This window comes from Salmo salar, chromosome ssa07 (assembly GCF_905237065.1).
Source record: "Salmo salar chromosome ssa07, Ssal_v3.1, whole genome shotgun sequence".
Classification (NCBI taxonomy): Eukaryota; Metazoa; Chordata; class Actinopteri; order Salmoniformes; family Salmonidae; genus Salmo; species Salmo salar.
In genome coordinates, this window is record NC_059448.1 from 21,918,803 (window position 1) to 22,062,981 (window position 144,179).

The 144,179-nt window shown below is 40.6% G+C and overlaps 4 protein-coding genes, 1 long non-coding RNA gene and 1 pseudogene across 9 annotated transcripts; 4 read left to right on the forward strand and 2 right to left on the reverse strand.

The window, feature by feature from the left end:
- Positions 1–208: 208 nt before the first annotated feature.
- LOC106608706 (immunoglobulin alpha-2 heavy chain-like) lies at positions 209–61,879 on the forward strand. Its single transcript, XM_045722580.1, has 4 exons — positions 209–533; positions 692–1,042; positions 19,659–19,667; positions 61,788–61,879. Exons 1-4 carry the CDS (start codon positions 209–211, stop codon positions 61,877–61,879), a joined length of 777 nt encoding a protein of 258 aa, XP_045578536.1.
- On the forward strand, positions 1,100–2,032 carry LOC106608738 (uncharacterized). The gene is made up of 3 exons (XR_006770582.1): positions 1,100–1,281; positions 1,381–1,430; positions 1,562–2,032. It is a non-coding gene; the product is annotated as an uncharacterized lncRNA (long non-coding RNA).
- On the reverse strand, positions 21,027–25,144 carry LOC106608737 (uncharacterized). 3 transcript variants are annotated; one of them, XM_045721720.1, is made up of 7 exons: positions 24,965–25,139; positions 24,698–24,787; positions 24,431–24,580; positions 22,309–22,659; positions 21,700–21,816; positions 21,497–21,546; positions 21,027–21,336 (listed from the first exon to the last, which is right to left on the reverse strand). In XM_045721720.1, the coding sequence occupies exons 1-7, from the start codon at positions 25,044–25,046 to the stop codon at positions 21,205–21,207; spliced, it is 972 nt and encodes a 323-aa protein (XP_045577676.1). In that variant the 5' UTR covers positions 25,047–25,139; the 3' UTR covers positions 21,027–21,204. The 3 variants fall into 3 exon arrangements, with proteins under 3 accessions (XP_045577676.1, XP_045577677.1, XP_014062317.2); XM_045721721.1 differs by having other exon boundaries at positions 24,673–24,787; positions 24,965–25,058; XM_014206842.2 differs by having other exon boundaries at positions 24,431–24,787; positions 24,965–25,144.
- Positions 61,880–63,516: 1,637 nt separating the features above from the next.
- On the reverse strand, positions 63,517–75,563 carry LOC106608705 (uncharacterized; annotated as a pseudogene).
- Positions 75,564–112,634: 37,071 nt separating this feature from the next.
- On the forward strand, positions 112,635–119,835 carry LOC106608731 (uncharacterized). Of its 2 annotated transcripts, none has more exons than XM_014206835.2 (4): positions 112,635–113,110; positions 117,163–117,528; positions 117,682–118,032; positions 119,579–119,835. In XM_014206835.2, exons 1-4 carry the CDS (start codon positions 113,053–113,055, stop codon positions 119,800–119,802), a joined length of 999 nt encoding a protein of 332 aa, XP_014062310.1. In that variant the 5' UTR covers positions 112,635–113,052; the 3' UTR covers positions 119,803–119,835. The 2 variants fall into 2 exon arrangements, with proteins under 2 accessions (XP_014062310.1, XP_014062311.1); XM_014206836.2 differs by having other exon boundaries at positions 112,637–113,110; positions 118,467–119,835.
- A 12,262-nt stretch (positions 119,836–132,097) lies between these two features.
- Positions 132,098–134,244, forward strand: LOC106608733 (uncharacterized). 2 transcript variants are annotated; one of them, XM_014206837.2, is made up of 6 exons: positions 132,098–132,157; positions 132,286–132,630; positions 132,772–132,816; positions 133,007–133,120; positions 133,220–133,254; positions 133,373–134,244. In XM_014206837.2, exons 1-6 carry the CDS (start codon positions 132,115–132,117, stop codon positions 133,490–133,492), a joined length of 702 nt encoding a protein of 233 aa, XP_014062312.1. In that variant the 5' UTR covers positions 132,098–132,114; the 3' UTR covers positions 133,493–134,244. The 2 variants fall into 2 exon arrangements, with proteins under 2 accessions (XP_014062312.1, XP_014062313.1); XM_014206838.2 differs by lacking the exon at positions 133,007–133,120 and having other exon boundaries at positions 132,106–132,157.
- The last annotated feature ends 9,935 nt before the right edge of the window (positions 134,245–144,179 follow it).

Sequence of the window (144,179 nt, forward strand, 5' to 3'; positions counted from 1 at the left end):
TTTTACATCAACTTGGGTAAGTGTAAGACATTTTAATTGAATTCCTACATTCGTAGTATGTAGTTTGAATATGATAGGTGAAGTAGGATGTTCTGTCTGTAACGAGTGGAAATGGTTTATCCATGTATTTGTCTTTGATCCATTTTGTTTATTTGCTTTGACAGTTGGTGCTTTTACCAAAACAAACGTAATCCAACCAACCCCTGTGATGGTTACTGAGCTGGGAGGAACTCTGACTCTCACTTGCTTTTGTCCGAATGTGTCGGTGATCAGATTTAATTGGTTCAAGCAGATATTTGGACAGAAACCACTCTACATGGCATCATCTCTTTATGTTGGCCAAGATAGTTATTATTCCAACAACTTTATTAAGGACTTTACTGAGACCAAACGTTTGGGTGTGAGGAGAGGACTCTACAGCTGTAACTTGACCATATCCAAGACAGAGACAGGGGACTCAGCTAGATACTATTGTTCCACTACAGCCATCTATGAGCTCACATTTGGAGAGGGAACTGTTTTAATTGTCAAAGGTGACTAAATATTTGCTTCTTCAATTTCAAAATGGGTGGCCCTGTATATTGGTATGTTCGTATGACTGCTACGTCAAATGCTAGTTATGAATTCATGGCCTTTTATGTATTTCACCAACACATCTTAGTCTTACTTAGGTCTCTCTCTCTGTCTTCAGACTCAGAGTCCAACAGCATGTCTGTGCTCCAGCAGCCTGTGTCTGAGTCAGTCCAGCCAGGAGACTCTGTGACTCTGAACTGTACAATACACACTGAGACCTGTGTAGGAGAACACAGTGTCTATTGGTTCAGACGTGGCTCAGGAGAATCCCGTCCAGGAATCATTTACACCCATGGAGACAGGAGTGATCAGTGTGAGAAGAGCTCTGAGGCTGGGTCTCCTACACAGAGTTGTGTCTACAACCTCCCCAAGAGGAACCTCAGCCTCTCTGATGCTGGAAGTTACTACTGTGCTGTGGCTTCATGTGGGGAGATACTGTTTGGGAACGGGACCCAGCTGGACATTGAGGGTATATGATACAGCTTATATTTTATTTTATATCTACTGTATAGTCTACTGTGTAGAACATACACTTACTTGCTATTCTGGTTTCATCTATTACTGTTTGAATTTCAACAGACCATAGAACAGATCCTCTTGTCTTGGTGTCCTGCCTGGGTGTAGCATTAGGTGTCACGTTCACCTTGATCATTGTCCTGGTTTGCATCATGTACAAGATGAACAACACAACATGTGTGCAGTGCAGAGGTAAGTTACTATCCCTTGCTACATTGATGTCACCATTTGTTGTTGTTTCAGTAGTGGAAGAAGTAGAATTATCCTAATCTTTTGTGTCATTCTTTTTAGGACTCGTCTCTCAGACCAGAGGTCCTGCAGTTACCCAGTCAGATGCAGGGGTAAGCAGAAATGATTGTATATTGTTTGAAGTCTATTGTGAAGCCTGTCTTTAAACAACTTCACTATTGTGGGTAACAAATTATACGTTTAAAATAATTGAATGTCAACAATGCTATTTTGTGCTTCACAGGACCAAGATGGAAACAGTCTCCATTACGTAGCTCTGAATCTGAGCAACAAGAAGAACAGGTCTAGAAGACAGAGAGGTCACATGGAGACAGTGGTGTACGCTGGAATCAGACAGTAGAACTGGATGAATGAAACAATTATCATTTTATACTAGATAACTCTTTAATAACTAGTTCTAGCTTCATTAACTATCTATGAATGCATAAGCAGTCAAACGTGATAAAAACAGTGGTCATAGCTTTTTTGTTATACAATGTTGAAATAATTGAATGCATTGCTATTTTTTGTTGTTGTTGAATAATAATTATAATAATAATAATAATAATAGTAATAATTAGGGGGGTGCTTATATTTGTCTTGGTACACAAGTGTGTAATGGAAATGTTTTTTTTGTTGCTAATCCCAACTCCCCCTGAGGCACCCACAGGGAGTGGGTTCATAGCCAGGGTCACCATTGTACAGCACACCTGGAGCAATTAGGGTGCCATGCTCAAGGGCAACTCGACAGATTTTTATTATTTGTATTGAATTTGTTGTGCCCATTTTAGCAACAGTAAACTAGTTACTTGTGTAAAGAAAAATAAATAGTTTCCAACTGTTTGAATTTGAATAAATTGAACCCATTGTATACTATGATGATATGGCGCTTCTTACAGACGGATGCTCTTAACTGTCTCAGACATTATGGTCTGTTTACAAAGCTTTGTGGTGAAGGTGGAGGTGTTGCAGTAACTTTCCACTGATGGAAACTAACCTCTTATAGACATTTAACACAGGAAGACTGACCTGCACCCACACTACTCTCTACTTTGTCCCTTAGGGCCCTGTATTGTTCACACCCCTTGGTGTGAAACAGCACCTTAGTGCAACAAGGACCTCTCAACACAAATGTGTAGGTCAAAGTTTACTTAATTATGTGACAGTACCACATCATGTTACGGTAAATGATTTAGGCCTCTTGCAATAGATCTACTCATAGTGAAAGTTGCACAACAGCCAGCACCACAGAAGGAGCACAGGCCATAGTCAGCCGTCATTATTTTTTTTATTTTAAGACATAACATAATAAACCATACAATTTTACTCCATACATCTCTATTCTCTGTCTACAGAACATCTCTGCCACCACATATACAAATATACAATATGATTAAAAGTAATAGCAGTTTAGCTGAATGTGTCAGGCTCCATCACACCATTAGAAATGGAGGAACACCAAGACACATCTATTTCTTATCACAGATGAAGTGCCTTTTTATTGAACCTTTATTTAATTATGTTTAGTCTAGTTGAAATTATTATTATATTTTTTTTTTCAAGAGAGACCTTGTGCTTGCACACCCCAAGAATCTCTGTGACTCTACATACCTCATAGATATACAGTTGAAGTCGGAAGTTTACATACAGTGAGGGAATAAAGTATTTGATCCCCTGCTGATTTTGTACGTTTGCCCACTTACAAAGAAATGATCAGTCTATAATTTTAATGGTAGGTTTATTTGAACAGTGAGAGAGAATTTGAGACAGAATAACAACAACAAAAACCAGAAAAACGCATGTCAAAAACGTTATAAATTGATTTGCATTTTAATGAGGGAAATAAGTATTTGACCCTCTCTCAATCAGAAAGATTTCTGGCTCCCAGGTGTCTTTTATACAGGTAACGAGCTGAGATTAGGAGCACACTTAAAAGGAGTGCTCCTAATCTCAGTTTGTTACCTGTATAAAAGACACCTGTCCACAGAAGCAATCAATCAATCAGATTCCAAACTCTCCACCATGGCCAAGACCAAAGAGCTCTCCAAGGATGTCAGGGACAAGATTTTAGACCTACACAAGGCTGGAATGGGCTACAAGACCATCGCCAAGCAGCTTGGTGAGAAGGTGACAACAGTTGGTGCGATTATTCGCAAATGGAAGAAACACAAAAGAACTGTCATCTCCCTCGGCCTGGGGCTCCATGCAAGATCTCACCTCGTGGAGTTGCAATGATCATGAGAACGGTGAGGAATCAGCCCAGAACTACCCAGGAGGATCTTGTCAATGATTTCAAGGCAGCTGGGACCATAGTCACCAAGAAAACAATTGGTAACACACTACGCCGTGATGGACTGAAATCCTGCAGCGCCCACAAGGTCCCCCTGCTCCAGAAAGATGGAGACAGTCTCCATTACGTAGCTCTGAATCTGAGCAACAAGAAGAACAGGTCTAGAAGACAGAGAGGTCACATGGAGACAGTGGTGTACGCTGGAATTAGACAGTAGAACTGGATGAATGAACCAATGATCCTTTTATACTAGATAACTCTTTATTAACTACTTCTATCTTCATTAACTCTATCTATGAATGCATAAGCAGTCAAATCTGATGAAAACAGTGGTCATAGCTTTTTTGTTATTCAAAGATGAAATAATAGAATGCATTGCTTCTCTGACAAACATTTTTTTTTAAATAATAATAATATTTAGGGGTGGTGCTTTTATTTGTCTTGGTACACAAGTGTGTAATGGAAATGTTATTTTGTTACTAACCCCAACTCCCCCTGAGACACCCGCAGGGAGTGGGTTCACAGCCACTTATGGTTAAGTGCCTTGCTCAAGGACACAGCGACAGATTATTATTATTTTTATTGTATTTGTTGTGCCCATTTTAGCAACAGTTGCTTGTGGTAAAGAAAAATAAAGTGTTTCCAACTGTTTGAATTTGATTCAGTTGAACTCATTGCATACTATGATGATATGGCGCATTGTACAGACGGATGCTCTTAACTGTCTCAGACATTATGGTCTGTTTACAAAGCTTTGTGGTGAAGGTGGTGGTGTTGCAGTAACTTTCCACTGATGGAAACTAACCTCTTATAGACATTTAACACAGGAAGACTGACCTGCACCCACACTACTCTCTACTTTGTCCCTTAGGGCCCTGTATTGTTCACACCCTTTGGAATGAAACAGCACCTTAGTGCAACAAGGACCTCTCAACACAAATGTGTAGGTCAAAGTTGACTTAATTATGTGAAGTCTAGCAGTACCACATCATGTTACGGTAAATGATTTAGGCCTCTTGCAACAGAACTACTCATAGTGAAAGTTGCACAACAGCCACTACCACAGAATGAGGACAGGCTTTAGTCAGGCCTCATTCTGTTGTAGTGTTATTTTTTTAAATGATGTCTTCTGCCTACTTATTGCATGTGACACACCCCCTCACATACACAGCAACCTATTTATAGGTAAGCTTTGTTCTGCTATGAACAAAACATGAGGTTGTAACTAGCTACACTTTGGTGAGGCCTGCTGGACTTCTGCGCAGGACCATCTCTTTCTCTCTCTCTCTCTATCTCTCTCTCTCTCTCTGAGTCTCTCTCTCTCTCTTTATCTTTCTCCTTCATTCTCTGTCTCTCTCTCTCTCTCTTTATCTTTCTCCTTCATTCTCTGAGTCTCTCTCTCTCTCTCTTTAACTTTCTCCTTCATTCTCTGAGTCTCTCTCTCTATCTTTCTCCTTCATTCTCTGAATCTCTCTCTCTCTCTCTCTCTCTGTCTTTCTCTCTATGTGATTTCCAGCAGGATGTCTCAGTGGTGTCAGTCAGTTGTATCACATACTCTATACTAGCTCTTCAAGTTGTCCATTTTAGCAGCAGTAGACCACTATTTTCATGAGGCAGCTTGATATCTACATATATATTCAACTGAACTGTCTATTGGGTCATTTGACCTAGACTTCTGAAGTACTTTGCCCCACACACATGACAGTTTTAAGTGTGATGTAAAGTATCATCATCTGGGACAAGAAGAAAGAGCCTCCTCATATTTATATGATGGGAGGGCTTATATCCGTCCATACATTGGACAATAAATTGTGTATGAGATATTGTAGACAGTATGAGCTGTATTTATGTCTTATAAAGGATAAATACACAGTCACATTCAGTGAAAAAAAGTGCAATTAACATAGTCATTCAAACTTGCAATGTGATGAAGTTGTGCAACACATGTTCAAGCTGTACAACAACATGAATGTACAGCGTTTGTTGCATTCATGAGCCAATCAAATTTGAACATCCAGATCAGATGGTACCGGAGATCAACCAATGAAAGCAAACACAAGTTTCCTTTCTCTTCTGTAGAGAGACTGCATTTCACACAGGTCAATATCATCACTTGAAGGAACAAGCAAGATGGACCAACTCTTCATCTTTCTTTTCATCTGGAAAGCTTGTAAGTAAAATCTAGCTCAATTTACTAATCTTATAACTGTTAAACATACATTACAGGTTCTTACTATATTTGGTACATGTGTTTGCAACATGGTCCATTTATTATTTTAATTCAGGTACATCTAAAACACAAATAATTGTTCAGCCTGCTTCTTTCCAGAAGGAGGCAATGTGGCTATTGATTGCCACATGACCAGTGAGAACGTCAACTACATGATGTGGTACAAACTCACCACCAGCACTGTGCTTCAATACATTGCTAAATCGTCAAAGTACGAGAGTGATGTGCAATTCTACAACGCATTTGATGAGGGTGATTCTCTGTGTTGGCTGGCAAAAACACATTTCACCTCAACATTTCTGCCACATGGCAAGAGGACCTTGGGACCTACAACTGTGGGAAGATTTTCTTGAATCATATGCTGTTTGCTGATGGAATCTTGTTAATGCTGACAGGTGAAAATATAACAAAATACTTTATTTTGTTTATATACACCATCGTTCAAAAGTTTGGGGTCACTTAGAAATGTCCTTATTTTTGAAAGAAAAGCACATTTTCTGTCCATTAAAATAACATCAAATTGATCAGAAATACAGTTTAGACATTGCTAATGTTGCAAATGACTGCTGTAGCTGGAAACGGCAGATTTTGTTATGGGATATCTACATCGGTGTACAGAGGCCCATTATCAGCAACCATCACTCCTGTGTTCCAATGGCACGTTGTGTTAGCTAATCCACGTTTTTCATTTTAAAAGGATAAATGATCATTAGAAACAGTTTTGCAATCATGCTAGCTCAGCTGAAAACTGTTGTTCTGATTAAAGAAGCAATAAAACTGGTCTTCTATAGACTAGTTGAGTATCTGGAGCATCAGCATTTGTTGGTTACAGGCTCAAAATGGCCAGAAACAAAGTATTTTCCTCTGAAACTCGTCAGTCTATTCTATTCTGAGAAATGAAGGCTATTCCATCCGAGAAATTGCCAAGAAACTGAAGATCTCGTACAACGCTGTGTACTACTCCCTTCACAGAATAGTGCAAACTGGCTCTAACCAGAATAGAAAGAGGGGTGGGAGGCCCTGGTGCACAACTGAGCAAGAGGACAAGTACATTAGAGTGTCTAGTTTGAGAAACAGACGCCTCACATGTCCTCAACTGGCAGCTTCGTTAAATAGTACCTGCAAAACACCAGTCTCAATGTCTTTCAGTTCTGGTTAGAGCCAGTTTGCGCTGTTCTGTCTGTAATGTTACATGCATCTCTATGCAATGTACATTCTGTAAAGATCAATTAAATGCTCAACAAATAAGCATTGCTGATAGATTGTCATAAAAAATAATAGCTGGCCTTCCTCTATTTCTGTGAGGACAGACGCCGGGGACAAGAAGCAGATACAGGGAGTGAACATTTAATGAATAATGAACATGAAACAGAACAGGAACTGAATACGGAAAGCGTCTGGACAGGGGAAACGGAAACGACAACAATGCTGATACAGGGAACACACAGGGAAGCACACAGAAAGAGGGAAGGCAATCAACAAATTAAAAGAGTCCAGGTGAGTCCAATGACACCCTGCTGCGTGTGCTGGTGACCGGTGATGAAGCACAGGTGCGCGTAAAGATGGTGACAGGTGTGTGTAATGAAGGCAGTCTGGCACTCTTGAGTGCCAGAGAGGGAGAGCAGGAGCAAGTGTGAAGGGAGGACAGATGTCCAAACGTCAGGGCAATCAGATAAATGTGTCAACATTAAATAAATAGAGTATATATATTTTTTTTTTTACAAGAAACTGCCATTTAACTTTCCTTACAGCTAGTATTCAGTTTATTTGTGCATTTCATTATATTAAGCTTTCTTGGAAGTAATAGGTCACTGTACTTCTGATCTTTGTGATCTTTGTTCTTTTTTTCCATAGAATGTCTGCCTGTCACTGTTCCACTGACTGTCAGGTCATTGTAGTAGTGTACAGTCTGAACAGTCATGCATTTTGTAGTGTTTTCTTCCACAGGAGAATATAAACATTATATAGTAGATCATGCTGTTATAATAATGTACAGTGCCTTGAAAAAGTATTCATCCCCCTAGGTGTTTCTCCTATTTTGTTGTATTACAACCTGTAATTTAAATAGATTTTTATTTGGATTTCATGTAATGGACACACACAAAATAGTCCAAATTGGTGAAGTGAAATGAAAAAAATTACTTGTTTCAAAAAATTCTAAACAGAAAAGTGGTTCGTGCTTATGTATTCACCCCCTTTGCTATGAAGCCCCTAAATAAGATCTGGTGCAACCAATTACCTTCAGAAGTCACATAATTAGTTAAATAAAGTCCACCTGTGTGCAATCTAAGTGTTACATGATCTGTCACATTATCTCAGTATATATACACCCGTTCTGAAAGGCCCCAGAGTCTGCAACACCACTAAGCAAGCGGTACCATGAAGAACAAGGAGCTCTCCAAACAGGTCAGGGACAAAGTTGTGGAGAAGTACAGATCAGGGTTGGGTTATAAAAAAATATCAGAAACTTTGAACATCCCACGGAGCACCATTAAATCCATTATTAAAAAATTGAAAGAATATGGCACCACAACAAACCTGCCAAAAGAGGGCCGCCCACCAAAACTCACAGACCAGGCAAGGAGGGCATTAATCAGAGGCAACAAAGAGACCAAAGATAACCCTGAAGGAGCAGCAAAGCTCCACAGCGGAGATTGGAGTATCTGTCCATAGGACCACTTTAAGCTGTACACTCCACAGAGATGGACTTTACGGAAGAGTAGCCAGAAAAAAGATATTGCTTAAAGAAAAATAAGCAACCACGCTTTTGTGTTCGCCATAAGGCATGTGGGAGACTCCCCATACATATGGAAGAAGGTACTCTGGTCAGATGAGACTAGAATGTAGTTTTTTGGCCATCAAGGAAAACGCTATATCGTTGCGCAAACCCAACACCTCTCATCACACTGAGAACACCATCCCCACAGTGAAGCATGGTGGTGGCAGCATCATGCTGTGGGGATGTCTTTCATTGGCAGAGACTGGGAAACTGGTCAGAATTGAAGTGATGATGGATGCCGTTAAATTCAGGGAAATTCATAAGGGAAACCTGTTTCAGTCTTCCAGAGATTTGAGACTGGGACGGAGGTTCACCTTCCAGCAAGACAATGACCTTAAGCATACTGCTAAAGCAACACTTGAGTGGTTTAAGGGAAAACACGTTTTTTTTGTCTTATTTCTTGTTTGTTTCACAATAAAAAATATTTTGGTGGTAGGCATGTTGTGTAAATCAAATGATACAAACCTCCCCAAAACCCATTTTAATTCCAGTTTGTAAGACAACAAAATAGGAAAAATGCCAAGAGGGTGAAGACTTTCGCAAGCCACTGTATGTTATCATGGCTCCACCCCCCTCAGATACAAGACAGTGACGTGTTGAACCACACCACAAATTTCTTGTTGACAAACTATAGTTTTGGCAAGTCAGTTAGGACATCTACTTTGTGCATGACACAAGTCATTTTTCCAACAATTGTTTACAGACAGATTATTTCACTTATAATTCACTGTATCACAATTCCAGTGGGTCAGAAGTTTACATACACCAAGTTGACTGTACCTTTAAACAACTTGAAAATTCTACAAAATGATGTCATGCTTTAGAAGCTTCTGAGTCATCATTTGAGTCAATTGGAGGTGTACCTGTGGATGTATTTCAAGGCCTACCTTCAAACTCAGTGCCTCTTTGCTTGACATCATGGGAAAATCAAAATAAATCAGCCAAGAACTATAGGGAGTAGTTCGATGTAAATCTCTGGTTGTCCATCAGAGTTCACAATGTCCTTCTTAGTTGTAGGCTTCTTTGTCTCAGAGTGTTCTTAGAATGGATACCTCAGATGAACACACACAGTGGTGAGAGGGATCTGTCCTTCCCTCTCGTCTTTGGTCAGTTGTCCTAGACTACTTTACATACCCAGCTGCAGACTGTGAATGTTTGGTTTAGTCTTTACCTTCTTCACTCGTCGAGAGTTTCAGAGGGGCTTACCATTTTCTGGTCTTGTAGTATTAACCATTTAAACGTGTGGACCATGTCCACGTCCATGGTCACCTCACACCATCCACCTGCTTGGTCTAATGTAAATTTCGTTACAAAGGGTTTTATACTTGTGGCCACTGACTGAGCATAGATTTAAATGCAAAATAATTTTCTCATTTTAGAAGGCTGAAATCACATTGTCACACAATTCACATCTTCACAAAAGTAGTCTTATACTTAATCATTTATTTTATACAACATTTAGATGCAAACCTGATAACTAGGACGTGTACACGTACAGAGTTACAGTTATCTTGTTATACCATCCGTAATAACATCACAAAACACTAAATTATATGAGATGATTATTGTTTGGATCCCCACCAACCATTCCAAACATTTGGATTTCAAAACTAATCTTCCAATGTCCAGTCTTTTGATGTAAGAGATTTTAGGCAAGAGTCTCTCTCTATACCAAGCACATTCATTTGTTGGATAGTGAGAGGCAGAGGGAGAAAGTTGGAAACAATTTACGACCGGTTGTTAAGTCATAAAACTGGGCCAACTCCCTCAGGAGATGGGTGTCTGGCTATCTTCAAACCTTTGGTTAGCGGCACCTTTGATCCTCAGCAAGGAGAGAGAGTTCTTGGGGACCTTCAATGCAGCAGAATGTTTTTGGTACCGTTCCCCAGATTTTTCCCTGTACAGGTAATTCCTTCGACATCATGGCTTGGTTTTTACTCTGACATGCACTGTCAACTGTGGAACCTTATATAGACAGGTGTGTGCCTTTCCAAATCATGTCCAATCAATTGAATTTACCACAGGTGGACTCCAACTTGTAGAAACATCTCAAGGATGATCAATGGAAACAGGATGCACCTGAGATCAATTTTGAGACTCATAGCAAAGGGTCTGAATACTTATGTAAATAAGATAATTCTGTTTTAAATTTTTATACATTTGCATACATTTAGAAAAACTGTTTTCATTTTGTTGTTATGGGGTATTGCTTGTAGACTGATGAGGAAAGAAAATACTTTAATTAATTTTAGAATAAGGCTGTAACGTAACAAAATGTGTAAAAAGTCAAGGGGCCTGAAAACTTTCCAAATGCACTGTATGCACATATATAGAAGAGCAGTTCATTCAATTAACATACAACTTTTTAAATAAGCTAACATGCCATTAATAAAAAAAAAATGCTATTTTAACACCTCAGCAATCTCAATTAATCATAATTTGCAATACATGATGGTGGTAATTTCAACAGTTACTGCAAAACCCAAGTCTTTTGACATTTGTCTTAGATTGATCTATTTCCTGGTGGTGTAGATGATGATGAAGATGGTCAGACAGCAGACGAGAACTCTAGTTCTTATGATGGAGAGAAGGACCAGGATTCTCATCTGTGGATCATTAGAGTGACCACACTCAACATCCAGCTTGGTCCCATTACCAGACATGCTGTTGGACTCTAAATCTGAAAAGACTTATAGAGTAAGGTCATGGTGTGTAAATTGTATTGTACTGCTACCTCTATTCATCAACAATTTGTAATGTATATTTAGAATTTCATGGACGCAAAATGAAAATCAAAAATAAAGAAGTAAGTTAGGTTACCTTTGACAATCAAAACAGCTCCTTCTCCAAATTTGACTTCGCCTACTTCAATAGCAGCACAGTAGTATGTAGATGAGTCCCCTAACTGTGTCTTAGGTTGAAACTGTCAACTCCTCTCTTCACACTCAGACATTTTGTCCCAGTGAAGTCCTTGGTAAAGCTGTTGTAGTAAAAACGATATTGGCTAATGAAAAGTGATGATACCATGAGAAGGGGTCTCTGTCCAACAGTCTGCCTGGACCAAGTGGCCAAAAGCAAGTGATAGTCACACTACCTCCCATTACAGTAACCATGACCAGGCCTGGTTGGACTATGTCCTTGATAAATGAACAAACTGTCAAAGGAAACAAACAATATAGATTGAAGATCAAGATATAGACCAAAAAACATATCAAATACGTATAATATTCTATAAAGTAATTCAAATGGATTCAAAAAGCTTTTTTTTTTTTAAATGATCTAAACTTAAAATTCTTACACAAGTTAGCATAAATCAAAACGATAGATCAATGTCTGTTCATCATTGTAATGTCAGAGTTTGAATCTGACAAAGGGGCAGCTTCATACACAGTATGATGACATTCTACATGTAGCCATCATATAGTAGGAGGGAACACTTAACTGGGGGATTTAATTGCATGCCTAAACAGGAATAAAAGTACTAGAATATTTATCCTCTGGCCTAACATAGTTTGAACATCCCGGGCAAAAGTTGTGAAGAAGACAATATAAAGCAAATCAGAGTTGTTGAATAAAGGCAATCAAATATTAGCTTGATAAAGCTGCTTATTTATTTGGGAAATTGTAGTGCAGTGAAACATTGGCTAATATGCGATGAATGTCTGAGGATGGAGTCGCAGCTAGAACATGATCTAGAATAAACACAAAAAAACATGACCTATTGTATTCAAAATATTAGCCATTATTAGCCATTATACACCTCAAAATACAACAAATTGAGTGTTAATAGCCTCAAACTGTGAATAATCTTGAAATACCTATGCCTTTTTTGGGGTGCACATTCCGTAAGTATAGAAATATATAAGTTATATACCCATTCCTTTGAGATTTAGAAATATCATAAACAGTGACACCATGTATACAACACTTCAACAAAGGGCTAATGGGTGATTGGTTGAACTGGACCCAATCTTTTTTCTTGACGCCTCATTCAGACGACCATGGTCTTGTGGTCTATTGCACACTACAGAGTCGCACAGTCTACTGGTTGGACTCTCTGAGACACAAGATGCTGTAGAATGCAAGTAACTGTCTTGAAGGTTTTGCTTGTTTGGTGGTTTGTGGTTTTCTCACCTCTCTGGACAGCCCTGGGTCAAAATATTAGACTATTTGTTTCCTCACCTCCCTGGAGATCCCTGGGTCAAAATAGTAGGTTGTTTGTTTTCTCACCTCTCTGGAGAACACTGGGTCAAAATAGTAGGCTATTTGTTTTCTCAAACTTACTTTAGTTACACTTGATTTATCTTGCCTCCATTGCAGAAGACAATCAAAACCACGTGTACCTAAAGTATTTGAAAGAAAACGTATTTTATTTTGAACAGGTCATTCAAAAGTTACAGTACTCCAGATGACTCATAGGAGGGCTGTTATAAATAGAACATGTCTTGTCTTGCAGTTAAGAACATTGGGCCAGTAACCAAAAGGTTGCTGGTTAAAATCCCTGTGCCGACTAGGTGAAAAACCTGTGGATGTGCCCTTGAGCAAGGCACTTAAACCTACTTGCTCCCTACTTGGCAAAAATATTTGATGGAAAGGTTGAATCTAAGGCTGAGTTTACAAAGGCAGCCCCATTCTGATGTTGCTCTGGATAAGATATTAAATCTCTACCTATACCAGTCTGTTGTCCTCACTTGTTTCAAGTTGTCTACCATTGTTCCTGTACCCAAGAAAGTGAAGGTAACTGAATTAAATGACTGTCGCCCTTTAGCACTCACTTCTGTCACCATGAAGTGCTTTGAGAGGCTAGTTAAGGATCATACTGTATCACCTCCACCTTATGAATGAATGAATGTGCTGTTCATTGACTACAGCTCAGCCTTCAACACCATAGTGCCCTCCAAGCTCATCATTAAGCTCGAGGCCCTGGGTCTGAACCCCACCCTGTGCAACTGGGTCCTGGGCTTCCTGACGGGCCACCCCCCAGGTGGTGAAGGTAGGCAACAACACCACCACTAGACTGATCCAACAAAGGGCCCCACAAGGGTGCATCCTCAGCCGCGCACATCTTCAACTGAACACAACAGTGGTAGGACTGATTACCAACAACAACGAGAAAGCCTAAAGGAAGGAGGTGAGGGCCCTACAGGAGTGGTGCCATGAAAATAACCTCTCCCTCAATGTCAACAAAACGAAAGAGCTGATCGTGGACTTCAGGAGACAACAGAGGGAACAAGCCCCCATCGAACATGGCCGCAGTGGAGAAGGTGAAAAGCTTCAAGTTCCTCTGCATACACATCACTGACAATCTGAAATGTCCCACCCACACAACCAGTGTGGTGAAGAAGATGCAACAGAGCATCTTCAACTTCAGGAGGCTGAAGAAATTTGTCTCGGCCAATAAGACCCTCACAAACTTTTACAGATGCACCATTGACAGCATCCTGTCGGGCTGTATCACCACCTGGTATGGCAACTGCACCGTCTGCAACCTCAGGGCTCTCCAGAGGGTGAAGCGGTCTGCCCAACGCAACACCGGGGGTCACTGCCTGTCCTCCAGGACACCTACAGTACCCGGTGTTACAGGAAGACCAAGAAGATCATCAAGGACCTCAGCCACCTGAGCCACGGCCTGTTCACCCCGCTACCATCCAGAAGGCAGGGTCAGTACAGGTGCATCAAATCTGGGACCAAGAGACTGAAAAACAGCTTCTATATTAAAACCTGTTTGGGATAGGGGGCAGTATTTTCACGGCCGGATAAAAAACGTACCCGATTTAATCTGGTTACTACTCCTGCCCAGTAACTAGAATATGCATATAATTAGTAGATTTGGATAGAAAACATTCTACAGTTTCTAAAACTGTTTGAATGGTGTCTGTGAGTATAACAGAACTCATATGGCAGGCCAAAACCTGAGAAGATTCTATACGGGAAGTGCCCTATCTGACCATTTCTTGTCCCTCTTTATCAAAAAATACAGCCTCTGTGCTGTAACATGACATTTTCTAAGGCTTTCATTGGCTCTAGGAAGGTGCCAGAACGTGGAATGATAGCTCTGCAGTCTCTGGGCGAAAAACAGCAGGGGTTTTGGAGAGTGGTCCTTCTGAGAACAATGACACTGGCGCACGCGTGCATGTGATGACTCCATGTTTTTCTTTCTTTCTTTGAACGAATACGTCGTCGCCCGGTTGGAATATTATCGCTATTTTACGAGAAAAATTTTAAACAGCGTTTGACATGCTTTGAAGTACGGTAATGGAATATTTTTATTTTTTTTGTCACGAAACGCGCCGGCGAGTCACCCTTCGGATAGTTACCTGAACGCACGAACAAAACGGAGCTATTTGGATATAACTATGTATTATTTCGAACCAAAACAACATTTGTTGTTGAAGTAGAAGTCCTGGGAGTGCATTCTGACGAAGAACAGCAAAGGTAATCAAATTTTTGTTATAGTAAATCTGAGTTTGGTGAGTGCCAAACTTGGTGGGTGTCAAATTAGCTAGCCGTGATGGCCGGGCTATCTACTCAGAATATTGCAAAATGTGCTTTCACCGAAAAGCTATTTTCAAATCGGACACCGCGATTGCATAAAGGAGTTCTGTATCTATAATTCTTAAAATAATTATGTTTTTTGTGAACGTTTATCGTGAGTAATTTAGTAAATTCACCGGAAGTTTTCGATGGGTATGCTAGTTCTGAACAAAACATGCTAATGTAAAAAGCTGGTTTTTTATATAAATGTGAACTTGATTGAACAAAACATGCATGTATTGTATAACATAATGTCCTAGGAGTGTCATCTGATGAAGATCATCAAAGGTTAGTGCTGCATTTAGCTGTGGTTTTGGTTTTTGTGACATATATGCTAGCTTGAAAAATGGGTGTGTGATTATTTCTGGCTGGGTACTCTCCTGACATAATCTAATGTTTTGCTTTCGCTGTAAAGCCTTTTTGAAATCGGACAATGTGGTTAGATAAAGGAGAGTCTTATCTTTCAAATGGTGTAAAATAGTCATATGTTTGAGAAATTGAAATTATAGCATTTTGAAGGTTTTTCGTATTTCGCGCCAGGCGCTACCATTGGATATTGTCCATAAGAGGTTAATTAAGGGCATTAGACTGTTAAATAGTCACCACCAGCCCCCGACCAGTACCCTGCCCTGAACTTTAGTCACTGTCACTAGACGGCTACCAACAGGTTACTCTACCATGCACCTTAGAGGCTGCTGCCCTACAGTACGTACCTAGTCATGGAACACTGCTCACTTTATTAATGGAACACTGGTCATTTTAAGTTATGTTCACTTACTGTTTTACCCACTTCATATGTACAGTGCATTCTGAAAGTATTCAGACCCCTTGACTTTTTTTGATACGTTACAGCCTTATTCTAAAATGGATTCAGTAAAAAGCTACAAACAATACCCCATAATGACATTGCGAAAACCAAAAAAAGAAAAGGAAAAATAAATACCTTATTTACATAAGCATTCAGGCCCTTTGCTATGAGACTCGGAATTGAGCTCAGGTGCATCCTGTTTCCATTGATCATCCTTGAGATGTTTCTACGATTTGGAAAGGCACACACCTGTCTATATAAGGTCCCACAGTTGACAGTGCATGTCAGAGCAAAAACAAAGCCATGAGATCGAAAGAATTGTCTTTAGAGCTCCGAGACAGGATTGTATCAAGGCACAGACCAGGGGAAGGTTACCAAAAACATTTCTTCAGAATTGAAGGTCCCCAAGAACACAGTGGCCTCCATCATCCTTAAATGAAAGAATTTTGGAACCACCAAGACTCTTCCTGGAGCTGGCCGCCCGTCCCAACTGAGCAATCGTGGAGAAGGGCCTTGGTCAGGGAGGTGACCAATAGCCCGATGGTCACTCTGACAGAGCTCCAGAGTTCCTCTGTGGATATGGGAGAACCTTCCAGAAGGACAACCATCTCTGCAGCACTCCACCAATCAAGCCTTTATTGTAGTGGCCAGACGGAAGCCACTCCTCAGTAAATTGGAGTTTGCCAAAAGGCCCCTAAAGGACTCTCAGACCATGAGAAACAAGATTCTCTGGTCTGATGAAACCAAGATTGAACTCTTTGGCCTGAATGCAAGTGTCACGTCTGAAACCAGGCACCATCCCTACAGTCAAGCATGGTGGTGTCAGCGTCATGCTGTGGCTATATTTTTCAGCTGCAGGAATTGAGAGACTAGTCAGGATTGAGGGAAGGATGAACGGAGCAAAGTACAGAGAGATCCTTGATGAAAACATGCTCCAGAGCGCTCAGGATGTCAAACTGGGGTTCACCTTCCAACAGGACAACAACCCTAAACACACAGCCAAGGCAACGCAGGAGTGGCTTTGGGACAAGTCTCTGAATGTCTTTGAGTGGCCCAGCCAGAGCCCAGACTTGATTGAATATCTCTGGAGAGACCTGAAAATAGCTGTGCAGTGACACTCCCCGTCCAACCTCACAGAGCTTGAGAGGATCTGCAGAGAAGAATGGGAGAAACTACCAAAAGCCAGGTGTGCCAAGTTTGTAGAATCATACCCAAGAAAACTTGAAGCTGTAATCGCTGTCAAAGGTGCTTCAACAAAGTACTGAGTAAAGAGTCTGAATACTTGTGTAAATGTGATATTTCAGTTTTAAATTTTTTATAAACTTGAAAAACATTCCACAAACCTGTTTTTGCTGTGTCATTATGGGGTATTGTGTGTAGATTGATGAGGAAAAAACAACAATTTAATCCATTTTAGAATAAGGCTATAACGTAACAAAATGTGGAAAAAGTCAAGGGGTCTGAACACTTTCCGAATGCACTGTATACTTAGTCAAGGCCTATCCTAATGAACTATTGCTGGAGATATACTATTCTTCCGGTATACTACATATTCTATCCATATACTGTCCATATTGTCTATACATCACATCATATATACATATTTATACTCCGCAATCCGACATTACTCGTCCCAATATTTCTATATTTCTTAATTCCATTATTTTACTTTGTAGATTTGTGTGTATTTTTGTGTATTGTTAAATATTACTGCACTGAAGGAGCTAGGAAGACAAACATTACTCTACACCCGCAATAACATCTGCTAAATGGTCCAAGTGGTACCGGAGCATCAAGTCTTCTAAACAGCTTCTACCCCCAAGCCATAAGACTCCTGAACATCTAGTCAAATGGCTACCCAGCATATTTGCATTGCCCCCCCCCCTCTTCTCCACACCACTGCCACTCTCTTTTGTCATCTATGCATAGTCACTTTAATAACTCTACCAACATGTACATACTACCTCAACTAACTGTTGCCCCCACACATTGACTCTGTACCGGCACCTCCCTGTATATATTGTTATTTTTTAACTGCTGATCTTTAATTACTTGTGACTTTTATCTCTTAATCTTATCCTTACTTTTTTTAAACTGCACTGTTGGTTAGGGGCTCGTAAGTAAGCATTTCACATTTCACTGTTGTTTTCGGCACAAGTGAAGACTAATAAAATGTTATTTTATTTTATTTGATAAATATATGTATGCGACCAATAACATTTGATTTGAACCTAATGTAACTAATACACCTGACACACTTTATCCACTCTATATCACTCTCGGGTTGGTGTGGTTCTCATAGGTGGCAATCTATCATAAGGAGGATCCTCCTCTATTGGTCTCCTTACAGAGAACCCTGCAGTAGTCCTAGAACACTTGTCTGATTGAGAACGTACTAGTTCTCCCATGACATCATCCTAAAATGGCCCTTCCCCTGATCCCATAGCTATAGAATAGATGGTTCTGTATTACACATGACATGAGATGCTTAACTTGGAGCGTTCAAATAGAGTTCATTACCAGTTCTTTGCAGTTTGTTACTGATTTCAGATGACTATATATATGCGAGTAACTTCATAAAGAACTGGTTTGTTGTGACTGCAAGCAGTCAGTAGCAACATGAACAACAGTAACAAATGCGAAAACAACAGCTAGACATCCTGCTAAAAACCACAGAGACACAGATAGCAGGTAGGAGGGACCTGTGTGTACAAGGCCAGCAGGCCTGACCAAAGCCTAGATAAGGCCTCGTACTTAGAGCAGACCGCAAGTACCTGTGAACTTGTTATCTGTGTGTGGGGGGATGTGAGTGTCACGCTATCAACACGTCTAAAAGAAGGTCAAGACATTTCATTGGAGATATGACTTGAAAAAATAGGTTTTGTGCCTTACTCACGCAAAGACTCTGTGGAACTCAATTACAAAACTACACACTCCAACAAATGAGTCATTGTCTTCATCATATAAATCACTCTACTACCTGTTTCATTTTGAGTGATTGTTGCTCCTTGTTACTAAGCTACACGTTATTATAACTATGTTGAGGTTAGTAGTAATTTACATTTTTGGCTTAAGTTTGACTGCTATTTTGGCTAGACATATGAACTATCACAGAAAAGCACGCTGTTAATGATACTTCATCCAATTAGTGGACATTTTGAACACTTCTACAAGTTGCTGCCAACTCTACTGTTGAGGCAGTTCTGGGGACTTCCATGTTTACTGCTGCTCCCTGTTGAAAAAGAAATGGATTGCAGTTCTGCAAGGGGCACTTATACATATTCACATTTTGTCAATAGTTTGTGAAAACTGCTCAGTTACGACGGGAACATTGTCATATTTGAAATCAGTCTCTCAACCATATCAATTCTGTTCAAAGTATATTCCTTTACTTATCTCATGGAGCAGTGGAGATTCCTCAGTGGAGGAAGGGGATGACCATCCTACTCAGTGGATTTCATAAAAATAAAAACATTTAAAAAGTTATAATTTTTAGATAAAACTATACTAAATATAATCACGTCACCAAATAATTGATTAAAACATAGTATTTTCCGAAGAAGGTCTACAGTAGCTTCAACAGCACTCAGTAGGGTAACACCATGGTGTAGCTGGTGGACAGCTAGCTTCCGTCCTCCTCTGGGTACATTTACTTCAATACAAAACCTAGGAGGCTCATGGTTCTCACCCCCATCCATAGACTTACACAGTATTTACAATAACTTCCGGAGGATGTCCTCCAACCTATCAGAGCTCTTGCAGCATGAACTGACATGTTGTCCAACCAATCAAATGATCAGAGAATGAATCTAGTACTGAAAGCATAAGCTACAGCTAGCTAGCACTGCAGTGCATAAAATCTGGTGAGTAGTTGACTCAAAGAGAGAAAGACAAGAGTTTAACAGTTTTGAACAAATACATTTCTTCCAAAATGAAGGATTTTTTCCCCCCTTCACTTTTCAGTTTCACTTACATAGCTAGCAAATGCAACTAGCTAGTTTAGCCTACTGATACACCCTACTCAAACAGCGGGATGCTATGTTAGCTAGCTGGCTATGACTATCCAATACAATACTGGAACTCTTCCAATCTTCCAAGTCAAGGTAAGCTTTTGGTTTTGGTAACTGCTTACTGACTGTACACTAACGTTACTCCATGATTGTAGAGAGTTTACTAACGCGTTAATTCTATTAGCTATGCTGACTATGGCGTTACTTTAGCTAATAACGATGTAGGCTGTGTGTAGCAGTTTGGCTTGGAAAGGTTTTTTCCCCTTGTCACATACAGCTGATGTGTTGTGCATTGAAGTCCACAAGCGATTCTGTTGAAAAATGTTTCTTAAATGGTAGCAAACAGAACAAAAAGGGGATTAACATACTTGAATATGTCCAATAGAAACTCTCATTTGCAACTGTTGGACTAATGATTTTCTCCTTGTTCAGCTAGATGAAGGCAAGAGTGTGCAAGGCATATTGAATGTCACTGTCTGTCCATGGGTCACTGTCCATCACCTCAAATTTGTCTCTCAATCTGTGCGCACCTACGTTGTAAACTTTCGTTCATAGGCTAGGTTGTAGCAACCTCATGATGGGTATAGGGACAATTTGAGTACCATGTAATTGCCTAAACCAATCGCTGTTACATTGAACTGGGTGAATGACAGTCATCCAATATGCTGTAATAGAGGTAAGGCCATGCTCATGAAAAAAAAGTCTGAACGCCACTGTCATGGAGAGCCAGAATTGTGTTCTTAGTGAAATGGATCTTTGTTGTTTGGATGCACAGAGGTGTGTAAAGAGAGAGTGTGGTTAGGATTAACGGTCATTGCTGGGGGTTAGAGTTGAGTTTACGTGAGTGGAAAATCTATTCAGGGCAGTCAGAACACCACAGAGAGCTGTGATACAGGATACAGCTAAAAGAAGACAGTTTGAGAGGCTAAAACACCAGCAATAGATACATATTTAGAGTTATTATGCAACCAACCATATTTTTTACATTGAGCATAGGCTTGAGATGTTTGTTGCACGCTGAATCTGTAACGACAAAAATATGAATGCTAATCAAGCAATTCCTCTTTATGAAAGCAGTTTAATGTTTTATTTGATCAAAATTGAACAACAGTGTCAATGTAAAAATGAGCTTGGCAGATTACAAGTCATTGTAACACACTGAAAAACCCCTAATTATGCATACAGTGTAGAACACACAAAATCAATTCAGGTTATTAAAGAGGAAAACTTCACGTTTCAGTCCATGTTTTGGCGTCTCACACCAGAGTACACAGTGTCTGTCTCCATGGCGCTCCTCTGTCTCCCGGCCTTTGGTTTCTGGTGGACGACGTTCAGAGCGGCGTAATGGAGTGTGTCAACACCTCGATCCTGAGAGCAATAGCAAAAATGCAAATCCAATATTTGGTATTAGACTAAACATTGTGGTATTGTGAAAGAAAACTTCTAATAAAATGTATATTTTCATATTTTGATTGAAGGAAAAACACATTGATTCAGCAACAACTAAACAAGTGTTAGGTCAGGTTACCTGGTTATCATGACTGGGGACTGTTGGAGCACATGGCTGAGGGTGCGTTCCTTTTAATCAAACACATCAATCAATATAATCATTATCATCATCATCCTACAATGAAGAGACTTTATGACCAATTTTGACCTAAACATTTCAACTAATGTAACTGTACCAACAATTGATAAGCATATTGTATCTTGCACAATAAAATTGCTTACCTATGCACTTGCTCATCTTGTACAAAACACAAGTAAGGACAATGATGAGGAGGACACACAAACCCAACGCTACGCCAAGGCAATACATGAACAGAAGATGGTCCTCCTTACAACCATCTGTGAGATATCAAATAGGGATAGAGACACTGAGACACTGAGGAATAAAGCTATGACAATGTTAGAGACACCAACAAGACTCGGCCTGATCTGAGAGTCATACTTGCTTCTCTCATATACAAAGATATCTGAAGGATATAGAAAAACAATGATATCTGAATGATATAGAAAAACAAATGATACCTGAATGGTATAGAAAAACAAAAGATACCTGAATGATATGGAAAAACAAAAGATATCTGAATGATATATAAAAACAAAGATATCTGAATGATATAGAAAAATAACGATATCTGAATGATATAGAAAAACAAAAGATATCTGAATGATATAAAATAAACAAAGATATCTGAATGAAAGAGAGAGACAAAGATATCTGAATGATACAGAAAACAAAGATTTCTGTATGAAAGAGAAAAACAAAAGTAACTGAATGACACCTTGCCTGCAATCTGGATTATAACAAAACACAATGTCAGAAGTATCACTTACGGTCAATGTCCAGCTGGGTCCCGTTCCCAAACAGTATCACCCCACATGAGGCCACAGCACAGTAGTAAGTCCCAGCATCAGAGAGGCTGAGGTTTCTCTTGGGGAGGTTGTAGACACAGCTCTGTGTGGAAGACTCTGCCTCAGCGCTCTTCTCACACTGATCACCCCTGTCTCCATGGGTGTAAATAATTCCTGGACGGGATTCTCCTGAACCATGTCTGAACCAATAGACACTGTGTTCTCCTGCACAGGTCTCAGTGTGTATTGTACAGTTCAGAGTCACAGAGTCTCCTGGCTGGACTGATTTAGACACAGACTGATGTACAACTGTCTTACTGTTGGACTCTGAACCTGAAAATAAGGAAATATTTTGAATTTTTGTTATTATTTTTAAAAAAATTACCCCTTTTTCTCCCCAATTCCGTGATATCCAATTGGTAGTTACAGTATTGTCCCATCGTTCCATAGAGGGGTAGGCCATAACAGTTTGTAGGCCAAACCGATCGAACACTACAGACGATTTTGTGAGAAGACGGATTTTCAGAATGTCTCATGGTCTGACAAACACCGCTCTAGCTCTGTCACCTTTCACCGTAGATGCGGAAGAGCAAGATAGGCAGTTGCAGTGGATTGAAACTCATCCAATGCAAAAAAACAGATATCTCTAGCATAAACTGAAGGATTTGTATGTTTTGTTTGTCTATTAGGCTAATTAGAGGACATCAACCTTTTATGTACATTTGATTGTTACAATAATTCATTTTCCTTTAGCTATTATTCTACACTCTTTGTGTATAATCTAAGATTTCTAACTATCTGAAAATAAGAATTCTCTCTGTACCTTTTACAATGAGAATGGTTCCTTCTCCAAACTCTACCTTGTTTCAATAAGAGCTCCCACAGTAGTATAAGGCTTAATCAGAGAGTTCTATGTCTGAGATCCTTAGGTGATTTTTTTCCTTTGTCACTTTCCACAGAGAAACGAGGGTTACCTAAAAATTATTTTACATTTTTTTACCCCTTTTTCTCCCCAATTCCGTGATATCCAATTGGTAGTTACAGCATTGTCCCATTGCTGCAACTCCCGTTCGGACTCGGGAGAGGCGTAAATTGAGAGCCGTGCGTCCTCCGAAACACGATCCCGCCAGGCCGCACGGCTTCTTGGCACAATGCCGATGTCAGTAAATCCTTTGAATATCCAAAACATCCCTACCTAACATTTGTTGAATAATGATAGGATCTCATTATGACAATACTTAACCCATAAGAATAAAAAATTTTACAACCCCTTTCTTTTTTTTACTAAAGTGTCTAAGCCCTGTCTACGTCGGGGGAGGGGGTGGGGGATTCTACTAAGCTAAATGGAATTGTTTTAAGAAGGTTATACCAAGGATCATGTTGCTATTTGATTTTTAATTTTAAGACCCCTTGAAGTATCCCACAAAAAAATATGAAACATTTTTATTTGATTGAAAATTGTACTTGGCTTTACTGCTATTAGCACATACAAACACATTGAATAACATATTCACTACATGGAACAACAGATAGTCCCCCCCCACCAAAGATCATAAGGAAGTTTGCTCCGAAGTGTCTGTCCTCTGTCTGAGAGATATAATATATATATATATATATATATATATATATATATATATATATATATATATATATATATATATATATATATATATATATATATATATATTTATATTATTTATAAATTTATTTTATTTTTATTTTATTTATTTATTTAACCCCTTATTTTTGGCAGTAAACAGTCTCCATATATACCTCCATGCACTAGACTGCACTAGATTTTGTGAGAAGACGGATTTTCGTGAATTGTCTCATGGTCTGACAAACACAGCTCTAGCTCTGTCACTTTTCACTGCAGATGCGGAAGAGTGAGATAGACAGTTGCAGTGGTTTGAGACTCACCAAATGCAAAAAAAAATGATATCTCTAGCTTAAACTGAAGGATTTCTGTGTTTCTTGTGTGTATTATACTTATTAGATTAGACATTTGATTGTCACAATAATTCCATTTCCTTTAGCTATTATTCTACACTCTGTGTATAATCTAAGATTTTTAACTATCTGAAAATAAGAATTCTCTCTGTACCTTTCACAATGAGAATGGTTCCTTCTCCAAACTCCAGCTTGTTTCCATAAGAGCTCCCACAGTAGTATAAAGCTGAATCAGAGAGTTCCATGTCTGAGATTCTGAGGTAAATTTTTCCTTCATCACTTTCCACTGAGAAGCGAGGGTTACCTTTAAATTCATGGTAGAATGTAGCGTCACTATCATACTTTAAAAAAAATGTTGACATGAGGCGAGGAATATTTCCAAAGGGTTGCTTGTACCAGGAGAATGTTACTGCCATGTCACCTTCATAGAAACAGTGCAAAGTCACTGTGTCTCCAACATTGGGTGATACGAGACGAATGGCTGAGGATTGTGCTACAGCTGGAACATGATCTATAACACACACAACAACAACATAAATTGCTTTGCTACTCACATATATTAGACAGCACATACTTAAAAATGCTATCATTCTAGGTGGATGCCTGAAATCGACTGTAATATCAGTACCCAATAAAACATGTTATGGTACACATCACACAAGCAGAGAAATAAAACAATTTGACTTACCCATTTGTTTAAGGAGGAGAAATATCACACACAGTGTGATCATCTTTGAAGGTATCACCTTGAGTGGAAAAAGTCTAGCCATGTGTACAACACTTCAACAATGGGGTTATTGGTGATTGGTCGAACTGGACGCGTCATTTTTGTTTACGCCTCATTCAGACAACCTTTGATCTTGTATTGTACCCTGACTCCTGAATGGTTGTGCAAGAAATTGTGGTTTGTATTTCTCCAATTCACTCTGGTCAGACCTTTGTGAAAATGTTATTTTCTATTTGTTTACCATTTGTGTTCTCACAGTCACTTTTTTTAGGTGCATTTAATGTAGGCTATCTTGTCTCCATTGCACTAGTTAAGATAAATCAAGAGCCCCTAAAGATAACATATACTCTTTTGACCATATCATTTAATCAGATGACAGGATAAAACAAATCAATTGTATGGCAGTCTCATTCCCTATCATTCACAGAAACATCCACTGCATCACTGATTGGAAACCTCTGCCAATCACTCTCTGGTGAATGTTGTTCTCATAGGAGGGAATCTATCAAAAGGAGGTTCCTCCACTTTTGGTTTTCTTCCAGAGGACCCTGCAGTAGACTTTGTGCTTCACAATAAATGTCTGATTGGGAATGTACTGAAAATTCTCCCATGACATCATCGGTAACTTGTCCCTCCCCCTGGACTGAGATTGTTAACTCAGAAGGTTCAAACAGAGTTCATTAGCAGGTCCTTGTGGTTTGGAACTGACTTCAGATAACTATAAACATATCAGAGTAGATTTACGGCTGCAAATTGTCAGTGGCAACAAGTAAAGATTGTAAGAACAACAAACTTACATCAAATAGACATCCTGCTGAAAACCACAAGGAGACACAGAGTGCAGGTAGCAGGGTAGATACGGCCTCATCTTGCTTAGAGCGGACCACAGTGTACCTGTGAACTGGTTCTCTGTGTGTAGGTGGGTGTGAGTGGCATGATATGGAGACGTCTGAAAGAGGACAAAACATTTCAGAGGAGAAACATCCACTGCATCACTGATTGGAAACCTCAGCCAATCACTCTCTGGTGAATGTTGCTCTCATAGGAGGGAATCTATCAAAAGGAGGTTCCTCCTCTTTTGGTTTTCTTCCAGAGGACCCTGCAGTAGACTTGTAGACAAGTTGGTGGTTGAAGATATCCCTCTAGTGGTGTGGGGGCTGTGCTTTGGCAAAGTGGGTGGGGTTATATCCTTCCTGTTTGGCCCTGTCTGGGGGTATCGTCGGATGGGGCCACAGTGTCTCCTGACCCCTCCTGTCTCAGCCTCCAGTATTTATGCTGCAGTAGTTTATGTGTCGGGGGCTAGGGTCAGTCTGTTATATCTGGAGTATTTCTCCTGTCTTATCCGGTGTCCTGTGTGAATTTAAGTATACTCTCTCTAATTATTTCTTTCTCTCTTTCTTTCTTTCTCTCTCTCGGAGGACCTGAGCCCTAGGACCATGCCTCAGGACTACCTGACATGATGACTCCTTGCTGTCCCCAGTCCACCTGGCCGTGCTGCTGCTCCAGTTTCAACTGTTTTGCCTGCGGCTATGGAACCCTGACCTGTTCACCGGACGTGCTACCTGTCCCAGACCTGCTGTTTTCAACTCTCTAGAGACAGCAGGAGCGGTAGAGATACTCTCAATGATTGGCTATGAAAAGCCAACTGACATTTACTCTTGAGGTGCTGACTTGTTACACCCTCGACAACTGTTATTATTATTATTTGACCATGCTGGTCATTTATGAACATTTGAACATCTTGGCCATGTTCTGTTGTAATCTTCACCCGGCACAGCCAGAAGAGGACTGGCCACCCCTCATAGCCTGGTTCCTCTCTAGGTTTCTTCCTAGGTTTTGGCCTTTCTAGGAAGTTTTTCCTAGCCACCGTGCTTCTACACCTGCATTGCTTGCTGTTTGGGGTTTTAGGCTGGGTTTCTGTACAGCACTTTGAGATATCAGCTGATGTAAGAAGGGCTATATAAATACATTTGATTTGATTTGATTTAGGAGGGGCCTCCCGGGTAGCGCAGTGGTCTAAGGCACTACATCGCAGTGTTAGCTGTGCCACCAGAGATTCTGGGTTCGAGCCCAGGCTCTGTCGCAGCTGGCTGCAACCGGGAGGCCCATGGGGTGGCACACAATTGGCCCAGCGTCGTCCGTGTTAGGGAGGGTTTGGCCGGCAGGGATATCGTTGTCTCATCGCGCACTAGCAACTCCTGTGGCGGGCCGGGCGCAGTGCACGCTGACCAGGTCGCCAGGTGTACGGTGTTTCCTCCGACACATTGGTGCGGCTAGCTTCTGGGTTGGATGTGCATTGTGGCTTGGTTGGGTTGTGTTTTGGAGGACGCATAGCTCTAGACCTTTGCCTCTCCCGAGTCCGTACGGGTGTTGCAGCGATGAGACAAGGCAGGTACTACTTCTGATTGGATACCACGAAATTGGGGAGAAAAAGGGGTAAAAAAGAAAAAAGAAATAAACATTTCAGAGGAGAGATGACTTGAAGAAATAGGTTGTGTACCTTACTTATGCAAAGACTTCCTGGAACTCAATTAAAAAACTACACACAAAAACACATCACTGTCTTCAGAATATCACTCTACTACCTGTTTCATTTTGAGTGATTGTGGCTCATGATTACTTATTTGACATAAGTAGTAATGATCCTATGAGGAGGACAGTTTGACCTGTCAGATCCTGGCTATTCTATGAAGCTGAAATAGATTTATAACATGTTATAAATGTGTAAAACAATTGTTAACATTTAAATGACATTTGTTTATTGGTTTTCCATTAAAACAATAAGAAAAATGTGTTGCGTTCGTTGATGGAAGGATCGGACCAAGGTGCAGCGTGGTAAGCGTACATCATTCTTTATTAGATGAACACCGAAACAAAATCAAAATAAATACAAAAACGAAAACGTAACGTTCAGTAGGGCATACAACACAGTACCAAAAACAAGATTCCACAAACAAAGGGAAAAAAGGCTGCCTGAGTATGATACCCAATCAGAGACAACGATAGACAGCCGCCTCTGATTGAAAACCATACCCGGCCAACAAAGAAATAGAAAACATAGATTTCCCACCCTAGTCACACCCCAGGTCAGGGCGTGACAAAATGTCCCAAATTTCATGTAAATTCACAATGCAGCATTGCTGCTGCCAGCAACGCTTTGGGTTTCACGGTGCGTCCCTTTCAGATGGCTAAGCATTGCACCTGTACTACTATTACTGTATCTCAATTCCACCTCGCAAAGTTAGCATTTCCTTATCATTTAACTTCTCAAATTATTGTCATACAGGACTTTGCTGCTGTCGCTTGCCTTTCTCTACGATTTTTCCAACTGTTAATGACTTTGACATAGTGGTGGAGAGTCTACACCAAAATAAGTGATTCCTCTACTCCTGACTTCCGCAAGGAATCGACTCCTAAGATTCAGTATTTTTAGAACGGAGGAAACTGACTAGTTACTGTACTTCTAATGCCTGTACACATTGTGATGTATTTCATTACACCTTATGTAATCTTCACGGAGTCTTGCCCAACTATATGGAACGGACAAGTGTAGTGTTTCTAACGCAAGTCTCTTGTCAGAGATAACATTTATTTTGGGATATTGCAAAATACCTTTTCATTCAAAACAGGAAAAATATATTGTTTCAGGTGATAATAAAACATGTTTTGTTTAGTTATTTTTTCCTCCAGCTAGCTTGCACTGCAGAGCGCAACATAACAGAGTCCTTATGGGTAATGTGAACTAGGCTTGAGAACATAAACACTGGCATCCTTCTTAGCGAACTAGCGATGGACGGAGAGAGAGGGAAGGCAGGCAGACAGTCAGGCACCTGAATCCGTGCGCTAGACCTATCTATGGGAAAATCAAATGCTGTAACTCGCAATAGAATTCTGTATATTGCAATTTCTTGGCTTGCAATGTCAAGCAACTTCAGTAAAGCAGGGCCTATCTTCGATGAATAGGCTAGGATTTTCTATGTGCAAAACACTGAAGAGAAAGAGAAAGAGCAGGCAAGCCAGTGTGAGGCTGTATCGCATTAGTGGAAACCAAGGCTGTTCTCAGGACTGGTCTGCAGACTTTTTGTAGCAGGTTAGGAGAACTTACACAGCAGGTTAAGATAATTAACATGGCAGGTTCGGAGTATTAATGTGACAGGTCAGGAGAATTAGTTTAAGGTTAGAAAAGAGTTATCTAAATTGCCCCCAAAAAATCCAGATGACGCGACTTCAGAATAATATTGTCTATTGTATAATTTGTTGGACCACTATTTCTACTAGACTCATGAGATTCCACAGAAAAGTGAGTTCAATGATTGTTCATCAAATTAGTGAACTTTTTTGACAACTTCTACAAGTTGCTGCCAACTCTACTATTGAGGCAGTCATGGGGTCTTCCATAATAGTACACTGCTGCACCCTATTGAACGATGCATGAATTGCAGTCCTTCATTGTGCACAGATACATACACTATATTTAAACAATATGTGGACACCCCTTCAAATTAGTGAATTCTACTATTTCTGCCACACCCGTTGCTGACAGGTGTATAAAATCGAGCACACAGCCAGGCAATCTCCATAGACAAACATTGGCAGTAGAATGGCCTTACTGAAGAACCACACAAGTTCACAGAACGGGACCGCCAAGTGCCGAATCAATGTGTTTCCTCCGACACATTGGTGCGGCTAGCTTCTGGGTTGGATGTGCATTGTGGCTTGGTTGGGTTGTGTTTTGGAGGACGCATAGCTCTAGACCTTTGCCTCTCCCGAGTCCGTACGGGTGTTGCAGCGATGAGACAAGACAGGTACTACTTCTGATTGGATACCACGAAATTGGGGAGAAAAAGGGGTAAAAAAGAAAAAAGAAATAAACATTTCAGAGGAGAGATGACTTGAAGAAATAGGTTGTGTACCTTACTTATGCAAAGACTTCCTGGAACTCAATTAAAAAACTACACACAAAAACACATCACTGTCTTCAGAATATCACTCTACTACCTGTTTCATTTTGAGTGATTGTGGCTCATGATTACTTATTTGACATAAGTAGTAATGATCCTATGAGGAGGACAGTTTGACCTGTCAGATCCTGGCTATTCTATGAAGCTGAAATAGATTTATAACATGTTATAAATGTGTAAAACAATTGTTAACATTTAAATGACATTTGTTTATTGGTTTTCCATTAAAACAATAAGAAAAATGTGTTGCGTTCGTTGATGGAAGGATCGGACCAAGGTGCAGCGTGGTAAGCGTACATCATTCTTTATTAGATGAACACCGAAACAAAATCAAAATAAATACAAAAACGAAAACGTAACGTTCAGTAGGGCATACAACACAGTACCAAAAACAAGATTCCACAAACAAAGGGAAAAAAGGCTGCCTAAGTATGATACCCAATCAGAGACAACGATAGACAGCCGCCTCTGATTGAAAACCATACCCGGCCAACAAAGAAATAGAAAACATAGATTTCCCACCCTAGTCACACCCCAGGTCAGGGCGTGACAAAATGTCCCAAATTTCATGTAAATTCACAATGCAGCATTGCTGCTGCCAGCAACGCTTTGGGTTTCACGGTGCGTCCCTTTCAGATGGCTAAGCATTGCACCTGTACTACTATTACTGTATCTCAATTCCACCTCGCAAAGTTAGCATTTCCTTATCATTTAACTTCTCAAATTATTGTCATACAGGACTTTGCTGCTGTCGCTTGCCTTTCTCTACGATTTTTCCAACTGTTAATGACTTTGACATAGTGGTGGAGAGTCTACACCAAAATAAGTGATTCCTCTACTCCTGACTTCCGCAAGGAATCGACTCCTAAGATTCAGTATTTTTAGAACGGAGGAAACTGACTAGTTACTGTACTTCTAATGCCTGTACACATTGTGATGTATTTCATTACACCTTATGTAATCTTCACGGAGTCTTGCCCAACTATATGGAACGGACAAGTGTAGTGTTTCTAACGCAAGTCTCTTGTCAGAGATAACATTTATTTTGGGATATTGCAAAATACCTTTTCATTCAAAACAGGAAAAATATATTGTTTCAGGTGATAATAAAACATGTTTTGTTTAGTTATTTTTTCCTCCAGCTAGCTTGCACTGCAGAGCGCAACATAACAGAGTCCTTATGGGTAATGTGAACTAGGCTTGAGAACATAAACACTGGCATCCTTCTTAGCGAACTAGCGATGGACGGAGAGAGAGGGAAGGCAGGCAGACAGTCAGGCACCTGAATCCGTGCGCTAGACCTATCTATGGGAAAATCAAATGCTGTAACTCGCAATAGAATTCTGTATATTGCAATTTCTTGGCTTGCAATGTCAAGCAACTTCAGTAAAGCAGGGCCTATCTTCGATGAATAGGCTAGGATTTTCTATGTGCAAAACACTGAAGAGAAAGAGAAAGAGCAGGCAAGCCAGTGTGAGGCTGTATCGCATTAGTGGAAACCAAGGCTGTTCTCAGGACTGGTCTGCAGACTTTTTGTAGCAGGTTAGGAGAACTTACACAGCAGGTTAAGATAATTAACATGGCAGGTTCGGAGTATTAATGTGACAGGTCAGGAGAATTAGTTTAAGGTTAGAAAAGAGTTATCTAAATTGCCCCCCAAAAAATCCAGATGACGCGACTTCAGAATAATATTGTCTATTGTATAATTTGTTGGACCACTATTTCTACTAGACTCATGAGATTCCACAGAAAAGTGAGTTCAATGATTGTTCATCAAATTAGTGAACTTTTTTGACAACTTCTACAAGTTGCTGCCAACTCTACTATTGAGGCAGTCATGGGGTCTTCCATAATAGTACACTGCTGCACCCTATTGAACGATGCATGAATTGCAGTCCTTCATTGTGCACAGATACATACACTATATTTAAACAATATGTGGACACCCCTTCAAATTAGTGGATTCTACTATTTCTGCCACACCCGTTGCTGACAGGTGTATAAAATCGAGCACACAGCCAGGCAATCTCCATAGACAAACATTGGCAGTAGAATGGCCTTACTGAAGAGCCACACAAGTTCACAGAACGGGACCGCCAAGTGCCGAATCATTTGTCCACGGTTGCAATACTCACTACCGAGTTCCAAACTCCCTCTGGAAGCAATGATCGCACAAGAACTGTTCCTCGGGAGCTTCATGAAATGGGTTTCCACGGCCGAGCAGCCACACACAAGCCTAAATTCACCATGCGCAATGCCAAGCGTTGGCTGGAGTGGTGTAAAGTTCACCGCCATTGGACTCTGGAGCAGTGGAAACGTGTTCTCTGGAGTGATGAATCACGCTTCACCATCTGGCAGTCCGACGGACGAATCTGAGTTTGGCGGATGCCAGGAGAACGCAACCTGCCCGAATGCATAGTGAAAACTGTTAAGTTTGGTGGAGGAAGAATGATGGGCTGGGGCTGTTTTTCATGGTTCGGGCTAGACCCCTTAGTTCCAATGAAGGAAAATCTTAATGCTACAGCATATAATAACATTCTAGATGATTCTGTGCTTCCAACTTTGTGGTAACAGTTTGGGGAAGGCCCTTTCCTGTTTCAGTATGACAATTCCCCCGTGCACAAAGCGAGGTCCATACAGAAATGGTTTGTCGAGATCATTGTGGAAGAACTTGACTGGCCTGCACAGAGCCCTGATCTCAACCCCATCGAACACTTTTGGGATGAACTGAAACGCCGACTGTGAGCCAGGCCTAATCACTTAACATCAGCCCCCGACCTCACTAAAGCTCTTGTGGCTGAATGAAAGCAAGTCCTCGCATCAATGTTCCAACATATAGTGGAAAATCCTCCCAGAAGAGTGGAGGCTGTTACAAAAGCAAGGGGGGACCTACTCCATATTAATGCCCATGATTTTGGAATGAGATTTTCGAAGAGCAGGTGTCCACATACTTTTGGTAATGTATTGTATGTAGGCTAAACATGGGTGAAGCATTACTGTGAGGGTATATGGGGGAAAGACCTACAGAATGAAAGTCAGTCTTATCCCTGTCATTCATGTACTAACTCAAGTGTAGGCTACTAGTTGAGAGTTTGGTAGGGGTGTACCTCAGTTGGTAGGCCTCTTCACTGTAGCCTAGTATACATTAATACAAGTTCTTATTTAAACTCTGTAAACAAATTATTGTAGTTTGAATGAATTAAACCTATGATTTTGTAAGTGACAAGATACAGGCTACATGGCATACAGTATATAAGTGGACTATGATGCTAATTGTCATGGTTGTGAACAACAATGAAAGAAAGAGAGAAAACAGAGTGACACCACATAGACATCCTGCTGAAAACCACATAGAGACACAGGGTGTGTAAAAGGCCAGCAGGCCTGTCCAAAGCGTAGAGACGGACTTGTTTTGTGCTCACAACAGACCACAGTGTGCAGGTACCTGTGAACATCTCGCTGTGTGGGTGCATGAATGGGTGGGTTTTGTATTTATCAGTAGGTTGTGTCTGCAGAAGCCCTCTGCACACATTCATACAGACATACTGTACAGAACACAAAAGAAGAAACAAGTCTATTTTAGTCAGTCAGTTGTTTAAATGGATATGTATTAGTACTAAAAGAAGAAGCATACTCAGGGATTTCTGAAGAGCTATTTAATCAACTGACATCCAACTTTATAAACAAGGTCGCAGGTCATTAGATAAAACATCTCAATAAATATTCATTTTCAATACATAGTGATAATATTTCCAACATTTAATGCAAAAAGTCGATCAACATCTATCTTTGATGTATTTCCTGGTGGGGTAGATGATGAAGAACATGGTCAGACAGTACAGGAGAACTCCAGTTCTTATGACGGAGAGAAGGACCAGGATTCTCATCTGTGGATCATCAGAGTGACCACACTCAACATCCAGCTTGGTCCCATTCCCAAACAGTATTTCCCCACATGAGGCCACAGCACAGTAGTAAGTCCCAGCATCGGAGAGGCTGAGGTTCCTCTTGGGGAGGTTGTAAACACAGCTCTGTGTAGGAGACCCAGCCTCAGGGCTGTTCTCACACTGATCACTCCTGTCTCCATGGGTGTATTTGTATTTGTATTTGTCATGGATCCCCATTAGCTGCTGCAAATGCAGGAAAGGATTGGTCCTTCCAACAGGACAACGACCCCAAGCACACAGCCAAGAAAACACAGGAGTGGCTTTGGGACAATCTCTGAATGTCCAATGAAGTTGTAGAAACATCAAGGATGATCAATGGAAACAGGATGCACCTGAGCTCAATAGAAAATGGTCTGAATACTTGTGTAAATAAGATATTTCTGTTGTTTACATTTGCAAACATTTTGAAAAACCTGTTTTTGCTTTGTCTTTATGGGGTATTGTGTGTAGATTGATGAGGGAAAAAAACGATTTAATCAATTTTAGAATAATGCTGTAACGTAACAAAATGTGGAAAAAGGGAAGAGGTCTGAATTCTTTCCGAATGCACTGTACAAATACAGATGTGCCAAGCTTGTAGTGTCATACCCAAGAGGACTTTGTAATCGCTGCCAAAAGTTCTTCAACAAAGTACTGAGTGAAGGGCCTGAATACTTATTGGTTTTGGCATATAGATTTGATATTTCAGTCATTTATTTCTAATACATTTGCAAGCATTTATAAAAACCAGTTTTTGCTTTGTCATTATGGGGTATTGTGTGCAGGTCAGGGTACGTAAAAATTATTTTAACTTGTTTGTTTCCAAAAGTGTTTTTTTTAGCTTTCCCAATAGGATAGCCATTTTGGTTACAGCTAAAACCCTTTTCAGAGAGGGTTCAACATAGAACCAAAAGGGGCTCTACCTGGACCCAAAAGGCTTCTCCAAAGGCTTCTCCTTTGGGGACAGCCGAATAACCCTATCAGGTTCTAGATAGGACTTTTTTTTAAAGAGTGTCCTTAGCACATTTAACTGAGGGGGAGAGGTCTGGAGTTTATCTTCCAGATGAACAGATGAAGAGAGGTGTGAAAAGAACGTGTGTGGTTTTGATGCACTGAGAGGTGTGGAGAGAGCTGAGAACTGAAGGCCAGCCTTCCTGTGGTGCAGGTATTTTTGTCTTTAGGAGAGAGAGAGAGAGAGAGAGAGAGAGACAGAGAGACAGAGAGATAATGATGCATGTAAGGCTCACCACAGTGGAAAATAACAGTTGGTCAGTGTCACTGTCTAACCCCCTTAAATCATCCCTGCATTTACAGTCACTTAAATACTTTGCCCATTAAAAAAAGAGATTCAACAGCGAGAAAGAGAGAGAGAGAGAGGAAATACTAAGGGACGAATAACATCATGACAAAGGCAATTTTGCTTTAACTCTTTATTTGTCTTTAGAAGTGACAAACACTGCTGGGTACTTTGGCCCTCAGGGTCACCCTATAAAAAAATACCAAATCACTAACACACACAACAGAGATCTAAGTTAAGAGAGGCCAACAGAGGCAACTCCTCTACAGCCATTAAACAGTTGTGTTTTGACTTCTCCTCTCTAACCACACCCTGAACCACTGAGCTGTGTGGCCTAACTGAGTTGGAGAGAGCTAGAGTGGCCCTGAGGTACAACTCACAAACACTACAGAGATATTTTCTGATTTACGTTTCAAAACATTTATTTATCTACACATACAATATAGCAAAATTTAAACTTGTATTCAAAGATATGGCAAATCAATGTATTCAAAGATATGGCCAACCAATTTTCCTCCTCTTCCATCCTCCTGTACTATGGAGCTGTGTGGCCTGACTTAGTTGGAGAGGGCTTACAGTAGCCCTGAAGGACAACTAGCAAACATACACTGCAGAGATTGATTGATTTACATTTAAATCCATTTCAGTCCATTTAATATAACTACACAGATTCAATGTAGCAAGATTTAAACTTGTATTCAAAGACATGGCAAATCAATGTATTCAAAGATATGGCCAACCAAACTTCCATCCTCCTCCACTTTATCATCTTGTAGCAGCATACACTACATGGGGGTCCAGCTCTTTCTCTCTTCTCCTCTCCATCTTCCTCTTCTCGGAGGTGAAATTCAGGGCAGCATAATTCAATGCATCTGGATCTTGGTTCTGTAGATTGCAAACATCATGAAATAGGCTGCAGTTGTAATTTTCTGTTCCTGAATTGCTTACAAACTAATGTCACCTAAAATAGAGTATTTAACGATACAGTATTTACCTGATCATTTTGTGGTTGTCTTTGAGAATCAGGTCCTGAATATGATATAAAAGAGAGAAGAGAGAAGGGAATAATGGATCATTCCATTCTAGTGAGCACACTGTCTCTTCTGATTGTCAGTGTGCAGTATGTCATGGGAAAAATGTTCACATTTGAAGTGTAGTTCACAGGTCGCATATTATCATGAAATGGGCTTCTACCTGTGTTGTGTCTGTTTGTATCTCGTCTGGTCTTGAGGACCAGGATGAGGATGATTATCAGTAGAACAGCCGTCACAACAGCCAGGATCACAACCAGGGGAAGGAGGTACATGGTTCCATCATCATCCTGTCTTACAAGACCAATAGTTAAACTATACCCCATTAATCTAACAATTACTAGCTCAGATTAAAGATATGGGTTAAAATTGATGTTTTAAATGATTTTCACCATACAATAACAGACTGAGCATACCTTCAGAACATTGTTCTGGCTCTTTGTCAGAATCCTTGTAACCTTTTGGATGAATAAGAGAGTTTAATATTCCAGCTACATAAAAGTTGATTGAAAGCTAACTTGTTTCCAACTCTTTTATGTGCATATCTGCAGCACAACATTCCATAGCATTCAGTTGTCACAGCTGAGAAATAATTGAAAAGATTACCTGGAACCATCAGGAAAGTCATGTTGGTGAAGATGAAGTATTGATCGTACATTCCACAGAAGTACAGACCAGAATCAGCTACATCCACCTCTGTGATTTTGAGGAAGATTATTGTATTGTTGATGAACATTTCCATATGGCTGGGCTGAAAACCATTGTGATGCTTGACATACAGCTGAGAGCTGTACATCGATGCGATGCACAGAGGCTCTGAGACGTTGACTTGTTTGAACCAGGCAACGTGCCCTGGTCCTTTAAGGACATCAGTGCACTGTAGGGTGACATTATCCCCAGGATGGACCACCACTGAGGGTGGCGGAGAGACCAAGATGACAGGGGTCAAACCTGAAATTGAGAAAACAGATTTAGAAACATATCTTTTGTGTAATTCTTATGGAATGTATATCTGGAGTGATTTAATAAAAAGCTATTGTTCATACACAAAATCATTTTTTCACACATATACTACACACACACACCTAGACACTGTCACACATTTTTCAATTACCAAATCTATTAAAATCTGAACTGAAGATAAAGTAACTTACAGAAGCCGTAGAGGACCAGAGTTGGTACATATATACATGCCATTCTGTGTGTAGGTCTGCATTGAGAGACCATTAAGGAAGGACTGAATCTTCAAATAAGAGAGAGTAACGTCATTTCTGATAATGGGCAGGACATAGTGTGACAACCATATAGCTGCATACACCCCAGGTTATTAACAAGCCACTGGTTTTCCACTTTTGCATTTGGTTTGAGAGAGAGAACGATAAGATATTTTCATTGTAGTCTGATTTATATCATGATCATTGGGGTTCCCAAAATATAAAATTGTAAATGCTCAAAATTGATCAAATGTATTTCAGTAGACCAGCTGGTTAAACATATTTTGTTAATTTTAAAGTAACAACTTTTGAAAAAAAGAGTCTCTATTAGAGTGTATATTCCAAGTATGAATCTGTTTTTCATTGATGATGCCCAGCATGGTTGGATCTAATAATTGCATTGGTCAGGAGACAGAGTGGGTAAGTATTGGCTGGAATTGGTGGTGGTTAACAATAGGGGGCACACTTCTGACTGCACCATGTAGATCACTAAACTTAGAAACTCTTTCAGTTGGCAGGAACCAGGGGCGGACCGGCTGGTCCATTTTTAGCCCAATGGGCCTGTCAAAAAAATGTTTGTTGCACAAAATGATCATTATCTGGCTGGTAAATTGACAACTTACTAACATCAGAAAACATTCATTTTTTGGCCATCTCTGAAAGACACTTAGATAATTCCTTTGACGAAGCAGCTATACATGGTTATAGCATATACAGGAGATATGAATGCAAAAGAAGGAGGTCTTGCAATGGAAGGCCAGAGACACATATGGTGTTTTTTTACATTAGATAAAAGTATAGACTCAGAGCAAGAAAATGGTTGAGAAACAATGGGAAAGTAATTCTGTTTTGAAAGTAGATAAACTTGTAACCTCCCTTTTGAGAAACCCCACCCTTAATTGTTTTAGTGCACCTACTGGAGAGCTCTTCTTTATCCACACCCATTAGGCATTGTTCACACCCTCTAAAGCCTTAGCCCCACCCATCTCTTTAAGGATTCACATGTGAGGCCATGTACTAAACAACCAAAGACTTAAAGACTTAAAATTGGTTTATACTATGGGTGTGTTCGTAAATTTCATCTGGAGTGCCAGAGTGTGCTCTGGGGGTTCGTAAACTCAGAGCGTTGTCAGATTGTCCGTTTATAAATTCAGAGCGTTTCGCTCTCGGAGCGGGCAGAGCGCACACTGGGCGCTCTGGCCGAGGAATAGAGTTGATCCGAGCGTTCTGACCTAACAACAGCAATCAGGCACCCAAGCTAACTGGCTAACGTATACTAGCTACTTCCAGACACAAATTAGAGAACAGCTCACTCTGACCATTTTACTCACCCTAGCAGAACTGGTTAGGCTCAGACGAGAGTGCTCTGAAATCGGAGTAGATAGCCAGAGCGAACTTACCAGTTACGTCTATCGACAGTTAGACGTAACTGGTAAGTTCATGAACATTCTATTGAAATGGTTACTTGTAGAGTGGATTATTATGTCTAGACATGTAGCTAGCTAGTTAAACAATGAAAAGATAATCCCAACTCATAACATTACTACCCTGCATGAATATTCAGGTAGCTAACCAACCAGGTTCAATGTTAGCTAGCTAACATTAGGCTATAAGTAGCAATGCAAATGGCTCTGAGATATAAATAATATTACTACTCAGATCATACATGTAACTTTAATGTATCGACTTGACACAGACGAATCATTGACTTTATTGCAGGTCTCTCAAGCATAGCCTTGTCAACTCAGGGATTCGATCTTGCAGCCGTTCGGTTACAAGTCCAACGCTCTAACCACTAGGCTACCTGCCGCCCCTAATCTATGCATTATAACGTAACAAAACATTATCTAGTACTCAAAATAAAGTATCTCTTGTGTACTGTAATGTTTATTTTCTACTTTCTTTAAACTACCAACCACAACTCTGGATACATTGCTGGAACTCTTTTGTTAACCTCCCTGGGCAAGGTGGGACGCTAGTCAACAGCCAGTGGAATCGCGTGGCGCGAAATACAAATACCTCATAAATGCTATAACTTCAATTTCTCAAACATATGACTATTTTACACCATTTTAAAGACAAGACTCTCGTTAATCTAACCACATTGTCCGATTTCAAAAAGGCTTTACAGCAAAAGCAAAACATTAGATTATGTCAGGAGAGTACCCTGCCAAAAATAATCACACAGCCATTTTCAAAGCAAGCATATATGTCACAAAAACCAAAACCACAGCTAAATGCAGCACTAACCTTTGATGATCTTCATCAGATGACACTCCTAGGACATTATGTTATACAATACATGCATGTTTTGTTCAATCAAGTTCATATTTATATCAAAAACCAGCTTTTTACATTAGCATGTGATGTTCAGAACTAGCATACCCACCGCAAACTTCCGGTGAATTTACTAAATTACTCACGATTAACGTTCACAAAATACATAACAATTATTTTAAGAATTATAGATACAGAACTCCTTTATGCAATCGCGGTGTCAGATTTTAAAATAGCTTTTCGGCGAAAGCACATTTTGCAATATTCTGAGTACATAGCCCGGCCATCATGGCTAGCTAATTTGACACCCACCAAGTTTGGCCCTCACCAAACTCAGATTTACTATAAGAAAAATTGGATTACCTTTGCTGTTCTTCGTCAGAATGCACTCCCAGGACTTCTACTTCAACAACAAATGTTGTTTTGGTTCCAAATAATCCATAGTTATATTGAAATAGCTCTGTTTTGTTCGTGTGTTCAGGTCACAATCCGAAGGGTGATGCACGAGCGCATTTCGTGACAAAAAAATTCAAAATATTCCATTACCGTACTTCGAAGCATGTCAAACGCTGTTTAAAATCAACTTTTTATGCGATTTTTCTCGTAAAATAGCAATAATATTCCAACCGGGCGACGTTGTATTCATTCAAAGGCTGAAAGAAAAACATGGCGACTTCTCGTGACCGCGCATCTCCAGTGTCACTGTCCCCAGCCTGACCAGTAACAAACAGAGCTGCTGTACTTCGCCCAGAGACTGCAGACATCTCTTTCCACTTTCTGGTGCCTTCTGAGAGCCAATGGAAGCCTTAGAACATGTCACATTACAGCAGAGATGCTGTATTTTCGATAGAGATGCAACAGAAGGATAACAATTGTCAGACGGCACTTCCTGTATGGAATCTTCTCAGGTTTTGGCCTGCCATATGAGTTCTGTTATACTCACAGACACCATTCAAACAGTTTTAGAAACTTTAGAGTGTTTTCTATCCAAATCTACTAATTATATGCATATTCTCGTTTCTGGACAAGAGTAGTAACCAGTTTAAATCAGGTACATTTTTTATCCGGCCATGCAAATACTGCCCCCTAGCCCCAACAGGTTAACAATGTTTATTTGCCAAGAATTCTTGCCGGAACTTTTCTGTGATGGCTAGGGGTAGACTGCCCTGCCATTGAGACTATGCCAGAGATTATTCTGCTCCATTATGGCAACATATCTATCTAACATAGTCCTTCAGATGCACAACTTGTTGTGTTGAGTTTTCATGGTCAAGGCTGTAGTTGAATGGCCTCGTCAGGTGCACGCACTTGTCTAGGCAGTGTGTCAGGCTCTGCCACTTGTAGTCCATTGTCCTGACTATGGTTGTATCCAAAGTTTCACAAAAGAAACGTCTCATGATGCTTTTGTGAGTCTTCTCAGTGGTTTAAATGTGGTTGTCAGATTAGGGATAAATCTGCCACAGTAGTTTACTAGTCCTAAGTGACGCCTTACTTCAGCAGTGTTTGTCGGTCTGCGTGTGTTCTGCACCGCTTCCACCTTTGACTGTGCTGCTATGATGCCGTTCTTCGAGGCAATGTAGCCCATGAACTCCATCTCCTTCAGTCAGAATTCACATTTGTCTGTTTTATCATTTTGAATAGCAGGTGTGTTTGTGACTTGATTTACATTCAGTTTTGTCTTTGTCCTGTACATTTTGGAGAAATGTCCATCTTTGTCACATTTGTTGCATTGTTTACCTTGTGTGATGGAACATGCCCGTCCAGTATGGCCCTCCTGACCACATCTGAAACATTTAACAGTTTGGTCATCATTAGATGGCTTGCTTTTGTTGGATGAAGAAAATATTGTTTTCCTTTTTTATATTTTGTTCCATTCCCGTCACGGGTTGTTTTTGTTCACTTTTCCCCTGTTGAATTGCATTGACATTTAGTCTTTCCATTCTGTCCACCTGCTGGTCAACAGCCTCCATTGCTCTTACTTCATCCATTAGAGCGGTGAGAGTGAGGTCCCTCTTGCGCAGAAACCATTTGCGCAACACATTTGAGTGACAATTGTCAATCACTTGGTCCCTTATGAAATCATCTTTGAAATCTCCATAATCACATGTAGCAACCAACTGTTTCAGTCTGCTCACAAAAGTGTCCAATGATTCCCCCTGCGCTTGTTCAGCTTGCCTAAACAAATGTCACTCAAATGTGTTGCGCAAATGGTTTCTGCGCAAGAGGAACCTCACTCTCACCACTCTAATAGATGAAGCAAGAGCAATGGAGGCTGTTGACTAGCAGGCGTGGAGTGAAGTACTTGTTCACCTTTGTCACTGCGATTTCATAGTCCTTGTCTTCCCCCATGTCATCTAACGTGGCGAATATATCCTGCACATCTGAACCTCTCAAGTGCAATAAAAGAGCTTGTTTTTGTGCTGCATCTTTGACTCCTGAAGCAGTGATGAACAGTTTGAAACTATTAATCCATTTTACCCATCGCAAACCAACACTGGCTGGGTCAGAATGCACATGAAACGGCGGGAGAGAAGGTTAGCTCAGTGCCATTATTCTTAGTTTCTTTTGCTAGCGCACTTGTTTGCTTGTTAGCTGTGTTAACTGAACGGCTAGGTTTTTGTGAAAAGTCCCTTTACAAATTCACTTTTCCTGCACTCTCCCAGCTTCTTGAGTGGATAAGGTTTATTTTAATTCCATATCCTCGTTGCTAGATGTAATGAATCGACTTGACTCAGACTCATGGGAATCATTGACTTGTACTTTATTCCTGGTCTCTCAAGCTTAGCCTCCCTCTGTTCCTCCAGTGACTCCTTATGCCCCGCTGGTATTGCACTACTAGATGTTGATAATACACTACAGTAACGTTAGCTAGCGAGCCAGCCAGGTAACGTTAGCTAGCTAGCTAACAGTACACTTTAACTTGAAATGAAAATGACTTTCTGACAAAAATAGAAACTTGTAATATCTGATTTTTTTAAATTAATATTTAGAGATGGCATACAAATTTGTTAATAAGGCACATGAAAGTTCACCTGTTCCAGAAGGTTTACGTTCAAATGGCTCTCCTGTGAAGTAGTGACGCACAACATTTCCTGAGCCTAGTTTCCTGAAACAAGTTACATAGTCCTGTTAGGCTGAGAAGGGACCTAATTTCAGATGATGTGGAAGTAATATGGCTACAGGTTCATTTGCCTCACCTAAAACCTATTTTCGTAGGAAGTTGCTATAGACCACCAAGTGCTAAAAGTCTGTATTTGGACTATATGTGTGAAATGCTCAACAATGCGTGTGATATCAACAGAGAGTTATATTTTCTGAGTGACCTAAATGTTGACTGGTTGTCACTAGCTGTCCACTCAAAAAGAAGCTTCAAGCTGTAACCGATGCCTGCAATTTGGTTCAGGATATCTGTCAACCTACCAGCATAATTACAAACAGAAGAGGAACAAAATCCTCCACGTGTATTAACCACATATTTACTAATTTGGCAGAAATCTGCTCTAAATCAGTATCCACACCCATCGGATGTAGTGATCAGAATACAATAGCCATATATAGACTGGGACTAAAATTGTGTATAAGTGATGAAAGGGTTCCAAAAGTGTTCTTCAGCTGTCACCATAGGAGAACCGATTTTGGGTTTCATGAAGAACCCTCTGTGTAAAGGGTTCTACATAGAACCAAAAATGGTTCTTCAAAGGGTTCTCCTATGGGGACAGCCGAAGAACCCTTCTAGGTTCTAGATAGCGCCTTCTTTTCTGAGTGTACAAGAGGTTATACAATGATTCCTATGTCAAAGACATAATTTGTTGGTTTGATTTGTGTAATGAGGGACAACCTGACGCTGCACTTGAAGCATTTACTGTATGAAAATGCTCCTTCCGGTTACTGAAAGGCATACGCCCATCAAGAAACTGACTATTAGAACTGCCAAATCCCCATGGATAGATGATTAATTTAAAAAACTGTATGTCTGAGAGGGATGAGGCAAAGGGAAGAGCAAATAAGTCTGACAATATAACAGATTGGCAAACATTCAGTAAATTGAGAAATCCTGTAACTAAACTAAACAAAAAGAAGCAGAAACTATAATATGGAACAAAGATACAATTATATAAATAATGCTTAATTGAGTCAGTCGGCTTGTTCATCACAAAGCCTTTTGATATTGCAAACCACTGTAATTAGTGCGCTGAGAGTCGGGAAGCAAGTTCAGTGAGTGAGTGTTTTAATGAATAAATGAAACAATAAACATGTAACACAAACAACGCACCGACATGAAAACAGAGTCAATAACAGGAAAGGACAAAGGGGAGTGATAGATATAGGGAGGATAATCAAGGAGGTGATGTAGTCCAGTTGAGTGTCTTTAGGCGCAGGTGGGTGAGACGATGGTGACAGGTGTGCGGGATAATCAGCAGCCTGATGATCGAGAGGCCGGAGAGGGAGTATACGTGACAGTACCCCCTCCCGGACGCGTGGCTCCAGCCGCAGAACGCCGTCAAAGGGGACGAACGCGGGGATCAGGAGCAGACCGGTCACCCCTGCTGATGCGCGAGAACCTGTTATGCCAGCTAAGGCACTGGAACCTGTTGAGTCAGCTGGGGCGTAGGAACCTGACAGATCGGTTGAGGAAGGGGAGCCTGGCGACCCAGGTGAGGCATGAGAACCTGACGAGCCGGTGGAAGCAGGGGAGCCTGGCGATCCGGCGGAGGCATGAAAGCCTGACGAGCCGGCTGAGGCAGAGAAGCCTGGCGATCTGGTTGAGGCATGAGAGCCTGTAGAAGTTCCCGACCCGACGTCATTACTCTGACACAAAAAATTTAAATAACACTTCCCTGATTACCGTCCCTATATTTGTCACTCCCTTTGTTTCCTTCCCACGGCGTCATTGTTTCTGTTTCTGTGTCATGTCTGTGCGTTGTTCGTGTTTTCCTGTTTTGTATTATGTTACGTTTATTAATTAAAACACTCCCTCCCTGTACTTGCTTCCCGGCTCTCAGCGCACATCGTTACAACCACTTGAATAGCTTTTTTGTTGACAAGATTTTCAAACTTAGGCAAGACATGCAAACAACAAACGCTGAGCCTTCATATTCATGCATAACGGACCAAATAATGAAAGACAAGCACTGTAGTTAGTGTAATTATTACTATTTATAAATAAGGATAAACCACCTGGTGTCAACAACAAGGATGGTAAATTCCTGAGGTTGGTAGCGGAATACATTATGAATTCTATTTGCTTCATCTTCAATTTAAGCCTAGCAGACGGTGTATGCCCTTAGGCCTGGAGGGAGGCAAACGTCATTCCCCTGCCCAAGAATAGAAAAACACCCTTTAATGGTTCAAACAGCCAACCAATCAGCATGTTAATGGTGTTGATGAAAACTTTTTTTATATCCTGTTTGACCAAATATAATTTTATTTAACAGAAAACAGACTAACAACAGACTTTCAGCATGCTTATTGGGAAGGGCACTCAACATGTTTGGCACTGACACAAATTACTAATGATTGGCTGAAACAAATTGATAATAAGAAGATTGTGGGAGCTGTTTTGTTAAACTTAGGTGCAGCTTTTGATACCATTGACCATAACCTATTGCTGAAAAAACGTAGGTACTCTGCATTTACAGCCTCCACCTTATCATGGATTGACCATTACCTATCTCATAGAAAACAGAGGGTTTTCTTTAATGGAACTCTCTCTAATGCAAATTCGGTATGGTGTACCACAGAGCAGCTGGGCCATTATTGTTATCTGATTTTAATAATGACCTTCCAATGACCTTAAATATAGCCTGCTTGTCTATGTATGCTGACAACTCAACCGTATACACCAGACCTGGGCAAAGGCCGGGCCGGTGGCCATATGTGGCCCACGACCTGATTCAATACGGCCCGTGGAATCATGCTCTGATCACATAAAGAATTTGCGATAGTAAAGTTTTGAAAAATGTATTAGTTATTCAAATTAAAAGCCCAATCAATAATCGCCTTTGTGTAATGATTTAACTCCCACTGCTTGTGGGACAAGACTAAGGAGATGATTGTGGACTACAGGAAAAGGAGCACCGAGCACGTCCCCATTCTCATCGACGGGGCTGTAGTGGAGCAGGTTGAGACCTTCAAATTCCTTGGTGTCCACATCAACAACAAATTAGAATGGTCCAAACACACCAAGACAGTCGTGAAGAGGGCACAACAAAGCCTATTCCCCCTCAGGAAACTAAAAAGATTTGGCATGGGTCCTGAGATCCTCAAAAGGTTCTACAGCTGCAACATCGAGAGCATTCTGACCGGTTGTATCACTGCCTGGTACGGCAATTGCTCAGCCTCCTACCGCAAGGCATTTCAGAGGGTAGTGCGTACGGCCCAGTACATCACTGGGGCTAAGCTGCCTGCCATCCAGGACCTCTGCACCAGGCGGTGTCAGAGGAAGGCCCTGAAAATTGTCAAAGACCCCAGCCACCCCAGTCATAGACTGTTCTCTGTACTACCGCCTGGCAAGCGGTACCGGAGTGCCAAGTCTAGGACAAAAAGGCTTTTCAACAGTTTTTACCCCCAAGCCATAAGACTCCTGAACAGGTAACCAAATGGTTACCCGGACTATTTGCATTGTGTGCCGCCCCAACCCCTCTTTTACGCTGCTGCTACTCTCTGTTTATCATATATACATAGTCACTGTAACTATACATTCATGTGCATACTACCTCAATTGGCCTGCACGTTGGCTAACCGGGCTATCAGCATTGTGTCCCGCCACCCACCACCCGCCAACCCCTCTTTTACGCTACTGCTACACTCTGTTTATCATATATGCATAGTCACTTTATCCATATCTATATGTACATACTACCTCAATCAGCCCAACTAACCGGTGCCTGTATATAGCCTCGCTACTGTTATAGCCTCGCTACTGTATATAGCCTCGCTACTGTTACTTTTCACTGTCTTTTTACTGTTGTTTTTATTTCTTTATTGTTCACCTAATACCTTTTTGCATTGTTGGTTAGAGCCTGTAAATAAGCATTTCACTGTAAGGTCTACACCTGTTATATTTGGCACACATGACAAATAAACTTTGATTTGAGCAGAGGCAGCTGAGTCACTGAGACAGAGCAGCACGCGACCACGTCATGACAACTTTTTACCAGTTGTAGGTAGGCTATTTAGATCATCATCAAGCGGAGGGTTTCACTCATGCTCAGATCTTGGGTCTGGAGCGCTGGCCGAGTGGAAGTTATGGAACTCCCTTGCATGCTTGTGTAATGGGAAAAAGTCCACAATGAAAATTACATTAAATGTGGAGAGTGATAGGCTACATTTGTATCTGTTAGCCATCAAGTAGGCTATTAATTTATATGCCATTTTATGCTACTGTAGCCTACCAGTTGATACAATAAAAAAAAAATCATTGCAAATCAATTTGTGCCACTTGTGTAGCCTACCTGGTGCTGGCAAACGTATTTAATAAATAACCTATAACTCCGTTTGTTCTTGTAGCATTGTGTAATTATGCAATTATTAAAGGCCATCTTTAGTTAATTAAATTGCAAGTTATCAATTGTGATCATGGGCACAGACCTATCAAAAATATATCATTCTCCACATTTAATGTCAGTTTCATTGTGGTCTTTTTCCTGAAATGAGATGTTGGCATATTGGCCTATGAGGGGCTATAAGCTACCTGTATCTAGCTCAGCAAACCATTGCAAAGTTGAATTGCGATTAAAAACCAGATTTTAGTCAGTAACCTTTGCCTATTGAAATAACAAGTCAATCTTACAAATATGCAATTTATAACTACCTCTGACGGTTTAGAGCTTGAGGTAGTCACATCATACAAGTTCTTGGGAGTATGGCTAGATGGTGCACTGTCCTTCTCTCAGCACATAGCAAAGCTGCAGGCTAAAGTTAAGTTATATCTAGACTTAATTTCCTCTATTGTAATCGCTCCTCTTTCACCCCAGCTGCCAAACTAACTCTGATTCAGATGACCGTCCTACCCATGTAAGATTACGGACATAATTTATAGATCGGCAGGTAAGGGTGCTCTCGAGTGGATAGACGTTCTTTACCATTCGGCAATCAGATTTGTCTCCTTATAGGACACATCACTGCACTCTATACTCCTCTGTAAACTGGTCATCTCTGTATACCTGTCGCAAGACCCACTGGTTGATGCTTATTTATAAAACCCTCTTAGGCCTCACTCCCTCCTATCTGAGATATCTACTGCAGCCCTCATCCTCCACAAACATCACTCGTTCTGCCAGTCACATTCTGTTAAAGGTCCCCAAAGCACACACAACCCTGGGTCGTTAGCGACTGGAACGAGCTGCAAACAAACACTCAAATGGGACAGTTTTATCTCAATCTCTTCATTCAAAGACTCAATCATGGACACTCTTACTGACAGTTGTGGCTGCTTTGTGTGATGTATTGTTGTCTCTACCTTCTTGACCTTTGTGCTGTTGACTGTGCCCAATAATGTTTGTACCATGTTTTGTGCTGCTACCATGTTGTGTTGCTACCATGCTGTTGTTATGTTATGTTGCTACCATGCTGTGTTGTCATGTGTTGCTGCCTTGCAATGTTGTTGTCTTAGGTCTCTCTTTATGTAGTGTTGTGTTGTCTCTCTTGTTGTGATGTGTGTTTTGTCCCATATTTAAAGGCCTCCCCACAGGAGGCAACCCTTACTACAGGCTCACTTGTGCTGTGTATGTTGTTAGTGTTGTTCTGTTAGTTTCCCATGACATCTCATGCTCTTAGAGTTTGAGTCTTTCCATTTGGTGTCCCCATAGCATAGGATACTATGTGACCTAAGATAGCATTTGTGTTTTGTAGTCGGCACAGTTCATCGCTTCCAGTTGCTGGTTTTATTCCTTGTTAGCATGCTAGCATAGTTAGCATGATTAGCATCCTAACTCCACATGGTAAATACACTATTTAGCTTGCCTAACTGCATTGTTAGCATTGCTAGCGTCATTAGCATGATTAGCAGCCGAGCTCACACTGAGGCCCAGCGAGACTGTGTGACATCTGCGGCTGACAGCACCTCGCTGTACTCCACGAAGTGCATGCGCAGAAGCCTACTGTAGGTCCACGTGTCCCGACACCTCTTCACCTCCAGCAGCTGTTCAGTTGGGTCAGGTGAGCTCGTCTGGCTGGACACTGCTTAAAGTGGGCAAGGTTCTGTCAGCTTCAGGCTACACCCCTTGAAGGAACTCAAGAGAAGGCCCTGAAATCGGACAGTGTGGTTAGATAAAGGAGAGTCTTGTCTTTAAAATGCTGTAAAATAGTCATATGTTTGAAAAATTGAAGTTTTTGTATTTTTTAGGAATTTGTAATTCGCGCCACGCCTATCATTGGATATTGGAGCAGGTGTTCCGCTAGCGGAACGTCTAGATGTAAGAGTTAATCTAACCACACTGTCCAATTTCAAAAAGGCTTTACAACGAAAGCAAAACATTAGATTATGTCAGCAGAGTACCCAGCCAGAAATAATCAGACACCCATTTTTCAAGCTAGCATATAATGTCACATAAACCCAAACCACAGCTAAATGCAGCACTAACCTTTGATGATCTTCAACAGATGACACCCCTAGGACATTATGTTATACAATACATGCATGTTTTGTTCAATCAAGTTCATATTTATATCAAAAAACAGCTTTTTACATTAGCATGTGACGTTCAGAACTAGCATTCCCACCGAACACTTTACTAAATTACTCACGATAAACGTTCACAAAAAACATAACAATTAGTTTAAGAATTATAGATACAGAACTCCTTTATGCAATCGCTATGTCCGATTTTAAAATAGCTTTTCGGCAAAAGCACATTTTGCAATATTCTGAGTAGATAGCCCAGCCATCACGGGCTAGCTAATTTGACACCCACCAAGTTTGGCCCTCACCAAACTCCGATTTACTATTAGAAAAATGTGATTACTTTTGCTGTTCTTCATCAGAATGCACTCCCAGGACTTCTACTTCAATAACAAATGTTGGTTTGGTTCAAAATAATCCATAGTTATGTTCAAATATCCTCTGTATTGTTCGTGCGTTCAAGACACTATCCGAAGGGTGACGAAGGGTGACGCCCCCGATGCGTTTCGTGACAAAAAATGTCTAAATATTCCATTACCGTACTTCGAAGCATGTCAACCGCTGTTTAAAATCAATTTTTATGCGATTTTTCTCGTAAAAAAGCGATAATATTCCGACCGGGAAACCCTGTTTCAGTTCAAAGACGAAAAAATAAAAACATGGTGTCGCCTCGTGCACGCGCCTCAGTCTCATTGTCCTCTGATCGACCACTATCCAAATGCGCTACTGTTTTTCAGCCAGGGGCTCCAAAGGCATCATTCACCGGTTTGCCGCCTTCTGAGAGCCTATGGGAGCCGTAGGAAGTGTCACGTTACAGCAGAGATCCTCAGTTTTCAATAAAGAGAGTGTAGAAGCCCAAGAAATGGTCAGAGACGGCACTTCCTGTAAGGAATCTTCTCAGGTTTTTGCCTGCCATATGAGTTCTGTTATACTCACAGACACCATTCAAACAGTTTTAGAAACTTTAGGGTATTTTCTATCCAAAGCCAATAATTATATGCATATTCTAGTTTCTGGGCAGTAGTAATAACCAGATTAAATCGGGTACGTTTTTTATCCGGCCGTGCAAATACTGCCCCCTATCCCCAACAGGATAAACATGAAGAAAATACAAATAAGGAGAAGGGTACTGAACGTAACCAAAACCAATACAGCCTGATGATTGAGGTTGCTGAGGGCTATATGAAGGTAGAGTAATCAGGGTGGGGGATAAAGTCCAGCTGTGCTTAACGATGGGTATTTATTTTAATTTTTTATTTAACCTTTATTTAACTAGTTAAGTCAGTTAAGAACAAATTCTTATTTACAATGATGGCCTAAGAACAGTGGGTTAACTGCCTTGCTCAAGGGCAGAACGACCAATTTTTACCTTGGGATTCGATCTAGTAACCTTTCGGTCACTGGCCCAATGCAGGTGTGCACAATGATGATTACTAGGTGTGTGCAATGTGGGTTGCCAGGACCGGTGGTTAGTAGACCGGTGACGTCGAGCACCGAAGGGAGGGAGCAGGAGTAGGCGTGACAAATTGACTGTATATTTTCCAATCTGCTATGTTGTCAGAATTATTTGCTATTCCCTTTGCCTCATCCCTTTCAGCCATAGAGTTTTTCAATTCATCATCTATCCATGGGGATTTGGCAGTTCTAACAGTCCGTTTCTTGATGAGTGCATGCCTATCTGTAACCAGAAGTAGTAATTTTACAAATGCTTCAAGTGTGGAATCAGGATGTTCCTCATTACACACATCACACCAACAAATATTTTTCATATCTTCGACATGGGAATTGTTTCAAAACCTCTTGTATGATCGCTTATACACCTTTTTAGTACTACTCCTTGGAACCTTGGAATTTCACATATAGCTATTATATTATGATAACAACATCTGATGGGTGTGGATTCTGCTTTAGAGCAGATATCTGCCGCATTAGTAAATACCCTGGTTGGTTGACTGATAGCCTGAACCACATTGCAGGCATCGGTTACAACTTGAAGCTTAATTTTGAGTGGACAGTTTGATGACAACCAGTCAATATTTAGGTCACCTAGAAAATATACCTCTGTTGATATTACATACATTATTGAGCATTTCACACATATAGTCCAAATACGGACTTTTAGCACTCGGTGGTCTATAGAAACTTCCTACAAGAAAATGCTTTAGGTGAGGCAGATGAACCTGTAGTCATATTACTTCCACATCATCTGACATCAGATCCTCTCTCAGCCTAACACGAACTTGACTCTGGACATATACAACAACACCTCCTCCATTTGCATTCCTATCTTTCCTGTATATGCTACAATCATGTATAGCTACTACTGCATCATCAAAATGAATCTTCAAAGTGTATTTCAGAGATGTATAGAACATTAATGTTTTTTGATGTTAGTAAATTGTCTATTACATAAATTTCATCATTAGCCAGATAATGATCATTTTGTGCAACAAAAAAAAAGAAGTTATACTGGCCCAATGTGGCTAAAGACGAACAAGTCCATCTGGCATTTCAGGCAAATGCCAGATGGCCAGTCCATTATGGCTTCTGCAAACCGTAAGAGATCCTAAGTTTAGTGATCTACTTAGTGCAGTCAGAATAGTGCCCCCTATTGGCCAACCACTACCAATTCCAGCCAATACCTACCAACTCCGGGGGTCTCCTGACCAACACAGTTGTTAGATCCAACCATGCTGGGCATCATCATTGACAAAACATAAGATTTTAAATATTTGCTGTCAGACTTTTTTCCAAAGGTTATTACTTTAAAATGGGCAAAATGTGATCTATTGCAAAACATTTAATAAATTCTGAGTGTTTGCAATGTTATATTCTGGGAAGCTCTATGAGCATGATAAAATATAATTCTCTCTCTCAAACCAAATGCAAAAATGGAAAACCAGTAGCTTGTTATCAATCTGGGGTTTATGCAGCTATATGGTTGTTACACTATGTCCCGCCCATAATTACAAGTTACTTTCATCTCTCGTATTTGAAGATTCAGTCCTTCCTTAATAGTCTGGCAGTGTAGATGTACACACTGAATGGCATGCATATATGTACCAGCTCTGGTCCTCTACGGCTTCTGTAAGTTACTGTATCTTCAGCTCAGATTTTAATCGATTTGGTCTTTCAAATAGTCGTGACTGTCTAGGTGTGTGTGTTGTATATGTGTGAGTGTGCAAAATATTTTGAATGTGAACAATAGCTTTTTATTAAATCACACCAGATGTATATTCCGTAATAATTACACAGAAATGTGTAACTGTTCTCTCTCTCTTTCAGGTTTGACCCCTGTCATCGCAGTCTCTCTGCCACCCTCAGTGGTGGTCCATCCTGGGGATAATGTCACCCTACAGTGCACTAATGTCCTTAAAGTCCCAGGGCACGTTGCCTGGTTCAAACAAGTCAACATCTCAGAGCCCCTGTGCATCGCGTCTATGTACAGCTCTCAGCCATATGCCCAGCATCACAATGGTTTTCAGCCCAGCCATGTGGAAATGTTATTTGGGAATAGAATACTTTTCCTCAAAATCACAGAGGTGGACGTAGCTGATTCTGGTCTGTACTTCTGTGGAATGTATAATCATTATTTCATCTTCACTAACATGACTGTCCTGATGGTTCAAGGTAATCTTTTCAACGATTTCTCAGCTGTGACAACTGAATGCTATGAAATGTTGTGCTACAAGTGTGCGTGCACATAAAAGGGTTGGAAACAAGGAAACGTTCAATCAACTTTTATTGTAGTCAGAATATTAAACTCTCCTATTCATCCAAAAGGTTACAAGGATTCTGACAAAGAGCCAGAACAATGTTCTGAAGGTATGCTCAGTCTGTTATTGTATGGTGAAAATCATTTAAAACATCCATTTTAACCCATATCTTTAATCTGAGCTAGTAATTGTTTGATTATGGTGTATAGATTTTATACTTGTGATTCTAAATGACATTTTTTTTAGAGGAAAGGATGATTTACCAATTAACCTTTTCCCACTGGTTGTGATGGGTGGTAGTGTAATGGAACTATCGGTATTGTAGGAGAGCATGATGATGGATCCATGTACCTCCTTCCCCTGGTTGTGATCCTGGGTGTTGTGACTGCTGTTCTACCTATAGTCATCCTCATCCTGGTCCTCAAGATCAGACGAGACGCAAACAGACACAACACAGGTAGGAACCCATGTCATGATAATATGGGACCTGTGAACAACACTTCAAATGTGGATGTTTTTCCCATGAGGAGTAAGTGTGCACATTAAAATGGAATGATCCAATCTCTCGTCTCTCTTTTATATCATATTCAGGACCTGATTCTCAAAGACAACCACACAATGATCAGGTAAAACTGATCAGGTAAATAGTGCATGATTAAATACTGAGATATAAGCAATTCAGCAATCGTTAAAATAACATGTTGGCAAATCTACAGAACCAAGATCCAGATACATTGAATTATGCCGCTCTGAATTTCACCTCCAAGAAGAGGAAGATGGAGAGGAGACGAGAGAAGGAGCTGGACCCCCATGTAGTGTATGCTGCTACAAGATGATAAAGTGGAGGAGGATGGAAGAGGAGGAAAATTGGTTGGCCATATCTTTGAATACATTGTTCCTAAGGTATCTTAGAATACAAGTTTAAATCTTGCGATTTTCTATCTGTGAAGTTATAATAAATGTATTGAAATGTGAATCAATCCGTCTCTGCAGTGTATGTTTGTGAGTTGTACCTCAGGGCCACTGTAGCTCTCTCCAACTCAGTTAGGCCACACAGCTCAGTGGTACAGGGTGTGGTTAGAGAGGAGGAGTTAGAAGTCAAAACACAATTGTTTAATGGCCGCAGAGTGGTTGCCTCTTTTGGCCTCTCTTAGCTTAGATCTCTGTTGTGTCTGTTAGTGATTTGGTTATTTTTTTATAGGGTGACCCTGAGGGACAAAGTACCCAGCAGTGGACTATTGCATTATACTGATCACTCCTAAAGACAAATAAAGAGTTAAACCAAAATTGCCTTTATCATGTTGTTATTTCCCCCTTAGTATTTCCTGTCTTGGCTTTGCACTGATCACAGCCCCCTATTCTGAGAAGCACCTTATAAGGAGAATAGGATTTGGGTCTGAGGTAAAGGAGGGACCAGTGAGGGTATGCATCACCTCCTGTGGTGTGAGTGAAAGGAAGGAGCAGCTCAGTGTAGAGGGAGACCTGCTGAGGTGAACATCACTGTTTATCTCAGACTAACACTGGGGGATGAAATACCCTATATTCTCTCTCTCTCTCTCTCTCTCTCTCTCTCTCTCTCTCTCTCTCTCTCTCTCATGCCTCTCAAAGAAGGTAACCTATTATTAGATGGGTAAAAATAAAAAAGCAACATTTAATATCCCTTTGAGCATGGTGAAGTTATTAATTACACTTTGGATGGTGTATCAATACACCCAGTCACTACAAAGATATAGGTGTCTGTCACGTCCTGACCAGCAGATGGAGCTGGTGTAGTAGTTTGGGGGTCAGGACGTGGCAGTCTGGTGTGTGTCTTGTGACTCCTGATCAGGAACAGCTGGGAATCGTTGTTCCTGATTGGGAGTCACATATGTAGGAGTTGTTTGTCACTGGGGTTTGTGGGGAATTGTTCTGTGTTGAGCCTATGCTTTGCCAGGCTGTTTGTTGGTTTGTTGGTTTGTTGGTTTGTTGGTTTGTTGGTTTGTTGGTTTGTTGGTTTGTTGGTTTGTTGGTTTGTTGGTTGGTTTGTTGGTTGGTTGGTTGGTTGGTTGGTTGGTTGGTTGGTTGGTTGGTTGGTTGGTTGGTCGGTTGGTCGGTTGGTCGGTCATTCTCTTGGTTTGTTATTTTGGCATTCATTTTGATAGTGAATAAAAGTCTAGATGAGCCTGCACATACCTGCTGCGTTTTGGTCCTCTTCTCTCCAGTACGACATTTTTAAGGATGAGTACAACTATTTTTATGACAGTGTCCTTCCTAACTCAGTTGCCGGAGAGGAAGTAAACCGCTCAGGGAATTCACCCTGAGACCAATGGTGACATTAAAACAGTTACAGTTTAATGGCTGTGACAGAAGTAAACTGATGGTCTATCATCATTGTAGTTACTCCACAATACTAACCTAAATAACAGAATAAAAAGAAGGAAGCCTGTACAGAATAAAAAATATTCCAAGTCATGCATCCTGTATTCAATAAGTCACTAAAGTAAAACTGCAAAATATGTGGCAAAGAAATTAACTTTACGTCATGAATACTGTTGGGTTCTGAGAATATGAAAATATACTTATTCATGTCACTGATGGAGTGCTAAGGTTGAGGGTCTAAACCAGAGGTTAATGGTTAATGGAGGAAGGTATATAATGGGTGCAACTAATCTTGGAATGTGTTGAGTGCAGCGAAGCGATTACATGTGGCAGGCATTGATAAGGGGAGACGGGTGGAGATCTTAGAAACTAACAATGTCACTGAGGGAGAGAGGTTAATGTATAACGTTTACATTATGTCAGGATATGTTATTGTTAGCCATCAGGGATACTCTGGGAGGAGAAGAGACAGAGACTGGTATCAATAACCATGACAGCCTTGAGTTGGGGAGGAGTGAACACTTTGGGGGTACAGGTCAGGTTAGATGAAGTGAGGAAGAACAGATATCACTAAAGTTCTGTCTAGCACCAGAGATGCATTGGCTGTTCTGTTGTGGAGGAGGAGACTCAGCCTAGGAGAAAGGGTTTAATATCAGTGCTTGTGTGAAATGTTTTTTTTTGTCTGAATTACAGCTGTATCGACCCTTTGGGAAGAATTAAACTTGGTTAAGCTTCTCTAGTGTCCGTGAGTTATTTACTCGAAATTAGAACCTAACAATACAAAGCATTATGTTTGGGGCAAATCCAACACAACGTATCGCTGAGTACCACTCTTTATATTTTTAAGCATGGTGGTGACTGCATCATGTTATTGTATGCTTGTCACCGGCAAGGACTAAGGAGTTTTGTAGTATAAAAATAAACGGAATATAGCGAAGCACAGGCAAAATTCTAGAGGAAAACCTGGTTGTCTGCTTTCCAACAGATACTGGGAGAAAAATTCACCTTTTGGCAGGACAATAAACTAAAACACAACTGAGTGGCCTAGTTACAGTTTTTACTTAAATCGAAGGTGTGCAAACCTCTTACAGACTTACCCAGAAAGACTCACAGCTTTAACCTGTTGGGTCTAGGGGGGCAGCATTTGCACGTCTGGATAAAAAAAAATGTACCCGATTTAATCTGGTTACTAATCCTACCCAGTAACTAGAATATGCATATACTTATTATATATGGATAGAAAACACTCTAAAGTTTCCAAAACTGTTTGAATGGTGTCTGTGAGTATAACAGAACTCATTTGGCAGGCAAAACCCTGAGACATTTTCTGACAGGAAGTGGATACCTGATGTGTTGTATTGACTTTAAACCTATCCCATTGAAAAACACAGGGGTTTAGGAATATTTTGGCACTTCCTATTGCTTCCACTAGATGTCACCAGCCTTTACAAAGTGTTTTGAGTCTTCTGGAGGGAGATCTGACCGAACAAGAGCCATGGAACGATGATGTCCCATTAGACACCTGGCGCGCGAGTTCATGTTGGGTACCCTCGTTCCAATACGTTATAAAAGAGTATGCATTCGTCCACCTTGAATATTATTCATGTTCTGGTTAAAAAAGGCCCTAATGATTTATGCTATACAACGTTTGACATGTTTGAACGAACGGAAATATATTTTTTCCCCTCGTTCATGACGAGAAGTCCGGCTGGCTTACATCATGTGCTAACAAGACGGAGATTTTTGGACATAAATGATGAGCTTTTTTGAACAAAACTACATTCGTTATGGACCTGTGATACCTGGAAGTGACATCTGATGAAGAGAATCAAAGGTAATGGATTATTTACATAGTATTTTCGATTTTAGATCTCCCCAACATGACGTCTAGTCTGTATCGCAACGCGTATTTTTCTGGGCGCAGTGCTCAGATTATTGCAAAGTGTGATTTCCCAGTAAGGTTATTTTTAAATCTGGCAAGTTGATTGCGTTCAAGAGATGTAAATCTATAATTCTTTAAATGACAATATAATATTTTACCAATGTTTTCTAATTTTAATTATTTAATTTGTGACGCTGACTTGACTGCCGGTTATTGGAGGGAAACGATTTCCTCAACATCAATGCCATAGTAAAACGCTGTTTTTGGATATAAATATGAACTTGATAGAACTAAAAATGCATGCATTGTCTAACATAATGTCCTAGGAGTGTCATCTGATGGAGATTGTAAAAGGTTAGTGCATCATTTTAGCTGGTTTTATGGTTTTGGTGACCCTGTCTTTGACTTGACAAAACATTACACACAACTCTTGTAAATGTACTGTCCTAACATACTCTAAATTTATGCTTTCGCCGTAAAACCTTTTTGAAATTGTAAAACGTGGTTAGATTAAGGAGATGTTTATCTTTCAAATGGTGTAAAATAGTTGTATTTTTTAAAAATTTGAATTTTGACATTTATTTGGATTCAAATTTGCCGCTCTTGAAATGCACCTGCTGTTGATGGAGTGCACCACGGGTGGCACGCTAGCGTCCCACCTAGCCCCAAGAGGTTAACTTCTTCAGGATTGGTGGGACATTGAGCTAATGTAGGCTAATGCGATTAACATGAGGTTGTAAGTATCAAGAACATTTCCCAGGACATAGACATATCTGATATTGGCAGAAAACTTAAATTCTTGTTAATCTAACTGTACGGTCAAATTTACAGTAGCTATTACAGTGAAATAATATCATGCTATTGTTTGAGGAGAGTGCACAGTTTTGAACATGAAAGTTATTAATGAACCAATTAGGCACATTTGGGCAATCTTAATACAAAATGTTGACCAGAAATCCAATGGTTCATTGGATCAGTCTTAAACTTTGCACATATACTGCTGCCATCTAGTGGCCAACATCTAAATTGCAGCTGGGCTGGAATAACACATTATGGCCTTTCTCTTTTATTTCAAAGATGGTACAAAAAATATGAAAGAATGTTTTTTTCTTCTTCTTTGTATTGTCTTTTACCAGATGTTATATTCTCCTACATTCCTTTCACATTTCCACAAACTTCAAAGTGTTTCCTTTCAAATGGTATCAAAAATATGCATATCCTTGCTTCAGGCCTGAGTTACAGGCAGTTAGTTTGGGTATGTCATTTTTGGCGAAAACTGAAAAAAAGGGTCCATTCCTGAAGAGGTTAATCGCTTCCAAAGATGATTCTAACAGGTATTGACTCAGGGGTGTGAATACGTATGTAAATTAGATATTTCTGCATTTCATTTTCAATAAATTAGCAAAAATGTCTGAAAACTTTTTTTAACTTTGTCATTATGGGGTATTGTGTGTAGATAGGTGAGAAGAAAATCTATTTAATCCAATATGAATTCAGGCTGTAACACAACAAAATGTGGAATAAGTCAAGGGGTATGAATACTGTTTGGGGGCACAGTATGCAAACAGAAAAATGTTTATTCATTACTTTATTCATGACTATGTATTATTCTTAACTTCAGAGTTCACTCTTCGAAGTAGGACTATGATACAGTAGGCTGTCCTCATCCTTCTCTCTGTTGGTCTCACAGCAGCCAATCAGTCCTGGCCTGGGCCCAACACTCCAGCCATGTAAGACAGACAACCCACTGACTCTCACTGTCATCTGACAGACAGAACTAGTCTACACATGGGTATAACCCTCTGTTATTTCCAGCAGGTAAGGCCAGGTACACTATATATACAAAAGTATGTGGACACCCCTTGAAATTAGTGTATTCGGCTATTTCAGCCAAATCTGTTTCTGATAGGTGTATAAAATCGAGCACACAGCCATGCAATCTCCATAGACAAACATGGGCAGTAGAATGGCCTTACTGAAGAGCTCAGTGACTTTCAACGTGGCACCGTCATAGGATGGCACCTTTTCAACATGTCAGATTGTCAAATTTCTGCCCTGCTAGAGCTGCCCCGGTCAACTGTCAGTGCTGTTATTGTGAAGTGGAAACATCTAGGAGGAACAATGGCTCAGCTGTGAAATGATAGGCCACACAACTTAACAGAATGTGACCACTGAGTGCTGATCCACGTAGAGTGTAAAAATCGTCTGTCCTTATCAGGTTTCAGGTATGACACAGATGCAGACAGTGTCAAAGAAACAAAAGTTTATTTCTAGTACAGGGGCAGGCAAACGACAGGTCCAAGGCAGGCAGAAGTCAGTAATCCAGCGAGGTTGCAAAAGGTCCAGAACGGCAGGCAGTCTCAGGGTCAGGGCAGGCAGAACGGTCAAAACCGGGAAGAACTAGAAAACAGCAGCAAGACCAGACAGGAGCAGGCGAACAAATGCTGGTAGGTTTCACGAAACAAAACTAACTGGCAAAAGACAAACAGAGAACACAGGTATATATACACAGGGGATAATGGGGAAGATGGGCGACACCTGGAGGCTGTGGAGACAAGCACAAAGACAGGTGAAACAGATTAGGGTGTGACAGTCCTTGGTCGCAACACTCACTACGAGTTCCAAACTGTTTCTGGAAGCAACGTCAGCACAATAACTGTTCGGGAGGAGCTTCATTAAATGGGTTTCCATGGCAGAGCAGAAGTACGCAATGCCAAGCTTCGGCTGGAGTAGTGTAAAGCTCGCCGCCAATGGGATCTGGAGCAGTGGAAACGTTCTCTGGAGTGATGAATCATTCTTCACCATCTGGCAACCCGAAGGACGCATCTGGGTTTCCATGGTTCGGGCTAGGCCCGTTAGTTTCAGTGAAAGGAAATCTTAACACTACAGCATACAATGAAATGCTAGACGATTCGATGCTTCCAATTTTGTTTCAACAGTTTGGGGAAGGCCCTTTTCTGTTTCAGCATGACAATGCCCAGTGCTTGAGTAGTAAATAGGGAGGTCCCGGAACACATAGTAAGCGTGAGAAGGGAGGGTTATCAGGGGAGCTCTGAGGTACCGAAACACATTGAGAAAAAAAAGTGTCAAACAGAACGTAGCAGCAAAGTAGCCTACTATCTATGGTGGTGAAACGGACAGCACTCTCAAAGGTGCTGATTATTTCAAAACGTTTTAGACGTCACTGCAGTATGCACACATACTTGAGTATAACTACGGGCTTACACAAGTCCAAATTTCTTATAGCCTAATTTTACATCTAGACATCAATGTAAAACAACATTTTTAGACGACACTGCAGAACACCCGCCATATGAATATGCCCACATACTCAGCTGGCCACTGCGGGCTTGCAAGACCCGAATTTCATATAATTTTCAAGACATCAATTTAGCAGTAGAAGAAATTTAAAAATATTGGAATATAACTTCAAATTAGAGACATCAATGTAAGCTACAGGAGAACACACATATGAAAATATATAGGCCTCCTGCCTATGTGAGAATATGAAGCACATATTCAGAATACCTTCACAGTACAGAACATGTCCTATTTCTGTTTTCAAAACCTCCCACAATGACTCTCCCCACGTCAAATCCATTTAACTCCCAAGAGTCCATTTCTTGTTCAAAAGCCATGAGCAGACCTGTGGCTGTGACATTTAGCCTCCTTCTAAGACTGTTCTGAAGACCACATCTGAGGCATAGGAAGTTAACCTACTGTACATTCCACCCACTCTTTTCCTCATCCTTCTCTGTTGGTCCCTTCTTTTCTGCAGCACTTGCCACCTACAGCTACTGGTACAAGCTCACGGTTGAACAAGCTCCAATGTTAATGCTAAGTCTTTATGCTTCCTCCAACACAGTTACGTTCTATTGGGAGTTTAATAACCTCGGTTTGCTGCGGGGAGGAGCAGGAACTGTTTTGTGAGGACCATTTCAGATGCCATGGTGTTAGACGTGGGGATATATTACTGTGGTGAACGCGATTATGACACCACGACTTATGGGAATGGCATATTTCTGATTCATGAGTGTATTTCAAAAGTTCAATTATGTGGCCTTGTCAGAATCTTTGTTAATGATAAGATTATAATGAATATTTAGATGTTTTTTTATGAAGAACCTTTCTGTTTGTATGTGCAATGAACAGTGCAGATACCAGGACCCAGCATGTTGTTCAGCAAGCTGTGTATGAGTCAGTCCAGCCAGGAGACTCTGAACTGTACAATACACACTGAAACCTGTGCAGGAGAACACAGTGCCTATTGGTTCAGACATGGCTCAAGAGAATCCCGTCCAGGAATCATTTACCCCCATGGAGACAGGAGTGATCAGTGTGAGAAGAGCTCTGAGGCTGGGTCTCCTACACAGAGCTGTGTCTACAACCTCCCCAAGAGGAACCTCAGCCCCTCTGGTCACTACTAGGCAGTGACCTCATGTGGGGAGATACTGTTTGGGAACTGAACCACGCTGGACTTTGAGGGTGGTGACTTTGCAGCCCAGATGAGAATCCTGGTCCTTATCTCCATCATAAGAACTGGAGTTCTCCTCTGCTTCATTTGCATCCTCCTCTACAACACAAATAAATAGGTAAAGCAAAGGACAAAGTCAATAGAGGGGAATATGTCTTCCTAGCATATTGCATGTACGTTTTTTGTATACGCTTTCCCCAAATCCCTGTCTATGCACCTATTGTATTCATTAATACATAGCATTTTGAACTGAAGATCATTATGTATTGAGTTCATGGGTCAGAGGTGGGCTTTGTACACTTGTTGAATGCTTGAGAATGAAAATGGCCTTGTTTGTTTTCTTTACCCACTAATCTTATTGAGCTGCAGGGGTCTGGTGTTTCAACCAGATGAACAGATGAAGAGAGGTGTGAGAAGCGAGTGTGTGGTTTTGATGCACTGAGTGGTGTGGTGAGAGCTGAATGCCAGACTTGATGTGGCCCAGGTTGCTCATTTTCAATAGGGAGAGAATGACGCACAGTGGAAAGTTACTGTTGGTGTCCCTCAGCCCCAACACGCCAAGTGCTTCACCATCCATAGCATCTGTTGGCAGGCACATAACTCTGGTGAAACATGCTATTCCTGGGACAAGACTAATCATTACTGAAAAAGAGGAAACAATAAGTAAATTGATAGTAAATATAAACGCATAGGTGCTAAGCATTAATTTATTTTATGGCACTTCAAAAAGAGAGAGAAAAGAGAGAGACTCTCCTTCAGAGTGTAGCATACAAAGGCCATTCCATCCCCCAGTGATAGTCTATGAGAGGCCAAGTCATTTTCACCTCAGCAGGTCTCACTCAACACTGAGTTGCTCCTTCCTGTCACCACAGTAAGAGATGTGATTCTTACTGGCCACTCCTCTACACAAGGTCCCAATATGTTTGAAATGACACGGCCTCTCAGCAGGGGCGGAAATCCCGGGGCACAGGCTGCTGGAGTACAGACATGTTTCTGGACCCTTATCCTGACAAAATCGATAAAAGCATCGAATCTCTATTACTGTAGAAAGTGTTCAAACTCAACATTTTTTAAATAAACATCTCATCTGATTAAGATATTACCTCATTTACACCTTATATCTGTAAATTCAGTTTTACAAAAACGTACCTTTTACTATGAGAATGGCTCTTTCTCCAAACTCCACCTTGTCATAAGCGCTTCCACAGAAGTATGTGCCTGAATCAGAGAGCTGCATGTCTGAGATCCTCAGGTGATTCTTTTTTTGGGTCATTTTCCACTGAGAATCGAGGGTTATCCTTAAACTCATGGTAAAATGTTGCGTTCCTGTCAAACTTATAGACAGTTGAGAAGAGTTGAAGCTTGTACCAGGAGAAATGCATGTCCATGTGGCCTTCATGGAAGCAGTGCACAATCACTGTGTCTCCAACGTTGGCTGATATGAAACCACTGTCCTGAAGTATGGATGAGGATTCAGTACCAGCTACTACATCTATTAAGGAACATGAACAATACAGTATATTTGCTGTTACATACCCCAAATACAACTTAGAATATTCAAAGTGTCTGTAGAGTATTACATGTGATATCTCAAGCATCCAAATCAAGAGCGGACATCTCATAAGCAGAGAAATATAAAAGTTGGACTTTACCATCTCTACAAGAAGTGGAATTATCAGACACAGTGTCGTCCTCCTCACAACCTGTTTTTCGTATAAGAAGTCTACCTATGGAGACAACTCTTCAACAATGGAGTTACAGGTGATTGGTCGAACTGGACGTATCATTTTTGTTGACGCCATATTGTGGAAGAACAATCTTGTTCACATTGTTCAGAGTCACAGGCTGGACAAAATTAGACAAAGATTGTATTATATTCTTATAGATTTAGTAATAATTATTCAAGTTTTTGTATTTGACCTTTATTTAACTAGGCAAGTCAGTTAAGAACAAATTCTTAATTTCAATGACAGCCTAGGAACAGTGGGTTAACTGCCTTGTTCAGGGGCAGAACAACAGATTTGTACCTTGTCAGCTCGGGGATTTGAACTTGCAACTTGTCGGTTACTTGTCCAACGCTCTAACCACTAGGCTACCCTGCCGCCCTGAGCTTGCATACCTTATTCTTTATCACTACAGCTACTGTGGTCAACATCAAGAGAATCAGTTGTGAACTTGATGGGGGCATGCATGCAATGACACTGTCATCCACCAGGGCTTCTATCACCACACAGTCACTTCCCCTCACTAAAAAACATAAATGGAAAAAAATCTCTAATTCAGGATTTACACTCATTTGGATTGGATGGATAGAATCCCTCCCCATGATGTTGTTATTGAGGAGGCAGATTCCTCTAGTCCTATAGGTGATGATAATACTTCACTGTTAAAACTGTGTTGTGTTTGACTAAGAACTATAGATCTAGTTGAAATAACCTAATAAATAGCTCAGTGTTTCACAGATTTCAGTCGACTATGTTTAGATGAGCTGCCTTATCAAAAGAGTTGGTTTACGGTTGTTAAAATGGTCAACTTGAAGAGCAACTAGTATAGCCTACAGTATGAGAGAGCTAAGAGTTCTGAGACATCCGGCTGAAAACCACAGAAAGAAAGAAACAAAAAGAGAGAAAGTGAGAGTGAGCGCGAGAGAGGAGAGAGAGAGAAAGAGCAGAGAGAAAGAAAGAGAGCAGAGGGTTATGTGTACAAAGCCAACAAGCCCTAACAAAGTGAAGATACATTCTCATCTTGTGTTCATCACAGACCACAGAGTAACTGTAAATAGGTTGCTGTGTGTTTGAGGGAGCTAGCGGCGTGATAAGAGAAAAAAAAAACGGTTTAGCACTACAAATTAAAGCTGACCAAACCTGACCAAATTCACATTGAAATAAATATATAAATAAATCACACACACACACACCTTTCATTGACATTTTCAACCTGTCCCTGGCCGATTCTAATACATGTTTCAAGCAGAACACCATAGTCCCTGTGCCCAAGAATACCAAGTTAACCTGCCCAAATGACTACCGACCCGTAGCACTCACCAATTCCTTAAATACAACATTTCAGGAATTCTACTTACCCCTGCATCTGTAGAAGAGACTGCTCGACATGTCAGAGAGACTGATCCTGAAAAGAAATACACCAATGATAAAAATATAACTCATTCTTCCACTGCAGATACATCTGTAGATGGTGATATTAAAGAAGAGCAACTTCTCTGATTCATCTTCTTTATATTGTACAGGTCTTCCAGTGAAACTTTGAGTGGGTGTCTCTTACCTCTGCACTGCAGACACTTTCTCTGATTCATCTTGTACATGATGCAAGCAAGGACAATGACCAGGATTAACCTCTTATGGCTAGGGGGCAGTATTTTCACGGCTGGATAAAAAACGTACCCGATTTAATCTGGTTACTAATCCTACCCAGTAACTAGAATTTGCATATACTTATTATATATGGATAGACAACACCCTAAAGTTTCTAAAACTGTTTGAATGGTGTCTGTGAGTATAACAGAACTCAAATGGCAGGTCAAAACCTGAGAGATTCCTTTACAGGAAGTGGCCTGTCTGACCATTTCTGGAACTTCTTTGCCATCTCTATCTTTTACTAAGGATCTCTGCTCTAACGTGACACTTCCTACGTCGTCCATAGGCACTCAGAGCCCGGGAAAAACCTGAATGTCGTCATCCCAGCCCCAGGCTGAAACACATTATCGCCTTTCTCAAGTGGCCGATCAAGGGACTGTGGGCTTAGGCGCGTGACCTGGCCGCCCCCGTCTTTGTGATTTTTTTTCCTCTGTTTGCCGAAAAGGAGATTCCCGGTTGGAATATTATCGCTTTTCTACGAGAAAAATGGCATAAAAATTGATTTTAAACAGCGGTTGACATGCTTCGAAGTACGGTAATGGAATATTTAGAATTTTTTTGTCACGAATTGCGCCATGCGCGCGACCCTTCTTTACCATTTCGGATAGTTTCTCGAATGCACGAACAAAACGTCGCTATTCGGATATAACGATGGATTATTTTGGACCAACCCAACATTTGTTATTGAAGTGGCAGTCCTGGGAGTGCATTCTGACGAAGACAACAAAAGGTAATCAAACTTTTATAATAGTAAATATTGGTGAGTGCTAAACTTGCCGGGTGTCTAAATAGCTAGCCCGTGATGGCTGGGCTATGTACTTAGAATATTGCAAAATGTGCTTTCACCAAAAAGCTATTTTAAAATCGGACATATCGAGTGCATAGAGGAGTTCTGTATCTATAATTCTTAAAATAATTGTTATGCTTTTTGTGAACGTTTTATCGTGAGTAATTTAGTAAATTGTTAGCAAATTCCTCCGGAAGTTATGTTATGTATGCTAGTTCTGAACGTCACATGCTAATGTAAAAAGCTGTTTTTTGATATAAATATGAACTTGATTGAACAAAACATGCATGTATTGTATAACATAATGTCCTAGGTGTGTCATCTGATGAAGATCATCAAAGGTTAGTGCTGCATTTAGCTGTCTTCTGGGTTTTTGTGACATTATATGCTAGCTTGAAAAATGGGTGTCTGATTATTTCTGGCTTGGTACTCTGCTGACATAATCTAATGTTTTGCTTTCGCTGTAAAGCCTTTTTGAAATCGGACAGTGTGGTTAGTTAAAGGAGAGTCTTGTCTTTAAAATGCTGTGAAATAGTCATATGTTTGAAAAATTGAAGTTTTTGTATTTTTGAGGAATTTGTAATTCGCGCCACACCTATCATTGGATATTGGAGCAGGTGTTCCGCTAGTGGAACGTCTAGATGTAAGAGGTTATTAACAAGAAAGTCAATCCTACACCCAGGCAGTACACCAAGAGAAGAAGGTCTGCCTTATGGCCTGTGGACATTCAAACATTGATAGAGGACACTCAGAATATCACGTAAGTGTTCTACACAATAGATTAGTAAAATATTTAAAAAGATGCAAGCCATATCACCTACCTTGAATGTCTAGCTTGGTCACGTTCCCATACAGTATCTCCCCACATGAGGCCACAGCACAGTAGTAAGTCCCAGCATCATAGAGGCTGAGGTTCCTCTTGGGGAGGTTGTAGACACAGCTCTGTGTATGAGACCCAGCATCAGGTATCTTCTCACACGGATCACTCCTGTCTCCATGGGTGTAAATGATTCCTGGATGGTACTCTCCTGAGCCATGTCTGAACCAGTAGACACTGTTCTCCTACACTGGTCTCAGTGTGTGTTATACAGTTCAGTCAGTCTCCTGGTTGGACTGACTCAGACAGAGGCTGCTGGAGCACAGTCATGTTTCTGGACCCTTATCCTGACAAGAAAGTGTGAAAGGCCGTACCTATTCACTGACGAAATCCTAGGCGGGACAGCACAAAATGAGACGAAGACAAGTGACCAACTGTATTGGGAGTTCTTTCAACTCTCCCCAGGACTGAACAAATAAAGGCCAGGGTAATGGCTATCCAAACAAAACCCAAAAAATAAATTAAAATAACAGTTGGCAACAAACGCCACTCCAACAGCTTGAGCCGACCCTATAACCGGGAATCCTACTGTCCTGGAATTCGCCATAGTCTCCGGCTCATAATCACTCTGTCTCTGCCCCTTCAGTCAGTCTCGGCGAGAAAGTGTAGTTTTCCGGGTTTGGGAACCACCTCAAATTTAAACAGCTGCAGTGCTAGGAACCACCTTGTTATCCGGCTATTGTTGTTCCTCTGTCCCGCCATCCACTTGAGGGGGTGTGATCTGTGACCAGACGGAAACTTCTCCCCAGGAGGTAGTACATCAGATACCCTAGCGCCCATTTAATCTCCAGCACCTCTCTCTACAGTAGCATAGTATTTGGCTACCTCTCTGGTCACCCCCGGCCAGTAGTACCGGGTGAGTACCATCAGCTTTTTTCTCCAGTCCTAAATGTCTACCCAAGAAATGGGAGTGGGCCAAGTGCAGCGCAGTGTCTTGATATGACCTCAGTACTACAAATAGTTCGATCTCCCCCTCCCTTCTCCTACATATCCAATATAATAGGATGTGATGTATGTCAAAATATGGGAAACGTAACTCACCCTCATCCTGTAGCCTCTTCCCATCAATAATTGCCACTTCGGCCATAAGCTTTAGCACCTCCGGATCTCGCTGTTGGGCCGTGCGAAACTGACCCATAAGGTCTTCGGAAAGGGAAACGGCTGGAGCTGTCGGACGGGGTTCAATCTATGTTGTCGTCGTTGGTCTCCGTGCCAAACACCGGCCAGGACTCCTCTGGTGTGGACTCTGCGAAGATCTGTCGAAGCCGTTCTCTTTCCTCCTGCCTCCTATCCTTGCCTGCCTGGATCCCTCTTCGCCTTAGCTCGATTCCAGGGCACGTCTCATCACTGGACGTCTCTTCGAAGAGACGCAGCCGTCGTGTGGACTCCTCATCATGCTTCTCCTGTTACCCTAGTAGACCGTCTAGTCGCCCCGTGTGGTTTACTTTCTTTCCCCGGAGTTTATGGAAGGCAACTGGGTTATCGGGTTATGTGCCAGGCCTATGCGGTGCTGTGAGCTCCTCTTCTCGTCGGCCCCTCTCATGCTTCTCCACATTGGGCCACAACTGGTGGAAGAGTGGTAAGTCACGACCGAGGAGAATGGGAACTGACATGTTCGGTGACAGGCCCCTCACCATAGTGACCTTTCCCACATGTGTGGTCATCTTTACTCAGGCCCAGGGGTACCCCTGGACATTGCTGTGTATGCATGATACCTTCACTTCGCTTTCGAGCACTCTCCAGTCGTCCTGTATATCCCTTTGGCTTAGGGAGACCATGCTGCCAGAGTCCAGGAACGCAAATGTTTCAGTTCCAACTATTCTCACCAGAACACGCCGGGCGGGGGCCGTCTTTGCCTGGCAGCAGGGCGCTTGATGAGGAACAGGCCTTGCCTGGGAGGGGCCAGGGCTCAGGTTAGTGGACTCGGTGGGCATGGGCTCATTTGTTTTCCGGGCAGTGTCGTACAATGTGTCCTAGGGCTTGACATTTAAAACACCGATTCATGTCTCATTCTCTCCCTCTCTGGTGGCAGCTTTTCTCTCCACTCGTAGTAGGGCTTCTTGTGCCGGCTTCCCACGCCTACAAGACTCTACAAGGGACTCTGTAGCCCTAGAGTTCTCAATAGCCCTGACTAGGGCATCCAGTGTCTGGGGGTTGCTCTGGCTTATTGTTCTTAGTAGGGTAGGCGGCAGCTCTCTCAAGCACCTGTCAACCGTGATTGTCTTCAGTAGTTCTGCTACGGACCGGGTGGACCCTAGCCAGCCATTCACTAGGCGGACTAACTGGAACGCTTGTACTCTGGGTGATTCGTCATCCCTGTAGGTCCATCCGTGAAACCTCTGGACTCTCTCACAAGGGTTCAGGTTTTACTGAGCCAACACCTCTGCCGTCAACTTGTTGTTGTCCAGCTTAGCTTCTTCGCCAAGGTCGTAATATGCCACCTGTGCTGGCCCTGATAGCAGGGGCCTGATCAGCCTGGCCCACTCTCCTTCAGGCCACCCGTCTCACCTGGCCTTCCTTTCGAAGGCCAGAAAGTAGGCCTCAATATCATCCTCCTTGCTCATCCGTGGGATCAGGCTGTTCACGCTCGGCGTGGCTCTCCTGTCGGCCAGCCTCTCCCGTGCCAGTCCTGTTGGATTGCGGCCAGTGTTTGCCCCTGTTGGACAGCGCATGCCACCAGCTGGGTCAAAATGGCCTTGCTCATCTTCTGCCCTTCGCCTTTGCTATGAGGGGGGGGGGGGGGATTCGGTCAGTCTCTGCTTCTTTTGCCCGCATTCTCCACCAATGTAAAAGGCCATACCTATTCACTGACAAAATCCTAAGCGGGACAGCACGAAATGAGACGCAGAAACGTGACTTAAAAAAAATGAAAAAAGGAGGAAACTGTATTGGGTGTTCTTCTTTTAACCTGTTGGGGGTAGGGGGCAGTATTGACACGGCCGGATAAAAAACATACCCGATTTAATCTGGTTACTACTCCTGCCCAGTAACTAGAATATGCATATAATTATTGGCTTTGGATAGATACCACCCTAAAGTTTCTAAAACTGTTTGAATGGTGTCTGTGAGTATAACAGAACTCATATGGCAGGCAAAAACCTGAGAAGATTCCTTACAGGCAGTGCCCTCTCTGACAAGATCTTGTTCTTCTTGTCTCTGTTTATTGAAGACTGAGGATCTTTGCTGTAACGTGACACTTCCTACGGCTCCCATAGGCTCTCAGAGCCCGGGAAAAAGCTGAATGATATCGAGGCAGCCCCAGGCTGAAACACATTATCGCCTTTGGCAAGTGGCCGATCAGAGGACAATGGGTTTAGGCTCGTGCACGAGTCGACTCCATGCTTTATTTTCCTTCGTCTTTTTACCTAAACGCAGATTCCCGGTCGGAATATTATCGCTTTTTTTACGAGAAAAATGACATAAAATTTGATTTTAACCTCTCTGGGCTAGGCGGGACGAATTCGTCCCACCTACGCAACAGCCAGTCTAATCCAGTGGCGCGTTATTCAAATACCTTAGAAATACTATTACTTCAATTTCTCAAACATATGACTATTTTACAGCATTTTAAAGACAAGACTCTCGTTAATCTAACCACACTGTCCGATTTCAAAAAGGCTTTACAACGAAAGCAAAACATTAGATTATGTCAGCAGAGTACCCAGCCAGAAATAATCAGACACCCATTTTTCAAGCTAGCATATAATGTCACAAAAACCCAGAAGACAGCTAAATGCAGCACTAACCTTTGATGATCTTCATCAGATGACAACCCTAGGACATTATGTTATACAATACATGCATGTTTTGTTCAATCAAGTTCATATTTATATCAAAAACCAGCTTTTTACATTAGCATGTGACGTTCAGAACTAGCATACCCCCCGCAAACCTCCGGTGAATTTACTAAATTACGTACGATAAACGTTCACAAAAAACATAACAATTTTTTTAAGAATTATAGATACAGAACTCCTTTGTGCAATCGAGGTGTCTGATTTTAAAATAGCTTTTCGGTGAAAGCACATTTTGCAATATTCTCAGTAGATAGCCCGGCCATCACGGCTAGCCATTTAGACACCGACCAAGTTTAGCCCTGACCAAACTCCGATTTACTATTACAAAAGTTTGATTACCTTTGTTGTCTTCGTCAGAATGCACTCCCAGGACTGCTACTTCAATAACAAATGTTGGTTTGGTCCAAAATAATCCATTGTTATATCCGAATAGCGGCGTTTTGTTTGTGCGTTCCAGACACTATCCGAAATGGTAAATCAGGGTCGCGAGCATGGCGCAATTCGTGACCAAAAAAATCTAAATATTCCATTACTGTACTTCGAAGCATGTCAACCGCTGTTTAAAATCCATTTTTATTCAATTTTTCTCGTAAAAAAAGCGATAATATTCCTAGGTGTGTCATCTGATGAAGATCATCAAAGGTTAGTGCTGTGGTTTGGGTTTATGTGACATTATATGCTAGCTTGAAAAATGGGTGTCTGATTATTTCTGGCTGGGTACTCTGCTGACATAATCTAATGTTTTGCTTTCGTTGTAAAGCCTTTTTGAAATCGGACAGTGTGGTTAGATTAACGAGAGTCTTGTCTTTAACCTCTCTAGGGTAGGTGGCACCAAATCGTCCCACCTACGTAACAGCCAGTGTAATCCCGTGGCGCGTTAATAAAAACCTCACAAATGCAATAACTTCAATTTTTCAAACATATGACTATTTTACACCATTTTAAAGACAATACTCTCGTTAATCTAACCACACTGTCCGATTTCAAAAAGGCTTTACAACGAAAGCAAAACATTAGATTATGTCAGCAGAGTACCCAGCCAGAAATAATCAGACACCCATTTTTCAAGCTAGCATATAATGTCACATAAACCCAAACCACAGCTAAATGCAGCACTAACCTTTGATGATCTTCATCTGATCACAACCCCAGGACATTATGTTATACAATACATGCATGTTTTGTTCAATCAAGTTCATATTTATATCAAAAACCAGCTTTTTACATTAGCATGTGACTAGCATGTGACTAGCATTCCCACCGAACACTGCCGGTGAATTTACTAAATTACTCACGATAAACGTTCACAAAAAGCATAACAATTATTTTAAGAATTATAGATACAGAACTCCTCTATGCACTCGATATGTCCGATTTTAAAATAGCTTTTCGGTGAAAGCACATTTTGCAATATTCTCAGTAGATAGCCCGGCATCACAGGGCTAGCTATTTAGACACCCAGCAAGTTTAGCACTCACCAAAGTCAGATTTACTATAACAAAAATGTTATTACCTTTGCTGTCTTCGTCAGAATGCACTCCCAGGACTTCTACTTCAATAACAAATGTTGGTTTGGTTCAAAATAATCCATAGTTATATCCAAACAGCGGCGTTTTGTTCATGCGTTCAAGACACTATCCGAAAGGGTAAATAAGGGTGACGAGCATGGCGCAATTCGTGACAAAAAAATTCTAAATATTCCATTACCGTACTTCGAAGCATGTCAACCGCTGTTTAAAATCAATTTTTATGCCATTTTTCTCATAAAAAAGCGATAATATTCCGACCGGGAAGCTGCGTTTAGGTAAACAGACGAAAGAAAATAAAGCATTCGGTCGACTCGGGCACGCGCCTAAGCCCATAGTACTCTGATCGGCCACTTGCCAAAAGCGATAAAGTGTTTCAGTCAGAGGCTGCCTCGATATCGTTCAGCTTTTTCCCGGGCTCTGAGAGCCTATGGGAGCCGTAGGAAGTGTCACGTTAGAGCAAAGATCCTCAGTCTTCAATAAAAAGAGCCAAGATGAAAAAGAACTTGTCAGACAGGCCACTTCCTGCATGGAATCTTCTCAGGTTTTGGCCTGCCATTTGAGTTCTGTTATACTCACAGACACCATTCAAACAGTTGTAGAAACTTTAGGGTGTTTTCTATCCAAAGCCAAAAATTATATGCATATTCTAGTTACTGGGCAGGAGTAGTAACCATATTAAATCGGGTACGTTTTTTATCCGGCCGTGTCAATACTGCCCCCTAGCCCTAACAGGTTAAAATGGTGTAAAATAGTCATATGTTTGAGAAATTGAAGTAATAGCATTTCTAAGGTATTTGAATAACGCGCCACAGGATTCCACTGGCTGTTACGTAGGTGGGACGATTTCGTCCCGCCGACCCTAGAGAGGTTAACTCTCCACAGGACCATACAAACAAAGGCCAGGGTAATGGCCTCCACTCCAACAGCTTCAGCCGACCCTATAACCAGGAAACCTACTGTCCAGGAATTCACCATAGTCTCCAACTCATAATCACTCTTTCTCTCTGCCCCTTCAGTCAGGTCCTTAAAAGGGGTTTGGGATAGGGGTTCCGCTAGCGGAATGTTTCGACAACATCCAGTGAAACTGCAGAGCGCGAAATTCAAAGAAAATCATTACAAATATTTAACTTTCATACATTCACAAGTGCAATACACAAAAAGGCTTTACGGTGAAAGCAAACCATGCGATTATCTGAGGACAGTACCCCATCAAACAAACACATGACAATCACATTTCAACCTGCCAGGCGCGACACAAAACTCAGAGATAATGATATAATTCATGCCTTACCATTGAAGAACTTCTTCTGTTGGCACTCCAATATGTCCCATAAACATCACAAATTGTCCTTATGTTCGATTAATTCCGTCATTATATCTCCAAAATGTCCATTTATTTGGCATGTTTGATTGAGAAAAACACCGGTTCCAACTCGCCCAGCATGACTACAAAATATCTAATAAGTTACCTGTAAACGCTGTCCAAACATTTCAAACAACTTTCCTAATCCAACTTTAGGTATTTTAAAACTTAAATAATCGATAAAATTTAAGACGGGATAAACTGTGTTCAATACGGGATAAAAAAAAAAGTGAAGCACGTGGCCTGGAGCGCGCATCAAAACAGTATAGTCCACTCGGCTAGACCCTCTTTCTGAAAAGCCGTACTTCTTCATTTCTCTAAAGAAAAACGTCAACCAATTTCTAAAGACTGTTGACATCTCGTGGAAGCAATAGGAACTGCAACCAAGTGCCACAGAAATCTAGGTTCCCATAGAAACCAAATGGAAAACAGAGTCCCTTCAACAACAAAAAATCCTGGATGGTTTGTCCTCGGGGTTTCGCCTGCCAAATAAGTTCTGTTATACTCACAGACATTATTTTAACAGTTTTAGAAACTTTAGCGTGTTTTCTATCCAAATCCACCAATATATATATGCCTATCCTAGCTTCTAGGCCTGAGTAGCAGGCAGTTTACTTTGGGCACGCTTTTCATCCGGACAAGAAAATACTGCCCCCTATCTCAAACAAATTTTAAGAGAGCACAAACAATAATCAGTCAATTGATCTCAGGTGAGCTCATCAGTAGTGGCTGTACTGCGGCCCACCTCCAGGAGAGGGCGCAGTCGGACCACTTGATCCGGCTGATCCCTCACAAAGGTTTATAAGTCAGTAAATCTGTTCCCATCATATCCAAAACGTAATGTGGAAAAAGCCCTCAAAATTATAGTTGCAGAGCATTAGTTACTATTTCCTTTCTGTCTAAATTCAGATGTTGAATGACTCCTCCAAACTCCACCTGGTTGGCATAAGAGTTCCCACAGTAATATGTGGTTGAATCAGAGAGCTGCATGTCTGAGATCTTTAGGTGATTCATTTCTTCACCGCTTTGCACTGAGAAGCGAGTGTTACCCTTAAATTCATGGTAAAATGTTGCGTTCTTGTTATACTTGTAAAAGACTGATAAGATTTGAAGATTGTCACCCAATGTTTCCTTGTACCACCTTAAAGTACAGTGCCAGATTGCCTTTATAGAAGCAGTGTAAAGTCACTGTTTCTCCAACATTGGCTGTAACAAGATGAATTTCCGAGGATTGTGTAGCAGTTAGAATACACACAGAGACATGATCCGTTACTTACACAAGTCCTTTATATACCCCAAAAAATACATCTATGAATTGCATCAATAAAGAACCCGAGTGTATATCCCTTAAGCAGAGAAATATCAAAGTATGTCCTCTTCACAACCTATGTCTTGAGTGGAAAAAGTCCACCAATGCAGACAACACTTCAACTATGGGGTTATTGGTGATTGGTCAAACTGGATGTGTCATTTTTGTTAACAACTTATTCAGCCAACCATGGTGTAAATCGCTCATATAATCCATGCAAAGTGAACCAATGCTTACTGTATAGGATATTTTGGAGAGGGTGGGTGAAGCATACACACTTGTGGTGTCTAGATGATAATTATATATTTTTTAGAAACATTGTATAGTTTGCTATGTGGGCACCAACTGAATCAAATATGTCTGAGGCAGTGTGAAAATAAAATATTTGAATGTCCCTTATTAAAGTGGGTTAAAATTATCTTATCTGGTAAGTATGCAGTACATTTTCAAGCATACATTACACATACATATACATGAATCCTCTTGTTATTAAACTCAGTTGTGTGCCAAAGATAGATTTAGCCCCACCCATGTAACAGTTACAGGCAGTACTCCTGATGACCTATAGGAGGACTGTTATACATAGAACATATCCTGATTTGTAGGGTGAACAGGGGTGGAGTATTACTGTGAGGGTATATGGGGGAAACACCTACAGAATGAAAGTCAGTCTTATCCCTGTCATTCATGTACTAACTCAAGTGTAGTCTTCTAGTTCAGCATTTAGTAGGGGTGTACCTCGTGGGTAGGCCTCTTCGCTGTACATTGATACAATTTCTACTTTAAACTCTGTAAACAAATGATTGTAGTTTGAATGAATTAAACCTATGATCTTGTAAGGGACAAGATACAGGCAACATGGCATACAGTATATAAGTGGACTTTGATGCTAATTGTCATGGTTGTGAACAACAATGAAAGAATGAGAGAAAACAGAGTGACACCACATAGACATCCTGCTGAAAACCACATAGAGACACAGGGTGTGTAAAAGGCCAGCAGGCCTGTCCAAAGTGTAGAGACGGACTTGTTTTGTGCTCACAACAGACCACAGTGTGCAGGTACCTGTGAACATCTCGCTGTGTGGGTGCATGCATGGGTGGGTTTAGCATTTATCAGTAGGTTGGGTCTGCAGAAGCCCTCTGCACACATTCATACAGACATACATTATGTACAGAACTCAAGAGAAGGAACAAGTCTATTTTATTCAGTATGTTGTTTAAATTTATATTTCTTAATGCTAAAAGAAGCAACATATACAGGGATTTCAAAAGTACAATGTAGTTAAATGAAATATAACTTCTTAATAAACAGCTTGGAAAATTCCAGAAAATGATGTCATGGCCTTAGAAGCTTCTGATAGGCTAATTGACATCATTTGAGTCAATTGGAGGTGTACCTAGGGATGGATTTCGAGGCCTACCTTCAAACTCAGTGCTTCTTTGCTTGACATGGGAAAATCAAAAGATATCAGCCAAGACCTCAGAGAAAAAATTGTAGACCTCCACAAGTCTGATTCATCCTTGGGAGCAATTTCCAAACGCCTGAAGGTACCACGTTCATCTGTACAAACAATAGTACGCAAGTATAAACACCATGGGACCACACAGCCGTCGTACCCCTCAGGAGGGAGATGCATTCTGTCTCCTAGAGATGAACGTACTTTGGTGCGAAATGTGCAAATCAATCCCAGGTCAGCAGGAAAGGACCTTGTGTAGATGCTGGAGGAAACAGGTACAAAAGTATCTATATCCACTGTAAAAACAAGTCCTATATCGACATAACCTGAAAGGCCGCTCAGCAAGGAAGAAGCCACTGCTCAAAAACCATAAAAAAGCCAGACTTTTTTGCAACTGCACACGAGGACAGAGATCGTACTTTTTGGAGAAATGTCCTCTGGTCTGATGAAACAAAATATAACTTTATGGCCATAATGATCATTGTTATGTTTGCAGGAAAAAGGGGGAGGCTTGCAAGCTGAATAACACCATCCCAACCGTGAAGCATGGGGGTGGCAGCACCATTTGTAGAGGTACTTTGCTGCAAGAGGGACTGGTGCACTTCACAAAATAGATGGCATCATGAGGATGGAAATTATGTGGATATATTGAAGTAACATCTCAAGACATCAGTCAGGAAGTTAAAGCTTGGTCGCAAATGGGTCTTCCAAATGGACAACGACCCCAAGCATACTTCCAAAGTTGTGGCTAAATGGCTTAAAACCTCTTACATCTAGATGTTCCGCTAGCGGAACACCGCTCCAATATCCAATGATAGGGCGTGGCGCGAATTACAAACACCTCAGAAATCCAAAAACATCCATTTTTCAAACATATAACTATTTTACACCATTTTAAAGACAAGACTCTCCTTTATCTAACCACATTGTCCGATTTCAAAAAGGCTTTACAACGAAAGAAAAACATTACATTATGTCAGGAGAGTACCCAGCCAGAAATAATCACACACCCATTTTTCAAGCTAACATATAATGTCACAAAAAACAAAACCACAGCTAAATGCAGCACTAACCTTTGATGATCTTCATCAGATGACACTCCTAGGACATTATGTTATACAATACATGCATGTTTTGTTCAATCAAGTTCATATTTATATCAAAAACGAGCTTTTTACATTAGCATGTGACGTTCAGAACTAGCATACCCACCGAAACCTCCGGTGAATTTACTAAATTACTCACGATAAACGTTCACAAAAAACATAACAATTATTTTAAGAATTATAGATACAGAACTCCTTTATGCAATCGCGGTGTCAGATTTTTTAATTTATTTAATTTATTTTTATTTCACCTTTATTTAACCAGGTAGGCAAGTTGAGAACAAGTTCTCATTTACAATTGCGACCTGGCCAAGATAAAGCAAAGCAGTTCGACAACATACAAAAACACAGAGTTACACATGGAGTAAAACAACATACAATCAATGATGCAGTAGAAAAAAATAAGACTATATACAATGTGAGCAAATGATGTGAGATAAGGGAGGTAAAGGCAAAAAAGGCCATGGTGGCAAAGTAAATAAAGTATAGCAAGTAAAACACTGGAATGGTAGATTTGTAGTTTGAAGAAAGTTCAAAGTTAAAATATAAATAATATGGTGCAAAGGAGCAAAAATAAATTAAATAAATAAATACAGTGGGGGAAGAGGTAGTAGTTTGGGCTAAATTATAGATGGGCTATGTACAGGTGCAGTGATCTGGGAGCTGCTCTGATAGCTGGTGCTTAACCTCTTACATCTAGACGTTCCGCTAGCGGAACACCTGCTCCAATATCCAATGATGGGCGTGGCGCGAAATACAAATTCCTCTAAAATCCAAAAACGTCCATTTTTCAAACATATGACTATTTTACAGCATTTTAAAGACAAGACTCTCGTTAATCTAACCACACTGTCCGATTTCAAAAAGGCTTTACAACGAAAGCAAAACATTACATTATGTCAGCAGAGTACCCAGCCAGAAATAATCAGACACCCATTTTTCAAGCTAGCATATAATGTCACAAAAAACAAAACCACAGCTAAATGCAGCACTAACCTTTGATGATCTTCATCAGATGACAACCCTAGGACATTATGTTATACAATGCATGCATGTTTTGTTCAATCAAGTTCATATTTATATCAAAAACCAGCTTTTTTACATTAGCATGTGACGTTCAGAACTAGCATACCCCCCGCAAACATCCGGTGAATTTACTAAATTACTCACGATAAACGTTCACAACAGACATAACAATTATTTTAAGAATTATAGATACAGAACTCCTCTATGCACTCGATATGTCCGATTTTAAAATAGCTTTTCGGTGAAAGCACATTTTGCAATATTCTCAGTAGATAGCCCAGCCATCACGGCTAGCCATTTAGACACCGACCAAGTTTAGCCCTGATCAAACTCCGATTTACTATTACAAAAGTTTGATTACCTTTGTTGTCTTCGTCAGTATGCACTCCCAGGACTGCTACTTCAATAACAAATGTTGGTTTGGTCCAAAATAATCCATCGTTATATCCAAATAGCGGCGTTTTCTTCGTGCGTTCAAGACACTATCCGAATGGTAAATCAGGGTTACAAGCATGGCGCAATTCGTGACAAAAGATTTCTAAATATTCCATTACCGTACTTCGAAGCATGTCAACCGCTGTTTAAAATCCATTTTTATGCCATTTTTCTCGTAAAAAAGCGATAATATTCTGACCGGGAATCTCCATTTAGCTAAACAGAGGGAAGAAAACAAAGCTTTCAGGCGACGCGGGCACGAGCCTGAGTCTCACAGTACTGTAACCAGCCACTACCCAAACGCGCTACTTTGTTTCAACCAGAGCCTGCAAAGCCACGATTCAGCTTTTTGCTGCCTTCTGAGAGTCCATGTGAGCCATAGAAAGTGTCACGTAAGAGCAGAGATCCCCTGTAATGGATAGAGATAATCAACAAGGCCAGGAAATGGTCAGACAGGGTACTTCCTGTACAGAATCTTCTCAGGTTTTGGCCTGCCAAATGAGTTCTGTTATACTCACAGACACCATTCAAACAGTTTTAGAAACGTTGGAGTGTTTTCTATCCAAAGCTAATAATTATATGCATATTCTAGTTTCTGGGCAGGAGTACTAATCAGATTAAATCGGGTACGTTTTTTATCCGTCCGTGAAAATACTGCCCCCTAGCCATAACAGGTTAAAGCTAGTGAGGGAGATAAGTGTTTCCAGTTTCAGAGATTTTTGTAGTTCGTTCTAGTCATTGGCAGCAGAGAACTGGAAGGAGAGACGACCAAAGGAGGAGTTGGCTTTAGGGGTGACCAGAGAGATATACCTGCTGGAGCGCGTGCTACAGGTGGGTGCTGCTATGGTGACCAGTGAGCGGCGATAAGGGGGGACTTTACCTAGCAGGGTCTTGTAGATGACCTGGAGCCAATGTGTTTGGCGACGATTATGAAGCGAAGGCCAGCCAACGAGAGCGTACAGGTCGCAGTGGCGGGTAGTATATGGGGCTTTGGTGACAAAACGGATGGCACTGTGATAGACTGCATCCAGCTTGTTGAGTAGGGTATTGGAGGCTATTTTGTAAATGACATCGCCGAAGTCGAGGATTGGTAGGATAGTCAGTTTTACGAGGGTATGTTTGGCAGCATGAGTGAAGGATGCTTTGTTGCAAAATAGGAAGCCAATTCTAGATTTAACTTTGGATTGGAGATGATTGATGTGAGTCTGGAAGGAGAGTTTACAGTTTAACCAGACACCTAGGTATTTGTAGTTGTCCACAAATTCTAAGTTAGAACCGTCCAGAGAAGTGATGCTGGACAGGCGGGCAGGTGCAGGCAGCGATCGGTTGAAGAGCATGCATTTAGTTTTACTTGTGTTTAGGAGCAGTTGGAGACCACGGAAGGAGAGTTGAATGGCATTGAAGCTCGTCTGGAGGGTTGTTAACCTGTTGGGGCTAGGGGGCAGTATTTTCACGGCTGGATAAAAAAACGTACCCGATTTAATCTGGTTACTAATCCTACCCAGTAACTAGAATATGCATATACTTATTATATATGGATAGAAAACACACTAAAGTTTCTAAAACTGTTTGAATGGTGTCTGTGAGTATAACAGAACTCATTTGGCAGGCAAAACCCTGAGACATTTTCTGACAGGAAGTGGATACCTGATGTGTTGAATTACCTTTAAGCCTATGCCATTGAAACACACAGGGGTTGATTAATGTTTTGGCACTTCCTATTGCTTCCACTAGATGTCACCAGCCTTTACAAAGTGTTTTGAGTCTTTTACTGTGAGATCTGACCGAACAAGAGCCATGGAACGGTGATGGCCGATTAGACTCGAGTTCATGTTGGGTACCCTCGTTCCAATACGTTATAAAAGAGAATGCATTCGTCCACCTTGAATATTATTCATGTTCTGGTTAAAAAAGGCACTAATGATTTATGCTATACAACGTTTGACATGTTTGAACGAACGTAAATATATTTTTTCCCCTCGTTCATGACGAGAAGTCCGGCTGGCTTAGATCATGTGCTAACAACACGGATCTTTTTGGATATAAATGATGAGCTTTTTTGAACAAAACTACATTCGTTATGGACCTGGGATCCCGGGAAGTGACATCTGATGAAGAGAATCAAAGGTAATGGATTATTTACAAGGTATTTTCGATTTTAGATCTCTCCAACATGGCCGTTTGTCTGTATAGCAAAGCATATTTTTCTGGGCGCAGTGCTCAGATTATTGCAAAGTGTGATTTCCCAGTAAGGTTATTTTAAAATCTGGCAAGTTGATTGCGTTCAAGAGATGTAAATCTATAATTCTTTAAATGACAATATAATATTTTACCAATGTTTTCTAATTTTAATTATTTAATTTGTGGTGCTGACTTGACTGCCGGTTATTGGAGGGAAACGATTTCCTCAACATCAATGCCATAGTAAAACGCTGTTTTTGGATATAAATATGAACTTGATAGAACTAAAAATGCATGCATTGTCTAACATAATGTCCTAGGAGTGTCATCTGATGGAGATTGTAAAAGGTTAGTGCATCATTTCAGCTGGTTTTATGGTTTTGGTGACCCTGTCTTTGAATTGACAAAACATTACACACAGATATTGTCAATGTACTCTCCTAACATAATCTAACTTTATGCTTTCGCCGTAAAACCTTTTTGAAATCGGACAACGTGGTTAGATTAAGGAGATGTTTATCTTTCAAAGGGTGTAAGATAGTTGTATGTTTGAAAAATTTGAATTTTGACATTTATTTGGTTTCAAATTTGCCGCTCTTGAAATGCACCTGCTGTTGATAGGGTGCACCACGGGTGGCTCGCTAGCGTCCCACATAGCCCCAAGAAGTTAACACAGTGTCCAAAGAAGGGCCAGAAGTATACAGAATGGTGTTGTCTGCGTAGAGGTGGATCAGAGATTCACCAGCAGCAAGAGCGACATCATTGATGTATACAGAGAAAAGAGTTGGCCCAAGAATTGAACCCTGTGGTACCCCCATAGACACTGCCAGAGGTCCGGACAGCAGGCCCTCCGATTTGACACACTGAACATTGTCAGAGAAGTAGTTGGTGAACCAGGCGACGCAATCGTTTGAGAAACCAAGGCTACTGAGTCTGCCGATGAGGATGTGGTGATTAACAGAGTCAAAAGCTTTGGCCAGGTCAATGAATACGGCAGCACAGTATTGTTTCTTATCGATGGCGGTTACGATGTCGTTTAGGACCTTGACCGTGGCTGAGGTACACCCATGACCAGCTCTGAAATCAGATTGCATAGCGGAGAGGGTGCGGTGGGATTCGAAATGGTCGGTAATCTGTTTGTTGACTTGGCTTTCGAAGACCTTAGAAAGGCAGGGTAGGATGGATATAGGTCTGTAGCAATTTGGGTCAAGAGTGTCACCTCCTTTGAAGAGGGGGATGACAGCAGCTGCTTTCCAATCTATGGGAATCTCAGACGACACGAAAGAGAGATTGAACAGGCTAGTAATAGGGGTTGCAATAATTTCAGCAGATAATTTTAGAAAGAAAGGGTCCAGATTGTCAAGCCCAGCTGATTTGTAGGGGTCCAGATTTTGCAGCTCTTTCAGAACATCAGCTGAATGGATTTGGGAGAAGGAGAAATGGGGGAGGCTTGGGCGAGTAGCTGTGGGGGGTGCAGTGCTGTTGAATGCAGTAGGGGTAGTTAAGTGGAACGCATGGCCAGCCGTAGAAAAATGCTTATTGAAATTCTCCATTATAGTGGGCTTATCGGTGGTGACAGAGTTTCCTATCCTCAGTGCAGTGGGCAGTTGGGAGGAGGTGTTCTTATTCTCCATGGACTTTACAATGTCCCAGAACTTTTTAGAGTTTGAGTTGCAGGAAGCAAATTTCTGTTTGAAAAAGCTAGCCTTGGCGTTTCTAACTGCCTGTGTGTATTGGTTTCTAACTTCCCTGAAAAGTTGCATATCGCGGGGGCAGTTCGATGCTAATGCAGAACGCCACAGGATATTTTTGTGTTGGTTAAGGGCAGTCAGGTCTGGGGAGAACCAAGGGCTATATCTGTTCCTGGTTCTAAATTTCTTGAAAGGGGCATGCTTATTTAAGATGGTGAGGAAGGCATTTTTTTTAAATAACCAGGCATCCTCTACTGACGGGATGAGGTCAATATCCTTCCAGGATACCAGGGCCAGGTCGATTAGAAAGGCTTGCTCGTTGAAATGTTTCAGGGAGCGTTTGACAGTGATGAGTGGAGGTCGTTTGACCGCTGACCCATTACGGGTGCAGGCAATGAAGCAGTGATCGCTGAGATCTTGGTTGAAAACAGCAGAGGTGTATTTAGAGGGCACGTTGGTTAGGATGATATCTATGAGGGTGCCAGTGTTTGCAGCTTTGGGGTTGTACCTGGTGGTACAACCCCAAAGCTTTTAAAATAGCTTTTCGGTGAAAGCACATTTTGCAATATTCTGAGTAGATAGCCCGGCCATCATGGCTAGCTATTTTGACACCCACCAAGTTTGGCACTCACCAAACTCAGATTTACTATAAGAAAAATTGGATTACCTTTGCTGTTCTTCGTCAGAATGCACTCCCAGGACTTCTAGTTTACACCCAATGTTGTTTTGGTTCCAAATAATCCATAGTTATATCCAAATAGCGGCGTTTTGTTCTTGCGTTCAAGACACTATCCGAAGGGTGACGCGCCGGCGCATATCGTGACAAAAAAAATCTAAATATTCCATTACCGTACTTCGAAGCATGTCAAACGCTGTTTAAAATCAATTTCTATGCGATTTCTCGTAAAATAGCGATAATATTCCGACCAGGAGACGTCATTTTCGTTCAAAGACTGAAAATGTAAAATGGACTCTTCACGTGCACGCGCGTCACGTTTCATTGTTCTCAGATCGACCACTATCCAAATGCGCTACTGTTTTTCAGCCAGGGACTGCAGAGTCATCATTCAACGTTCTGGCGCCTTCTGAGAGCCTATGGGAGTCTTAGAAAATGTCATGTTACAGCAGAGATCCTCTATTTTCCATAAAGAGGCTGTAGAAGGCCAAGAAATTGTCAGAGAGGGCACTTCCTGTATGCCATCTTCTCAGGTTTTGGCCTGCCATATGAGTTCTGTTATACTCACAGACACCATTCAAACAGATTTAGAAACTGCATATTCTAGTTTCTGGGCAGGAGTAATAACCAGATTAAATCGGGTACGTTTTTTATCCGGCCGTGAAAATACTGCCCCCTATCCTAAACAGGTTAAGGACAACAAAGTCAAGGTATTGGAGTGGCCATCACAAAGCCCTGACCTCAAGCCTATGGAAAATTTGTGGGCAGAACTGAAAAATCATGAGCGAGCAAGGAGGCCTACAAACCTGACTCAGTTACACCAGCTCTGTCAGGAGGAATGGGCCAAAATTCACCCAATTTTATTGTGGGAAGCTTGTGGAAGGCTACCTGAAACATTTGACCCAAGTTAAACAATTTAAAGGCAACGCTACCAAATACTAATTGAGTGTATGTAAACTTCTGACCCACTGGGAATGTGATGAAAGACATAAAAGCTGAAATAATTCATTCTCTACTATTATTCTGACATTTCACATTCTTAAAATAAAGTGGTGATCCTAACTGACCTAAGACAGGGAATCTTTACTAGGATTAAATGTCAGGAATTGTGAAAAACTGAGTTTAAATATATTTGGCTAAGGTGTATGTAAACTTCCGACTTCAACTGCGTGTTTACCAGAGACAACAATGTGAAGAACAACATGACCTGCACCGAAATCAGATTAGGATATAGGCCAGGGACTAGATGAAGTGTATTTTTCCTTATTGGGGGCTACTACTTTCACCCCTTGTAGTCTTGATATATTAAATATGTGACCCGTTTCAGGAAACTAGGTGTATGTCGCGGTCACTACTTCACAGGACAGCTGTTTGAATGTGAACTTTTTTGTGGGGCAGAAATGCCTTCGCCAACATGTGAACTTTCATGTGCCTTAATAACAAACTTGTATGCCATCTGTAAATACAAATAAAATTGTTAAATTACGAGCCTAGTTGGTTTAGTCAAAGTTAAAGAGAGCAACCTTCCCGCTAGCCATGATTGGCTGAGATAATGAGTGGGTTCGACATGCCGAGAGATGAGTTTGGATTGGTCTGCCATATAGCACACTTCTGTCTATTTGAGCTGGTCAGTATGTCTAGGTAATCCTCTCTAATGCTGCTTTTGTTTTTTTTAATCCTGCATAAGTGTTGCTTTCCACTTTCTGGAGGACAGAGTTTTGAAATCAGTGGAATGCGAGTATGATAGCTAAGGAGATGGAGAAAACACCTGTCTCTGGATTACATCTTAAAACTAAGGGCAACCATGGCATCCAACGGGAGACGCGTTCAACTATGAATGATGTATACGGGTAAGATAGTCTAGCTTGCTACGTTTTCAGATATTACACGTTTCTAATTTTGACAGAAAGAGCCATTTGCTTGGCTAGCTTTAGTCTGATGTTAGCTAGCTAGCTAACATTAGCTGGATGGCTTGCTAGCTAACGTTATGTGTATGACCTTATTATTCATAGCTCTGAGTTTTTTGCTTGGCTAGCTATAGCCTAATGTTAGCTAGCTAAAATTGAACCTGGTTGGTTAGCTACCTGCAGATTCGTACAGGGTAGTAATGTCATGAGTTGTGATTATGGGTCATTGTTTACCTAGCTAGCTAGCTAGCTACATGTCTTAACCTCTTATGGCTAGGGGGCAGTATTTTCACGGCTGGATAAAAAACGTACCCGATTTAATCTGGTTACTAATCCTACCCAGTAACTAGAATATGCATATACTTATTATATATGGATAGAAAACACCCTAAAGTTTCTAAAACTGTTTGAATGGTGTCTGTGAGTATAACAGAACTCAAATGGCAGGTCAAAACCTGAGAGATTCCTTTACAGGAAGTGGCCTGTCTGACCATTTCTGGAACTTCTTTGCCATCTCTATCTTTTACTAAGGATCTCTGCTCTAACGTGACACTTCCTACGTCGTCCATAGGCGCTCAGAGCCCGGGAAAAACCTGAATGTCGTCATCCCAGCCCCAGGCTGAAACACATTATCACCTTTCTCAAGTGGCCGATCAAGGTACTCTGGGCTTAGGCGCGTGACCTGGCCGCCCCCGTCTTTGTGATTTTTTTCCTCTGTTTGCCGAAAAGGAGATTCCCGGTCGGAATATTATCGCTTTTCTACGAGAAAAATGGCATAAAAATTGATTTTAAACAGCGGTTGACATGCTTCGAAGTACGGTAATGGAATATTTAGAATTTTATTGTCACGAATTGCGCCATGCGCGTGACACTTCTTTACTATTTCGGATAGTGTCTGGAACGCACAAACAAAACGCCGCTATTCGGATATAACGATGGATTATTTTGGACCAAACCAACATTTGTTATTGAAGTAGCAGTCCTGGGTGTGCATTCTGACGAAGACAACAAAAGGTAATCAAACTTTTATAATAGTAAATATGATTATGGTGAGTGCTAAACTTGCCGGGTGTCTAAATAGCGAGCCCGTGATGCCTGGGCTATGTACTTAGAATATTGCAAAATGTGCTTTCACCAAAAAGCTATTTTAAAATCGGACATATCGAGTGCATAGAGGAGGTCTGTATCTATAATTCTTAAAATAATTGTTATGCTTTTTGTGAACGTTTATCGTGAGTAATTTAGTAAAATGTTTAGCGAATTCCCGGAAGTTTGCGGGGTATGCTAGTTCTGAACGTCACATGCTAATGTAAAAAGCTGGTTTTTTATATAAATATGAACTTGATTGAACAAAACATGCATGTATTGTATAACATAATGTCCTAGGGTTGTCATCTGATGAAGATCATCAAAGGTGAGTGCTGCATTTAGCTGTCTTCTGGGTTTTGGTGACATTATATGCTGGCTTGAAAAATGGGTGTCTGATTATTTCTGGCTTGGTACTCTGCTGACATAATCTAATGTTTTGCTTTCGTTGTAAAGCCTTTTTGAAATCGGACAGTGTGGTTAGATTAACGAGAGTCTTGTCTTTAAATGGCTGTAAAATAGTCATATGTTTGAGAAATTGAAGTAATAGGATTTTTAAGGTTTTGAAAATCGCGCCACAGGCTGGCGTCCCACCTAGCCCATAGAGGTTAAATGTTTTATTACTGAAATATCACATTTACAGAAGTATTCAGACCTTTTACTCAGTACTTTGTTGAGGCACCTTTGGCAGTGATTACAGACTCAAGTCTTCTTGGGTATGACAGTACAAGGTTGGCACACTAGTATTTTGGATAGGGAGTGTCGCTGCACATCTATTTTCAGGTATCTCCAGAGATGTTTGATCAGGTTCAAGCCACTCCTGCAATGTCTTGTCTGTGTGCTTAGTCTGACGTCCTGAGCTCTCTGGAGCAGGTTTTCATCAAGGAACTCTCTGTCCTTTGCTCTGTTCATCTTTCCCTCGATCCTGACTAGTTTCCTAGTCCCTGCCGCTGAAAAACATCCCCACAGCACAATGCTTCACCGTAGGGATGTTGCCACGTCTCCTCCAAATGTGAAGCTTGGCATTCAAGCCAAAGAGTTTGAGCTTTGTTTCTTGTTTCTCAGGGTCTGAGCGTCCTTTAGGTGCCATTTGGCAAACTCCAAGCGGGCTGTCATGTGCCTTTAACTGAGGAGTGGCTTCCGTCTGGCCACTCTACCATAAAGGCCTGATTGGTGGAGTTCAGCAGAGATGGTTGTCCTTCTGGAAAGTTCTCCCATCTCCACAGAGGAACTCAGGAGCTCTGTCAGTGACCATCGGGTTCTTGGTCACCTCCCTGACCAAGGCTCTTCTCCCCCGATTGCTCAGTTTGGCCCGGTCGGCCAGCTCCAGGAAGAGTCTTGGCGATTCCAGACTTCTTCCATTCAAGAATGATGGAGGCCACTGTGTTCTTGGGGACCTTCAATGCTGCAGAAATGTTTTTGTACCCTTCCCCAGATCAGTGCCTCGATACAATCCTGTCTTGGAGCTCTACGGACAATTCCTTCGACCTCATTGCTTTGTTTTTGCTCTGACATGCACTGTCAATTTAGGGAATTTATATAGACATATATATATATATACTTTCCAAATGCACTGTATAATTGGTCCTTGACTCCACATAGTATGATATACATCATTCCCTCCTTCAGGGAACAGTAGATATAGTCATAACTGTACGTTTTGTGCTGACCATTTCAGATGCAAGGCAGACAGATTTTGGGATGTGTTACTTTGCTGCAAAGGACTATGAAACTGTGACCTTTGGGAAAGTTGTGTTTTTGAAGTATGATAGTAAGTAACACAGAAGTTCTATAATATGTAACTGTCTGTCTTTTTGTATGTGGAAATTATGAAATTCATGTGGAAACATATGGAGCCTTGGTTTTCTTTCAAAAGGTGCAAATTCAGCATCTCATTCGGGAGCTTGTGTCTAAGTCAGTCCAGCCAAGAGACTCTGTGACTCTGAACTGTAGAATACACACTAAGACCTGTGCAGGACAACAGTCTCTGTTGGTTCAGACATGGCTCAGAAGAATCCCGTCCAGGAATCATTTAAACCCATGGATACAGGAGTGATCAGTGTGAGAAGATGCCTGATGCTGGGTCTCCTACACAGAGCTGTGCCTACAACCTCCCAAAGAAGAACCTTACTACTGTGCTGTATTTGTATTTATTATGGATCCCCATTAGCTGCTGCCAAAGCAGCAGCTACACTTCCTGGGGTCCAGCAAAATTAAGGCAGTTTATACAATTTTAAAAACATTACAATACAGTCACAGATTTCACAACACACTGTGTGTTTTGGGGATGCCACAAGCTGGACATTCAAGGTAATTTCTTTCACTTATTTCACCAATTTACCATTTATAGAGTTTTACAGCATGCATATGTGTAACCTGTATTGTAAGATAAAATGTACTATTACCTGATATTCTACCAATAAAACATTGAAAATTAGCAGATTGAAATCCTCAAATCCTTTGGTTTCAGATTATGATTTTCCGCTGACTCTTACCGCTCTTGCACTGGTTGTGATTGTGATCATTCTACTGCCATGTGGAATATGCAAGGAAAGTAACAGAGGACCTAGAGGTATAGAAAGACTTGTCATTTGCATCTGACATGCATATTAATAACTACTAATTAATTTACAGTTATTTATTTTTCACAGTAATGTTCAACCATGTGTCTATGCAAGAGGAAAATATACTGCATTAATAAGATGGCTTCTATACTGTACTTGATGTCATTTTTCCCCCTTCCTTTTTTTAATCTGAATTGATAGATTACCAACCGCACCTGTCAATCAGGTAAACTTGGGAACATAATCTCCCCCCATAAAAATGATTAGATTATTATTATTTTTATTATTAGATACATTATTATATTTTAGCGAACAGATCTGTAAATAAAAGGCTTCATAAAATGCAAAAAAACCCGGTTAATATTATGTTATCCTCATGCGGGGCACCAAATATAGGTAAAGGTATTATTAACCTCTATGGGACCGGCGGGACGAATTCGTCCCACCTACGTAACAGCCACTTGCAGCCTGTGGCGCGATTTTCAAAATCTTAAAAATCCTATTACTTCAATTTCTCAAACATATGACTATTTTACAGCCATTTAAAGATAAGACTCTCGTTAATCTAACCACACTGTCCGATTTCAAAAAGGCTTTACAACGAAAGCAAAACATTAGATTATGTCAGCAGAGTACCAAGCCAGAAATAATCATCACCCATTTTTCAAGCCAGCATATAATGTCACCAAAACCCAGAAGACAGCTAAATGCAGCACTCACCTTTGATGATCTTCATCAGATGACAACCCTAGGACATTATGTTATACAATACATGCATGTTTTGTTCAATCAAGTTCATATTTATATCAAAAACCAGCTTTTTACATTAGCATGTGACGTTCAGAACTAGCAAACTTCCGGGGAATTCGCTAACATTTTACTAAATTACTCACGATAAACGTTCACAAAAAGCATAACAATTATTTTAAGAATTATAGATACAGACCTCCTCTATGCACTCGATATGTCCGATTTTAAAATAGCTTTTTGGTGAAAGCACATTTTGCAATATTCTAAGTACATAGCCCAGGCATCACGGCTCGCTATTTAGACACCCGGCAAGTTTAGCACTCACCATAATCATATTTACTATTATAAAAATGTCATTACCTTTTGTTGTCTTCGTCAGAATGCACACCCAGGACAGCTACTTCAATAACAAATGTTGGTTTGGTCCAAAATAATCCATCGTTATATCCGAATAGCGGCGTTTTGTTCGTGCGTTCCAGACACTATCCGAAATAGTAAAGAAGTGTCGCGCGCTTGGCGCAATTCCTGACAATAAAATTCAAAGTATTCCATTGCCGTACGTCGAAGCATGTCAACCGCTGTTTAAAATCAATTTTTACGTCATTTTTCTCGTAGAAAAGCGATAATATTCCGACAGGGAATCTCCTTTTCGGCAAACAGAGGAAAAAATCCCAAAGGCGGGGGCGGTCGGGGTCATGCGCATAAGCTAGTGTCTCTTGATGGGCCACTTGAGAAAGGCGATAATGTGTTTCAGCCTGGGGCTGGAATGACGACATTCTGTTTTTTCCCGGGCTATGAGAGCCTATGGAAGATGTGGGAAGTGTCACGTTAGAGCAGAGATCCTTAGTAAATGATAGAGATGGCAAAGAAGTTCCAGAAATGGTCAGACAGGCCACTTCCTGTAAAGGAATCTCTCAGGTTTTGACCTGCCATTTGAGTTCTGTTATACTCACAGACACCATTCAAACAGTTTTAGAAAATTTAGGGTGTTTTCTATCCATATGTAATAAGTATATGCATATTCTAGTTACTGAGTAGGAGTGGTAACCAGATTAAATCGGGTATGTTTTTTATCCAGCCGTGTCAATGCTGCCCCCTAGCCCTAACAGGTTAACTACACCATTTGTTTTGGTCAGCAACCTTACCAATTCCTTAATTGGAAACTTATATATTTCTCCTTCTCATGAGAATCAAACCCGATTGCTGAACTACATAACGTTTGTTTTGGTCGATATCATCATCATAACAAGCATTCTCTGTGTTACATTCTCAACTAAAATTACAACCCAGATTACAAGAGGCCAGATAGACAGACCTGAGCGTCCTGTTGGGCTGACACTACTGTGTGTGTCTTCTATGATCAAATGTAATGCAGCCAAGCTTAGAATACCTTAAAGGTATACTATAGTGTGACTAAAATCCAATGCTCCTGCCAACCGCATGACTTCTTCAGTTCAGTGATCTACTTGGTGCAGTCAGAGGAGCACCCCCTATTGGTTAACAACCACCAACTCCAGCCAATTGTTATCCACCCCAGGGGGTGTAATCCAGACCCTTTGTTTAAATGTTATTACTTTAAAATGGACAATATACAGTATGTTTAACCTACTTACAATGTTCAATTCTGGGAACCTCTATGATGATAAACCAAAGTCTATAACTAATATCTTATCATTCTCCCTCTCAAACCAAATGTAAGAGTGGAAAATCAGTGGTTGGTGGGAAGAAAAAAAATTGTCTCTGGTCATTGTATGCAGCTATGGCTCTCACACCATGTCCCGCCCCTAATTACAAATGTTTTTTCTCTCAAGATGTAATCCTTCCTTCATGGTCTAGCAGTGTAGATCTAAACACAGAATGGCAAGCAGATATTTATCAGCTCTTGTCATCTATGGCTTGTGTAAGTTATCTAAGTCATTACAAGTTTATGATTCATAGTTAAGACTAGGTTAATGTGTAGTAGTGCATGAGGGAACAGGAAGTTAAATGTTTGTCATTGTTTCTTAACCTTTGTCTTCTCTCTTTCAGGTCTGACCCCTGTTGTGTCTGTCTCTCCTCCTCCCTCAGTGGTAGCCCATCCTGGAGAAAATGTCACTTTGCAGTGTACTAATGTCACTGGAGCTCCAGGACACGTTGGCTGGTTCAAGCAAGTCAACGGCTCAGAGCCCCTATGCATCGCGTCTATGTACAGCTCTGATTCAACTGTCCACCATCACAATGGTTTTCCGCCCAGCCATATGGAAATGTTAATCAACCATAGAATAATCTTCCTCAAAATCACAGAGGTGGATGTAGCTGATTCTGGTCTGTACTGCTGTGGAATGTTTGATAGATTCATCATCTTCACCAATGCGACTGTCCTGAAGGTCCAAGGTAATCTTTTCAACCTTGTCTGCTATGACTCCAAATGCACTAACATGTATCTGATGTATCAGAGATATTATTGAGAAAATGTTGGAGATGTAATACTATCGTACTACAGTGTGAAGAACAGCAGGATTTTTTTATCTCTACTAATCCTCCAAAAGGTCACAAAGATTCTGAAAAGGACCAAACAGAGCACTGTGAAGAAGGTATGTTTATTCTGCTATTTTAAGTGAGAATCTTTCATAAATTAATTAATATGCTATACCATGAAAGCAGCACGAAATATAAATAAAGTACAAACAGCATCTTAAAGCAACCTAGACAGAGAATGATTGTTATTTCAGTTGCTGATCCACAGATGACAATCCTGTTCCTTCTCTCCGTCATAAGAACAGGAGTTCTCCTCTGCTGTCTGACCATCTTCATCATCTTCTACACCACCAGGAAATAAATAAAGTCAGTAGAGTATATGTAGTTACTTTTCCAAATCCTTATGTACAAGGGCGTCAGTTGGGTATGGCAGGGTATCGCTGTTAAACATGTAAAAGTAGGCTACAAAAAAGTAGCCTAAAATCATTCTAATCCCGATTTTACAACAGATGTTTAGCATATTGCCGGGCTGGCTTTAGGACCATGCGGAGCATTGTTAGGGGAGAAGCTGCCAGCCTGTGTGCCTTTCTCTCACTTTAAGAAAGCAGAGACAGTGCCAGACAGTTTGCTTTGCTGGTCAGCCATTTCTTTGAATTTGATGCCGCATTTGAACTCGGCCATTTAAGCCTTGCCGCCATCTGTTTCATGCACCGGTTGCTTCCAAATTGATGTTGGCATAATTATCTATATAATTACTCGTGTCTACACAGAAAGAAATAAAATCATTCAAAATACAACACCAGAGAGCATGATTTGGCCACAGAGTATCATCTTATTATAAACATGGGCTGTGGATTGTTTTAAGCGTGTCATTTGAGCAGTGCACGTGGCAAGACAAACAGCCTACCAAATTGCATATTACTGAGCTGTGGCACTCAGTGAAAAGCTGTTATATAGGCCTAGGCCTATCGCATTATTTTTTAAATACAATCAATAGAAATACATATTTCAGAAAGAGAATGGCCATTGCTGAAAAGAGAACACATTAAAAGACTAATCTGTCTCTACCAATTGAGCGAACAGTAGTTTATGTTATTGTCACTAGTGGAGGCCATATCCTCGGTGAGCACGAGCATATTCACTGTCTCTATCATTGAATCAGTACCACTGGAAAGTTGTTTGGGGACAATAATTTCCTCCTTCAGGCTAGATGAACATCATATTGTACAATTTGTGTCTCCCTTTTCTTGCAGGCCGGATTAGATGGTTGCATTCAAGGCAAGGTCATTTTTAATGATCTGTTGTCAGTGTCAGCAGAGTCGGCTACTAATTTGTTTTGTATTAAAAAAGATGTTGCTTATGTCTTCAGTCGTATAAAATGTAGTAGAAATGCATGAAATTTGTTTATAAAAGGCCACATTTTTCCTGTGCAAAGAACGGAGAAGAAACGTCTCTGATTAGGCCTTCACGCTCAGGCTCGCATTGTTCAGAACTGTGTGTTTTGCTAAGAGTGATTGTGAAATGCGATTCTAGACGCATGAAATTCTTTAAATACAAAGGTGCAATTTTATGGTGAAAAAATATCTTCACCAAACTATGGATGTCGGCATTTGAAGTCATCCTTGTTGTGGCTTGATAGCGTTTATTATGCATATATTTCACATTGCACTGTATGTGCTTTTCCACAAGGTTTAAGTCAATTTATGATAAGATCGAGGATATAATACAGTGTATGACATTGTATAGGTTGCTTTCAATAAAACATCATAATAAGGTGTACAGTGTTCGATTTACCTGCTGGGGGGCAAGGAGGCCCACAGCTCCACTAAAACCTATGACAACTGCATGCTGTTTTCAAGGGAATGTTATATAAACGCTAATTATTTCTTTGTAATATCATCACCTCTTGAAGAGCATAGTCAGACCTACAAGTGTTTGATTATTCCATGAAAAACAATTGTGCACATTTAGCTCTATCATCAGAGTTATACAGCAAGTAACTGCATGCTTTTCATGATCAGTAAACATCAATTTATCATTGATCATTTGCAGTGATAATTAATGCCTTGGGTCATTTGTTTTTGTTTTTGCTGTTCTCCAAATAACATTTTAGAGTTTATAAATTGTGTAGAAATGCAGTAAATTAGCGTCAACTTCCAACCCCCCCTCCCTAAAAAAATACTCCCACCCCACTTTGCCATACCTCAGGTTTAGCTGAACTGACACCACTGCATGTGTATGCACCTATTGAATAAGCAGTGTTTATAAGCAGCAGGATCCGGCTCAAATTAAACACCTCTCAGTTGTGGACTGTTTCGCTCAGAACCTATTTGGCTGCATCTGGTACCTCTACATGAGAAAACATTTTTTTTAAATAAAAGCGATCAAAGTTTGTTTGAGTTGCCACCTCATAAATTCTCATGCCCTCTAAAAAAAACGTAATGTGAAACGTAGAATTTCAGCTCGCGCCTAATATTCTAAGAATTTATTCAAGAATGAATTAGTGTTAGGTCGGCCCGAATTTATGGTTAGCGCATTATAGCTTATGTTTGAGACCAACACGTGACCGTTGTTGTGGTGAGAGAGAGAGAAGCACGCCTGTATCTCTCTCAGAACTAGAATGAGATTCACTTTCTATGGTCTCTCCCTCTCTTTGCTCTGATAGACATGAGCCTGCAACTCTCATCTCTCCCACATTGCTCTTCATTATTTATTTCCTTATAGAATCCTTATAGAACCCTCGGTAAGGGTGCTGCAGGAGATGCAACTCTGATTCACAGATTTTCTTTTGCCAATGTTATATAATTACTGCTGGCTGTTCAGAAAGAAATCAAATAATTCCGAATAATACTCCAGGGGTAAGCCTATAATTCAGCCACAGAGGACTTCTTTAAAAAAATGGCCTAGCTGTGGATTGTGTTTATGTAACCCAATCACAAGGCATATAGCCCGGGATCGCGCTGCAAATCTGTCAGTTAACAGCATGCAGCCAGAACAAGCCTTTTGCAATATTTTTAACACAATCACCGGAAAACACAGGTTGGAAAGCAAATGGCTCCTGCTTAAAAGAGCAGACTCTAATCTGACTATAGGCTACCAAAATATTTGATCAACTTCCAAATTGGCCTATTGAGCGAACAAGAGAGATAGGCTTTTGGCACAAGAGTATTGGCTATCGCCAGCAGTGAGCTGTGCATCATTGGGTGAGTCAGTGAAAGTGGAAAGCTTTTCTAAGACTATAATTTCCTCCTCATATTGTACAATACGTGTCTCCACACACCTAGGTCTAAGCTATTGATGGATTCAAGACGAGGTCATTTTTATTGATCAAAGTTTCTCAGTGTCAAAGTAGCCTGTCATTTCAATCATTTGTGCGGTATTAAAAAAGATTCTGCTTAAGTCTCCAGTCATATAAAATGACATAGAATTGCATGAAATGTGTTAATAAAAGGCAAAATTCTTCCCATGTTTGCAACTTCTGTAAGCACCTCTACTTGCTCTATGCCACGGCGCAAATTTGATGATATGCATGCACTGCTTTATTACAAAGGTACTTTTCTTTTATCCGTTCCTGTACTTCAGAGCCCCGGAACATCCCGATTTACAACATAAGCAGTGTGTATAAGCATGAATAAATATCACTGTGAAAATTGATACTGACTGAAGTTGTTTTTTCATGAAGGAAAAGTTTTTTTGTTTGCAAATGTATAAATAAATTATACTTTTGTTGTTGTTGTCAAGTTACAAGGTATCTGTACTTTGTAGTCTTTTTGAATGCTTTATAGTATGGGAAATACTTTTATCTTGTTGGTATTTATTTAAATATTTTGAACATCTAATTGAGCAGCAGGGGTCTGCTCTAGTGTTTATCATCCAGATGAACAGATGAAGAGAGGTGTGAAAAGAGCGTGTGGTTTTGATGCACTGAGAGGTGTGGTGAGAGCTGAGAACTGAAGGCCAGCCTTCCTGTGGTGCAGGTATTTTTGTCTTTAGCAGAGAGAGAGAGTGACGCATGTTAAGTCTACCGCAATGGAAAATGACATTTGGTCAGTGTCTCTGTCTCACATCCCCAATCCCCATAAAATCACGCACACATTTACACCCAAAAGCTTGACCAACCACACTGATGTGTTGGCAGGTGGACTGGAAATCTGGAGAGAGAGAGAGAGAGAGAGATAGGACATAAGGACCATGTCATCCCCCAGTGTTAGTCTATGAGAGGCCCAGTGATGTTCACCTCAGCAGGTCTCACTCATCACTGAGCTGCTCCATCCTGTCACTCATACAAGATGAAGTGATGTGTTGCTCACTGGTCCATCCTCTACCTCTGAGCCCAATCCTATTCTCCCTATCCCTACCCCTAACGTTAACCATAGCCCTAACACTAACCTTAACCATAGCCGTTGCCCTAACCATTTTAGCTCATGATCAAAGCCTGCAGATCTGTCTGGGTGTCAGAGCCAATAACTAATAATATCAGGTCATCACACTCTCACTGTGGTTGATGCATGTATCACCTTCATAATGTCAGTTAGACAATGAAGTACAAACTGAAAAAAAGGGGCGGAAGCTGACACCTACAGAGGACCTTTTCATACATTTGAGTCAAGGTACACCTATAGGGATTATTCAGGAATTTCATATAACTTCACAGGTCACTGTTCGAAGCAGGACTGATGATACAGTAGACTCAAATACATTCTCAAAGAGAACCAAACAATTATCCGGCAAATATATTTTGATTAAGGACCAGCAGCATACCACCCTGCATTCCACTGCTGGCTTGCCTCTGAAGCTAAGCAGAGTTGCTCCTGTCAGTCTTTGGATGGGAGACCAGATGCAGCCAGAAGTGGTGTTGGAGGGGGCACTCTTTCCTCTGGTCTAAAATAAAATATTCTAATTCCCCAGGGCAGTGATTAGGGACTGATTGGGGACATTTCCCTGTGTAGGGTGAGACGTTAAATGGTTGTCCTGACTCTCTGTGGTCACTGAAGATCTCATGGCACATACTGTAAGAGTAGGGGTGTTAACCCTGGTGTCTTGGCTAAATTCCCAATCTGGCCCCTCATACCATAATGGCCACTGAATCATTCCCAGCTTCCAATTGGCTCATTCATCCCCCCTCCTCTCCATATAACTATTCCCCAGTTTGTTGCTGTAAATGAGAAAGTGTTCTCAGTCAATTTACACTGAAGGTTGTTGTATAAAACACCTGTCTCTGGATTACATCTTCAAACTAAGGGCAACCATGGCATCCATGACAGAGAGGGAGAAGTGTTCATCCATGTAAATGGGTAAGATAGTCTAGCTAGCTACATTTTCAGATATTGTACATTTCTAATTTTGTCAGAAAGTAGTTTCATTGCAAATTAAAGCGTACTGTTAGCTAGCTAGATAACGTTAGCTGGCTGGCTGGCTAACTATTGCTATGTGTATGATCTGTTTAGTAATATTATTCGTATCTCAGACCCATTCGCATTAAACCTCACTAGTTGGTTAGCTTTAGCTACCTGTAGATTCATGCAGGGTGTGGTTAGAATGGAGGAGTTAGAAGTCAAAACACAACTGTTTAATGGCCGCAGAGGAGTAGTTGCCTCTTCTGGCCTCTCTTAACTCTTAACTCTGTTGTGTATATTAGTGATTTGGTAATTTCTAATAAGGTGGCCTTAAAGGGCAAAACACCAGACAGTTGATGATTGTATTGTATTGTATTGTAGTGGTCATTTATAAAGACAAAGTTAAATCAAAATTGGCATTCTCATTATGTTATTCGTCCCTTTAGTATTTCCTGTTTTTACTTTGCACTGACCACAGCCCCCTATTCTGAGAAGCAGCTAGTCGCCTTTTAAAGAGAATGTGATCTAGGTCAGAGATAGAGGAGGGGCCAGTGTGGAGGAGCAGCTCAGTGTTGCATGAGACCTGCTGAGGTGAACATCCCTGGGCCTCTCACAAACTAACACGGAGAGATGAGCTGGCCTTCATGTCTCGCTCGTGCAGTCTCTCTCTCTCTCTCTCTCTCTCTTCTCTCTCTCTCAGTATGTCTTGACAGATTTCCTGTCCACCTGCCAACAGATTGCATAGTTGGTGAAGGATCTAGTAGTTGAATCTCTTTTTTTTAAATGGCCAAAATATTTAAGTATGTAAGTGTAACTACGTGGGTGATTTGAGGAAGGGGGGGTTGACGATAAGGGGCCTAACATGCATCATTCTCTTTCTCTGCTGAAGACGAGCACACTGCACTACAGGAAGACTGGCATTCTGTTCTCACCACACCTCTCATCTCAGCGCATCAAAACCACAAGCTCTTTTCACACCACTCTTCATCTGTTAATCTGGGCGAAAACACCAGACCCCAGCTGCTCAATTAAGGTGTAGAGTATAGAGTGTTTGAAGAATACAAAAAACAAGCTAATAGCATTTCCCATACCATAAATCATTCAACGAGAGTACAATGTACATTTTCTCTCACTTTTCAGGGGATTTTTTTTTTTTATCTCAATATAAAATAATTTATGGATAACAATTAAGTACCTTACTTTGATTGTTTACATAAAAAATAAACAAAAATTACTTCATAGTGAAGAGCACGTTCTCAAGCAAAAATTTTGCTAGGACTGTCTGGGAGTGATCTTAGTGGGGAGGGAAAAACTGAAAACTAGCTGTTATTGGCAGAGAACTGGAAGTCTCTTTCTTATTGGTCTATTAACTAATTTACAGCCTGGTTGTCACGACTTCTGCCGAAGTCGATGCCCCTCCTTCCTCGGGTGGTGCTCGGCGGTCGACGTCACCGGTCTTCTAGCCATCATTGATCCGTTTTTCATTTTCCATTGGTTTTGTCTTGTCTTCCTATACACCTGTTTCTAATCCCATTAATTACACGTTGTGTATTTAACCCTCTGTTTCCCCTCATGTCCTTGTCGGTGATTGTTTGTGATGTTATGTTACGTGTGTATTTTGTATCGGTGTGAGACGGGTTATTTTTACCCATGTTATTTTGTACTTTGGCTTTGGAGTTTGTTTTTGTCATTAAATACTCCAGTTTAACCAATTTGGTTCCTCCTGCGCCTGACTTCCCTGCCACCTACATACACGAATATGACACTGGTGATGTTTCCAGGCAGGCCAAAGCTCCTTCCCACCAAAACTGACTGATATTTCAGGAGCTCTTTTTAAACAGCTCTTACACTAAAAGGACATTATATAATTTTCGCAATTATACAGTATTATTCCAACCTCATAGTGTGGAAATATATGTGACCGGTTACAGAAACTGAGGTGCTTGACGCCAGTTCTTAATTCACAGTAGGGCCGTTTCAAAATATACAGTACATTCGGGAAGTGTTCAGACCCCTTGACTTGTACAGCCTTATTCTAAAATGGACGAAATTATTTTTTCCCCCTCTCCAATCTACACACAATACCCCATAATGACAAAGCAAAAACAGTTTTTTAGAAATGTTTGCAAATGTATAAAAAATACAAAACTGAAATATCACTATCACATAAGTATTCAGACCCTTTACTCAGTACTTTGTTGAAGGACCTTTGGCAGCGATTACAGCCTCAAGTCTTCTTGGGTACAAGCTTGGCACACCTGTATTTGGGGAGTTTCTCTCATCCTTCTCTGTAGATCCACTCAAGCTCTGTCAGGTTGAAAGGGGAGGGTCACTCCAGAGATGTTCAATCAGGTTCAAGTCCGGGCTCTGACTGGGCCACTCAAGGACATTCAGAGACTTGTCCCGAAGCCACTCCTGCGTTGTCTTGGCTATGGGCTTAGTGTTGTTGTCCTGTTGGAAGGTGAATGTTCACCCAAGTCTGAGGTCCTGAGCGCTCTGGAGCAGGATTTCATCAAGGATCTCTCTGTACTTTGCTCTGTTCATCTTTCCCTCAATCCTGACTAGTCTCCCAGTCCCTGATGCTGAAAAACATCCCCACAGCATGACGCTATTTAGCTGTCCTAAGTAAAGTATCTACAAAAGCGAATTTAAGTGGGACCATTCTACTACTCTTTTCAAACCATCGTATTCCACTACTCGCATCACCCCACTGGGAACCATCGACACACCTGGCTAGCCTATCTTCAGAAAATTATCTCCCAGAGCAAATGGAAGGAGAATAAACTTGTAGTTCTTTTCAGGACTACATGACAAGTCTCTGGATACCGGATGACTGCAGGGGAGAAGAACAGAGAAACCCCTTTGGACAATCAGAGCCTTACAAGCATGGCGTGAAAAAGCCTAAACCCCCCTTTCCAAGGCGTCCCCGTTCCCGAGAAGAACCAAGGCATTTTTACGTAAATAAATTCATGATTTCTTACTCCAAGCGGATGGCGGTTCGTATAAGAAGTACTATAAGTATAGGAGTACTATAAGTGAGAGTAGTTTCTAAAACGTACCAGCGATACGTGTCTCTGTCCCTCTCTCTGGCCCTCTCCATGTCTTTTGTAACAAGCAGCCATATTGTTGTCAGTCCGCTAGGGACCTGTTTTTAATGTATTAAGTGTGTATGTTTATCCTGTGATACTATTTAGTTAGCTAGTAAATAAATAATTAAACAAATTTGTGTAGAACTGAATCATAGGTAAGGTTCTGGTTTTTGAGGATGAAAGGAGATTATGACTGTTCAGAATGATGATATGATACGAGGTTATGATTAATAAGTTGACTGTTTATAGATGTGACAGGTAAAGACCTTTAGAGTTTAATTCAGGAGATGGTAGCTCTTTAACCTCTCTAGGCTAGGCGGGACGAATTCGTCCCACCTACGTAACAGCCACTGCTATCCTGTGGCGCGATTTTCAAAACCTTAAAAATCCTATTACTTCAATTTCTCAAACATATGACTATTTTACAGCCATTTAAAGACAAGACTCTCGTTAATCTAACCACACTGTCCGATTTCAAAAAGGCTTTACAACGAAAGCAAAACATTAGATTATGTCAGCAGAGTACCAAGCCAGAAATAATCAGACACCCATTTTTCAAGCCAGCATATAATGTCACCAAAACCCAGAAGACAGCTAAATGCAGCACTCACCTTTGATGATCTTCATCAGATGATAACCCTAGGACATTATGTTATACAATACATGCATGTTTTGTTAAATCAAGTTCATATTTATATCAAAAACCAGCTTTTTACATTAGCATGTGACGTTCAGAACTAGCATACCCCCCGCAAACTTCCGGGGAATTCGCTAACATTTTACTAAATTACTCACGATAAACGTTCACAAAAAGCATAACAATTATTTTAAGAATTATAGATACAGACCTCCTCTATGCACTCGATATGTCCGATTTTAAAATAGCTTTTTGGTGAAAGCACATTTTGCAATATTCTAAGTACATAGCCCAGGCATCACGGGCTCGCTATTTAGACACCCGGCAAGTTTAGCACTCACCATAATCATATTTACTATTATAAAAGTTTGATTACCTTTTGTTGTCTTCGTCAGAATACACACCCAGGACTGCTACTTCAATAACAAATGTTGGTTTGGTCCAAAATAATCCATCGTTATATCCGAATAGCGGCGTTTTGTTCGTGCGTTCCAGACACTATCCGAAATAGTAAAGAAGTGTCGCGCGCATGGCGCAATTCGTGACAATAAAATTCTAAGTATTCCATTACCGTACTTCGAAGCATGTCAACCGCTGTTTAAAATCAATTTTTACGACATTTTTCTCGTAGAAAAGCGATAATATTCCGACAGGGAATCTCCTTTTCGGCAAACAGAGGAAAAAATCCCAAAGGCGGGGGCGGTCGGGGTCACGCGCATAAGCCAGTGTCCCTTGATCGGCCACTTGAGAAAGGCGATAATGTGTTTCAGCCTGGGGCTGGAATGACGACATTCTGTTTTTTCCCGGGCTCTGAGCGCCTATGGACGACGTGGGAAGTGTCACGTTAGAGCAGAGATCCTTAGTAAATGATAGAGATGGAAAAGAAGTTCAAGAAATGGTCAGACAGGCCACTTCCTGTAAAGGAATCTCTCAGGTTTTGACCTGCCATTTGAGTTCTGTTATACTCACAGACACCATTCAAACAGTTTTAAAAAATTTAGGGTGTTTTCTATCCATATGTAATAAGTATATGCATATTCTAGTTACTGGGTAGGAGTGGTAACCAGATTAAATCGGGTATGTTTTTTATCCAGCCGTGTCAATACTGCCCCCTATCCTAAACAGGTTAACCTCGTCCCACCTACGTAACAGCCAGTGGAATCCTGTGGAGCGTTATTCAAATACCAAGACTCTCGTTAATCTAACCACACTGTCCGATTTCAAAAAGGCTTTACAACGAAAGCAAAACATTAGATTATGTCAGCAGAGTACCCAGCCAGAAATAATCAGACACCCATTTTTCAAGCTATAATATAATGTCACATAAACCCAAACCACAGCTAAATGCAGCACTAACCTTTGATGATCTTCATCAGATGACAATCCTAGGACATTATGTTATACAATACATGCATGTTTTGTTCAATCAAGTTCATATTTATATCAAAAACCAGCTTTTTATATTAGATGTTCAGAACTAGCATACCCCCCGCAAACTTCCGGTGAATTTACTAAATTACTCACGATAAACGTTCACAAAAAACATAACAATTATTTAAAGAATTATAGATACAGAACTCCTCTATGCACTCGCTATGTCCGATTTTAAAATAGCTTTTCGGTGAAAGCACATTTTGCAATATTCTAAGTAGATAGCCCGGCATCACAGGGCTAGCTATTTAGACACCCACCAAGTTTAGCCCTCACCAAAGTCAGATTTACTATAAGAAAAATGTTACTACCTTTGCTGTTCTTCGTCAGAATGCACACCCAGGACTTCTACTTCAATAACAAATGTTGGTTTGGTTCAAAATAATCCATAGTTATGTTCAAATATCCTCTGTTTTGTTCGTGCGTTCAAGACACTATCCGAATGGTAAAGAAGGGTGACACGCACGACGCGTTTCGTGACAAAAAATTATAAATATTCCATTACCGTACTTCGAAGCATGTCAACCGCTGTTTAAAATCAATTTTTATGCCATTTTTCTCGTAAAAAAGCGATAATATTCCGACCGGGAAAGCGTGTTTACGTTCAAAGAGAGAGAAAATAAAAACATGGGGTCGCCTCGTGCACGTGCCTCAGTCTCATTGTCCTCTGATAGACCACTTACCAAAGGCGCTAATGTTTTTCAGCCAGGGGCTGGAATTACATCATTCAGCTTTTTCCCGGGTTCTGAGAGCCTATGGGAGCCGTAGGAAGTGTCACGTTACAGCAAAGATCCTCAGTTTTCAATAAAGAGAGTCAAGAAGAACAAGAACTTGTCAGACAGGCTACTTCCTGTAAGGAATCTTCTCAGGTTTTTGCCTGCCATATGAGTTCTGTTATACTCACAGACACCATTCAAACAGTTTTAGAAACTTTAGGGTGTTTTCTATCCAAAGGCAATAATTATATGCATATTCTAGTTTCTGGGCAGTAGTAATAACCAGATTAAATCGGGTACATTTTTTATCCGGCCGTGTAAATACTGCCCCCTAGCCCTAACAGTACCGATCTCGTGGTGCCCCAGGTCCTAATGAGTTAATTGTTGCATGATTGATTTAATCGGTCATCTCCCTGACCCAGGCCTTTCTTCCCAGATTACTCAGTTTGGCCGGGCGGTTCAAGTCTTGGTGGTTCCAAACTTCTTCCATTTATGAATGATGGAGGCCACTATGTTATTGGGGACCTTCAATGCTGCAAACATTTTTGGTACCCTTCCCCAGATCTGTGCCTCGACCACTTGGCTTGGTTTTTGCTCTGACAAGCACCGTTAATTGTGGGATCTTATATAAACAGGTGTTTGCCTTTTCAAATCCTGTCCAATCAATTGAATTTACCACAGAAGTACTATCAGGTTGTAGAAATATCTCAAGGATGATCATTGGTAACAGGATGCATCTGAGCTCAATTTTGAGTCTCATAGCAAAGGGTCTGAATACTTATGTAAAAAAGTTATTTCTGTTTTTTCTTTTTTTATACATTTGCAAAAATGTATAAAAACCTGTTTTCACTTTGTCAATTTGGGGTTGTGTGTAGATTGATGAGGAATGTTTTTTTTATTTAATCCATTTTAGAATAAGGCTGTAACGTAACAACATTTGGAAAAAGTCAAGGGGTCTGAATATTTCCTGAATGCACTGTTTATATATTTGTGACTCACCACATGGATGCGGTCTTATGTAGGAAAATAATGAAATGGTGTTTTTTACATTGGATAAAAGTAGAGACTCAGAGCTACAAAATGGTATATCATATACTGCATTTTTGAAGAACAATGGGAAAGTAATTCTGCTTTGAAAGTTGATCAACTTGAAAACTCACTTTTCAGAAAATGGCCTTTGAATATTTTGGTATCTAGTGAAGAGCACTTCTTTGTCTACACCCATTCAGCATCGTTCACACCCTCTTAAGCTTTGGCCCCACCCATCTCGTTTCGCTCTCAGAGCGTTCAGAGCGCACATTTGACGCTCTGGCCGATGACTTGTTTACCTATGGATAACATGAAAAAAGCCTAACCAGCTCTGCTTGCAACAATTTCATTACGCTTTTTTTCAAACGTTTACTGACACTGTCCATATTCAACGGGTGTTGTACCCTTTAGCTTAACCTGTTATGGCTAGGGGGCAGTATTTTCACGGCTGGATAAAAAACGTACCCGATTTAATCTGGTTTCTAAAACTGTTTGAATGGTGTCTGTGAGTATAACAGAACTCAAATGGCAGGTCAAAACCTGAGAGATTCCTTTACAGGAAGTGGCCTGTCTGACCATTTATTGTCTTTCTTTGACATCTCATTCTATTACAAAGGATCTCTGCGGTAACGTGACACTTCCCACGGCTCCAATAGGCTCTCAGAGCCCGGGAAAAACCTGAATGTCGTTATTCCAGCCCCAGGCTGAAACACATTATCACCTTTGTCAAGTGGCCGATCAAGGGACTGTGGGCTTAGGCGCGTGCACTGGCCGCCCCCGTCTTTGTGTTTTTTCCTCTGTTTGCCGAAAAGGAGATTCCCGGTCGGAATATTATCGCTTTTTTACGAGATAAATTGCATAAAAATTGATTTTAAACAGCGGTTGACATGCTTCGAAGTACGGTAATGGAATATTTCGAATTTTTTTGTCACGAAATGCGCCATGCGCACGACCCTGATTTACCATTTCGGATAGTTTCTGGAACGCACGAACAAAACACCGCTATTCGGATATAACGATGTATTATTTTGGACCAAACCAACATTTGTTATTGAAGTAGCAGTCCTGGGAGTGCATTCTGACAAAGACAACAAAAGGTAATCAAACTTTTGTAATAGTAAATCTGATTTTGGTGAAGGCTAAACTTGCGGGTGTCTAAATAGCTAGCCCGTGATGGCTGGGCTATGTACTTAGAATATTGCAAAATGTGCTTTCACCAAAAAGCTATTTTAAAATCGGACACATCGAGTGCATAGAGGAGTTCTGTATCTATAATTCTTAAAATAATTGTTATGCTTTTTGTGAACTTTTATCGTGAGTAATTTAGTAAATTGTTAGTAAATTCCCCGGAAGTTTGCGGGGGGTATGCTAGTTCTGAACGCCACATGCTAATGTAAAAAGCTGTTTTTTGATATAAATATGAACTTGATTGAACAAAACATGCATGTATTGTATAACATAATGTCCTAGGTGTGTCATCTGATGAAGATCATCAAAGGTTAGTGCTGCATTTACCTGTCTTCTGGGTTTTTGTGACATTATATGCTAGCTTGAAAAATGGGTGTCTGATTATTTCTGGCTGGGTACTCTGCTGACATAATCTAATGTTTTGCTTTCGCTGTAAAGCCTTTTTGAAATCGGACAGTGTGGTTAGATAAAGGAGAGTCTTGTCTTTAAAATGCTGTGAAATAGTCATATGTTTGAAATATTGAAGTTTTGGTATTTTTGAGGAATTTGTCATTCGCGCCATGCCTATCATTGGATATTGGAGCAGGTGTTCCGCTAGCGGAACATCTAGATGTAAGAGGTTAAGACAAGTAGCTAGCTAGGCAAACAACGTGTAAGATCACACACGTTATGTCACGTAAGCTAACAAGCCAGCCAGCTAACGTTAGCTAGTTAACCCTTTCATGCGTGAGTTCCAAATATCTCTAACGGTCGCCCCAGCGTGAATGTTTTTTATGCCAGTGATGTTAGAACATTCTCTCCATTCCAGAATGGGATTGTTACGCAACAGTACATTTAATCCGCACTGCCGTCAAATTAAGGCACGCAGCCTGTTTTTATTTATAGGCTGTTTTCAACTTGTCAATTTCAAATTATTTTCTAACAAGTTTTTATTTTCTAAGAACAGTTTGAATTGAGTTGTGTTCTGCCTCATTCATTCACATAAAAGTAGTCATTTTTACTTTTGCGGACCAATAAATATTTTTGACATTTCTGACCCGGACAAAATTCCCCAAACACTTCACAATTGTTTGTGCAGTTCAAGTCTGCAGACTTTTGCTCATCTCCCGTCCTGCACACACGTGTTCCCATTTTCTCTTTGTTGCCTGCATCGCAATCATAGTTGTTTTCGTTACCAATAATAACTTTGGAAATGTATGCGTTTCTATCAAAGTAAGTGCCTTATTATGTTATAATAGTTTCTGTATGTCGTGTTATGTCGTTTCTACTGTAGCATAATATTTTTGTGTATATTTCTTATAACCGCGGACACGCGACGTAACGTTACTCATTTCATAAACTTTATGGTGTTATACTCAATACTTAGGTAGCTAGCTACATTCTTCTATTAGCTTTGGAAAACAATGATAATTGCACCAGAGAAGTATTAGCATCTTTTGTATTTTGAAGCTACCCTGGCCTTATGACTCCCAAGTGGCGCAGTTGCCTAAGGCACAGCGTCTCAGTGATAGAGGCGTCACTACAGACTGTGTTTCTATCAAAGTAAGTGACTTATTACGTTATAATAGTTTCTGTATGTCGTGTTATACCGTTTCTACTGCAGCTCACGTGTGTATGGAGCATAATATATTTGTGTATATTCCTTATAACAGTGGACACGCGAGGTAACGTTACTCATTTCATAACCTTTATGGTGTTATATTCAATCGTGCTTATGTAGCTAGCTACATTCTTCTATTAGCTCTGTAAAACAATGCTAATTGCATGAGAGAAGAATTGGCTTGTTGTATTTTGAAGCGACTCTGGAATTTTAGCACTTGGTCGTTTTCTGAGTGCATTCCACAAAGCTGTTTATCATGTCCGCCTTATCCACTGCCCCCATTTTTTGAGGTTAAAGTCAGGCACGCAGTCTGGTTTGATTTTTCTCTCTCCAGTCAGGTGGTCCACCTTCCCTGTGGCCGACATGGTTGCTGTATTGGCAGTGGAGAGGACATGGATGTCTCATTTGTCATACCACTTTACTGCCAGCTGTTGACATTTCTGATTTTGTATAACGGGTCATTTAGGATGGCAGTAGCATTGCTGATGAAATGCAGTCATCGCAGCAGAACTAGGAAGCAGGCTTGGGAAAAGAGGGTGGCAAACATAGGATCTGTGCTCCAGTATTCTCTTAGGGAGTTCTTCTCCTCTTCATGAATAGGACTGTCATCAGGAAGGTATACATTTTACATTTTTTTTACATTTTAGTAATTTAGCAGACGCTCTTATCCAGAGCGACTTACAGTAGTGAATGCATACATTTCATACAATTTCATACCTTTTTTTTTTTTTCCCCCTGTGCTGGCCCCCCGTGGGAATCGAACCCACAACCCTGGCGTTGCAAACACCATGCTCTACCAACTGAGCTACAGGGAAGGCTGGTATACATTTCACTAATTGTGGTTGTCCTTCCCACTCCTGGCTCTCTCTTCTCCTGTAGCTCTAAGGCATAGCGATTGGTCTTCTCTTCTCCAGCTCCTCTGTCAGAAACAAGTTGAAGCACTCAGTTGGAAATGGCAAGGGGTGTTGCACTCCAGACTGGGACTCATCAAAGCAAACAGCAGGACCAGGAGGGGTGAAATGGCTGGCGGCCTTCCAGCTACCACAGAACTCCTGTACTTCATCCACTGTCGGTCTGCCTCCATCACCATCAGCATCTTCAAAGGGACCTGGGACTTTGTCAGTGGACAAGGGATCCTCAGATTCAGGGTTCTCAAAGTCTACAAGGTTGTGGGGCAGCTCCTCACTGTCACTGCCAGAATCTGATTCCTGACTTTCATACTCAGACTCATTGTCAGAATTTTAAAACATCTCCAGGTTTTCCACATTTGTGAGTTGTCTCCTTTTGAAAGACATTGCTAATGCTACAGCTTAGCTCACTAGCTACATACATAAACAACAACACTGAATAGCCCAGAGTGGGAGTGAGTGGTTACGTGATTGACTGCCGGCACGCGCCACTTGTATCAATAAATCACTATCAGAAAATGTTTTGTGTGGTAATTATTTATATATTTACTGTTTGATTCACATGTTTTCAATGACTATTGACAAACCATGCCTTCTGATTCTTACATAGATTGTAATGGGCACATATAATGTGTGTAAAATACTGTTTTGAAGGTTGTACTGATCATGATGAGCTAAGCTAATTCCAGCTGTGTGTAGCCATGTTTGTTGATATACAATGCATTCTGGGTTTCACGTAATCGTCTGTTGGACCAAATACGTTATAACACAATGAGGTGAGTAAGAGTTCACAAATTTTTTGAGGACTTCCGGAAATGAATGGTTGGATGTGACCCCCCCCCCCGAACATGCATACTATAAACAGACCAAACTCATCTTGTCTCCTCTTAGGTTTCTGTGAGGGAAGAAAAGCATGGCAGCGAGCAGAAACTACCCATCAACGGATTACTTTCGATTTCTATTGTTTTACTCAATTATTTCGATCCATGGTGAGCTCACCCATGATGTGATTAATTATAAATAGTAATTTCTATTAGCTAATTCATATTGTAGTTTGTCAGCGAGAGTTATACAAATATGACCACTTGTGTTACGTCAATCTTTCCGCAGTTAGCGCTAGTACAAATGTAGCCTACATTTTTCCGGTTTGGATGATTGTGTTATGCTGTAGATACTTCTGTGAATGTCTGAACATTGCATCCAAAAATAAACTGCTCACATTCTGGACATAACTTTACAAGAACTGTGTTTGTGCAAAATGTTTCTGAAAAAGTGTGGCCAGCTCAAATGTTGATTGTTGCGTCATTCGAAACTGGCCGTTCTAAATAAGCGTTCTAATCACACCGGTGTGATCGTACGCTAAAGGGACCACTGTAGAATGATCACACCCGTGTGATGGTACGTGTGAAAGGGTTAAACAACAATGAACACAGTGCCAAATCATGTGGTTAATACCCTGCATGAATATGCTGGGAGCTAACCAAAGGGGTACAATGTTAGCTAGCTAACATTAGTCTCTAACTAGAAAAGCAAATGGCTCTGGGATACAAATAATAACATCAGCTAGGGATCCAGCCAGCTAAAGTTAACTAGCTAGCTTACAGTACACTTTAGCTTGAAATGAAACCCCTTTCTGTCAAAATTAGAAACGTGTAATATCTGAAAATGTAGCTAGCTAACTATCTTACCTGTATACATCATCATGCATGATGGACGCGTCTCCCTGTCACGAATGCCATGCCACAGTTGCCTTTAGTTTGAAGATGTAATCTGGAGACAAGTTTTTTCTCCATCTCTTTAGCTATCATATTCTAATTCCACTGATTTCAAAATATGATCCTCCAGAAAGTGGAGAAAAACACTTATGCAGCTCCACTACACAATAAAAGTTGATTTAAAAGCCGCGTTCGACAGGATTACCAACACAGACTGACCAACACAGACTGATCAGCTCAAATAGACAGAAGCCTACTATATGGCAGACCAATCCGAACCCCTCTCTCGGCATGTTCAGCCCAGTCATTATGCTCTTTTTCTGTGGCTTAACCAACAAGGCTCGTAATGTAACAATTGTATTCATATTTATAGATGGCATATACATTTGTTATTATGGCACATGAACGCTCACATGTTCGAGACGGCATTTCTGCAAAAATAAAGCTCTCCTGTGAAGTCGTGACTTGAGACATACGCCTAGTTTCCTGAATCGGGTCGCATATTTTCTTGTTTTTTGTCAGAAATGCCTTCTTGAACATGTGAACTTTCATGTGACTTATTTAAAAACTTGTGTTGGATCTGTTAACATTATAAAGATGCTAAATTATGAACTCTGAGCTATACAGGGAGAAAGAAATGACCCTTCCTGGTTGGTCATGATTGGCTGAGAGATGAGTCCAGATTGGTCTGTCATGTTACAGGGTTCTGTCTATAACAGAAAGGGGGCTTTGTTGGTCAGTATATAGATAATCTTTGCTAACACAGATTTTTGGAAATATCTAGCTTTGGACAACTGCCAAAGTGTTGCTACAGCCCTCAAAAGCATTGCTTCCCTGAATATAGCTGCGTATAAGTAGAGAGACTACTTTCTGGAGGACAATGCCATGCTGACTCGCATGTGTTTACATGTGTGGGTGGTACTAAGGCTTAAGAGTCTGTGAACAATGCTATATGGACCTAAACAAAGAACAGCTCTCTAAGAAGTGTGAAAAGGTCATTTTCTCCTACTTGCCCCCTTAGTGGAATAACAAGTTTATCAACTTTTAAAGCAGAATAACTTTCCAATGTTTCCTCCAACTACAGTGTATGATATACAACTTTGAAGCTCTGAATCTTCACTTTTCATATAAAATAAATAAATCACTTACATTTGATATGAGCGTCAATAGAGAAATCCAGACACATATAAAACACAGGAAATCACGTTTTTGACTGCACTGGGACTTTAATGCGTATACAATAGGTGGATGCACAGGGATTGGATGAATGCAAGTAAGATACTACATATACTCTGTTGACATTGGCCTTAGCTTTATTTATTTATTATTTTTCCTGGTGGTGTAGAGGATGATGAATATGTTCAAGCAGCAGAGAACTCCAGTTCTTATGATGTAGAGAAGGACCAGGATTCTCATCTGTGGATCAGCAACTGAAATAACAAGTATTCTCTGGCTAGGTTGCTATAAGTTGCTGGTTATTTATATTCTGTGGCACTTTCATTGTACATAATATTACTTTATTTATAAAAGATTCTCACTTAAAATAACAGAATAAACATACCTTCTTCACAGTGCTCTGTAACGTCCTTTTCAGAATCTTTGTGACCTTTTGGACGATTAGGAGAGTTAAATATTTGGACGATTAGGAGAGTTAAATATTCCCACTGTTATTTACACTGTAGTACAATAGTATTATATCTCCAACGTTTTCCTCATATACATGTTACATGTCTGATTCCTCATATACATGTTAGTGCATTTCGAGTCATATCAGACAAGTTGTTGAAAAGATTACCTTGGACCTTCAGGACAGTCGCATTGGTGAAGAAGATGTATTTATCACACATTCCACAGAAGTACAGACCAGAATCAGCTTCATCCAACTCTGTTCTTTTGAGGAAAAATATTCTATGGCTGATTAACATTTCCATATGGCTGGGCTGAAAAACTGTGCGATGCTGGACAGTTGGCTCAGAGCTGTACATAGATGTGATGCATAGGGCTCTGAGCCGTTGACTTGCTTGAACCAGCCAACGTGTCCTGGAGCTCCAGTGACATTAGTACACTGCAAAGTGACATTTTCTCCAGGATGGGCTACCACTGAGGGAGGAGGAGAGACAGACACAACAGGGGTCAGGCCTGAAAGAAAGAAGACAAAGGTTTAGAAACAATCCCAAACATAGAACTTTCTGTTCACTTATGCACTACTATACTTAACCTAGTCTCAACTATAAACCACATAATCGTAATGACTTAGATAACTTACACAAGCCATAGAGGACAACAGCTGATACAAATATGTGTGCCATTCTGTGTTTAGAGCTACACTGCCAGACTGTGAAGGAAGGACTCCATCTTTAGATGAATGTAATTTGTGATTAGGAGCGGGACATGGTGTGAGAGCCATAGCTGCATACATTGACCACAGATCATTTTTTCTTATCAGCAACCACTGATTTTCCACTCTTGCATTTGGTTTGAGAGAGCGAAGGATACAATAATTTAGTTGTAGGCTGTAGTTTATCATCATAGAGGTTCCCAGAATTGTACCATTTTAAGTTGCTCAAACATAGTGTATATTGTCCATTTTAAAGTAATGATGTTTAAGTAAAGGGGCTGGATGACACCTAGTAAATATTCAAAATCTGTTTTCACAGTGATGACACCCAGAACAGTTGCGTTGAATAATTGTGTTGGGCGGGAGGACCCCCAGGTATGGGTAACTTTTGGCTGGAGTTGGTGGTAATTGGCCAATAGGGGGCACTCTTCTGACTGCACCAAGTAAATCAGTGAACTGAGGAACTCTTGCAGTTGGTAGGAGCATTAGCTTGTAGTCCACCAAATGTATACCTTAAAGGGGATTGTCCTTTGAAAATGAAGGCCAGGCTTTAGCTTAACTTCATTTTTAAGACAACAGTATCTGTCCTCGTTTGAAATTGAAGGCCAGGCATTAGCTAAACTTCATTCTTCGTCCAAAAAAAGTGACATTCTGCATTACATTTGAAAGCATTGATCATAGAAGACAAACATAATAGTGTCAGCCCAACAGGACGCTCAGCTCTATCCATCCGGTCTCCTTTAATCTGGGTTAGGTGAAGCCACCACAGGGGCACATAGCCTACCACTGGGGAAACTAGAAAATTCTGCTGAAATGCTAAATGACATACCATAGACTATAGAATGCATCTCAGAAACTAAATAGCATCATTTGAGAAGTGTTGTTCTACAGTGGTAAACTTTTCCACAGAAGACACAGGTTTTGAAGAGGATGACAGCTATTAAGATGTTTGCACCACTGTGCACATTTCTTCTTCTTGGAGAGATGGGTAAGTTTTATTTACTTTATTATGATGGTATGTTCAATAGAACAACATTTACAAAAAAAACTCCAACATGTTTCAGCATACCCTTCATCAGGGAGTGCAATGGTACAATTTATTTAATTAACATTCACAGACACTTTAAGGCAACTTAATCTTGCAAATCAAGTCAAATGTTATTGGTCGCATACACATATTTAGCAGGTATTATTGCGGGTGTAGCGAAATGCTTGTGTTCCTAGTTCCAACAGTGCAGTAATATCTAACAATACACAACAAAAACAAAGGTGTCCTTGTACGCTGATTATTCATGTTTTCTTTTAAATCCACAATTTGGAGGATCTAGAGGATCTAGATAATTTTTCTGACCTCTCTGGATTACATCCAAATTATGATAAATGTACTATATTACATATTGGATCACAAAAAAATAAAACTTTTACATTACCGTGTAGTTTACCAATAAAATTGTCTGATTGTGATGTGGACATACTCGTTATTCATATCCCGAAAGAAAGAAAGGATCTCACTAAAAAAACATTTTTATAGAAAGTTAGCAAAAATAGATAAGATCTTGCTACCATGGAAAGGAAAATACCTGTCTATTTGTGGAAAAATCACCATGAATAACTCTTTAGTCATATTCCAGTTGACCAATTTGCTTATGGCCTTGCCTACACCTAATGACTTGTTTTTGAAATGAATATTAAATAAAATTTCATTTGGAACTGCAAGCCAGACAAAATTAAACCGGCCTATTTGTATAATGAATATGAATTCGGAGGGCAGAAAATATTAAATATTATAGCATTAGACCTCTCACTAAAGGCTTCAGTCATACAAAAGTTATACCTAATTCTGAATTGGTTCTCTAGCAGATTAGTAAGAATGTCTCACCCAATGTTCAAGAAAGGCCTTTTTCCCTTTATTCAGATTAGAACCTCTCACTTTCAGTTATTTCAAAATGAAATAATCTCCAAAATTTCGCTATTTTTAAAACAAGCCATAGAAAGTTGGTTGCAATTTCAGTTTAATCCACCAGAAAATATAGTAATTGATCAAAAAAACCAATATTTTTTGAGATTTTTTTTTTAAACGGTATAATCTTTGTAAATGATATCATAAATAGGACTGGCGGAGTTATGTCACACATGCAGCTAGCAAAAATATATGGAAATGTCTGCTCTACTCAAAACTACAACCAACTAATTGCAGCATTAACTGAAAAATGGAAGAGGCAAGTGGAAAGAGTAGAAAGTAAGGAACTTTTCTGTCGACCCTGCATTAAAGGCTAAATTTGGTTAAAGAGAATTGTGATAAATAGAAACATGTACCGGTTTATTTTATGGACCAAAAAATGGACACCTGTACAATGTAGATTGCAAAATATTTGGGAAGAGATTTTCGATGTACCGATTCCATGGCACATAGTTTATGAACTGATACACAAAACGACGCTGGATTCGAAACTTTGAGTTTTTCCATTTCAATTATTATACAAAATTCTTGCAACCAATACAATGTTAAACATATGGGGGATACAACCATCCCAGCTCTGCAGATTTTCCTAAAAATAGACAGAATCGTTAGATCATTTGTTTTGGTACTGTCCATATGTAGCTTGTTTTTGGTTAGAGGTTCAGGAATGGATGGAGAATTGCAACAAATACCTGGAGCTAACTCTGCAAATAACACTGCTGGGGGATTTGTCATAGATCAATAATAAAATAATACTCTTAGCAAAAAAAAGATCTTTAATTTACAATCTGTAGAAACTATGAGAATAGAAAGACTGGTGGAGGGCATGTCAAGATGCATGAAAGCTGTGATTGAAAATCAGGGTTATTCCACCAAATATTGATTTCTGATCTCTTCCTAAGTTAAAACATTAGTATTGTGATGTTTAAAAATTAATATGAACTTATTTTCTTTGCATTATTCTAGGTCTGACAACACTGCATCTTTTTTGTTATTTTGACCAGTTGTTATTTTCTGCAAATAAATGTTCTAAATGAAAATATTTTGGGGGGGAATTTGGGAGAAATGTTGTCAGTAGTTTATAGAAGAAAACAACAATTTTAATTTTACCCAAACACATACATATAAATAGTAAAACCACAGAAACTGATCCTTTTGGAGTGGTCTCTTCATTTTTTCCCGAGCTGTATGTGTGTGTGTGTGTGTGTGTGTGATGGGATGTGTAGACAATATGGACAGAATATGTAGTATATCTGAAGAATACGTAGTATAGAATAGTACAGTGGGGGAAGAAAGTATTTGATCCCCTGCTGATTTTGTACGTTTGCCCACTGACAAAGAAAGGATCAGTCTATAATTTTAATGGTAGGTTTATTTGAACAGTGAGAGACAGAAAACAACAATAATACCCAGAAAAACGCATGTCAAAAATGTTATAAATTGATTTGCATTTTAATGAGGGAAATAAGTATTTGACCCCCTCTCAATCAGAAAGATGTCTGGCTCCCAGGTGCCTTTTATACAGGTAACGAGCTGAGATTAGGAGTACACTCTTAAAGGGAGTGTTCCTAACCACAGCTTGTTACCTGTAAAAAAGACACCTGTCCACAGAAGCAATCAATCAATCAGATTCCAAACTCTCCACCATGGCCAAGACCAAAGAGCTCTCCAAGGATGTCAGGGACAAGATCGTTGACCTACACAAGGCTGGAATGGGCTTCAAGACCATCGCCAAGCAGCTTGGTGAGAAGGTGACAACATTTGGTGCGATTATTCGCAAATGGAAGAAACACAAAAGAACTGTCAATATCCCTCGGCCTGGGGTTCCATGCAAGATCTCACCTCGTGGAGTTGCAATGATCATGAGAACGGTGAGGAATCAGCCCCGAACTACACAGGAGGATCTTGTCAATGATCTCAAGGCAGCTGGGACCATAGTCACCAAGAAAACAATTGGTAACACACTACGCCGTGAAGGACTGAAATCCTGCAGCGCCCGCAAGGTCCCCCTGCTCAAGAATACATATACATGCACATCTGAAGTTTGCCAATGAACATCTGAATGACTCAGAGGACAACTGGTGAAAGTGTTGTGGTCAGATGAGACCAAAATGGAGCTCCTTGACATCAACTCAACTCGCCATGTTTGAAGGAGGAGGAATGCTGCCTATGACCCCAAGAACACAATCTCCACCGTCAAACATGGAGGTGGAAACATTATGCTTTGGGGGTGCTTTTCTGTTAAGGGGACAGGACAACTTCACCGCATCAAAGGGACGATGGACGGGGCCATGTACCGTCAAATCTTGGGTGAGAACCTCCTTCCCTCAACCAGGGCATTGAAAATGGGTCTTGGATGGGTATTCCAGCATGACAATTACCCAAAACACACAGCCAAGGCAACAAAGGAGTGGCTCAAAAAAGAAGCACATTAAGGTCCTGGAGTGGCCTAGCTAGTCTCCAGACCTTAATCTTTAGAAAATCTGTGGAGGGAGCTGAAGGTTCGAGTTGCCAAACGTCAGCCTCGAAACCTTAATGACTTGGAGAAGATCTGCAAAGAGGAGTGGGACAAAATCCCTCCTGAGATGTGTGCAAACCTGGTGGCCAACTACAAGAAACGTCTGACCTCTGTGATTGCCAACAAGGGTTTTGCCAGAGGGGTCAAATACTTATTTCCCTCATTAAAATGGAAATCATTTTATAACATTTTTGACATGCGTTTTTCTCGATTTTGTTGTTGTTGTTCTGTCTCTCACTGTTCAAATAAACCTACTATTAAAATTATAGACTGATCATTTCTTTGTAAGTGGGCAAACGTACAAAATCAGCAGGGGATCAAATACTTTTTTCCCCCACTGTATATGCACATCAATAGTTAAACAGCATAGGCCTTGACTAGAATACAGTATTCACATATGAAAAGGGTAAAACAGTATGCAAACATTTTTAAAGTGACCAGTGTTCCATGTCGATGTACATAGGCAGCAGCCTCTAAGGTGCAGGCAATACAATCTTTTAATGTATAATCTTTTAAGGTTTAATATATTTTTGTAAGATGTTTTCTTTTGTTTTATTTATAGTTCATGCGCTAGCTGGGACTGAGCCCTCTGCCATACAACAGGAGAACGGTCTCATGACAGCCAATGTTGGAGACACAATGGTTCTGCAATGCCTCTATAAAGGCGACATGGCCATGCATTTTTCCTGGTACAAGCAACCCTTCAGAGAAAAACCTCATCTCATCTCAACCATCTATAAGTATGACAAATCTGCTACATTTTACCATGAGTTTAAGGATAACCCTCGGTTCTCAGTGCAAAGCAGCAACGGCGTAAATCACCTCAGCATCTCAGACATAAAAAGCTCGGATTCAGCCACGTACTACTGTGGGAGCGCACACTCAAATGTGGTGGAATTTGGAAAAGGAACCATTCTCAATGTAAAAGGTATAGTACTGAGAAATGTATTTTGATATTTTCAGACATTCCCAAAAAATTGAATTGATAGAAGAAGAGCCGTAAAAAAAAAAGTTACATTTTGGATATAGTCTTACGATTTGCGATTTGCGATTTACTGACATATGTAAACACTCTTTTCAGGTTCAGAGTCCAACAGTAAGACTGTGCTCCAGCAGCATGTATCTGAGTCAATCCAGCCAGGGGTCTTTGTGACTCTGAACTGTACAATACACACTGAGACATGTGCAGGAGGACACAGTGTCTATTGGTTCAGACATGGCTCAGGAGAATCCCGTCCAGGAATTATTTACACCCATGGAGACAGGAGTGATCAGTGTGAGAAGAGCCCTGAGGCTGGGTCTCCTACACAGAGCTGTGTCTACAACCTCCCCAAGAGGAACCTCAGCCTCTCTGATGCTGGGACTTACTACTGTGCCGTGGCTTCATGTGGGGAGATACTGTTTGGAGACGGGACCAAGCTGGACATTCATGGTAAGTATAATATGCTTGTTTATTAACAATATACAAACATAACCCTTAGTTATTACACTGTATTAGCCAAAACTATATTATATACAGGGTTGTGGAGCAACTGGGGAGTAACTGAATACATGTAAATTCAGAAAGGATGGTTGGGGAAAAATACATTATAACACCTTTCTGTTTTCTCAATGACATTCAATTCAGCATTGAAAAAAAGTGCAAATTAAATGTGTTTTCACCTGATTGAGTCTGACCACAGGTCAGAGACCCCTATGATGAGACACCAAATGTATTTGGGTAATCCAAAAGTTACGTTAGTGATTATAATTTTGGGGACAGATAACAAGTAACTGTAACGAATTACACTTAGAAAGTAACCTACCCAACCCTGATTATATAAAATTATACAAAAATGGGAAATATAAAAGGTTTAATTCTTTCAGGTGGTGACATTCAGGTTGCGACTGAAGTGGATATGAGGATCCTTGTCCTACTCTCAATCATAAGAACTGGAATTCTCCTTTGCTGTCTGACCATCATCTTCCTCATCTACCTCATCAGGAAATAGATCTATTCTATGATTCAGTTTCTCAATCCTTCAGCTATTACAAATGCAAATATGGTTTACTGTCTGTTCAAATGTTTCAGTACTCATCAGTTTAGGTGACATACTGTAAAAGTTAAATGACCGACCGGCTCATATCGGTCTTATGTAGCAACATTTTAAATTGTGTTTTTTACATTGGATAAAAGTAGAGACTCAGAGCTACAAAATGGTATATCATACACCGCATTTGAGGAACAATGGGAAAGTAATTCTGCTTTGAAAGTTGATAAACTTGTAACCTCACTTTTGAGAAAATGGCCTTTGAATGTTTTGGTACCTACTGGAGAACTCTCCTTTGTCTACACCCATTCAGCAGTGTTCACACCCTCTTAAACCAGCCACACCCATCTCTTTAACGATTCACATATGAGGTCCTGTGCTAAACTGTGAGCAGTGTAGTAAAGATTAAAACTAAAAGTGGTGAAAGTAGTGGCCTACAATAAGGAAAAATCCCAGGTAAACAGAAAGTGTCCAGGTAAAAATATTTTACAAATATTAGATGATGCTTACCCAGGCACACTTGTCTAAATTGATGGGTCATGTGAAAGAAATGCTATAACCCGCCGGCCACATCCAGTGGTGGAAAAAGTACTAAATTGTCATACTTGAGTAAAAGTAAAGGTACTTTAATAGAAAATGAGTCAAGTAAAAGTCACCCACTAAAATACTAAAAATTATTTGGTTTAAAAATACTTAAGTACCAAATGGAAAGGGAATTTCTAAAATGTACTTAAGTATCACAAGTAAAAGTAAAAGTATAAATAAGAAAGAAAGAAATCCTTACATTAAGCCAGCGGTGTCAAACTCATTTTAGCTCAGGGGCCACATGGGGGAAAATCTATTCCCAAGTGGGCCGGACCGATAAAATCATGGTATATATAACTTAAAAACAACAACTTCAGATTGTTTTCTTTGTTTTAATACGATGCTTTTTTCCCGATCATTGAGGGCGCACCATCTGTAGCCAGGCTGACAGCGCGGGACCAGTCCACTCCGACCCTGTCCAGCGCGCCGACGAGTGCGGTGAAAATATCAGCTGCTGTCGTTGTATCTGTCATCGGCACCAACTCCACGAACTCCTCGGTGACGGTCAATGTGTCATCAACTCCGCGGATGAAAATGGCCAGTTGTGCAACATCTGTAATGTCTGTGCTTTCATCAATTGCAACTGAAAACCCAATAAATGACTTTACTTTTTGCTTCAACTGGCTGTCCAAATCCACTGAAAGATCAGAAATCCTGTCTGCAACTGTGTTTCTTGTCAGGCTGATATTTGCAAAAGCCTGGCGCTTTTCAGGGCACACAATCTCCGCTGCTTTCATCATGCATGTTTTTACAAATTCACCCTCACTAAATGGTTTTGAAGCCACTGCGATTTCATTAGCAATGAGGTAGCTAGCTTTCACTGCAGCGTCACTGATGTCTCGGCTGTGAGTAAACACAGACTGCTGTTTCTTCAGACCCGCCAACAGTTCATTCACCTTCTCTCTTCTCCGCTGTCCTTGAAAGTTGTCATATTTGTCAGCATGAAGACTCACATAGTGGCGACGAAGGTTATACTCTTTCAGCACTGCAACATGCTGTGAACACACCAAACATACAGCTTTCCCATTCAATTCCGTGAATAAATAGGAGGATGACCATTTTTCTTGGAACACTATGCACTCTGCGTCCACTTTTCTCTTTTTTGACAGAGACATATTGGGGCAATGAGGGTGCCAAAGCACATAATGTTAAAAGTAGAAGCCGTAATAAATATCGCGGGCAAAACAAAGTAGCTCATCCGGACTGGCTGCACTTGCTTGACCTACTTGCTCTGCTCCGGTATAAACAGTTTGCTTGCTTAACACAATTGCTATTGCGCCATCCAGTGGACGCAATTGGAACAGCAGTTTATTTTATTGAAAAATTGCAGCTCATTTTTATACTTTACAAAATCATCTCGCGGGCCGGATTAAACCCCTTTGCGGGCCTGATCCGGCCCGCGGGCCGGACATTTGACACCCCTGCATTAAGCAAACCAGATAGCACAATTTTAGCCATGGGCACACTCCAACACTCAGCATTTGTGTTTAGTGAGTCTGACAGATCAGATGCAGTAGGGATGACCAATGGTTACTTGCATAGTAGCAATATCAGAAAAAGATAGTGTCAATATAAATAAAATAATATACAGTTTGTACAAGAACAATATGAATAACGATATCAGTGATAGACGAGGTAGTTATATGTATACAATCAGGGGTAAAGTGGCTGAGCAGCAGGATAAAATAGTAGCAGCAACGTATGGTGTGTGTGTTAGGAGAGAGTCATTTGAATAGAGGCACTGCAGATAGTGCTGATGACTGGTCCGTCCAAACCATGCATGAACAAGGGAATCTATGCAGGGCATGTGATGTCAATAGCCTCTTCGTCGCAAAACTCCCTGATCTTCTCAAAAGATAAGTTTGTCTAGCTGTGTCCAGTCCAGGTGGTGCTTGTACAGGCAGACCATCTATTGGAGGAAGGATGTAAGCGTTGCGCAGCAGCTGAAACCTGGTCCCGACTGAGTCCGAACGCTCCTTCGGCATCAACAACACCAGACTCCAGAACATCGAAGCTGTAAAACAGGAAATAACAAAAAAAATTGTAGACATTACAACCTTGCACAACATCAATTCACCTTCCAAGTTTAGATAAGAAGAATAACCTCATACAATGCAATGAAAATTATATTCACCTGAAGTGCTGGTACTGCTTGATAAGTGGCAGTGGCCTGAAGTACGGCGTCAAGTGTTGATGCCAGCCATAGCTTTCTACCAGCACCGTACCATCCTCCAGTCCAACCAGTTGTGGGATGTTGACCCCTGTCACAGTGCTGTCCTTCACAACATCAGAAATCTCAGACAGTATTTACTCTGTTCTTTCTGAAGCGCTGCTTGATGAGGCCGAAGCACCAGTCGGGGGAAAACTTGGTGTGGCCTGTGATCAGGAAGTGAAGGTCCAGACTGTGGTGGAGCTTGTGCAATGGTCCACCAGGCACAATGCCAGAGCACAAACTTGTTCTTGTTTTGGCCACTGCAGTTATCACAATTCAGGTCCACACGTGTTTCCCCAACTTCGTAGTTGGTGAAGAAATGGTGCATGTAGTTGATGACTGCGCTGCTGCCTTTGCTGGATGACATACCTTCATCAATCAAGTAGTTGACTTGTTGTGGTATTCCTTCACAGTAGACACCAAACAAGCCACACTTGCGGGGAGTTAAAAAGTAGATGGGACCTGACTGCATAGGGTCAGAAGGATAGTGCACCTGCAAACAACAAAATAACATTAAGATAAGTTAACGAAAAGAAAATGTAACGTAACGAAAATGAAACGTAAAACGTAATGTATGTTTTTAATGCATCATTATCAGGTAAGTTTCACTTACCTACAAATGTGCGGAGCAGCATCACTGCATACAGAAACATCATCTTGGAAACTGGAAGTTAAAGTGATAACACACAGCCTGACTACACATACCTCTGGAAAATACAGAAATAATGTGAGCTCAATAAAAGTAGTTCCAATCATGTTGGAGGTCAATTAAATAATCAAAACGTGTTGTTTATGCTTTATATACCATGTGTTGTCATCAATTCCTTGTAGAGATCGGGAAATCTGACACGGCGGCTGGATTAACAACAAGGTAAGCTTTATTTTGATGTATTGCACTTGTGATTTCATGAAAGTTTAATATTTATAGTAATTTAATTTGAATTTGTCGCTCTGCAATTTCACTGGAAATTGTCGAAATGGGACGGTAGCGTCCCACTAATCCGCAAGAAGTTAAGGACATGAAAGTTCACATGTCCGAGAAGGCATTTCTGCCCCAAAAAAACATTTTGATAAAAAATTAAAGTTTAAGTTCAAACGGCGCCTGTGAAGTAGTGACCCGCGACATATGCCTAGTTTCCTGAAACGGGTCACATATCTAAACTGCCTAGTCCATTTCACCTGTGTTTCAGAAGGTATTTACTCTAAGATAACTGACATTGTCCTCTACCTTGACTCAATTTATTGACTTGGCTTTACTGTAACTCTTATGCAAATTTAGATGTGCATTTATTAATTTTACATCTACATCAATTAGCCAAACATGAGCTCTTTACACCATGAGCTAATATTTCCCTCTCCAACTATGTCCTCTGTCCTGTGTGTTCCAGATGGTAGCATGCATCCCATTGTATCTCAATCTGTGCGGACAGAATCGGTGACCCTTTAGGGGGATCTGTGACTCTGGAGTGCTTCTCCACAGTAAACTCAGTGTTATCCTGGATATGGCTGAAACACTTGTACCCATTTTAACAACCTCCTATGAAAAAGTGCAATTCCAGAAAGATTTCGCAAATACATCTCATTTTGAGCTGCAAATGGATGATGTTAGCTTTAATTTGACCCTATGGAATGTTGCCCATGCTGATATTGGATCGTACCATTGTTAACCTGTTATGGCTAGGGGGCAGTATTTTCACGGACGGATAAAAAACGTACCCGATTTAATCTGATTAGTACTCCTGCCCAGAAACTAGAATATGCATATAATTATTAGCTTTGGATAGAAAACACTCCAAAGTTTCTAAAACTGTTTGAATGGTGTCTGTGAGTATAACAGAACTCATTTGGCAGGCCAAAACCTGAGAAGATTCTGTACAGGAAGTACCCTGTCTGACCATTTCTTGGCCTTGTTGATTATCTCAATCTATTACAGGGGATCTCTGCTCTTACGTGACACTTTCTACGGCTCACATGGACTCTCAGAAGGCGGCAAAATGCTGAATCGTGGCTTTGCAGGCTCTGGCTGAAACAAAGTAGCGCGTTTGGATAGTGGCTGGTTACAGTACTGTGAGACTCAGGCTCGTGCCCGCGTCGACCGAAAGCTTTGTTTTCTTCCCTCTGTTTAGCTAAACGGAGATTCCCGGTCGGAATATTATCGCTTTTTTACGAGAAAAATTGCATAAAAATGGATTTTAAACAGCGGTTGACATGCTTCGAAGTACGGTAATGGAATATTTAGAAATCGCGCCATGCTCGCGACCCTGATTTACCATTTCGGATAGTGTCTTGGAACGCACGAACAAAACGGCGCAATTTGGATATAACGATGGATTATTTTGGACCAAACCAACATTTGTTATTGAAGTAGCAGTCCTGGGAGTGCATTCTGACGAAGACAACAAAGGTAATGAAACTTTTGTAATGGTAAATCGGAGTTTGATCAGGGCTAAACTTGGTTGGTGTCTAAATGGCTAGCCGTGATGGCTGGGCTATCTACTGAGAATATTGCAAAATGTGCTTTCACAGAAAAGCTATTTTAAAATCGGACATATCGAGTGCATAGAGGAGTTCTGTATCTATAATTCTTAAAATAATTGTTATGTTTTTTGTGAACGTTTATCGTGAGTAATTTAGTAAATTCGCCGGATGTTTGCGGGGGTATGCTAGTTCTGAACGTCACATGCTAATGTAAAAAAGCTGGTTTTTGATATAAATATGAACTTGATTGAACAAAACATGCATGCATTGTATAACATAATGTCCTAGGGTCGTCATCTGATGAAGATCATCAAAGGTTAGTGCTGCATTTAGCTGTGGTTTTGTTTTTTGTGACATTATATGTTAACTAGCTTGAAAAATGGCTGTCTGATTATTTCTGGCTGGGTACTCTGCTGACATAATCTAATGTTTTGCTTTCGTTGTAAAGCCTTTTTGAAATCGGACAGTGTGGTTAGATTAACGAGAATCTTGTCTTTAAAATGCTGTAAAATAGTCATATGTTTGAAAAATGGAAGTTTTCGGATTTTAGAGGAATTTGTATTTCGCGCCACGCCCATCATTGGATATTGGAGCAGGTGTTCCGCTAGCGACATGGGGGGGAACAGAGGGTTAAATACACAACAAATGATTGAAGGAATTGAAACCAGGTGTGAGGAAAAACAAGACAAAACACATGGAAAATGAAAAGTGGATCGATGATGGCTAGAAGACCGGCGACGCCGACCGCCAAGCGCCGCCCGAACAAGGAGAGGTGCCGACTTCGGCGGAAGTCGTGACATACTCCAATCTCCGCTGTGGAGCTTTGCAGCTCCTTCAGGATTATCTTTGGTCTCTTTGTTGCCTCTCTGATTAATGCCCTCCTTGCCTGGTCCGTGAGTTTTGGTGGGCGACCCTCTCTTGGCAGGTTTGTTGTGGTGCCATATTCTTTCATTTTTTTATAATGGATTTAATGGTGCTCCGTGGGATGTTCAAAGTTTCAGATATGTTTTTATAACCCAACCTTGATCTGTACTTCTCCACAACTTTGTCCCTGACCTGTTTGGAGAGCTCCTTGGTCTTCATAGTGCCGCTTGCTTGGTGGTGCCCCTTGCTTAGTGGTGTTGCAGACTCTGGGGCCTTTCAGAACAGGTGTATATATACTGAAATCATGTGACAGATCATGTGACACTTAGATTGCACACAGGTGGACTTTATTTAACTAATTATGTGACTTCTGAAGGTAATTGGTGGCACCAGATCTTATTTAGGGGCTTCATAGCAAAGGGGGTGAATACATATGCACGCCCACTTTTCCGTTTTTTTTTTTTTTTTTTTAAACAAGTAATTTTTTTCATTTCACTTCACCAATTTGGACTATTTTGTGTATGTCCATTACATGAAATCCAAATAAAAATCAATTTAAATTACAGGTTGTAATGTAACAAAATAGGAAAAATGCCAAGGGGGTGAATACTTTTGCAAGGAACTGTATTTATTTTTCTACTTCTCAAGATAATCAAGATGGATTGCTGAACTACATAACGTTTGTTCTGGTTGTTATCGTTACTATCCTCATAGCAACACACATTTTCCTGATAGTCTTGTGGAGGAGAGGTCTGTAAAAATCTAAGTAGGGGAGAACCGGGACAAAATAAACACTTTACAATTACTAAGACATCGATCGAGCTAGTGACACCATATATTTTATGACAAGCAACTTATATATGTCATTTACATTTAAGTCATTTAGCAGACGCTCTTATCCAGAGCGACTTACAAATTGGTGCATTCACCTTATAATATCCAGTGGAACAACCACTTTACAATAGTGCATCTAAATCTTTAAGGGGGGGGGGTTAGAAGGATTACTTTATCCTATCCCAGGTATTCCTTGAAGAGGTGGGGTTTCAGGTGTCTCCGGAAGGTGGTGATATGTCCTCTACCATTAGCAATTGTAGTTTCATTTCTAGGGTAAATGCGTTTGAAATTAAATATAACAAGAACAGAACTACCGCAACGATACTTTCGTACCTGCTGGTGGGGTGGGAGTAACACAGCCATGAGATGGAAGTAACAGCTGGCACAATATCTGTTATCTACATTTTTCTGATTTGTACTTTCAGCAAATGTACTATCAGCCATAATTTCATGTTTGTGTCGATTTGAATAATTAATGCTACAGGTTCGAAATTTAGGAAAATGAACCATGCGTCAGCATCGCAATGTTGCACAACCACAATATTTTGCATTACAATATTAATCAGACAGAAATGGATGACATAATAACTATACTAACAATAATTCTCTCATCTCACTTTAATGGGAATGTACTGTTAATGCTTAGCCCTACCAATCAGTTACATTCCAGCTGTCTTTTTAATGCATGCTCATTGTGTCTTGATAGAGTAAATGTTTTTATTTTCTTCACAAACGGGAAACTCATCATGGTTATTACATTTCCATGGCTTGACACAAGGTAATTGATACATATTTTTAACCACTAACCTGTCAATAAAAGCTTTTGTGAGATGCTGATCCATCAAGTCAAATGATTATTGCCTAATTCTAATAATGCCATAATTTTCAAACATTGTTGATATTTTGCTAACATTATAAAAGCAATTTCAAATAAAGCGGACAATGGCCTGTGCTTAAATTTCGTTTTATTTTATTCCAGGTCATCAGTTAACAATGTTACTTTTGTCCCTCCAATCTTTCCTGTAACTTCTCCCAGGCTAACACCCAAGACTTGCTAGCATGATACTTGAGACCTATGCTGTCATTTAATCACTAGATGTCTTAAGAAAATAACATTGTTGGAACCTTAAACAACTCTAAACACAACTCTAAACACAACCAAAAAACTCTTCCGGGTCAGTTTTTTTTACTTACATCGCTCAAACCCACTTTTTGTTCATAACTCGGCGAAACATGATTGGACTGGACTGTGTTTTTTTGCAGGGAGCTCGTCCTCCGCATTAGAAATGTGTTGACTTAACACAGAAGTGAGAATGTTGTCGTTATCTGAGAAAATGAGCATGTTACTTTTGTCCTGTGTTACTTTCGTCCCGGCTCTCCCCTAGCATGCTTAAGTAGTGTGCCAACATTTAACTTTGTAATACTTCATACCAAATATATGATATATGAATGCCAAATATTAATGTAATTAATTAATATTATTTCATCTATGAATGCCAAACAAGAATACACTAAATTTATATGTTATGTTTTTGAATTAGGGGTGACCACTTCACCCACAGTCCAAGTGAGTAATTTTGCATTATACACACACATATATATATATATATATATATATATATATATATATGTTATACTGCTTCACATTCTCAATGGAGTGGAGACTTCACCCCTCGGTGGTTGCCCAGATATGGGATCGGAACAACGAGGCCGACGTAGATCTTTACGCATTACGAGAAAAAAGGGCATTGTCTTCTGTTCTTCTCAATGAGGGATCTGAATGCTCCGCAGGGAATGGATGATTTGGCGCTGGAACGTGGTTATGACTCTACAGTCGGCGAGGGTTGTAAACATATGAGTGGTGCACATTTTAGGATTGGTGTCAGATTAAAGGAGTTTGGTTGACATTTTGATGTTCTGGCAAGATCTTTTTGAACAGTTTTCTACATTGAACATTTATGTGGCAGCCATCTCAGCATGTCACGTAGGGATTGATGGCTCTACCCCAGGGTCTCATCCTCTGGTGGTGCAGTTCCTGAAAAGTGAGCATCGGTTCAGACCAGTGTCTAAGCCTATGGCACCGACCTGGGATCTGGCTTTGGTCCTGGCCACTCTGTATTAGCCTCATTTTGAACCATTGGAGTCTGTGGACCTGGAGGTCCATTCCTACAAGACTGCCCTGCTCATGGCAGTTGTGGACATCTCCACGCGCTATCAGTACACCCTCCCTCTTTGGACTTTGCGACTTACAACTCCAAGGTGATGTTACGTCCTAATGCAGCTTTTGCTTCTAAGGTCATGCCTATATCTTACAGCTCTCTAGCTTTTGAGCTGTTCCCCTTTTCTTGTCCTCCATTTGCTTCTAGTGAGCAACGAAGGTTGAGTGGCCTGTGACCATTGCTTGCATCGTGCACATATATTGATCGGCCCAAGGATATCCCCGTTTGGACCAGCTTTTTGTCTGTTTTGCTAATCCATCTTGGGGTAAGGCACTTTCTAAACAGAATCTTTCCCCTTGGCGTATGATAGCAAAGGGCAAGGTTTGCATAGCGGTGTACATGCTTACTCCACTAGGGGTGTGGCAGCTTCTTGGGCATTGTTCAGGGGCATGACAATTGGTGATAGGTTTCCACATGCCTTGTGAGGTTTTATCGCTTTGACGTAACTGCTCCCAGTCTGGCTCATAGTGTTCTTATGGCTGGGTCTGGGAGAGGGTGTTAGGCAGCATGCTGGTTGCGCATTTATCCAAGTTACCACAGTTCCCTTGTGGGATTGAGCCTTTGGCTGCCTTGGTGTCCGGCAGTGCACAGATTGCACATTTATCCGGGTTACCACAGTTCCCCTGTAGGATTGAGCCTTGGGCTGCCATGGTTCGTTGATGAGGAGGCGTCGAATGCACATTATCAAGTCACTGCAGGTGCCCTGTTTTTTTGGACTTACAGTTCCTAGTGTGATTTCAGGCATTCCAGACTCCTCAGGTATATGTGTGAGCCGTTTTGGAACCGTTCGGGTCTATGGACTTGGTCATAGTTGAAGTTAGACACCATTTTATCAGGGTTACCACAGTTCCCTGTGGGTTTGAGCATTGAGCTACCGTGGTTCATCGACTCTGGTCAATGCTATGCAGAGTGCGTATGCGCTTTGCCAAGTTACAGCAGTTGTTCTGTTGTTGTGGACTTCCGCTTCCTTGTATGAGTTCTGACATTTCAGGCTTGTAAGGTAAGTATTGTGCTATGTGTGGGAAGTTTCTTGGAACTGTGGTGTCTATAGACTTGGGCTGCAGCGTGTCAGTACGCATAGTCAAGTTGCAGCAGGTTTCTGGTTCCCTATATGGGGCTCTGACAGCTCAGGCTTGTTGAGGCTCTGATAGTTCAGGCTTTTCAGGTAAGTATCAGGGAAAAAGGTACCTTCTGTAAGTCCCTTTTGGAGCCGGTGGAACCTCTGTGTGCTTGGGCATGATTGTGTGTCCCCATAGTATGTTATATCGAGTGACCGGCTGAAAAGGGAACATACAGTTATGAATATAAGTAGCTGTTCCCTGAAGGAGAGAATGAGGTATAACGTATTTTGACCCTGCACCTTCAGGGTTGTTTAGGCTCGCTAAAGAGGGGTAGTGAATTAATTGGCCCGTTGAGCGTGTTTCTTGATTTCTTCCGGTGTATATAATTGGTTGTTGACTCCCCATAGGACCATCTGAAATGCTTACCATTTCAGATGCAAGGCAGTCAGATATAGGGATGCATTACTTTGCTGCACAGGATTGTAAAATTGTGACCTTCAGGAATGGTGTTTTTGATTTTTGATAGTATGTAACACACAAGTATAATAATACGTAACTGTCTGGCTTTTGTATGTGGACATTATACCTTTCATATGGATTCATATGGAGCCTTGGTTTTATTACAAAAGGTGCAGATTCCAGGATCCAGCATCTCATTTGGCAGCTTGTGTCTGAGTCAGTCCAGCTAGGAGAGTCAAGGTCATTTCTTTCACTTATTTCACCAATTTACCATTTACAGAGTTTTATAGCAGGCATATTTGTAACCTGTATTGTAAGATAAAAATGTAATATTACCTGATATTCCTCCAATAAAACATTTATTGAAAATGAGCAGATTCAAATAATAAAATCCTTTGGTTTCAGAGTATGATTTTCCCTGACTCTTACCGCTCTTGTCTGTCCGCATCAAACATTGTCATTGTGATTGTGATCATTCTACTGTCATGGGGGATATGCAAGGAAAGGAACAAAGGACCTAGAGGTATAGAAAGACTCATCACTTGCATCTAATGTGCATATTAACCTCACTAGGGTAGGGGGGCACTATTTTCACCTACGGATGAGTCAACTGCCTGCTACTCAGGCCCAGAAGCTAGGATATGCATATAATTGGTAGATTTGGATAGAAAACACTCTAAAGTTTCCAAAACTGTTAATATAATGTCTGTGAGTATAACAGAACTGATATGGCAGGAAAAAACCTGAGGAAAATCCATCCAGGAAGTGGGATTTGTTTATGTTTGTAGTTTTCCATTGAATGCCATCACATTATCCATTGACTTAGGACTCAAATTGCACTTCCTATGGCTTGCACTAGATGTCAACAGTCTTTAGAAATTGTTTCAGGCTTGTATTCTGAAAAATGAGGGAGTAAGACCACGTTGAGTGAGTGGACCCTGGGAAGTCGCCAGACCAGTTTCCTGCGCACGACCGAGAACGCGCCTTTCTTGTTTTTCTTTTATATTGACCACACTATTGTCCGGTTGAAATATTATCGATTATTTAGGCTAAAAACAACCTGAGGATTGATTATAAACATCGTTTGACATGTTTCTACGAACTTTACGGATACTATTTGTATTTTTCGTCTGCCTGTTGTGACTGCCTTTGAGGTATTGGATTACTGAACAAAACGCGCCAACAAAACTGAGGTTTTTGGATATAAAGAGGGACTTTATCGAACAAAACGAACATTTATTGTGTAACTGGGAATCTTGTGAGTGCAACCATATGAAGATCATCAAAGGTAAGGCATTTTTTTATATCGCTATTTCTGACTTTTGTGTCACACCTGCCTGGTTGATAAATTATTTTCATGCTTTTGTATGCGGGGCTCTGTCCTCAGATAATCGCATGGTTTGCTTCTGCCATAAAGCCTTTTTGAAATCTGACACGGTGACTGGATTAACAAGAAGTTAAGCTTTATTTTGATGTATAACACATATATTTTCAAGAATGGTAAATATTTGAATTTAGTATTTTTGAATTTCGCACTCTGCAATTTCACTGGATGTTGGCCAGGTGGGACGCTACCATCCCACAACCCCTAGAGAGGTTAATAGCTACTAATCGACTTACTGTTATGTATGTTTCACAGTAATGTTCGACGATGTGTCCATGTAAGAGGAAAATATACTGCTTAAATGAGATTACTTGTATACTGTACTTAATGTCATTTTTTGACTTCCTATTTTTTATCTGAACTGATAGATTACCAACCGCACCAGTCCATCAGGTAACCTTTAGCACATAATCTCCCCCCATAGAAATTATTAGACTACTAATATTATTAGATACATTATTATATTTTAGCGATCAGAGACCTGATCTCTAAATAAAAGGCTACATAAAATGCAAACATTTTTGATAATGTCATGTTCTCCTCACACGGGGCACCAAATATAAGTACAAGTATTATTAACGACACCATTTGTTTTGGTCAGAAACCTTACCAATTCCTTCATTTGAAACATATATATTTATTTTTCTCCTTCTCAAGAGAATCATACCGGATTGCTGAACTACATAACATTTGTTTTGGTTGTTATCATCATCATCATCTTGATTGCAACTAACATATTCACAAGCAGAATTACAACCCATTTTACAAGAGGCCGAATAGACAGAGCTGAGCGTCCTGTTGGGCTGACACTACCGTGCTTATCTTCTATGATCAAATGTAATGCAGCGAAGCTCAGAATACCTTTAAGGTATAGGTGGACTAAAAGCCAAGGCTCCTGCTAACTGCATAAGTTCTTCAGTTCAGTGATCTACTTGGTGCAGTCAGAGGAGCGCCCTCTATTAGTTCTAGCCAATAGTTGTCTACCCCAGGGGGTGGATAGAATGCCCAAAATAATGATTAGGTGCAACCTTAATTGGTGTCATCACTGTGAAAACATATTTTTTATGTTTACTGTAACCCAGACCCTTTGTTTAAACGTTACTACTTTAAAATTGACAATATACAGTATGTTTAACCAACTTAAAATGGTAAATTCTGGGAACTTCTATGATGATAAACTACAGCCTAAGACTAATATCTTATCATTCTCTCTCTCAAACCAAACGTAAGAGTGGAAAATCAGTGGTTGGTGGGAAGAAAAAAAATTGTCTCTGGTCATTGTATGCAGCTATGGCTCTCACACAATGTCCCGCCCCTAATCACAAATTACTTTCATCTAAAGATGTAGTTCTTCCTTCATGGACTGGCAGTGTAGATCTAAACACAGAATGGTACACATATATTTATCAGCTCTTGTCATCTACGGCTTGTGTGAGTTATCTAAGTCATTATGATTTTGTGATTCATAGTTAAGACTAGGTTTAGGTATGGTAGTGCATGAGTGAACAGAAAGTTATATGTTTGCAATTGTTTCTAAACCTTTGTCTTCTCTCTTTCAGGTCTGACCCCTGTTGTGTCTGCCTCTCCTCCGCCCTCAGTGGTAGTCCAACCTGGGAAAAATGTCACTTTGCAGTGCACTAATGTCACTGGAGCTCCAGGACACGTTGGCTGGTTCAAGCAAGTCAATGGCTCAGAGCCCCTATGCATCGCGTCTATGTACAGCTCTGATCCAGCTGTCCAACATCACAATGGTTTTCCGCCCAGCCATATGGAAATGTTAGTCAGAAATATAACAATTTTCCTCAAAATCGCAGAGGTGGATGAAGCTGATTCTGGTCATTACTTCTGTGGAATGCTTGATAAATACATCATCTTCACCAATGCGACTGTCCTGAAGGTCCAAGGTAATCTTTTCAACAACTTGTCTGCTATGACTCCAAATGCACTAACATGTATCTGATGTATCAGAGATATTATTGAGAAAATGTTGGAGATATAATGCTATCGTACTGCAGGAATATTTAACTCTCGTAATCGTCCAAAAGGTCACAAAAATTCAGAAAAGGACCTTACAGAAAACTGTGAAAAAGGTATGTTTATTCTCTTATGTTAAGTGAGAATATTTCGTAAATAAATTCATATTATCTACCATTAAAGTACAGCAGAATAGAATTAAAGTGCAACAGCATCTTAAAGCAATCCAGACTGAGAATGTTCCATTGGTAGCAAACAGGGTAATGTTTTAAATAGTTCTGATTCTGATTGAAATCGGTTTTGTAGGAATGTACCTCATTCCATTGGTTGTGATCCTGGGTGTTGTAACTGCGACACTACCTATAGTCTTCCTCATCCTGGTCCTCAAGATCAGACGAGACACAAAGAGACACAACACAGGTAGAAGCCCATTTCATGATAATATGGGGCCTGTGAACTAGAATGAAATTATCTGTTCACCTCTTCTCTCATCCCATCTCTCTTTCATATCCTATTCAGGACCTGATTCTCAACGACAACCACAAAATGATCAGGTAAATACTGTATGATTAAATACTGTATGTTCAGCCATATCATTTTTAAAATATAATTCAGAAATACTATTCACAATGTAAATTATAATTGTATGTCATGATATTTATAAATCTGTAGATACAAGATCCAGATACATTGAATTATGCCGCCCTGAATTTCACCTCCAAGAAGACGAAGATGGAGAGGAGGAGAAAGAAGGAGCTGGACCCCCATGTAGTGTATGCTGCTACAAGATGATAAAGTGGAGGAGGATGGAACAGGAGGACAATTGGTTGACCATTTCTTTGAATATAAGTTCAAATCTTGCTATATTGTATCTGTGTAGTTAAATTAAATGTATTGAAATGTAAATCAATCTCTGCAGTGTATGATTAAGCTATAAGGCCTGAGGGGGTGTGTGATATGGCCAATATACGCCAGCTCAGGGCTGTTCTTACGCATGACGCAACGCGGAGTGCCTGATACAGCCATTAGCCGTGGTAAATTGGCCATATACCACAAACCCCAGAGGTGTCTTTTTGCTGTTATAAACTGGTTAACAACGTAAATAGAGCACTAAAAATAAATGTTTTGTCATATCCGTGGTATACTGTCTGATATGCCACAGCTGTCAGCCAATGAGCATTCAGGGCCCGAACCACCCAGTTTGTGAATTGTACCTCAGGGCGACAGTAGCCCTCTCCAACTCAGTTAGGTCAGTGGTATAGAGTGTGGTTAGATAGGAGGAGTTAGAGGTAAAAACACAACTGTTTAAGAGCTGCAGAGTAGTTGCGTCTGTTGGCCTCTCTTAACTTAGATCTCTGTTGTGTGTGTTAATGATTTGGTTATTTTGTTATAGGGTGACCCTGAGGGTCAAAGTACCCAACAGTAGACTATTGCATTATTCTGATCACTTCTAAAGACAAATAAAAAGTTTAACCAAAATAGCCTTTGTCATGATGTTATTTGTCAATTAGTATTTCCTCTCTTGGCTTTGCACTGATCACAGCCCCTTATTTCAAGAAGCACCTTTTAAGGAGAATATGATTGGGGTCTGAGTTAGAGGAGGGGCAAGGGAGGAACACATCACTTCCTGTGGTTTGAGTGAGAGGAAGAATTAGCTCAGTGTAGAGTGAAACCTGCTGAGGTGAACATCACTGGGCCTCTCATAGACTGAGAGATGAGATGGCTATTATGTCTCTCTCTCTCTCTCTCTCTGTCGCTCTCTCTCTCTCTGAGTATGTTTTGCCAGATTTACTGTCCACCTGCCAACCGAGTGTGGTTGGTGAAGCATCTAATCTTTGAATCTCTTTTTTTAAAAATGGGCAAAATATTTAGGTGTGTGTCACAGGTGTGACTGATTGCCTCACTAAATATCCCTTTTAACCCCTGTTTCTGTTTGTTTGAGGTACGGCCGCCCACAGGAATTGAGGCAGTCCAGGGGCATGGTGGATCCCTTTGTTGGCTGAGAGCACATGCGTTTGTTGAGATCATACAGAGGACTTTCGGTTGAAGCAATGGTACTAAAGAGAGAATATGTTTTCTGGGCTTCACCACTTCCTGTGTCCCTTTCTGTTTGGTTGTTTTCATTTTTGTTTATTTGTTTGTGATTTGGAGCTTTAGAAAACAACAATGAAAGGGAACGTGTGACCACCGCTATTCCCTATTAAACGTGTTGTTTGTTGAAACTGTTGTCTGCCTCTACTTTACTCTGCCTGCTCAACCCAGTTCCAAAGAACCAGTGTCCGGGTTCCCAAAGGCATCTTAAGGCAAATTTAATAGTTAGAACCATAGGATCCTGTGTTTCTAATGATGAATTTAGCCTTAAGATGCTTTAGGAGACCGGACCCTGGTCACTTTTCCACCAAGTGTAAATGTGTGGGTGGTTTGAGAGACATTTGACAATAACGGTGATGTGAGACAGAGACACTGATCAGCTGTAACTTGTAACTTTCCACTGCATTAGGCCTAATGCATCATTCTCGTTCTCCGCTTAAGACGAGCACCCAGCACTACCCCTCTCTTCATCTGTTCATCTGGACGATAAACACCAGACCAATGCCCCTCAGTTAGATGTGAAAAGTATGTGAAGAATATAAACAAGCTAAAATAAGTTCCCATACCCTAAGCATTCAACAAGACTACAACGTCCAGATTCTCTGTCACTTTTTGTGAAATAAAAAACGATTTTCCTTCATGATAACCTCTGGCACCTCTGACCAATGCACTCAATACATACTGTAACAACTTCAATCAGTATCAATGTGCACAGTGATATGTATTAATGCTTACATACAATAGCTGCATACACAGGGATATGGCAAAAGCAAGTAACATATTACATAATATCTACTGACGTTTGTCTTATATGTATCTATTTCCTGGTGGTGTAGATGATGATGATGATGAAGATGGTCAGACAGCAGAGGAGAACTCCAGTTATTATGATGGAGAGAAGGATAAGGATTCCCATCAAAGTCATCTTTTAAAATAATAAAATATACTGTATCACTCCACTGCCTAGACTTACTCAGTCACAGGCTGTTGAATAAGATGCTGGGTCCTGGAATCTGCACCTTTTCCAGAGCAATAAAATGTTAATCAAAGACCTCAATCTCAATCTAGTTCAAGTACTATACTGTAAAATACAGTAGATACAAAGTGTATTGTCAGAAAAATATATATTTAAATCTTAAATACATAGGCATGATCCTCCCTTTTGTTTCAATAGTAAGTTTGCATTAATACAGCTGGCTCTACCTGCTGCAAATAACTGAGAGATGGCCAGGCAGAGTTTTGTCATTGCCCTCCTCTGTAGATTGAGCCCCATCATGTGTATACTGGTCGTTATGTCTGTCAGATGAGAGTGAGAGTCAGGGGGTTGGCGGTCTTACATGAATGGAGTGATGATCCACAGGCCTGATTGGGGTTCTCTATAAGTGTCAGTTAATGCCCATTTCCTGCAGTTTGTTCTTCGTGGTCTAATTGACAATATAAAACTTTACAGTGCCTCAACCACAGTGTGAGGGGACAGGAACATGAAGGCTGCAGCCAGTGATGGCCTGATATTATTGGTTAGTAGCTCTGACACCCAGACTTATCTGAAGGCTCTGATCATGAGCCAAAAGGCCTGTCTCTGAAAAGATCTGTCTACGTTTGTAGCTGTAGCTACAGCCAGGCAAGGCTTAGGGTTAAGGTTAGGCTAGGTCTTTGGTTAGGGCTGGGGTTAGGGGTTACGGAATCGCTTTAGGGTAAGTGGATAGTTAGTTGAACATCTATAAACCATCTGTAGGGGACTATCCAAATAATGCATAACCAGCACTAACTCTGATAGGCTGAAGTCTTGTGGTCTCCTATGAACTCAACCGAACCCAAACGCTTCCCCAAACATGTTAAACCTTGTGGTGTGTTTAACTCTAGGTCACTTACTTTGATGTGCACATAAATTTAAACACTTATCTTTTGATATTCCACATAAAACACCTTTAAAAGTGTCAGTTCAGCGTTCTGTAAATTGACATTGCTGTCCAATAACAAGTACCACGCCCCCTACCAATGAAATCCTTCACTGTGATCTCAGAGTGAATGAAGAGGTGTTCTCTGATTCACAACCAGACAGATCAGAATAGATCTACACACAGAATGGCCAGTATAGGCCTACTATTTATTTATTTTATCTCATACTTTTATAGCCTACCGGACTCATAGAGTCGGCAGGTAGCCTAGTGGTTAGAGCGTTGGACTTATAACCGAAAGGTTGCAAGATCGAAATCCCAGAGCTGACAAGGTAAAAATCTGTCGTTCTGCCCCTGAACAAGGCAGTTAACCCACTGTTCCTAGGCCATCATTGAAAATAAGAATTTGTTCTTAACTGAGTTGCCTAGTTAAATAAAGTTTTTTTTTTTTTTTATAAACAGGGATCTTGTTGGAGCGAGTGACTCTTTGAACTTACAATGGCTAGCCACAAGTCATTATATTTTTTTATTGTGCTTTATGCTATTTGCCTCATGACTCCTCCATGCTTTGTTGACTAACTTGCTTGTTAACCCAACCGTGGGACAGACTATGTTTGTTCCCACACTCGGCACTCTGACTCTCTCTCTATTGGTTACACAGACTCTTGGCCTCGCATCCTATTCTAACCACCTCTCTCAGGCTTTGTATTCATGTTACCTGATGAAATTGCTGTACAATATGATCTTGTTGCCATGTGATGCACATTCAAATCTCCCATCCCTTCTAACGCGACTAGCCCTGATGCTCCTCCCTCTTTTTCCCCTGCCCCGCTACAAGGTTTCTCCCTGCAGGCAGTCACTGAGTCTGAGGTGCTAAAGGAGCTCCTTAAACTTGACATCAAAACAACATCTGGGTCAGGTTTAGATCCTTTCTCGGTTTCATGGCAGCCACGGTTCGTCCTTTATTTAAAGGGGGAGATCAAGATGATCCTAACTGTTATCCTGTTGGGGCTACAGGTTAGCAATGAACCCCGAGCCGGGATTGCTAACAAGGCTGGAAATTCAAAACATCAAAAATCTAATAATTTCAATTTCTCAAACAATCAACTATTTTACACAATTTAAATGATAAACATCTCCTTAATCTAACCACATTGTTCGATTTTCAAAGAGGCTTTACGGCAAAAGCATAAAGTTAGATTATGTTAGGACAGTACATAGCCACAAAAGTACAAACATCCATTTTCAATTCAAGGTCAGGCGTCACCAAAAGCAGAAACCAGCTTGAATTATGCACTAACTTTTGTCAATCTCCATCAGATGACACTCCTAGGACATTATGTTATACAATACATGCATTTTTGTTCCATCAAGTTCATATTTATATCCAAAAACAGCATTTTACAGTAGCGTGAAATTCAGATTTTTTTCTTCTCTGAAATGCTTCCGGTGAACATAACAAAATTACTATTCGAAAACATTGGTAAATTATAATATTGTCATTCAAAGAATAATATATTATCATCTCGTAATTGCTACCGAATGGCCAGATCTCAAAATAACTTTACTGGGAAATCACATTTTGCAATAAACGGGGTGCTATGCTAAGAACAACAGGCTATGCTATACAGTTAGCATCATCTAAAGTCGATAATAACATTGTAAATACCCCCTTACCTTTGATTATCTCCATCAGAAGGCAGGATCCCAGGTCCGGAATGGCATCCCAGGTCCGGAACAAATGTGGTTTCTTTTGACAAAGTTCATAATTTATGTCCAAATAACACCAAGTACTTAGCGTTCATTATGCTCCCACAAAACGTGGTGGGGGGCTGGTAAAATCGCCGAAAAGCTAAAAAAACCTAGTAAATAATCTATTTATGTTCGTTCAAACATGTCAAATGTTGTTTAGCATTAATCTTTTGGTCCATTTTTAACGTTAAACATCAGTAATATTTTCACACAACCTATCCTATGTCTAGATAAAAAATGATGACAAACTCACGTTTCTCAGATTTATGCGCAGGCGCAAAAAAATGAAGTGATGACATGTCAACTTCCTTGGATTCTAATTTGCTCTCTGTTTATCATAGACGCTTCAAACAACTTTATAAAGATCGTTGACATCTAGTGGAAGCCGTAGGTGTTGCGAAATGAATCCTTTCTCACTATGGTATCTATAAAACAATGACACTAAATAGTACAGTCACAAAATTCACATTTTTTTGGATCTATTTTTCACAGGTTTTTGCCTGCAATATGAGTTTTGTTATACTTACAGACACCATTCAAACTGTTTTAGAAAATTCAGAGTGTTTTCTATCCGAATGTGTTAATAATATGCATATCCTAGCTTCTGAGTTGGTGTAGGAGGCAGTTAAAAATGGGCACATATTTTTTTCAAAATGTCTCAATACTGCCCCCGAGCCCCAACAGGTTAAAGGCCAATTTCTATTTTGCCCTGTTTATCAAAAGTGCTGGAAAATCTTGTCAATAATCAGCTGACTGGCTTTCTTGATGTCTATAGTATTCTCTCTGGTATGCAATCTGGTTTCCGCTCCGGTTGTGGATGTGTCACTGCAACCTTAACCTCTTGGGGCTATGTGGGACGCTAGCGTACCACCCGTGGTGCACCCTATCAACAGCAGGTGCATTTCAAGAGCGGCAAATTTGAAACCAAATAAATGTCAAAATTCAAATTTTTCAAACATACAACTATTTTACACCCTTTGAAAGATAAACATCTCCTTAATCTAACCACGTTGTCCGATTTCAAAAAGGTTTTACGGCGAAAGCATAAAGTTAGATTATGTTAGGAGAGTACATTGACAATAGCTGTGTGTAATATTTTGTCAATTCAAAGACAGGCGTCACCAAAACCATAAAACCAGCTAAAATGATGCACTAACCTTTGACAATCTCCATCAGATTACACTCCTAGGACATTATGTTAGACAATGCATGCATTTTTAGTTCTATCAAGTTCATATTTATATCCAAAAACAGCGTTTTACTATGGCGTTGATGTTCAGGAAATCGTTTCCCTTCAATTACCGGCAGTCAAGTCAGCACCACAAATTAAATAATTAAAATTAGAAAACATTGGTAAAATATTATATTGTCATTTAAAGAATTATAGATTTACATCTCTTGAACGCAATCGACTTGCCAGATTTAAAAATAACCTTACTGGGAAATCACTCTTTGCAATAATCTGAGCACTGCGCCCAGAAAAATACGCTTTGCGATACAGACAAACGGCCATGTTGGAGAGATCTAAAATCGAAAATACTATGTAAATAATCCATTACCTTTGATTCTCTTCATCAGATGTCACTTCCAGGAATCCCAGGTCCATAACGAATGTAGTTTTGTTAAAAAAAGCTCATCATTTATGTCCAAAAAGCTCCGTGTTGTTAGCACATGATCTAAGCCCGCCGGACTTCACTTCATGAACGAGGGGAAAAAATATATTTACGTTCGTTCAAACATGTCAAACGTTGTATAGCATAAATCATTAGTGCCTTTTTGAACCAGAACATGAATAATATTCAAGGTGGACGAATGCATTCTCTTTTAAAACGTATTGGAACGAGGGTACCCAACATGACCTCGCGCGCCAGAGTCTAATCGGCCATCACCGTTCCAAGGCTCTTGTTCGGTCAGATCTCATAGTAGAAGACTCAAAACATTTTGTAAAGGCTGGTGACATCTAGTGGAAGCAATAGGAAGTGCCAAGACATTAATCAGCCCCTGTGTGTTTCAATGGCATAGGCTTAAAGGTAATTCAACACATCAGGTATCCACTTCCTGTCAGAAAATGTCTCAGGGTTTTGCCTGCCAAATGAGTTCTGTTATACTCACAGACACCATTCAAACAGTTTTAGAAACTTTAGGGTGTTTTCTATCCATATATAATAAGTATATGCATATTCTAGTTACTGGGTAGGATTAGTAACCAGATTAAATCGGGTACGTTTTTTTTATCCAGCCGTGAAAATACTGCCCCCTAGCCCCAACAGGTTAAAAACTTCTTCGGGATAGAGGGCACTATTTTCACATCTGGATGAAAAGCGTGCCCAAAGTAAACTGCCTGCTACTCAGGCCCAGAAGCTAGGATATGCATATTATTAGTAGATTTTGATAGAAAACACTCTGACGTTTCTAAAGCTGTTTGAATAATGTCTGTGAGTATAACAGAACTGATTTGGCAGGCTAAACCCCGAGCACAATCCATCCAGGGGAAAACAATGTTGAAGTCAAAATGTTTTCCATTGGGAAGCCCTTTTTAATAGGAATCTGGTTGCAGTTCCTATGGCTTCCACTAGATGTCAACAGTCTTTAGAAATTGGTTGATGTTTTTATTTTGAGAAATGAAGAAGTAGTCCTCTTCTTTCCATGTGTCACTCAGATGGACTCAAGTCTTTGGTGCGTGCAACCTGGAATGCGCTTCATGTTGTTTTTATCCGGTATTGAAAACAGTTTATCCCGTCTTAAATTTGATCGATTATTTACGTTTTAGGGTACCTAAGGTTGGATTAGGAACGTTGTTTGAAATGTTTGGACCAAGTTTACAGGTAACTTATTAGATACTTTGTAGGCATGTTGGGCAAGTTGGAACCAGTGTATTTCTGAATCAAACGTGCCAAATAAATGGACATTTTGGGGATATAAAGAAGGACATTATCGAACAAAAGGACGATTTGTGATGTTTCAGGGACATTTTGGAGTGCCAACAGAAGAAGATCTTCAAAGGTAAAGCATTTATTATATCGTTATATCTGACATTTGTGTCGCCACCTTCCTGGTTGAAAATGATTTTTATTTGTCTGTGCTGTCCTCAGATAATCACATGGTCTGCTTTTGCCGTAAAGTCTTTTTGAAATCTGACACTGCGGCTGGATTAACAAGAAGTTAAGCTTCATTTTGATGTATTACACTTATATTTTCGTGAATCTTGAATATAGATTTTTCTGTAGTTTGAATTTGGTGCTCTGCAATTTCACTGGATGCTGTCAAATCGATCCCGCTAACGGGATTGGCATGGGAAGGGATCACTGACAGGTTTTAAAGGTCCCCAATTTTATTACAATTGCCCTTGATTCTAAGCAATGTTGTGCTACTATTTTTATAGACTTTTATTGACTCTGAGGGTTTAGAAATTGAGGTAGTCACCTCATACAAGTACTTGGGAGTATGGCTAGACGGTACACTGTCCTTCTCTCAGCACTTCTTATTTACAAAACCCTCTTAGGCCTCACTCCCTCCAATCTGAGATACCTACTGCAGCCCTTATCCTCCACATACAGTGGGGCAAAAAAGTATTTAGTCAGCCACCAATTGTGCAAGTTCTCCCACTTAAAAAGATGAGAGAGGCCTGTAATTTTCATCATAGGTACATGTCAACTATGACAGACAAAATGAGAAAAAAAAATCCAGAAAATCACATTGTAGGATTTTTAATGAATTTATTTGCAAATGATGGTGGAAAATAAGTATTTGGTCACCTACAAACAAGCAAGATTTCTGGCTCTCACAGACCTGTAACTTCTTTAAGAGGCTCCTCTGTCCTCCACTCGTTACCTGTATTAATGGCACCTGTTTGAACTTGTTATCAGTATAAAAGACACCTGTCCACAACCTCAAACAGTCACACTCCACACTACACTTTTGTTATTGACAAAATACTTATTTTCCACCATAATTTGCAAATAAATTCATTAAAAATCCTACAATGTGATTTTCTGGATTTTTTTTCTCATTTTGTCTGTCATAGTTGAAGTGTACCTATGATGAAAATTACAGGCCTCTCTCATCTTTTTAAGTGGGAGAACTTTCACAATTGGTGGCTGACTAAATACTTTTTTGCCCCACTGTACAACACCCATTCTACCAGTCACATTCTGTTAAAGGTCCCCAAACCACACACATCCCTGGGTCGCTCCTCTTTTCAGTTCACTGCAGCTAGCGACTGGAACGAGTTGCAAAAAACACTCAAACTGGTCAGGTTTATCTCCATCTCTTCATTCAAAGACTCAATCATGGACTTTACTGACAGTTGTGGCTGATTTGCATGATGTATTGTTATCTCTACCTTCTTGTCTTGGTGCTGTTGTCCGTGCACAATAATGTTTGTACCATGCTTTGTGCTGCTACCATGTTGTGCTGCTGACATGCTGTGTTGCTACTGCCTGAGGTATAGTATCTCATGATAAGCTGTAGACCACACTATTTACCAAGAGAGCTTTCATCTACATTCATCATAGCTGTCTAATTACCACCACAAACCGATGCTGGCACTAAGACCGCACTCAATGAGCTGTATACGTCCATTAGCAAAGAAGAAGATGCTCATCCAAAGGTGGCACTCCTAGTGGTCGGGGACTTTAATGCAGGGAAACTTAAATCTGTTTAACCTCATTTCTACCAGCATGTTAAATGTGCAACCAGAGGGAAAAAACTCTAGACCACCTTTACTCCACACACAGAGATGCGTACAAAACACTCCCTCGCACTCCATTTGGCAAATCTGACCATAACTCTATCCTCCTGATTCCAGCATACAAGCAAAAACTAAAGCAGAAAGCACCAGTGACTTGGTAAATAAAAAAGTTGTCAGATGAAGCAGATGCTAAGCTACAGGACTGTTTTGCTAGCACAGAATGGAATATGTTTCGGGATTCTTCTGATGGCATTGAGGAGTACATCACATCAGTCACTGGCTTCATCAAAAAGTGCATCGATGACGTCGTCCCCAGTAACTGTACGTACATACCCCAACCAGAAGCCATGGATTACAGGCAACATCCGCACTGAACTACCGCTTTCAAAGAGCGGAACTCTAACCCTGAAGTTTATAAGAAATCCCACTATGCCCTCCGACGAACCATCAAACAGGCAAAGCCTCAATACAGGACTAAGATTTAATCGTACTATACCAGCTCGTCGGATGTGGCAGTGCTTGCGAACTATTACAGACTACAAAGGGAAGAACAGCCGCGAGCTTCCCAGTGACATGAGCCTACCAGACAAGCTAAATTACTTATATGCTCGCTTCGAGGCAAGTAACACTGAAACATGCATGAGAGAATCAGCTGTTCTAGACGACCGTGTAATCACACTCTCCGTAGCCGATGTGACTAAGACCTTTAAACAGGTCAACATTTACAAGGTTGTAGGGCCAGACAGATTACCAGGACTAGTACTCGAAGCATGCACTGACCAACTGGCAAGTGTCTTCACTGACATTTTCAACCTGTCTCTGAATGAGTCTGTAATACCAACATGTTTCAAGCAGACTACCATAGTCCCTGTGCCCAAGAACACTACGGTAACCTGCCTAAATGACTACTGGCCCAAAGCACTCACGTCTGTAGCCATGAAATGCTTTGAAAGGCTGGTCATGGCTCACGTCAACACAATTATCCCAGAAACCCTAGACCCACTCCAATTTGCATACCGCACCAACAGATCCACAGATGATGCAAGAT

What these genes read in the sequence shown, in the direction of transcription:
- LOC106608731 (XM_014206835.2), top strand. Translation starts at nt 113,053, where the DNA reads ATGACAGCTATTAAGATGTTTGCACCACTGTGCACATTTCTTCTTCTT. An exon ending in TCTTCTTCTTGGAGAGATGG is followed by an intron (nt 113,111 to 117,162) that starts GTAAGTTTTATT and finishes TTTTATTTATAG; the next exon opens with TTCATGCGCTAGCTGGGACT. An exon ending in GACCAAGCTGGACATTCATG is followed by an intron (nt 118,033 to 119,578) that starts GTAAGTATAATA and finishes CCGATCATTGAG; the next exon opens with GGCGCACCATCTGTAGCCAG.
- LOC106608737 (XM_014206842.2), bottom strand. Translation starts at nt 25,046, where the DNA reads ATGGCTAGACTTTTTCCACTCAAGGTGATACCTTCAAAGATGATCACA. An exon ending in TCTCCTCCTTAAACAAATGG is followed by an intron (nt 24,788 to 24,964) that starts GTAAGTCAAATT and finishes TGTGTGTTATAG; the next exon opens with ATCATGTTCCAGCTGTAGCA. An exon ending in CAAGATGAGCAAGTGCATAG is followed by an intron (nt 21,547 to 21,699) that starts GTAAGCAATTTT and finishes TTTGATTAAAAG; the next exon opens with GAACGCACCCTCAGCCATGT.
- LOC106608706 (XM_045722580.1), top strand. Translation starts at nt 209, where the DNA reads ATGGTTACTGAGCTGGGAGGAACTCTGACTCTCACTTGCTTTTGTCCG. An exon ending in AACTGTTTTAATTGTCAAAG is followed by an intron (nt 534 to 691) that starts GTGACTAAATAT and finishes CTCTGTCTTCAG; the next exon opens with ACTCAGAGTCCAACAGCATG.
- LOC106608733 (XM_014206837.2), top strand. Translation starts at nt 132,115, where the DNA reads ATGGTACACATATATTTATCAGCTCTTGTCATCTACGGCTTGT. An exon ending in CACAAAGAGACACAACACAG is followed by an intron (nt 133,121 to 133,219) that starts GTAGAAGCCCAT and finishes TATCCTATTCAG; the next exon opens with GACCTGATTCTCAACGACAA. An exon ending in GACAACCACAAAATGATCAG is followed by an intron (nt 133,255 to 133,372) that starts GTAAATACTGTA and finishes ATAAATCTGTAG; the next exon opens with ATACAAGATCCAGATACATT.